The sequence below is a fragment of the Nerophis ophidion genome, linkage group LG09 (assembly GCF_033978795.1).
Source record: "Nerophis ophidion isolate RoL-2023_Sa linkage group LG09, RoL_Noph_v1.0, whole genome shotgun sequence".
NCBI lineage: Eukaryota > Metazoa > Chordata > Actinopteri > Syngnathiformes > Syngnathidae > Nerophis > Nerophis ophidion.
In genome coordinates this window covers 32,405,515-32,530,928 of record NC_084619.1, presented here as the reverse complement: position 1 = coordinate 32,530,928, position 125,414 = coordinate 32,405,515, and the positions used below count along the sequence as shown (strand labels likewise).

The following is a 125,414-nucleotide window of genomic DNA, read 5'->3' as shown; positions in this document are numbered from 1 at the left end:
GGTGTGGGTTCACAGTGTGGTACATATTTGTAACAGTGTTAAAGTTTTTTTTACGGCCACCCTCAGTGTGACCTGTGTAGCTGTTGATCAAATATGTCTTGCAACAACACACGTGCGTCTGATAAAGCCAGATACAACATATAACTGGGTTTCCATTCTGTTTATACAGGATTTAGTTGGCGCTAAAGACAGTACCGTCATGGTACCCCCTGAAAGTTGTTGGTTTGGAGAAAATCGACACGGATTCTAAAGGATGGATGCCCTGAAATTCAGGGGTCTCCCAGGAAAATTGGGAGCGTTAGCAAGTATGACGCTGTCAAGCGCCGTTCATGCGTTCATATTAAACTCGCGGGCAGCACTAGCATTAAATTGTCATATCAAGGTGCGGGCTGCAAAATAACGTCTCACATGTTTGAGACCCATGATTTACAACAACGCTTGTAAACGGGGACTCATTTCTTTAATTACACATGAAGCTAGAAGGGGATACATATTTTTTCAGCATATTTATGTGCGCCCAGAAAATGGGTCCCCAACACCAATATCTTTGGCAATCAAGGCATGAAACACAGAATTTTGTATCATTCCTATCACCAATAAGCAGCATCTATTCGTAATGTCCGAACACGGAAGTGTTGCCTCTTAACACTTAGCTCCGCCCCCTCTGAAGTCATGCGCGCTCTTGCGGCAGGGGATACAAAGAATTGCTATTGCGCCATCCAATGGACACATATAGAACAGCAGTTTCTTCTATTCAAAAATTTCAGCTCATTTGTATCATTTAAAGTACCAAAATTGTCACACACACAATAGGTGTGGTGAAATGATCCTCTGCATTTCACCCATCAATCTTGATCTCCCCCTGGGAGGTGAGGGGAGCAGTGAGCAGCAGCGGTGGCCGCGCCCGGGAATCATTTTGGTTATTTAACCCCCTATATTCCAACCCTTAATCCTGGGTTAGTAAACTCAGTGGGTTAAAAATGTGTTCGCGGGCCTGATCATGTTTGACACCCCTGATCTAAAGCATTTCAGCTCATTTTTGCTCCAATGATAGACTAATTATTTTTTGCCTGTGGGTATCTATTTGAACCGTAGTTAAGTGTGGCACAAAACATTGTGGTTGGACCAGTGCGTTTGTACAAACCCCGTTTCCATATGAGTTGGGAAATTGTGTTAGATGTCAATATAAACAGAATACAATACATTTTCAATCCTTTTCAATCCATACTCTATTGAATGGACTACAAAGACAATATATTTGATGTTCAAACTCGTAAACTTTAGTTTGTTTTGCAAATAATAATTAACTTAGAATTTCATGGCTGACATGTGCCAAAGTAGTTGGGAAAGGGCATGTTCACCACTGTGTTACATCACCTTTTTTTTAACAACACCCAATAAGCGTTTGAAAACTGAGGAAACTAATTGTTGAAGCTTTGAAAGTGGAATTATTTCATTCAATCAATCAATGTTTATTTATATAGCCCTAAATCACAAATGTCTCAAAGGACTGTACAAACCACTACGACTACGACATCCTCGGAAGAACACATTTTGTTTTATGTAGAGCTTCAGTCATTCCACTGTCGTATTTTACGCTTCATAATGCGCCACACATTTTCGATGGGAGACAGATTTGGACTGCAGGCGGGCCAGGAAAGTACCCGCACTCTTTTACTACGAAGCCACGCTGTTGTAACACGTGCTGAATGTAGCTTGGCATTGTCTTGCTGAAACAAGCAGGGGCGTCCATGAAAAAGATGGCGCTAATATGGCAGCAATTGTTGTTCCAAAACCTGTATGTACATTTCAGCGTTAATGGTGCCTTCACGGATGTATAAGTTACCCATGCCTTGGGCACTAAAGTTAAAGTACCAATGATTGTCACACAAATTATTCTCTGTATTTGACCCACCACCCTTGATCACCCTCTGGGAGGTGAGGGGAGCAGTGGGCAGCAGCGGTGAATCATTTATGGTGATTTAACCCCCAATTCCAACCCTGAATGCTGAGTGCCAAGCAGGGAAGTAATGGGTTCCATTTTTATAGTCTTTGGTATGACTCGGTCGGGATTTGAACTCACGACCTACCGATCTCAGGGCGGACACTCTAACCACCAAGCCACTGAGTAGGTCACCCTCATACCATACCATCACAGATGCTGGCTTTTGAACTTTGCATTGATAACAGATGGTTCGCTTCCCCTTTGGTCCGGATGACACGATGTCGAATATTTCCAAAAACAATTTGAAATGTGGACTCGTAAGACCACAAAACACTTTTCCACTTTGCATAAGTCCATCTTAGATGATCTCGGGCCCAGAGAAGCCGGCAGCGTTTCTGGATGTAGTTGATGAATGGCTTTCGCTTTGCATAGTAGAGCTTTAACTTGCACTTACCAACTGTATATAGTGACAGTGGTTTTCTGAAGTGTTCCTGAGCCCCTGTGGTGATATCTTTTATAGATTGATGTCGGTTTTTGATACAGTGCCATCTGAGGGATCGAAGGTCACGGTCATTCAATGTTGGTTTCCGGCCATGCCGCTGACGGAGTGATTTCTCCAGATTCTCTGAACCTTTTGATGATATTATGGACCGTAGATGTTTAAATCCCTAAATTTCTTGCAATTGCACTTTGAGAAACGTTGTTCTTAAACTGTTTGACTATTTGCTCACCCCATCCTTTCTTGTGAAAGACTGAGCATTTTTTGGGAAGTTGTTTTTATACCCAATCATGGCACCCACCTGTTCCCAATAAGCCTGCACACCTGTGGGATGTTCCAAATAAGTGTTTGATGAGCATTCCTCAACTTTATCAGTATTTATTGCCACCTTTCCCAACTTTTTTGTCACGTGTTGCTGGCATGAAATTCTATAGTTAATGATTATTTGCAACAACAAAAAAATGTTTATCAGTTTGAACATCAAATATGTTGTCTTTGTAGCATATTCAACTGAATATGGGTTGAAAATGATTTCCAAATCATTGTATTCCGTTTATATTTACATCTACTGTAACACAATTTCCCAACTCATATGGAAACGGGGTTTGTACAAGGGATGCACAAGACTCTCGATATGCTATCAGTATTAATTAAGAACTTACAACCTCTGATTAAATACCTTTTCTCTGGATATATATGTTAAAACTAACTGCCTTTTTACCTGTGAGCAATGATTCAAAAGAAGGGACAATCAAATGGGAAAATCAGAGTAAGCAAGCTCATTATCTGTATTGTGCTGAGACTGATACTGTCATTGTCTGCAATGGTTGTGGGATCTGTAATTGTGGCTTTAAACCCTTTGAGACACCATTTAGGGCTATATAAGTAAACATTGATTGATTGTGTTTTTCAAGATGCGTAAGTACAGGCCGGAGCAGAAGCAACGTGCAGGTGTAGTCATTTAATCCAATCAGGCGAAACACAAAACAGCATGCTGCTGGGAACCGTGCATGAAGCAAAAGGGCAAAATTGCAGACTTTGTCATAAGCATGAGAAGACAGAGGTAGTAGAGTGCAGCTAACAAAACCATCATCAAAGAGCTAAGCTAAAAGAATCAAAAACAATAAACGTGAAACACACAGTATCACCTCGAGCAAACACTGGACCCACGGCGAGTGGATAGTGAGAAAGGGTATATAAGGGGTGTGGTTATAATGACACCCCTGTCCCCACCTGTTGGCCGCAGGTAGGGACACTAATAAAGAAAAACAAGAGTCTGGTGTGTGTACTCAGTGCCCTTAGTAAAGGAAGGTAAACAAAGGCGAAGAGGAGCACTGAGTGCATAAAAGAAACACAGAAAGACAGGTCATGTCCTCTTTGTGTTGACAAAAGGTGCAGAGACTAAGAAATCAAAAGATTGAAGTTTTTCAAAACATCCGTGCCACTTCGTACCAGTTGGAATTTTTCACAACCAAGTGTTCATGTGTTGTATCAATGCTTCTAAAGCCTTTGATCATGTAAACCATGAAAAGCCCATCCATCCATCCATTTTCTAACGCTTGTCCCTTTCGGGGTTGCAGGGGTTTCTGGAGCCTATCTCAGCTGCATTCGAGCAACTCTGGACAAGTTGCCACCTCATCAAAGTGCCAACACAGATAGACAACATTCACACTCACATTGAAAAGCCATTTTATAAATTGCAGAAAAGAGGAGCTCTAAAACAGTGGTCCCCAACCACCGGACTGCACAAGAAATGAAAAAAATATATATATATATATTTTTTTTATTATTAAATCAACAAAAAACACAATATATGCATTATAAATCAATATAGATCAATACAGTCTGCAGATTGTATTTCTTTATGAAAAAATAATAATAAGCCCCCGGTCTGTGGGACAAAAGTGTTGACCGGTCCGCAGTTACAAAAAGCTCGGGGACCACTGCTCTAAAATACTTAGAATTTTAGTGTTTTTGTATGCTCACCAGTCTTTCTGTTTCGAATGGATAAACTTTGTATGATTTCCTTTTCCTGTTAGCAATGGTGTGCGGCAAGGTATTATCTTGTCTTTTGGTTTTTTTATTGATTATGTGAATGTTTTATCTAAGCTTTTAGATGAATGTACGACTGGATGTATTGTGGGCAAGCTAAACTCCCTGATGTATCCTTACGATTTAGTCCTCTTCTGTCCGAACAGTGCTGGTGTGCAGCAGTTGTTTCAGGTTAACTCTCAATATGAATGCAAAAAAGAGTAATTTCATGAATGCTTTCACACCGCAGAGTGGGATGTCTTGTCTTGTTTTTTTCTGTCTTGTGAATTGCATGTTTTTGTTTGAAAAGTAACTCTCCTCTAGTTTCAGGTCACTTGCCTTTCCTTTTGTGTCATCGGTCTGACGGCATCCCTGATCCCTGATTGTTTCCACCTGTTCCCCATTACCTTCATGTGTCTTATAAGCCCACGCCTCCCTTTGTTCTGTGCCGGATTGTCTCGTTTGTACGTGCCTCTCTAGCATCATGTCCCAGCCTTGCCTCGTCTCTTGTTTGAAAATCTTGATCCTGAACTCCCTTGTTGATATTTTGAGTTTTCTTTTTCTCCTCCTCTGCAGAATGATTTTGGTTATTTAGTTTTGCAGCCAAAGTGGTGAGTTTTCAGTTTTTTCTTACAGTTCTTCCTTTTCCTCATTTTTTTGAGTGACACATTTTGCTAACCTATTTTTAGATAAGATACGGTGCATAAGTTTTATAGCCATTGTTTCTTCCTCCTTTTAGAACGTTTTTTGTTTATGATAAATTTCATAGATTATATCCTGCGCCAAGTTTAGTTCGTTATTGTTTTTGTGTTTCCGCCTTTCGAAATGTGATTTTCGGTTGTTCCTTTTTGTTGTACCTTTTTTCGCCGTCAAGTCAGGTAATAGCCTATGTTGATTTTCCTTGACTCTGGAAGTGAAAAAAAACTTTCAAAATAAAAGCCTGCCAGATTGTTTACTACACTGCATCTGAATCCCATTTTTGACCAAGCCTGACAAATGCAAGGAGTGCCTAGGATACAAAACTATGCTCTGTCAAATGCAGAAACTCCCTAGCACTGCATGCCGCCAAGCCCCCTGTGGGAACGTGGACCTACACTTGCATCATGGTCGTGCCTCCAACACTGGATCTGCCTCGGCATGGACTAATTTGGGCCAACCGGACGCCTGTGCTGCAGCTGTGGAGCCAGGTCCAATTCATGTGGTTTCATTTCCCTACTCTATCAAAGATGGGCTCTGCGGGTGGTCGAAGGACCCTCTCGACCACAGCGATGTAGAGCAAGGATGTTACTATCTTTAGAGCAGGTCTAATATACGACCTGAGAGTGTAACAACTTCAGACTTTCTTCGATCTCCAGTCAACTATGGCTGGAAGCCTCAACCCCGCCCACTATTGGCTCAAGCCCCGTTTGCTTCAAAATCTTCAATATCAGCAAATACCATCGTATTTCACCGCTGGGTGACAGCCCTTCAACATGCAAAATAACCTGACAAAAAAATTGACATATCTGGAAGTAAATTGACCGAGTACACATACCTACTTGTTATACTATTATTAATAAGAAATGTTGAACTTAATCATGGCTGTGACTCATACACTTTTATTTCATTATTTTTGTATTTTTATGGATTGTATTCTCGTTTTAATGGCATTTTAACACCCTTTTCAGTCGAACAGATGCAGCAAAGTACTTTCGTATACCCAACATCTATCTTCCCACACCCAATGCACATTTTACTATAACATTTATTTCTCCTCCTCTCACCACAGCCTATCATTATATAAAAAGGTCAGAGATCACAAATTCTAAAAGAACTAAGAACATTTGGTCAACAAGGAGAAGCAAGGGGGTTTAAAATCTGACATCTTAACACGTGTAGTCCTGTCCCCAAATTGCATGAATTCCAAATGTATGCTTGCACAAACAAAATCACATATAATGACACCTCTCTCTCAATTGCAAACTATTGTCTCTAATGTAATGGTAAAACTAAAGGAGTTAGGTAAAATGTAATGATCTATATCAAGCTTTGAGTAAGAACTCCACACTCTCAGATCACAATATCATGCTCTCGGGAACTTTTCCTTGTCCCGGCTTTTAAAAACAGTTTTGGGAAAAGTATTTTTTTCATACTTTCACTATAGTGTTGAACAGCATTCCTTTCCAAATAAGGACAACACACAAAAAAAGAACATACAAGGTTTCTGTTGGACAGGTTCTCCTGTAAGCACTGACAGACCTGGTCTGAAGTCCCTTGTTGAATTACTGTACGTGTTTCTTGTTTTGATTGTGCTGTTAACCAGTTTTTAACTGAGTCAGGCCTCTTTAACTGTAACACAATAGTTCAAATTAATATGTCCTTTTTAATCAATGAAAAAATGAAATGTGAGCAACATCAGATGTGGACACTATCGCCACACCAGCATCACACCTGTCCCAAAGCTGACGTAAGTTAAATGTTTTATTACAATAATCAAATAACAGCAGTCATTTCCATTATATTATTTTCTAATATAAATGATTTGACCCACTGACAATGAAAATAAAAAATAGTCTTTTTCATTGTAAGTCTGGGTGGGGGTCCTACATTCTTAATACATGACACTAGAATAAGATCAAATCTAATTAGGGAGTGGGAGTGCCATCCACCCATTTCCTACCGCTTGTCCCCTTCAGGGTCGTGGGGGGAAGGCCGGTGTCTATCTCAGCTGCATTCGGGCGTAAGGCGGTGTACACCCTGGACAAGTCGCCACCCCATCGCAGGGCCAACACAGATAGACAACATTCACACACTAGGGACTATTTTAGTGTTGCCAATCAACCTATCCCCAGGTGCATGTCTTTGGAGGTGGGAGGAAGCCGGAGCACCCAGAGGGAACCCACGGAGTCACGGGCAGAACATGCAAACTCCACAAAGAAAGACCCCGAGCCCGGGGATTGAACCCAGGACCTTCGTATTTTGATACACATGTACTAACCTCTCCCACCGTGCTGCCCGAAATATGGGGGTGTACAATGCCTATTTGTTTTGCACAAATAAGAGTTAGCATGCAGCATTTTTTAACTCTTGACTCTACTGCTCCACAGTATAAGCTAACCTGCAAAACAGCAACACACTCACTGTTGATGACATTGATTGGCTGCGTGGTGTCGGAGTTTGTGGCCGTGAAGGCAGCGTGTGCGTCTCTTGGCGCAAACAAAATAGATAGAGTGGCTGCTGGTGTAAAAGATTATTGATACAGACCACCTTTCTCTCCTCCTTAAAACATCTCGGCAGGTGGCGTCATTGTTTTATCTGTTGTGACCACTTGTCATCACCTGTCACTCAGATAATTGCTTTGAAAATGGTACAGAATAAATTGGTGTGAATGACTTTCACTGTCGTCGCTCGAGTTCTACTGACCACCAAGGAAAGACATCTCTTTAGCAGGTTTGACTTCTTCTTCTTCTTCTTCTTCTTCTTCTTCTTCTTCTTCTTCTTCTTCTTCTTCTTCTTCATCATCATCATCATCATCATCATCATCATCATCATCATCATCATCATCATCATCATGTTCTGATTCATCATCATCATCTTCTTCTTCTTCTTTTTCATCATCATCATGTTCTGATTCATCATCATCATCATCATCATCATCATCATCATCATCATCATCATCTTCTTCTTCTTCATCACGCTTCACCAGCTGTGCATCTGTCTCCTCAGCAGGGGGCGCCTCATCTGCACAGCCGTCTGCCTTGTCTTCGGGGGGCCATTCACACCTTTTCTGCTTGTCGGCTCTCTGACCGTGGTCGAGGATCGCAAGGGAGACGTTCCCTCCAGGGCCATTGTTTTGTCGGGGGTAACATCCTTCACTTTAACCGGCAATGGATCTGTAAAGCTCTGCTCTTTGGTGGAATGACAAGGCTGTCAATTAGTTACAATTTGGTCACTTTATTTATAATTTTCAACGGGAACAACTGGACATCCACCATGCTATTAACATTCCTGCACATGCTACTGCTACCTCTCCTGACTTGCCAACTCACTTACACACACACATACGCTACTCTCGCAACAGCTTCTTTAAAACACGTGTGGCGATTAGTATTACCACCTTTGCTTCAAACTTAGGTAAACATTTAAGTAATAAGATGATTCGTGACAATCTGGTCGCTTTTTTATTAGTTTTACAGGACACAACTGGACCTGTTCATCTCTCTACTGCACGCACTATCTCGCTATCTCTTTATTCGCCCACTCACTCACTGACGTCACGCAAACAGCATGTTGCCATTTTCACAAACAGACGCAGACGAATCAGAGACAAGGCGAAATCACAGGGCCCCCAGCAAATTCTGTCTCGTTTTGTGCATACTGGAGCTGCTTTAAATGCTTTTAGAGGTGGCCTCAGTGATGTTGACAGGGGAACTCCTGAATAAATAGAGGAACGCAGGAGCTGTACCTTCAAGCGTAGGGTGAGACTGTGACTGAGTGACTGTGACTGAGATCCATGCATTCTCCTCATGAGCTAAATTGAACTCTGTCTCTGCATGATTCCTTGCTTCTTGTCTGTTTAACAGATTTCATCAGTGTTTGAACCTGACAGACCCCAAATTCCAACCCTTATTGCTGTGTGCCAAGCAGTCACATTTTTAATGTGTTTGGTATGACTCGGCCAGTGCAAACACTCCAACCACAAGGCTACTGAGCATGGTTGATGCTGGTATTGATTCCCAGGTACCAAGAATGTACCCCATATTTTTTCAAATATTAAAAGGTACTTATCTCCGTGATCCTGACTAACACTCTTCAGAAATGAGTGCAACAACTGTAATCATATGTGTTGATGATATTAAATTACAAAAATTCTAGCAAAAAATAAACCATAAATGTCTATAACGTGTAGTCTACTCACAACGACCCAGCACATTTATTGAATTAAGACAATAATTTGATTTTAGAAATATTGAAGCTACAGGACATGACAGCTTTGGTAGTCTGTTATTTCCCTTAGTCCTCAGGAAAAAGTGCCAGCAAACTCTCAGTAATTACTTTTTTATGGCTGGCAGCTTTGCTAAGATAATGAAAGAAATATGGCTCCAAAGGTTTTGTCTATTATAGTAAATGCATTTGACATCATTTCAGAGTTAATTTCATGAGACAGAATTCAATTGATATCATTTAATGCAACAGTAAGCACATGCACACAAGCATCCTTCATTATTTTGTATTTATTAACACCTTTATTGTCATCAGTATGGACAAAATGGGGGGGGGGGTGATGTAATCATATGATTCTTTCAAAAAAATATTAGTTTTATTACCTGAAAACATTTGACCTCAGTTGAAAGAGATATCTTCAGATTATATATTGTGTCCCAATATTGATGTGTGGTGCCCTGCTGCAGACAGGAAGGCCCTGCAGACCTGGGGCCTCATGTACAAAACTTGCAAAAACCCTGCCACGGCAAAGGTATGATGTATCAAAACTGACGTTGACGTGGAAATGTGCACTGCCTCCCGGCAACTCCATAGCTGCCTTACGAACATTTCTACCGCTGTGCATACTTTAGCAACAGAGGTGATTCTGGGTACCAGTTCAAATAAAAAACTCCTCACATGCCCATCAGAGACATATGAACAATTCCACCGCTCCACATTTGGCCTCGACCACATTTGAATTTTGACAATGTAAAAAAGATTGAGGCCAAGACACAAAATATTTTTTCTGCCAATGCATTTAATGCTTCATATTCATATTATATTTATGAGAATATCTATTAATTTATCCATCTAAACTTTTTGACTCAGGGGCCGCATTGGATTAAAATAATTTGGCCGGGGGCTAGGCTGTATATATATACAGTATTAATATATATATATATATATATATATATATATATATATATATATATATGTATTATATACATAATATATGTATTATATATATATAGATACATACACATATACATATACAAATTTACAAATACACATATATATGTATATATATATATATATATATATATATATATATATATATACAAATTTACAAATACACATATATATGTATATATATATATATATATATATATATGTGTATATATGTATATGTGTGTATACACGTGTGTAAGAGATGAAGTAGTCTTGTGATTTTTTTTTCCCACACCTACATATATGTGTGTATATGTATATATATATGTGTGTGTATATATATATATATATATATATATATGTGTATATATATATATGTATATATACATATATATATGTATATATGTATATATGTATATATATATATATATATATATATATATATATGTATATATATATATATATATATATATATAAGCGGAAGATGATGGATGGATGGATGGATATATACTGTATATTCCTTGTGCACTAATTGACTGAAAGAGCGCACACTTTGCCAATGCCATCCATCCATTTTCTTCCGCTTAGCCGAGGTCGGGTCGCGGGGGCAACAGCCTAAGCAGGGAAACCCAGACTTCCCTTTCCCCAGCCACTTCGTCTAGCTCTTCCCGGGGGATCCCGAGGCGTTCCCAGGCCAGCCGGGAGACCTAGTCTTCCCAACGTGTCCTGGGTCTTCCCCGTGGCCTCCTACCGGTTGGACGTGCCCTAAACACCTCCCTAGGGAGGCGTTCGGGTGGCATCCTGACCAGATGCCCGAACCACCTCATCTGGCTCCTCTCGATGTGGAGGAGCAGCGGCTTTACTTTGAGCTTCTCCCGGATGGCAGAGCTTCTCACCCTATCTCTAAGGGGGAGCCCCGCCACACGGCGGAGGAAACTCATTTCGGCCGCTTGTACCCGTGATCTTATCCTTTCGGTCATGACCCAAAGCTCATGACCATAGGTGAGGATGGGAACGTAGATCGACCGGTAAATTGAGAGCTTTGCCTTCCGGCTCAGCTCCTTCTTCACCACAACGGATCGGTACAACGTCCGCATTACTGAAGACGGCGCACCGATCCGCCTGTCGATCTCATGATCCACTCTTCCCCCACTCGTGAACAAGACTCCTAGGTACTTGAACTCCTCCACTTGGGGCAGGGGCTCCTCCCCCAACCCGGAGATGGCACTCCACCCTTTTTGCCAATGATGTTATGTTATTGATGGGATTTGCCCGAGTGGATAGGAGACACCGAGAGTAACAAACAGAAGGAAATGGATTAGAAAGAACAGATTTTAAAAATAATAATAATAATTACAACAAAAAAAAAAAATATATATATATATTCATACAGTATATATATATATATATATATATTCATACAGTATATATATATATATATATATATGTATATATACTGCGATGAGGTGGCGACTTGTCCACGGTGTACACCGCCTACCGCCCGATTGTAGCTGAGATAGGCACCAGCGCCCCCCGCGACCCCAAAAGGAATAAGCGGTAGAAAATGGACGGATGGATATATATATATATATATTTATGTATATATATAATTTTATTTTTATATATATATTTTTTTTATTTTTTTTTTACTTGAAATTTCCCGCGGGCCGGATTTTGGACACTGGCAGGTCGAATGCGGCCCACAGCCCAGTAGTTTGGGGACCCCTGGTCAATACAATTGTTTATTCTTTTCTCATTTACAGGGACAATGCCCATTTTTAGACAATATTATTTGCCTGAGCAGCTAGGAGACACTGAGAGTAACAAACAGTAGAAAATGGATTAGAAAGGACGGATTAAAAAATATTTATATATGAAAAATACATATTAACATTTTTTTTTTTTTTATTTTAAATTTAGGGCCTTCCCGCAGGCTGGATTTTTGACACTGGCGGGCCGGATCCGCCCTGATCTCGACGATCATTTCGCCACCTATTGCTGCCTTTATATGATCCGGTGACGATCTTTGGCCTTGTCAGGCGGACAGCAGCAGCTGGTGGTCTCGGCACCTGAGGTCTAGCAGAATTTCACGTATTCGGCAGCACCCTTTATTTTATTATTATATTGAGTATTCAAACAAGAGTCAATGTCTTCTTTATCCTTTGTGATATGCTGGCATGTTTATATTTAAAAGATTTCAAACAAATCCATCCATCCATTTCATCCCATAATGTCCCACTCGGAATCAGGAGGAGAGATACATTGTGGCGACTATCTTTTCAAACGCGATGCAGCACTAATTTCCCACAGCCAGTTTTGGCCGTGCACATCTATCATCTTCTTCACCTTGTTCCTGGCACAACCATTTTATTTATTTTTCTGCCTGTGTTCAGTTCTCGGAGACACAACGCTCAGAATAAGGAAATGATTGGTCAAAAGGTGTCGCGCTCTAGCACAGGGTTATTTTCATTATGATTTGCATATTTACGAGGGGGCACGGTCCGGGCATAATTTGGTGCCTGACAAGCTACGCACTCTTCTGCAGGGGATTCCAAGTAGAAAGAAATCTGCTTGAATGTGTGCGCGTGAACAATTTTATACATCTACTTTTTACTGGCATACAGCATTTTCTGGATTTGATCCTAGGTCCATATTTTGTAGAAAAGCCACGCAACTTTTTGTACATGAAGGCCCAGGACAGAGGATAAGATTATCAGCTGCCCTCTGCCCTGCCTAAAAGACAGTCTTGCTCTCGCTGCCTCGGCAAAGCAAAAAAAAAAAATCCTGGCAAACAGTGCTCACCCTGGTCAGCACTTGTTTAACCTGCTGCCGTCAGGGAAGAGATTTCCGTTAGACAAGAGCAAGACAAACAGAGTTAAAAACAGTTTTTACCTGTGGGCCATAATGATATTGAACCTGTCCCAATAGGGTCCGTGTACCTTCCGTTCATTCTATTTCCAATTCTGAAACACAAATCAAAAAACAAAGATAAAGCTGTTTTTTGATTTTTATTATAAATGGCAGTTTTGAAAACCAAAAAAAGGGTTGATTTTCATTAAATATTGCCATGAAATTGGATTTTGTGCTGTTTTCCTTTTATGTATTTGTATTTTTCCAGATAAACACAAAAATCCAATTCATGTTAATCCATCCATCCATCCATCCATCCATCTTCTTCCGCTTATCTGAGGTATGGTCGCGGGGCAGCAGCCTAAGCAGGGAAGCCCAGACTTTCCTTTCCCCAGACATTTCGTCTAGCTCTTCCCGGGGAATCCCAAGGCGTTGCCAGGCCAGCCGGGAGATGTAGTCTTTCCAACGTGTCCTGGGTCTTTCCTGTGGCCTCCTACCGGTCAGACGTGCCCTAAACATTTCCCTAGGGAGGCGTTCGGGTGGCATCCTGACCAGATGCCCGAACCACCTCACCTGACTCCTCTCGATGTGGAGGAGCAGCGGCTTTACTTTGAGCTCCCCCCGGATGACAGAGCTTCTCACCCTATCTCTAAGGGAGAGCCCCGCCACCCGGCGGAGGAAACTCATTTTGGCCGCTTGTACACGTGATCTTATCCTTCCGGTCATAACACAAAGCTCATGACCATAGGTGAGGATGGGAACGTAGATCAACCGGTAAATTGAGAGCGTTGCCTTCCGGCTCAGCTCCTTCTTCACCACAACAGATCGATACAGCGTCCGCATTACTGAAGACGCCGCACCGATCCGTCTGTCGACCTCACCATCCACTCTTCCCTCATTCATGAACAAGAATCTGAGGTACATTAACTCCTCCACTTGGATTGGAGTTCATGTTAATCAAAAATGCAAAAATGCATGGTTGTCTGTGTGATGACACATTCAACCAGAAGCCGTATTTTAGCTTTTCCTTCACGTTTAGCATGTTTTTATCATAACGGTAACACCTTTGTTCAGCAGGAGTTCTATTGTCGTTTTCAAAAAGTGTCATTCAATAGTTGTCCAACTTTTGATTCAGAAATGAAAATACAAAAAATGGCCCAAAATGTTGTTTTTTGCTTCGCATTAGAGAATTCGAAATAAAATGAACGGAAGGTACACGGACGGTAATGCTAAAAACCAAAGCTAAAATATCGCTTCCAGTTCAATTTTATCATCACACAGATAACCACGCATTTTTGCATTTTGGATAAACACAAATAGGAAATATACAATATACAAATCCATAAGAGGAAAATAGCACAAAATCCAATTTTGTGCCTTTCTGCCCGTGTGGGGGGTGGTCTCTCGCTGGCTTAAGGTCTGGCTGTCCCCTGCTTTTCATTCTTTTTCCAATTCTGAAACGCAAATCAAAGAACAAAGATAGGGCTGTTTTTTTATTTTTATTATAAATGGCAGTTTTGAAAACCAAAAAAAGGGTTGATTTTCATTAAATATTGCCATAAAATCTGTCTGTCTGTGGCCTGCAGTTGGCTCTTACGGGCGGTACAGTGGGCCAGGCTCTGGGGTTCCTGTCGCTGGCCGGCCTGGCTGCGTTGTGCCGGTGGTCCCTGGTTCCCTGGGCGCCACGCCTGCTGTTTGTGGTTGGGCGCTCTGCACACACTGGGAGTCAAATATATTGTACATACAAATACACATATACTCACTCACATACATACATACATACATACATACATACATAGGTACCTACGCTTCGACATACATACATACATACTGTACATACATACATACATACATACATAGGTACCTACGCTCCCACATACATACAGTACACAAATACAGTACATACCTACATACTCCAAGTTCGTCCATCTACACGCACATTCACTGTACAAACATACATATACACATACTGTACATATACATACATACACTCATGCATATAATTGTGTTTCATCAAACATATGTTAACGATGTTACCCTAGGGTAAACTGGGTAACACATGGCACACTGACAAAGCTTAACCTATTTTCGATATAACAATCTACAAGGTTAATATAGGTTGCTTCTCATTCTTCCCCTCCATTTTTCTGTATTCTTTTGTATCTCCAGTTGTCATTACGTGTATGTATTGTTGCATTTGAGCAACTGTATTGTTGATGATAGAGGTAAATTATTGGCATTATTCATTATCAACGGCGCTATTTCTATTGGTATTTGTATTTCTCCATTTGTAGTGTAAATATGCTCATTGTCATTTCTGTATTATTATTTATTTCGCTAACTGCTTCTTTGCTATCACTTTTACCATCATATTTGTACATATCCTATTTGCTGATGTTGCTCTATTGTTGTTTTTGTTGTTGTTATTGTTCTGTTTGCTGTTGTTGTTTTTGTCTCTCTGTCTAATCCACTTCTTGTCCCCACAATTTCCCCCTCTGTCTTCCTTTTTTTCTCTTTCTACCCCCAGCTGCACCAAATGATAATATAAATACGTTTAATAAAGTCAAATAAAATAAGGCAACAAGAGAAGTATCCTACACTTCTCTTTTGTAAAGTAAATCTGAACAGCCGATATGGGCATCTACATCAACTATATGATTTGCCTGAGAAGCTGGATAGGACCAAAAACTTTTTTTTTTTAATCCAATTTTATGGCAATATTTAATGAAAGTCATTCATTTGTTGTGTTTTAAAATCTAACATCCATCCATCCATCCATTTTCTACCGCTTATTCCCTTTCGGGGTCGCGGGGGGCGCTGGCGCCTATCTCAGCTACAATATGTAATAAAAATTGAAAAATGGCATTAATTTTGTTTTTCAATTTGCATGTCAGAATTGGAAAGAGAATGAACCAAAGGTACACGGACCAAATAGCTTACACGGTTCTTCACTGCTGCTCGTACTCATTTGAACATGTTATTGTTTGTCTTGTATTTTGACTGCACCAAACAGAGACGCAACCTGTTTGATGACAATAAAGCATTTTTGATTATATGCTGTTCTAAAATAAAGTTGCTTGAATCAAATAAAAATTGCTAAAGCTTCCTACACCTCGCTATCAAAAATGCAAAATGCTTAGTTCCACCTAGATAGTGCTAACACTTCACTCAAAACAGATGTCATTAAAACTCAACTTAAAGCATTCAGGAGAAGGTAGTGTATACATTTAACTTTTCCATTTCAATACACATAACTGTGGTGCATTCAAGGACCCTCTATTAAAGTTAGAAACATAGGTGTCACTAGTTTTTAAAGACGAGGAGACCCAACCTGCAGCCCATTTATTAATGATAATATACTCATAAAAATTATAATAATTATGTAATATTATGATTTGTACTACCCACAGATGATAATCTTATGTGTATCAGATAATCTTTACACTTTTGTGTATGTATATGTATACACATTATATATTTATACATATATGATAGATTTGCGGGGAGGTGGGGTTGATCTAGATATGTTAATCCTATCTTTAAAAAGTATAAGATTATAAACTTCTACTTTTTTCCTACGCTTGTACCCTGCTGCTTGTAAAATTGAGTGGCTAATTGATTGATATTTCTTTGCTAATGACCATAAAGTTTTGTATTCAAAAAACAACAAAATGTTCATAAAACACCAATAGTGACACCAAAAAGTTGTGTTTATTATTTGTTTTATGTCGCTATCTTTAGGATGAGTTCACTGTGTTGCGAGTTGAACATCTGAAATACTGTAGCATTAATTTCTGTTTAGTGCCTTAGCCTGGAAGTTTATGTGCCGTTCCGTGTACTATTCATCCTAGTATGGTTTCTCCATTCATCACTCCAAGTAACGTTTGTAAGTTTTCCAATATCCATCCATCCATTTTCCTACCGCTTATTCCCTTCGGAGTCGTGGGGGCGCTGCAGCCTATCTCAACTACAATCGGGTGGAAGGCCTTGTACACCCTGGACAAGTCGCTATCTCATTGCAGGGCCAACACAGATAGACAGACAATATTCACACTCACACTCACACACTAGGGCCAATTTAGTGTTGCCAATCAACTTATCAACAGGTGCATGTCTTTGGAAGTGGGAGGAAGCCGGAGTACCCGGAGGGAACCCATGCAGTCACGGGGAGAACATGCAAACTCCACAGAAAGATCCCGAGCCCGGGATTGAACCCAGGACTACCCGGGACCTTCGTATTGTGAGGAACATGCACTAACCCCTTTTCACACCGTGCTACCCATTTTAAAATATAATTAAAACAATTCATACATGCCGGTATGAAACTGTATAATAGTAGTGTTTTCATGCATATTTTCATGTGCTATCATAATGTGATCAAGCTAGCATCGTTAGCATTACTTAATATTCTAACATATTTACAAACATATTTTAGTATCATTAACATGCAATGGCATTATTTTTGTATTGTTTTAGTTTTACAAATTCCTCAGAAAATTTACCAAAACGTCACAGTGGAGTTATTGAGTATGTTTAGCTAACCGTACGGCTAGCTTCCGCAGTCATGACGATGACTTCTGTTATGTTTGATCTTCCGTTTTACTGCCGTGTTACAGACACCGTTTGGAAACATTTCAGGCATGTAAATGATTATTTACAAAATCTTTCCGTGTAAGAAAAAAAAATTATAATTTTATAACGTCTCTATCTGCAGCTTATTGAATTGATTTATTTATTCCAGCAGAGAGACCTACAGTAGTGAAGTGAATTCAATTATATATATTATATAGCCACACTTCGTCACTCTTTGTAATGTGACAGACATGCAACCTCACCCACCGAAAAAGGATACGGGAAAAAACCAAGAATGCTTCTACATGTCCTGCCCCTAATTTACAATCAACTTATATGTTGGTTACATATGTTGGTTGTATAGTCAAAGTTACAACAGCAGATTTGATGGATACATGACAATTTCCGAACAATTATAACATATGATAAGTTGAGATTTATAATTATATTTATGTAGCAGGGCTTCACGGTGGGAGAGAGGTTAGTGCGTCTGCCTCACAATACGAAGGTCCTGCAGTCCTGGGATCAAATCCAGGCTCGGGATCTTTCTGTGTGGAGTTTGCATGTTCTCCCCGTGAATGCGTGGGTTCCCTCCGGGTACTCCGGTTTCCTCCCACTTTCAAAGACATGCATCTGGGGATAGGTTGATTGGCAACATTAAATTGGCCCTAGTGTGTGAATGTGAGTGTGAATGTTGTCTGTCTATCTGTGTTGGCCCTGCGATGAGGTGGTGGCTTGTCCAGGGTGTACGCCGCCTTCCGCCCGATTGTGGGTGAGATAGGCGCCAGCGCCCCCCGCGACCCAAAAAAGGGAGTAAGCGGTAGAAGATGGATGGATGGATGGATGGATGATAATGGATGATAATGACAAGTCCGTATACATGCACCAATATAGATATATTTTATTTGATTCATTGTTTTTTTTGTTTGTTTTTTTGTTGGTTTCTTAGTCCACATAATGTCCAATTGATGTTTCTTTCTTGTGTTATTCTGTGCAGGTTCATGAACCAATTTTTCCATGTCATCATTTATGTCCACGTGATGGCCCAGTTTATGTGTAATTTTAATCTATTTCGAGTTTTGAGGTTTGAGTGTCCCGCACAGACCGAAAGTGGACCCTGTAGAACGCACTGTAAATTTCCATGAGAGGAAGTGAATCTTCCGTGGAACTTCTAGTCCGGTGCAGCTAATATATGGGGAAAAAAAATATATTTAGAAGTTTAGATCGTGCAACAATAATACTGGTGCACATTATAGTCTGAAAAATATGGTAATTAGGATTTTGACATGTGTTTCAAAAAGCTGCTTTCACATGCGTTTCATTTACTAATAAATAAATAAATAAACATTGCTAAGATAATCTAGCTTTAATTCAATTAAATGCAAATTTAAAGGCCTACTGAAATGAGATTTTCTTTTTAAACGGGGATAGCAGGTCCATTCTATGTGTCATACTTGATCATTTTGCGATATTGCCATATTTTTGCTGAAAGGATTTAGTAGAGAACATCCACGATAAAGTTTGCAACTTTAGGTACTAAGAGAAATGCCCTGCCTCTACCGGAAGTCGCAGACGATGACATCACAAGTGTGGGGGCTCCTCACATATTCCCATTGATTTTAATGGGAGCCTCCAACAAAAAGTCCTATTCCGACCGAGAAAACGACAATTTCCCCATTAATTTGAGTGAGGATGAAAGATTCGTGTTTCAGAATATTGATAGCGACGGACATGAAAAATAAAGTTAAATAAAAAAACACGAGATTGCATTGGGACGGATTCCGATGTTTTCAGACACATTTACTAGGTTAATTCTGGGAAATCCCTTATGTTTCTATTGGTTTGCTAGTGTTTTAGTGAGTAAATAGTACCTGATAGTCGGGAGGGTGTCTCCACGGGTGTGTTGACGCGCAGTGTCTCAGGGGAGTCGACGGCAGTTATGGACGGCACAAGCTCAGCTTTTCTCCGGTAAGAACTGACTTTTTAACCACAATTTTCTCACCGAAACCTGCTGGTTGACATTCGGTAGGGATCCATGTTGGCTTGACCGCGCTCTGATCCATAGGAAAGCTTCACCTCAGGGAATTTTAAACAAGGAATCACCGTGTGTTTGTGTGGCTAAAGGCTAAAGCTTCCCAACTACATCTTTCTACTGTGACTTCTCCAATATTATTTGAACAAATTGCAAAAGATTCAGCAACACAGATCTCCGAAATACGCCGTTAAAGCAGTAAACATTTAGCTGTGTGTGTGCAGCGCTCATATTCCTAACAGCCCGTGACGTCTTGCGTACACATCATCATTACACGACGTTTTCAACAAAAAACTCCCGGGAAATTTAAAATTGCAATTTTGTAAACTAAAAAGGCCGTACTGGCATGTGTTGCAATGTTAATATTTCATCACTGATATATAAACTATCAGACTGCGTGGTGGGTAGTTGTGGGTTTCAGTAGGCCTTTAAGTACCAATGATTGTTACACGCACACTAGGTGTGGTGAAATGTGTCCTCTGCATTTGACCCATCCCCCTGTTAACTCCCTGGGAGGTGATGGAAGCAGTGAGCAGCAGCAGTGAGCAGCAGCAGTGAGCAGCAGCAGTGGCTGCGCTCGGGAATCATTTTGGTGATTTAATCCCCAATTCCATCCCTTGATGCTGAGTGCCAAGCAGGGAGGTAATGGGTCCCATTCTTATAGTCTTTGGTGTGAACTCACAACCTTCCAATCTCAGGGCGGACACTCTAATCCAGGGGTCACCAACACGGTACCCGCGGGCAACAGGTAGCCCGTAAGAACCAGATGAGTAGCCCGCTGGCCTGTTCTAAAAATAGCTCAAATAGCAGCACTTACCAGTGAGCTGCCTCTATTTTTTTTTTTTATTATTTACTAGCAAGCTGGTCTCGCTTTGCTCGACATTTTTAATTCTAAGAGGGAAAAAACTCAAATAGAATTTGAAAATCCAAGAAAATATTTTAAAGACTTGGTCTTCACTTGTTTAAATAAATTCATTTTTTTTTTTTACTTTGCTTCTTATAACTTTCAGAAAGACAATTTTAGAGAAAAAATACAACCTTAAAAATGACTAGGATTTTTAAACACATATACCTTTTTACCTTTTAAATTTCTTCCTCTTCTTTCCTGACAATTGAAATCAATGTTCAAGTAAATTTATTTTTTTATTATAAAGAATAATAAATAAATTTTAATTTAATTCTTGATTTTAGCTTCTGTTTTTTTGACGAAGAATATTTGTGAAATATTTATTCAAACTTATTCAAATTCAAAAAAGTTATGCTGGCAAATTTAGAAAATCTTTGGAATAATTATTTCAAAGTCTTCAGAATTTCTTTTAACATTTTTATTCTGGAAAATCTAGAATAAATAATGATTTGTCTTTTTTAGAAATATAGCTTGGTCCAATCTGTTATATATTCTAAAAACATGCAGATTGGATTTTAACCTATTTAAAATATGACATCAAAATTCTAAAATTAATCTTAATCAGGAAAAATTACTAATGATGTTCCATAAATTGGGGCTTCACGGTGGGAGAGGGGTTAGTGCGTCTGCCTCACAATACGAAGTTCCTGCAGTCCTGGGTTCAAATCCAGGCTCGGGATCTTTCTGTGTGGAGTTTGCATGTTCTCCCCATGAATGCGTGGGTTCCCTCCGGGTACTCCGGCTTCCTCCCACTTCCAAAGACATGCACCTGGGGATAGGTTGATTGGCAACACTAAATTGGCCCTAGTGTGTGAATGTGAGTGTGAATGTTGTCTGTCTATCTGTGTTGGCCCTGCGATGAGGTGGCGACTTGTCCAGGGTGTACCCTGCCTTCCGCCCGATTGTTGCTGAGATAGGCGCCAGCGCCCCCCGCGACCCCGAAAGGGAATAAGCGGTAGAAAATGGATGGATGGATGGGTTCCATAAATTATTTTTTTAATTTTTTCAAAAAGATTTGAATTAGCTAGTTTTTCTCTACTTTTTTTCGGTTGAATTTTGAATTTTAAAGAATCGAAATTGAAGATAAACTATGTTTCAAAATTTAATTTTAATTTTTTTTCCTGTTTTCTCCTCTTTTAAACCGTTCAATTAAGTGTTTATTCTCTAAAAAAACCTTCCGTAAAAGGACAAAAAAATGTACGATGTAATGACAGACAGAAATACCCATTTTCATATATATACATATATATATATATATACATATATATATATATATATATATATATATATATGTATATATATATATATTTATTATAGGCAAATTGAGCAAATTGGCTATTTCTGGCAATTTTTTAAAGTGTGTACCTAACTGGTAGCCCTTCGCATTAATCAATACCCAAGAAGTAGCTCTTGGTTTCAAAAAGGTTGGTGACCCCTGCTCTAACCACTAGGCCACTGAGTAGGATGTAAATAAGTGCTTATACAAATTTAAGAAGTGTAGATGGACCTATTGTACAGCGGAGAGTAAGCAGTTATTAACAAAAAAAACTAACAAATAAATTAAAAAGAGCCAGTGTCACTGTCAGTACATGACATATAAGAGGTGGGCAAATGATTCATAAAATGGTGGCATTGATACCAAGGGTGGTGACAATACTAAGAACTGTAAGATTGATAGTTTATTTTTCTCAAAATCTTTGTTTTTTTTCTTTTTGTTAATGTTTTCAAACTCAGGGAATAATTCCCTGCACACAGGATGACTTTGAGGTGAAAAACCAAAGGATTTATATCAGTAGAAAATACTTTTTGCTGTTCTTTAGTTTTTGTGTACGTTTGACTTTGTATTGATCAAATATTTGTATGTAATCAGTGCGTGGATGCATCAGTGCAAAGTCAGCATGTAGATTTTTGTCAAATAACATTGCTGCGATAGTCACGAATGAATAATAATGAGGTGACCTCCCTCTGTGCACTTCTCTGTGCTGCAGCAGAGGACTGGATCTGCAGGATGTGACAGGTCAGTCTATTACAGTACTTCCACAGTCTCACACTTTAGCTTAGAGCATCCCCGCCGTGACCGAAATGAACTTGCCGTTCAGAGAGCAGAGTGAAGGGTGGGACCAGAGCCAAGCGGCCCTATTTATGTCCAAGGTGAGTGCTATAGCAACGACACTATGAAGCGGGGTGAAGTTTCAGTGCTGATGTAAGACTTAGACTTAGACTTCCTTTTTATTGTCATTCAAATTTGAACTTTACAGTGCATATAACAATAAAATGTTGTTGCATTAGCTCTTGGCAGTGCAGGATAAAAAAAAAAGCAATAAGGTGCAGATATAAATTAATACATTACCGTACAAATACTGTAAATATATTGCACTTTTGCATATGAATCTACGTTTTTGGATGTGTGTTATATTGTCTTTATATTCCAGCGAGTTAATCCATTTTTGTGGGGAATTGAGGGGATCATTATGATGCCTTCAAGAGTCTTACGGCCTGAGGGAAGAAGCTGTTACAGAACCTGGAGGTTCTGCTTCGGAGGCTGTGGAACCCCTTTTCGAGTCTAGCAGTGAAAACAGTCCTTGGTGGAGGTGGGAGGAGTATCTGCAGATTTTCTGAGCCCTGGTCAGGCAGCGGCTTTTTGCGATCTCCTGGATTGGAGGAAGAGGAGTCCTCATGATCTTTTCCGCCGTCCTCACCACTCTCTGCAGAGACTTCCAGTCTGAGGCACTGCAGGCTCCAGTCCAGACAGAGATGTGGCAGAAACATCCAGGCGAGGAGTGGGCTTGAGCCTGACGTGATGAAGCTTTATTGGGGTCAACCTTAGTTACCATTTTACCATTTACCATGATCTACTTGGTCCTGTTCAGGACCAGGTTGTTGGATCTGCATCAGTCAACCAGATGTTTCACCACCTCCCTGTAGTCCATGTCATTGTCACGGATGAGACTCACTACTTTTGTGTCGGCCACATACTTGTGAATTATATTTTATATAGCGCTTTTCTCTAGTGACTCAAAGCACTTTACATAGTGAAACCCAATATCTAAGTTACATTTAAACCAGTGTGGGTGGCACTGGGAGCAGGTGGGTAAAGTGTCTTGCCCAAGGACACAACGGCAGTGACTAGGATGGCGGAAGCGGGAATCGAACCTGCAACCCTCAAGTTGCTGGCACGGCTACTCTACCAATCGAGCTATACCGCCCCCACTTCACAATGTGGTTAGTAGTGGACCTGGCACAGCAGTCATGGGTCATCAATGTGAACAGCAGCGGACTCAGGACGCAGCCCTGGGGGGAGCCGGTGCTCAGGGAGATGGCACTGGAGGTGTTGTCGCCCATTCTCACAGACTGTGGTCTGTCTGTGAGGAGGTCAAGCAGCTAGTTGCATAGGAGAGTACTGAATCCAAGGGGGGCCAGTTTACTCACCAAGTGCTGCGGGATGACGGTGTTGAATGCCAAGCTGAAGTCCAGAAACAACATCCGCATGTGTGTGTCCTTTCCTTCCAGATGTTCTAAGTTCAGGTAGAGTGCAGAAGAGATGGCGTCTTCTGTGGAGCGGTTAGGGCGATAAGCGAACTGGTATGGGTCAAATGTTGGGGGAAGTCGGGAGACAATATATTCCTTTACCAGCCTCTCGAAGCACTTCATTATGATGAGGGTGAGTGCCACGGGGCGATAATCATTGAGGGAGGAGAATGTGGGTTTTTTGGGAACTGGGATGATTGTGGCCGTCTTAAAGCACGATGGTACCACAGCCTGCGTCAGCGAGATGTTGCAGATGTCTGTGAGAACCCCAACCAGCTGGTCTGCACATCCCTTAAAGGCCTACTGAAACCCACTACTACCCACCACGCAGTCTGATAATTTATATATCAATGATGAAATATTAACATCGCAAAACATGCCAATTGGGCTTTTTTAGTTTATTAAATTACAATTTTAAATTTCCCGGGAGTTCCGTCTTGAAAACGTTGTGTAATGATGACGTGTACACAAAACGTCACGCTAAATGTCGTCTGCTTTAACGGCATAATTACACAGTATTTTGGACTTCTGTGTTGCTGAATCTTTTGCAAATGTTTTAAATTAATATTGGTGAAGTCACAGTAGAAAGATGAAGTTGGTAAGCTTTAGCCTATAGCCACACAAACACACGGTGATTCCTTGTTTAAAATTCCCGGAGGAGAAAATTTCCTATGGATCAGAGCACGGTCAAACGAACATGGATCCCTACCAAATGTCAACCAGTAGGTTTCGGTGAGAAAATTGTGGTTAAAAAGTGCTTCTTACCGGAGAAAAGCTTAGCTTGGGCCGTCCATGAAGCTGCCGTCGACTTTCCTGAGACATTGACGTCAACACACTTGTGGAGATACCCTTCCGACTATCAGGTACTATTAAACTCACTAAAACACTAGCAACACAATAGAAAGAAAAGGGATTTCCCAGAATTATCCTAGTAAATGTGTTTAAAAAATTCGGAATCCGTCCCATTTTTTTACCCCTTTTTTTTTTGTTGTTGTTTTTCTAGTCCGTTGCTATCAATATTCTCAAACACAAATCTTTCATCCTTGCTCAAATTAATGGGGAAATTGTCGTTTTCTCGGTCCGAATAGCACTTTTTGTTGGAGGCTCCCATTAAAAACAATGTGAATATGTGAGGAGCCCCCACACTTGCGACGTCATCGTCTGCGACTTCCGGTAGAGGCAGGGCTTTTGTCTTAACACCGACAGTTGCGAACTTTATCGTGGATGTTCTCTACTAAAGCCTTTCAGCAAAAATATGGCAATATCGCGAAATGATCAAGTATGACACAGAATGGACCTGCTATCCCCGTTTAAATAAGAAAATCTCATTTCAGTGGGCCTTTAAGCACCTTGCCCGGAAGGTCATCAGGTCCTGTTGCTTTTCGGGTGTTCACTCTTCTCAGGGTTTTCAGGACATCGTCTGTGTCCAGGTTGAGCGGCTGCTCATCAGGGCGAGGGATGGATTTCCTCGCCGGAGTGGTGTAAAGTGCCACAAACCTTGCAAAGTGATTGTTTAGGTCATTTAGGAAGCTGATGCTGTTGTCACAGGGGCAGGGGACAGCTTTCTAGTCCGTGATGACCTGTATGCACTGCCACATTTGTCTAGTGTTTGTGGGGTTCTCGAAGAAGTCCTGCACTTTCTGACTGTGAAGGCGCTTTGCAAAACTTTTGGCACGGTTCAGGTTTGCTCTAGCTGTTTTTAGTGCTACTATGTCGCCAGACGTAAAAGCCTTGTTCCAAGCCTTCAGCATTGCACGTTCCTCACCGCTCATCCAGAGTTTCTCGTTAGCCTGTGTGTGTATGTTCTTGATCACACTAACATCCTCCATGCACCTCTGAATGTATGCGGACACAGACTCTGCATACTCTTCCACACATGTGTGATGATTGTCTGTGGCAGCTACCTTGAACATGTCATTGTTTCAGTGCATCTGAAAATCTGACTTCAGACAAACTTTAAAATAGCTGAAGCATCCTGACATTGAAATCCATCCATCCATCCATTTTCTACCGCTTATTCCCTTTCGGGGTCGCGGGGGGCGCTGGCGCCTATCTCAGCTACAATCGGGCAGAAGGCATTGAAATAAATAAAAAAATTGTGTTTTATATGCAAGATTGTGCTGATATTGTTTGTGGACAGAGAAAAGCTCATCTGCAGTGTGTTGTTCTATAACATGAATATCATTTATGCATTATTTGTTCATGTTGGCTGATCTTCTAGGGTCATATTTGGGCTGAGGCGATTGCGTTTTGTCATTCTAATTACACCAGAATGGACAAAATCCTGCCAAGCAGTCATAATTATGCTGTTGGAGCAACACAATGATTACATTTACAGAGGAGGTTTGTTGAAAATAATTAGCAGTTTGACACGCTGAACATTCTGTTCTATTCTCTTTTTTTTTTTCGAAATGAAAGCTTTAATTTAAAAAAAAAAAAAAGGTACATGTAGCACCTTACTTGTAAAATTGAAATTGGAAAAAAGCTATTTGGTTTACTTACTTCTCCTTTTCCACTGTCTATCATTGTTCACACGTTTCCATTCAACTGGAACTTCTGCTTCCACATTACTATAAAACCTACAGTATCTCACTCCCACTTCTTTCGTCCTCACTCTAACTGAACTCCAGTCTTATTAGGAGGTTAACTTTATGTAGTTACAAATATTGTAACCAATGATTACTGGCAGTACTTTACTGATAGTGGCATCATACATATCATACATACAATATGGCTGTCTAAGTTAACATGTTAGTGCATGCATTAATCACCAAAAAATACTGCAATAATCATGTATAATCATACAATAATCACGTAATGTATTTTGACTACACATGCTGGTGGATAGTTACCTGAAAGGCGCAGCAGGTTTTTATACGGTCATTGATTAGAGGCCATAATGTATGAAGAATTGTGTGGATTTCCTTCTAAAAAACTAAACGTTTCAGTTGTATTAGAGCAATGGTTCCCAAACTTTTGCAGGCTGGCGCCCCCTTGGCTCCCCAATGAATTCCTAGCGCCCCGTATATATATAAGATATATATATACGGGGCTATTATATATATATATATATATATATATATATATATATATATATATATATATATATATATATATATATATATATATATATATGTATATATATATATATATATATGTATATATATATATATATATATATATATATACATATTAGGGCTGTCAAAGTTAACACGATTTCAATATTTCAATAACGGCACAAATTTTTTTAATGCAAACACTTCCTTTTTGACACCCGGGCTGTGCTTGTTACTGATGACCCACATGTAAGCAGAAATGGACAAAGGAAAGTCTACCTTTAGGAAATATCAGGTTTAAAGCCATGGCAAGTTGTTCTCTCGACAAGAAAGGACTATTTTCCAATGTGAGAAGAAACGACATCCCTGCAGCAAACGCCTGCTGCTGACGTCGTTCAGAGGTGGGTGGTGCTTCAATTCCGTGATCAGATTACGATTAAGGTGCAATTATAACATAACATTTAGATTGTTACTGTGACTGATTTAGTAAGTAAGATGACATAAAAGCTCAACAGAAATAAAAGACAGTCGGCATGATTTCCAAATTAGACTTTTTTCAAATGCAAACAGTCCGTCTCACATCAAAACATGTCAAGACACTTTCTCAAAACAATCACACAATTCTACGGCTTCCAAAAAAAAAGTGCTATGCTATGCATCTGGTTGAACTACATTAAAGGTTTCTCCTTAATGTACGGGCTTCATATTAACCGCCACCCCTAACAAAATTAAGTAATATACTATACAGCATCCAGAAATCAAATAAACAATGTCTTACTTTCTTTTATAGGGACGGCGTGGCGCAGTGGGAGAGTTGCCGTGCGCAACCTGAGGGTCCCTGGTTCAAATCCCACCTAGTACCAACCTCGTCATGTCCGTTGTGTCCTGAGCAAGACACTTCACCCTTGCTCCTGATGGGTGCTGGTTGGCGCCTTACATGGCAGCTCCCTCCATCAGTGTGTGAATGTGTGTGTGAATGGGTAAATGTGGAAGTAGTGTCAAAGCGCTTTGAGTACCTTGAAGGTAGAAAAGCGCTATACAAGTACAACCCATTTATCATTTATTTTAAAGGGGAACATTATCACCAAACCTATGCAAGCGTCAATATATACCTTGATGTTGCAGAAAAAAGACCATGTATTTTTTTAACCGATTTCCGAACTCTAAATGGGTGAATTTTGGCAAATTAAACGCCTTTCTGTTTATCGGTCTTTTAGCGATGACGTCAGAACGTGACGTCAGAACGTGGCGTCACCGAAGTAACACACCCGCCATATTCATTTTCACATTACAAACACCGGGTCTCAGCTCTGTTATTTTCCGTTTTTTCGACTATTTTTTGGAACCTTGGAGACATCATGCCTCGTCGGTGTAACAACACTAACAGGGAGGGATTCAAGTTGCACCACTGGCAAGAAATCTGCCGCCAGACCCCCATTGAATGTACCAGAGTGTCTTCACATTCGACTGGCGATGCTAAGACAGACATGGCACAAAGATGTATGGATAACCTGCAGATGCATTTGCAACGATTAAGTCAACGAAATCACAAAGGTGAGTTTTGTTGCTGACTTGTGTGCTAATCAGACATATTTGGTCACGGCATGACTGCCAGCTAATTGATGCTAACATGCTACGCTAATCGATGCTAACATGCTATTTACGCTAGCTGTATGTACATTTGAAACTAGATACCCACATTTAATGTGAAACAAACACTTACCAATCGACGGATTTAAGTTGCTACAGTGTCACAAGATACGAAAGTCCTGATCGTTTGGTGTGCACATTTTACCGGCGATGGTAATAAGGCAGCCATGCTATGGGCCACTTCATTAGGTACACCCACGCTATGGCCGAATCGCGTCAATAGCTATTCGCTCAATAGCTTCAATTTCTTCTTCAATTTCGTTTTCGCTATCTGCCTCCATACTCCGACCATCTGTTTCAATACATGCGTAATCTGTTGAATCGCTTAAGCCGCTGAAATCCGAGTCTGAATCCGAGCTAATGTCGCTATATCTTGCTGTGGTAACCGCCATGTTGTTTGTATTGGCAGCCCTGTATGACATCACAGGGAAATGGATAGTGGTTTCGAAGACAGCGAAAATAAGGCACTTTAAAGCTTTATTTAGGGATATTCCGGGTCCGGTAAAATTTTGAAAAAAATTTCAAAAAATACAACAAGCCACTGGGAACTGATTTTTATTGTTTTTAACCCTTTTGAAATAGTGATGATGTTCCCCTTTAAGCATTTATTGCCAATATAATGGTAACAAGCCCAATTCCAACAAGTAATAATGTATAAGTATTCCATCACTTTTTAATGATGAAAAAATATACACGATTAATTTTGAGTTAACTATAAACATATAAACAAAAATAATTAGCATATATATATATATATATATATATGTATATATATATATATATATATATATATATATATACACACACACACACAAACACACATATATTAGGGGTACAACAATACACTAATCATCACAGCTCGGTTCGATATTCTAGTGTCTTGGTTCAATATTTTTTCGGTACAAAAAAACAATTTTCCATGCCTTTTTTTTCACAGCTGTCAAACAATTAGTATATTTAATCAAAATTCATCGCACTTTGTTCATAGTTAACTCAAAATTAATCACAGATAATCATCCTGTAATTGAAGACTCAACCAGAACATGTTATAAAAGAATTGACACAATATATCAGCCACGTATTTCCGCATCAGGGTGTTGTCGGCGTAAATGTATTGCTGTTAATTAAAAGCATGTGAAAGTTCATCTCCTACTTGTTTTTTTTTACTTCCGTGACAATCTTTTTAAGGTTTTTAAATCAATCACAAATATTAAGCAGCTAAAATGCACCAAACATGGATAAGTGTGGAGAGAGTGTTTTGCATTGTTTCCATAATCCCTTTAAAAAGGATTTAAATGGGTGTCATATTGATTTTTTTTATGTTGAATGGACATTTTGTTTTATATCGACAACGTTTAGTGAGCAGGTTATGTTATGTGTACCATGTTTGTTTGAATTTTTGTATTGGTTGATTATTTTATCTGCACCATGACTAGGGAAGGTTGTTTGGACTGGTTCATATGAATTAATGCTGTACTTTGTCATCTTTAAAGCACAATTTAAGCCAAAGCTACCATTGCTGGCCAAGAGGTGGCAACTAAATGGCAGCAATCAGACCACAGGATATTTACATATAATATGGATACACCGCTCCCTGACAAATAGATTATTTATCTTGTGCCATCTCACGTTTGGCCCACAGGCCATAGTTTGGACACCCCTGTATTAGAATGTACGCATGCACTAATCCAGGCACATTTCTGTTTTACATCCTCATCAACGTTGATTTGAGTGCACATGTTGGAGAGCACTCCCTGTTCACGTCCCTATTTTAATACGCAAATCATATTTGAATGAGCCATTCACCTGAGATCCCACATTCTGCCCAGGCAGAATTTACCGACAAGGAGTAGGAGGTGCTTCATATTGAAGTTAAGGCGAGCCAAACGAAAGAGGGTTGAGTGGGATAATGGGAAGTGTGTGAAGTTATCCGTGCTGTGGAGTGAGAGAAGCGCGCACAGAAACAACCAATAAATAATTGGTACAACAACAGGAAGAAGGTGAAGAAGGTGTGGCCAAAAAAGATGAGGACAATTGAGATAAAGGTGATCACTACTTGGTGATCAAGTGATCACTTATTGATCTTGATCACTTGAAATGGGGGTTAAATCACTAAAATGATTCCCGAGCATGGCCACAGCTGCTGCTCACTGCTCTTCTCAACTCCCAGGGGGTGAACGTGGGGATGTGTCAAATGCAGAGGATAATTTCACCACACCTAGTGTGTGTGTGACTATTGTTGGGATAACTTTAACTTTGAAAAGTTTGTAGCTGTAAGGATGCATAAAACTTTAGAAAAGGTGGGAGCCCATGTTGTTGACTCTTATTACCCCCAATATGAATACAATTTGTGTAATTTATAACAAAATGTGTTCATAGAGTAGTCCACTGATAGACAGATTCGTATTTAATGTGAAAATTATGTAATATTTGGTCTGAATTTTTTTTTTTTTATCATTTAAACAATGCCAGCATACCAAAAATGACATGAATGACTTTGACTGTTGTTTGATTACTCAATTTGTTATTACAACTTATGAGAACTGCGAGCGGTAACAGACAGAAGTCGTGCCATTCCTCCACCGTCCCCGGTGCCATTAATGTGCCACAACCACCGGCTGCTGCGGCTGTCCAACCTACTGGTCAAGCTGTGCTGGAGTCACAGTAACACATGGTGACAGCAATAGGTGGCAAAATGGTGGCCGGGATACGAATATGAAGCATTGAATGCATTGGCGAAAAAGGAAATTTTGTGTCCTTGTCTCTGTCTTTTACATTGTTGAAATCGTGTGTCGTCAAAGTATTCACAGCCTGTAGAAATGAGCGTACATGAAGCATGACGTCTGCGTGATGCAGCGCACATTTTCACGTTCAGTTCACTCTTGAAACATCTTGTTTTCGTAAAAAATGGCCAGGTTTTTGTGCATATGGACGTTTAAAACATGAGGCCCAAGGTACCGTAAATTCAGAACTATAAGCCGCTACTTTTTTGAAGCCTAGCTTATAACGTCTACAGTGTTTCCTTCTTTTTAGTCCTTTGAACCGGAAGTACAAGTGTCGTTCTGTCTAATATTCTTCCAAAGCGTTTCTACTCGTATTGATTCTTAAATCATCACTCCAAGCAACGTTTGTAAGTTATACACTATAACAGTTCATACTTACGAAACCGTCCCATGTGGGATCTCTGTAGGAGTGTTTTCATGCATATTTGTACACGCTATCGTCGTCAGCATTAGCTAATATGCAAACACTGTTACTAGTGTCTGTCTTAGTAATATTAACTTAAAACGGTGTTCTCTTTGTATTGTTCCAGTTTCGTACGTTCACCAGAATGTCACCGTGGAGTTATTGAGTCCGGTGTTAGATTTCACTGTTATACGGATGACACCCAACTCTACATACCCCTAAAGGTGACCAGCACGCCGGATTGTAGTCAGCTGGAAGCGTGTCTTAATGAAATTAAACAATGGATGTCCGCTAACTTTTTGCAACTCAACGCCAAAAAAAACGGAAATGCTGATTATCGGTCCTGCTAGACACCGACCTCTATTTAATAATACAACTTTAACATTTGACAACCAAACAATTTAACAAGACAACTCCGTAAACAATCTGGGTATTATCTTCTACCCAACTCTCTCCTTTGAGTCACACATCAAAAGCGTTACTAAAATGGCCTTCTTTCATCTCCTTAATATCGCTAAAATTCGCTCCATTTTGTCCACTAACGACGCTGAGATCATTATCCATGCGCTTGTTACGTCTCGTCTCGATTACTGTAACGTATTATTTTCCGGTCTCCCCATGTCTAGCATTAAAAGATTACAGTTGGTACAAAATGCGGCTGCTAGACTTTTGACAAGAACAAGAAAGTTTGATCATATTACGCCTGTACTGGCTCACCTGCACTGGCTTCTTGTGCACCTAAGATGTGACTTTAAGGTTTTACTACTTACGTATAAAATACTACACGGTCTAGCTCCAGCCTATCTTGCCGATTGTATTGTACCATATGTCCCGGCAAGAAATCTGCGTTCAAAGGACTCCGGCTTATTAGTGATTCCCAGAGCCCAAAAAAAGTCTGCGGGCTATAGAGCGTTTTCATTTCGGGCTCCAGTACTCTGGAATGCCCTCCCGGTAACAGTTTGAGATGCTACCTCAGTAGAACCATTTAAGTCTCACCTTAAAACTCATTTTTATAATCTAGCCTTTAAATATACTCCCTTTTTAGACCAGTTGATCTGCCGTTTCTTTTCTTTTTCTCCTCTGTCCCACTGGAGTGGTCGGGTCCGGTGGCCATGGATGAGGTGCTGATTGTCCTGAGTCAGGACCCAGGATGGACCGCTCGTACAGACCCGGGACCCAGGATGGACCGCTCGCCTTTGTATCGACTGGGGACATCTCTGCGCTGCTGATCCGCCTCCGCTTGGGATGATTTCCTGCTGGCTCCTTTGTGGACGGGACTCTCTCTGCTGTGTTGTGTTGGATCCACTATGGATTGAACTTTCACAGTATCATGTTAGACCCGCTCAACATCCATTGCTTTCGGTTCCCGTAGACAGGGTAGGGGGGGGGGTTGCCCACATATGCAGTCCTCTCCAAGGTTTCTCATAGTCATCATTGTCACCGACATCCCACTGGGTGTGAGTTTTCCTTGCCCTTATGTGGGCCTACCGAGAATGTCGGTGTGGTTTGTCTTAGGGTTTGTACAGCCCTTTGAGACACTAGTGATTTAGGGCTATATAAATAATCATTGATTGATTGATTGATTGATTGATTGATTTAGCTGATTGGAGAGTTAGCTTCCACAGCTGGTGGGTCGGTGACGATGACTTCTGTTTTGTTTGATCAGCTATTTTGCTGTCGTGTTACAGGCACTGTTTGGAAACAATTAAGGGATGTAAATAAATATCTAAAAAATCTTTCATTATAATTAACTTTAAAATTGTTATCACATTTATATCTGTGGCTTACAGTCCGGTGCGGCTAATATATGGAAAACTACGTTTTTCTTCTAAAATGTTCTAAAATGTTGTGCTCTTTAGTCCGGAAAATAAGGTAAATTCATCCATCCGTACAAAGATGAGTGAGCAGACGCCGTCTGGTGTGCTCACTGGTAAATATTACTTCTAGATACCCTTTGACTGGACTTTAGCTGAAACTGTTAGCAAGTTTGAAGCAAATGCTGTACTCAATTAACACATTGTTGCCCCGTATGACGTTATGATGATAAAGTTGCATTTGTGTTCAGTATTTTAAAGCTAGTTATACAAACAAGTAATTAACTGACTAATTACAATTAAACCAAATTCTCAAGTGCGATTAACCTGATTTTAAAAAAATCATCGTTTGACACCACTAATCGAAACATGTATTATCTATCCTCCCCAAAAACGTTGTTCCACTAAAAACAAAAATGTGTTTCCAGTGAAAGTGTAATGTAAATGTAAAGAATGAAACTGTCATTTATTGATCAAACAAAAGTTTTACATTTAGAAAATGTGGCAAAATACTGCATTTTCATGGGTTTTGAAAGAATTAAAGTTAAACTATTGTAACATAGATTGTGGATTTTACTTGTATAGCACTTTTCTATCTTTAAGGTATTCAAAGCGCTTTGACACTATGACCACAGTCACCCACCAGCAGGAACAACTGGGGGCTCAGTATCTTACTCATGGATACTTTTACATGTTTACAAGGGCTTTGAGGCTCAAAGCCACAACCATCACGTTCGGGGCTAACCACTCGCTAACTGAGCCATGCTCCTCCATGTACTGTAAAAAGTATTCCCATAACACTTTCTATACCAGGAACGTAAAACGTAATTTTATCGTGGGTCACATTGCAGTTATAGAAGCCCGCTTTATGATATTATTAAACTATTGTCCCTTAATTTAACTATTATAAATGTTTACCAACAAATGATGAAAAACTTTCTTTGTATTCAAAAGTCTGTGTAACAAAGCAACTATTCCAGTTTAGATAGTGTAAAATGTAATTGTAACAGGAAAAGACAAAAAAACAAGTTTGGAATAGATTGTTGCAGCAAATAATATTGTGTTAAAAATTGCGTTGGCATGCATTACAGTTTTGAAGATGATGATGATGAAATACCATAGATATTATTTCTAAGCTTTGAACTGTAAGGAAACTGTGTTAACTTTTACGTCACACTGATTACTTCTCTATTGTCCCAACTTTTCCTTCTGTTTGTCAGTGAAAAAAAAATCACTTCCTCATTTTGTGAGGTTTCTATAATTGCCTCACTACATGTGTGTTTTATATTCACATCCTGTAGTCTAAAGCAAGGGTCCCCAAACTGTTTGACTCAGAGACCGCATTGGGTTAAAAAAAAAATGTGGCACATTAGATACATTAAACATACTGTATGTTTCCTATTGCAAGTTTGTCCTTAAATAAAATAGTGAACATACTTGACAACTTGTCTTTTAGTAGTAAGTAAACAAACAAAGGCTCCTAATTAGTCTGATTTAGGTATTAATCCAATACCAAGTGGTTACAGGATCATGCATTGGTCAAACTGAAAGTGTCCAGGGACATATTTCCTGAGTTTCTAAACATAAGATCAATTTTTTAAAAACGAAAGAAGGTGTAATCAAAGTAGTATCGACTAGATACGCTATTGTACTTGGTATCATTACAGTGGATGTCAGATGTAGATCCACCCATGTCGTTTGTTTTCATTTTGACGCCGGTGAGCTACGGTGTGTAGTGAAGCCTGTTTAGCTATTCCTCGTCCTGCAGGGATGATCCTTGTTAGAATTTTACTTTATTTGTCGCCATGGAGGTGAGGATTAGTGATTTAGAAGTCGCTACAACACTGCCGACGGTGGATGGACGTTAGCCGCTAACTAGCGACCTATGTCTCAAAGCACCTGTTCCTGAGGGCGTTTCATTGTTATACCTTAATTTTTTCTATTTTTTTAATTTATTTTTAACTTTTTACTTTTGGACGCAGTTTGAGAACCCTTGGTGTAAAGTGTTGTATTTTCTGATGCAGATTAAAACTTGGTGTCAGTTGATGCAGTTCACTTCCGCTTACGTATACATCAATGAACTGCTCTCCCTCGCTCATAAACACATTATTAATGGGACCGTCTGTAAATGAAGCTTACAACTCTGTACAGTAGGTGGCAGTATGCATTGCCATCTGTGCATGGTCTGCCAGAGAATAAGAAGTGTTGAGAGTAAACAGAGACCTCTCAGGTGTGTCCAACTTTCATTGCTGTGAGAACTTTCCATCCATCCATTTTCTTCCGCTTGTCCCTTTTGGGGTGGCGGGGGGTGCTGGTGCCTATCTCAGCTGCATTCGGGCGGAAGGCGGTGTACACCCTGGACGAGTCGCCACCTCATCACAGGGCCAACACAGATAGACATGTGACATCTAGCTGGCATCGTGGTGAATAGATGTTCTCTCGTGGGTGCTGCGGAGGATGGAACACAGCGTGAGGGTAAGGATAATTATTTATTAACACCATAAGAAACAGACTAAGAACCAAAGACACTGGCACAAAGACACTAACAAAAACCAACAGAACTAGCTTGCGAACTAAAATGAACAAAAAGCGCTAATATGTAAACTAGGGACAAGCAAACAAACAAAATAGCATGGAAGCTAATCGAATAACAAAAGTCTTTCACCACAATGCGGGAATGCGACGTCATCTGTTGCGTGTAGCAAACTAAAGTCCGAGGACGAAAGGCAACCAAAGACAGGCATATATAGGGGCAGAAATTTTCAGGGGCAGGTGCACGTGGTCAAAAAAAAGAAACAGGTGACACCAAATGCGTAACTAGGCAACCAAAACAAAACAGGAAGTGCCACCAGGAACTAAAGACGTCAAATACAAGACAGGCTGTGATAACGAAACAGAACATGACATGATCCAAGTCTTGGATCATGACAAGACGGACAACAGTCACACTCACAGAGAACTATTTTCACAAAAATAGAGAAGAGGGGAGCTGTTTGTATGTTTTTTACATGACTGGCAACATTTAAATTGTACTTTATTTACAAAGCAAATCTCCACTCAGACAGTGCAGTAGTTGTATTTGTACTATTTTGTGGACATTTGTCATTAAATGGATGCATAAGGTTTGAACTTAACATTTATCAAAATACTAAAACTCTAATATTATTTGACCCTTTGGTCAGCTAATAAAAAAAAGGTAGTGAGCTATTAATCGAAGGCCCTGTCGAGAAACAGAGACAAATCTACTCAAGAGACGTTCGGAGACTGACATGAAAGCATATATTGCTCTTCTTAACGAGCATCGGGGGCTGCTGTGGGTCTCTCCGCCATCCAAAAGCACTCACTAACAGCACCATTTTGATTTGCGATGTTAAAAAAAAAAGTTAAAAAGAAGTGACAAAAGGAAGTATTTTATTTGTTTGGCTTTTTGTCCTCTCTACTACAGTGCCCATTACAATGATGCAAATTAGACTGTGATGTCATCATGTCATCCCTACCAGCCCATCACTGCCACAAATAGATTACAGTCCTGTGGGAAACATTGACGCTTGTAAAGCTACAAAACAGTACATAGTGTATGTCGAAATACGGCTTGCATTGGTGCAGATTTTTCTCATCGACTTCAAGTTGGACCCATGAAGGACTGTGACAGAAAGGACTTGAAAGTGTAACGTGAAAACCCGTTGCATTGTGGGTCTGGCTGTACTCGGAACGGCGTATTCACATGGCAGAATACAAGACTGTACTCATTGTGTCATTACCTGACACAATCGTCGTCATGATCGCTTCAAGGAAAAAAATAATTCGGTGAGACTTTTACTCATTTTCAGCATGAATGCAAAGCTGAAGGAAGTCAGGTTAGTGAGGGGACAAAGATACCATGAATAGCCTGAATACCAACCGTGAGATGATCAAACAAGACTTTTAACGCCATCACCTGCCACATGTAGGTGTGTACGCAGGGTTTTCACACTGGTAATTTTCAATCAAAACATGTTTTATTTTAGTAGGATGTTAGTATTAGCTATGCCAAGCTAAGCTAGCTGCGGGTTACAAACATTGTACAGTATTTAGGAAAAAAAATATTCGTAGAACAATAACTTTGATGACATTAATGTATTTCAGACTTAAAATATATTTAGTTTGAAATAAATTCCTCCAGGAGACACCACACAGTGACAAGTGCTGTTGACTTACCCCTGAAAGGACAGTATTCACTTTCTGATGTAAAATTCTGAAGTTTTGCACACACTCAAAGTTGCCATGTATTGATTAACGTGGACCCCGACTTAAACAAGTTGAAAAACTTATCCGGGTGTTACCATTCAGTGATCAATTGTACGGAATATGTACTGTACTGTGCAATCTACTAATAAAAGTTTCAATCAATCAATCAATCAGTTTGTCTGTTAGTCTTTACCAAATTAGCATTCCGAAATGTTTCGCTCGTATATAAACTGACTCCTTTGACCAACAAGATACAGGACACATTCAGCAGGTTACTCGAATGTTGTTTATTGGTTCAATCCCACCAGATGTACTTATTTTTCAAGATGGCGAGCCTTTGGAACAGGGTGCAGTTTGTTTCGGTACAGTCACAAAAGGGTTTTCTTTCCTACGATCCATTTTAATATAGTTTGTTGCTCTTGCTGACATTAATGCTGGTTCACTGCAGCTACAGTTGTGGTCAAAAGTTTACATACACTTGTACAAACCTTGTTTCCATATGAGTTGTGAAATTGTGTTAGATGTAAATATAAATGGAATACAATGATTTGCAAATCCTTTTCAACCCATATTCAGTTGAATGCACTACGAAGACAAGATATTTGATGTTCAAACTCATAAACTTTATTTTTTTTTGCAAATAATAATTAACTTAGAATTTCATGGCTGCAACATCTGCCAAAGTAGTTGGGAAAGGGCATGCTCACCACTGTGTTACATCACCTTTTCTTTTAACAACACTCAATTAACGTTTGGGAACTGAGGAAACTACGTTTTGAAGCTTTGAAAGTGGAATTCTTTCTCATTCCTGTTTTATGTAGAGCTTTTGTCGTTCAACAGTTCGGGGTCTCCGCTGTCGTATTTTACGCTTCATAATGCGCCACACATTTTCGATGGGAGACATGTCTGGACTGCAGGCGGGCCAGGAAATTAACCGCACTATTTTACTACGAAACCACGCTGTTGTAACACGTGGCTTGGCATTGTCTTGCTGATATAAGCAGGGGCGTCCATGATAACGTTGCTTGGATGACAACATATGTTGCTCCAAAACCTCTATGGACCATTAAGCATTAATGGTGCCTTTGCAGATGTGTAAGTTACCCATGCCTTGTGCACTAATACACCCCCATACCATCACAGATGCTGGCTTTTGAACTTTGCGCCTCTAACAATCCGGATAGTTATTTTCCTCTTTTTTCCGTAGACCACAGAACACTTTTCCACTTAGCATCAGTCCATCTTAGATGAGCTTGGGCCCAGCGAAGCCAGCGCCATTCCTTGGTGTTGTTGATAAATGGGTTTGGCTTTGCATAGCAGATTTTGAACTTGCACTTGCAGATGTAGCAACCAACTGTAGTTACTGACAGTGGTTTTTTGAAGTGTTCCTGAGCCCATGTGGTGATATCCTTGACACACTGATGTCGCTTTTTGATGCAGTACCGCCTGAGGGGTCAAAGGTCCGTAATATCATCGCTTACGTGCAGTGTTTTCTCCAGATTCTCTGAACCTTTTGATGATTTTACAGACCGTAGATGGTAAGATCCCTAAATTCTTTGCAATAGCTCGTTGAGAAATGTTGTTCTAAATCTGTTCGACAATTTGCTTACAATTTGGTGACCCTTGCCCCATCCTTGTTTGTGAATTACTTAGCATTTCATGGAAGCTGCTTTTATACCCAATCATGGCACCCACCTGTTCCCAATTAGCCTGCACACCTGTGGGAAGTTCCAATTAATTGTTTGATGAGCATTTCTCAACTTTATCAGTATTTATTGCAACCTTTCCTGACTTCTTCGTCACGTGTTGCTGGCATCAAATTCTAATGTTAATGATTATTTGCAACAAAAAAAAAGGTTTATCAGTTTGAACATCAAATATGTTTTCTTTGTAGCATATTCAATTGAATATGGGTTGAAAATGATTTGCAAATCATTGTATTCCGTTCTAACACAATTTCCCAACTCATATGGAAACGGGGTTTGTAAAAAACTTAATGTCATGGCTGTCTTGAGTTTCCTATCATTTCGACAAGTCTTATTTTTTGTGATAGAATGACTGGAGCACATACTTGTTGGTCACAAAAAACATTCATGAAGTTTCATATTTATTATGGGTCTACTGAAAATGTCCTTTGGCAAGTTTCACTGCAATGAGGCACTTTTGGTAGCCATCCACAAGCCTTCTGCAAGCTTCTGAGTGAATTTTTGACCACTCCTCTTGACAAAATTGGTGCAGTTCATCTAAATTTGTCTTCTGACATGGACTTGTTTCTTCAGCATTGTCCACACGTTTAAGTCAGGACTTTTGGAAGGCCATTCTAAAACCTTAATTCTAGTCTGATTCAGCCATTCCTTTATCACTTTTGATGTGTGTTTAGGGTCAATGTCCTGTTGGAACACCCAACTGCGCCCAAGACTCAATCTCCGGGCTGCTGATCTTAGGTTGTCCTGAAGAATTTGGAGGTAATCCTCCTTTTTCATTATCCCATTTATTCTTTGTAAAGCACCAGTTTCATTGGCAGCAAAACAGGCCCAGAGCATAATACTAGCACCACCATGCTTGACGGTAGGCTTGGTGTTCCTGGGATTAAAGACCTCACCTTTTCTCCTCCAAACATATTGCTGGGTATTGTGGCCAAACAGCTCAATTTTTGTTTCAGCTGACACCACATGGACAAAGATAAGACCTTCTGGAGGAAAGTTATGTGGTCAGATGAAACAAAAATGTAGCTGTTTGGCCACAATACCCAGCAATATGTTTGGAGGAGAAAAGGTAAGGCCTTTAATCAGTTTAACAGTTTAAGAACAAGGTTTCTCAATGAGCTATTGCTAGGAATTCAGGGAGTTCACCATCTACGGTCCATAATATCATCAAAAGGTTCAGAGAATCTGGAGAAATCACTGCATGTAAGTGGCATGTCCGAAAACCAACATTGAATGCCCGTGACCTTCGATCCCTCAGGAGGTACTGGATCAAAAAGCGACATCAGTGTGTAAAGGATATCAGGAACACTTCAGAAAACATAGTCGTTACATCTGTAAGAGCAGGTTAAAACTCTACCATACAAAGCAAAAGCCATTCATCAACAACACTCAAAATAGCCGCAGACTCTGCTGGGCCCAAGCTCTTCTATCATGGACTGATACAAAGTGGAAAAGTGTTCTGTGGTCTGACGGGTCCACATTTCAGGACACATTTTATGTCATACAGAGAAAGAAATCAGACCATGAAAAAAAAAAATGTGTTGACTTCTATGACTGATCAGCTGAGTAGTCACTAAGATTTGAGCGTATCTTCACACAAAGCTTCATGTGCGTGATACAAAAGAGAAGAAGGCTGCAGCTCGGTGAGAACTTGGGTCTCGTTTGATCAAGCACACACTCGCCTATAAATAATTCAACATAGGAACACTGCACGAGTATCCACTGGAGTGGATTATTTGATATTTGATTTGGTGTCATAGGGCTAAGTCTCATATTATACTGACGCCTTTTTTCCACTGTGATGATCAAGTGTGGGGTCAAAGTGCATTAATTTTGAAAAAAAGGTCCAAGCTTTCTATATTAAGCAATCCATGTAACTCAGGCAAATGACGTGCTATGAAGGGCCTTCATGTTGCTTACTGTCAGACTTCTTTCTCGCTCCTTTTTTCCTGATCTCGGCTTTACATTGAGAGCCAGTAATATCCTGTTCTTTAAAGTGGAACATATTTGCTCTTCTTTATTTAATACAACACATTAAATACTGTTCATATGAAATGCATGAACCATGCTTTGTGTATGACTGTGTGTGTTTGTGTTGATGATTTATTTTACCGTCAAATTATAACACATTAAAAACTAAATGAGAGAGTTGGAGCAAGGGATGGCGTGCACTCATGAATTATGAACGAAGACTGAAATACATAATTTATTTGGTTTTGTTGCATATTTTATGGTAATAATTTTCCTTTCATTTTCGATCGCCAAAAAACTCACGCTTTTTTTGTGTGTTTTTTTTTTCAAATTATTAATTGGTTTCATTGCAGCGTTACAAAGAAATGTGTGCATGTTTCCTCAGCACACCGTAGTTATGCGTCAATATCACGATTATTCTTGTGTGTACTTGATGGTGTTGGGTCAAACAGATATGTAAAATACCCAATCTATATTTACATATTTGACTGCTTTGTTGCGTTGAATTCCCTCAACAATCTGGTTTAAGGCTCAAAACACAAAAAAAGCATTACGGATTTACAAAGTGAAATGCTGCCATCTCCTGCCTGTTAATAGGCTGACAAGTTTGTTCTTATTGGACTTGAAGTAATAATCCACATCATGTTGACAACTGATATCTTTTGTTTGAACAGAAGCTGTCAGATGGCGACATGAGTAAGTGCAGTCCTCTCCATCAGCAGTAAGTAACACACACGTATCTTCCTCTCCCCAGTAAGTGTTTATCTTTTTTTGTTTAACCGACACTAGTACCAAATCGGTACTTTAAAAGCAATGGTATTTAAAAAATGGAAAACATACAAAAAAAAAAAACAACTAGAAACAGAAAGCCTTTTTTTTCCTGGAGTATTGTGACAGTTCAATCACAGTACATCCTGAAAATATTTACAGCGCTTCACTTTATCCACATTTTGCTGAAAATTCAACAGACAATACCCCATAATGATAACGTGAAAAGGTTTTTGTTTTTTTCACGTCCGGTTGTGTATCCTTGGTTTGTGTTTATTTCCTGTCAGCGCTCTTATTTTTGTTCATTTTCCTGTTTGTCTCCCTGAGCATTATTTCCCCTGACCTGACGCTGATTGGTAGCCTGGCCACTCCTGTTGTCAATCAACTGGCTGCTACTTATGCCTGCCTCACCCTCCAGTCAGGGCTTGATGATTGTTATCCTGTTTTCTTATTTCCTTTTTGATATTAAAGTCATGTTTGCCTGCCATCTCTGCATCTTGGCATTCAAAATTGACAGAATCTGACAGAGAGCATGTTTGTTTTTTGTTTATATAACAAAACAATCGCATGTACATAAATATTCACAACCTTTGCTCAATACTTTGTTGATGCACCTCTGGAAGCAATTATAGCCTCATGTCTTTTTGAATACGATGCCACAAGTTGGCACACCTATCTTTGGCCAGTTTCGCCGATTCTTCGTTGCAGCACCTCTCAAGCTCCATCAAGTTGTATGGGAAGTGTTGGTTTTCATCCTGCCAAAGGTGCATCAACAAACTCTTGAGCAAAGGCTGTGAATATTTATGTACATGGGAATTTTTTTTTTTTTTTTTAATATATATTTTTTTTAATTTACTTTTCACATTGTCATTATGGATTATTGTGTGTAGAATGTTGAATACATATTTTGGAATAAGGCTGACACTAGTGTTGTAACGATATCAATATTTTGGTACAGGTACCGGTACTAAAATTATTTTGATAATTTTTGGTACTTTTAGGTACTTTCCTACACAAAGGGGACCACAAAAAAAATTGCATTATTGGCTTTATTTTAACAAAAAAATCTTAGGGTACATCAAACATGTTTCTTAATACAGTGAAGTCCTTAAATAAAATAGTGAACATACTAGACAACTTGTCTTTTAGTAGTAAGTAAACAAACATCCATCCATCCATCCATCTTCTTTCGCTTATTCGAGGTCGGGTCGCGGGGGTAGCAGCCTAAACAAGGAAGCCCAGACTTCCCTCTCCCTAGCCAATTCGTCTAGCTCTTCCCTGGGGATCCCGAGGCGTTCCCAGGCCAGCCGGGAGACATAGTCTTCCCAATGTGTCCTGGGTAAACAAACAAAGGATCCTAATTAGTCTGCTGACATATGCAGGAACATATTGTCCATCCATCCATCCATCCATTTTCTACCGCTTATTCCCTTTTGGGTCGCGGGGAACGCTGGTGCCTATCTCAGCTACAATCGGGTGGAAGGCGGGGTACACCCTGGACAAGTCGCCGCCTCATCGCAGGGCAAACAGGTAGACAGACAACATTCACACTCACATTAGGGCCAATTTAGTGTTGCCAATCAACCTATCCCCAGACACATGTCATTGGAGATGGGAGGTAGCCGGAGTACCCGGAGTGAACCCACGCAGTCACGGGGAGTACATGCAAACTCCACCCAGAAAGATTCCGAGCCCGGGATTAAACCCAGGACTACTCAGGACCTTCGTATTGTGAGGCAGACTCACTAACCCCTCCACCACAGTGCTGCCCGTAACATATTGTGTCATTTTCCATTCTATTATTTTGTCAACATTTTTAAGGACAAGTGGTAGAAAATGGATTATTAATCTACTTGTTCATTCACTGTTAATATCTGCTTACTTTCTCTTTTAAAATGTTCTGTCTACCCGTCCGTTAAAATTTAATAATCACGTATTCTTCTGTTGTTTGATACTTTACATTAGTTTTGGATGATACCACAAATTTGGGTATCAAAGTTACAGGATCATACATTGGTCATATTCAAAGTCCTCATGTGTCCAGGAACATATTTCCTGAGTTTATAAACATAATATCCATTTTTTTTAAACTAATGAAGATGTTGTTATGTCAAAAAATATAGTCGTAATCAAAGTAGTATCGACTAGATACGTGCCTGTACTTGATATCATTATAGTGGATATTACATGTAGATCCACCCGTGGCGTTTGTTTACATTTTGACACCGGTGAGTTACGGTGTGTAGTGAAACATATTTAGCTATTCCTCGTCCTGTAGAGATGATACTTGTAAGAAATGTACTGTATTTGTCGCCATGGAGTCCAGGATTAGTGATTTAAAAGTCGCTAAAACACTGCCTAGGGCGGATGAGCGTAAGCTGCCAGCTAGCTAACCATGTCTTAAAGCACCTCTTCCTGAGAGCATTTCAGTGTTACAACTTCACCTTTATCGTTAGTTTTTAAGCCAATATGCGTCCGTTCTCCTTTTTCTGTCTACAAACTGTCTGCTTGTAAGTACTCCGTGATTGTGTGCCGCCGAACATGCTCCTCTACTTATAAAACCAGCAATGTCACGACCGACTTTGACGCGGGGGGTGCGGGACCGGTACCTTTCAGAGACGGTATAGTACCGAAAATTATTTGTTTTTGATGGAGCTCAAAATTCCTGGCTGCGCTGCTGCCTCAGAATTGGGTTTCCTTAACGCGCTGAGTTGGCTGGCATTTTTAAACAATCAATAACTGCACTAATGTGACCCATTCCTGAAATTGTTGGGGTGGGATGTAACTGAATGTACCTTTTCTGGGGCCCTAACAGGTCCAGGATCGTTCCCAATTTCAAGTCAGGTTTATTTATTAACACATTTTAATCACTACAGAGGTTGACGACAGTGCTTTACATAGAGTAAAATATAAAAAATAAATTGGGTATGGAATAAATGCCTGAAAAAAACAAACAGAAGGACAACTTACAGTGAAGAAAATAAGTATTTGAACACCCTGCTATTTTGCAAGTTCTCCCACTTAGAAATCATGGAGGGGTCCAACATTTTCACAGTGGGTGCATGTGTACTGTATGAGAGATAACCTAAATAGAAAAATTCGGAAATCACAATCTATGATTTTTTTAACAATTTATTCGTGTGATACAGCTGAAAATAAGTATTTGAACACCTGTCTATCAGCTAGAATTCTGACCCTCAAACACCTGTTAGTCCGCCTTTAAAAGTCCTCTTCCAATCCACTGTAATATCCTGAATCAGATGCACCTGTGTGAGGTAATTAGCTGCATAAAGACACCTGTCCACCCCATACAATCAGTAAGACACAAACATTCAGCATGGCTTAGAGCAAAGAGCTGTCCAAAGACACCAGAGACAAAATTGTACAACTCCACAAGGATGTAAAGGGCTATGGAGAAATTGCCAAGCAGCTTGGTGAAAAAAGGTCCACTGTTGGAGCAATCATTAGAAAATGAAAAAAGCTAAACATGATGGTCACTCTCAATTGGAGTGGAGCCTCATGCAAGATATCACCTCGTGGGGTCTAAATGATGCTAAGAAAGGTGAGGAATCAGCCCAGGACTACACGGCAGGACTTTGTCAATGACCTGAAAAGAGCTGGGAGCACTGTTTCCATGTTCACTGTTGGTAATACACTAAGACGTCATGGTTTGAAATCATGCATGGCACGGAAGGTTCCCCTGCTTAAACCGGCACATGTTAAGGCCCGTCTTAAGTTGTCCAATGACCATTTGGAGGATCCAGAGGAGTCATTGGATAAAGTTTTGTGGACAGATGAGACCAAAATTTACCGTTTTGGTCATAATTCCACTATGCGTGTTTGGAGGAAGAACACCATCCCTACTGTGAAGCATGGGAGTGGTAACATCATGGTTTGGGGGGTTTTTCTGCTCATACGACAGGACAACTGTATTGTATTAAAGAGAGGATGACTGCAACCATGTATTGTGAGATTTTGGCCAAAAACCTCCTTCTCTCAGTCAGATCATTGAAGATGAGTCGTGGCTGGATCTCCCAACATGATAATGACGCAAAGCACACAGCCAGGAAAACCAAGAAGTGGCTTCGTAAGACCCATGTCAAGGTTCTGGAGTGGCCTAGGCAGTCTCCACACCTAAATCCAATTGAAAATCTTTGGAGGGAGCTAAAAGTCCGTGTTACTCAGCGACAGCCCAGAAACCTGACTGATCCAGAGAAGATCTGTGTGGAGGAGTGGGCCAAAATCCCTCCTGCAGTCTGTGCAAACCTGGTGAAGAACTACAGGAAACGTTTGACCTCTGTAATTGCAAACAAAGGCTACTCTAACAAATATTAATGTTGTTGTTCAAATACTTATTTTCAGCTGTATCACACAAATAAATTGATTTCTGGATTTTTTTTATTAGGTTATCTATCATACAGTGGACATGCACCTACCGTGAAAATTTCAGACCCCTTCATGATTTCTAAGTGGGAAAGCTTGCAAAATAGCAGATTGTTCAAATACTTATTTTCTTGACTGTAAATGTAGGTTATTTAAAAGCCAAGGAATCGTAATTTGGAGGACGCGCGGCAGTCCTAGCTGGAGACAGCAGAGACAACCACAACCCTTCATGTCCAGACTGGGAATGAAATGCGCATGTGCAAACCTGCTGCTGTTTACAGAATAAAATGGTAATAATTTTTCACTAAGTAGAATCAAAGCTGACCTGGACATTAGAAAGTTCTCTTGCCGTTCCTCTGACACAACACACTCGTGACAAACATCCCACCAGGCTGCCGTTCTTTCAGGTTTTATCCAAAACGGTCGCTCGACATTGCTATGTTGCCGTCTGAGATGTGTTGGATCCAAAATAGCATCATTCGCCAGGTTCCTTCTCTTAAGGTATTGATTTGTGATTTCCAAAAGTGCCTGTACAAGTACAGTACAAGAAGGACAAACACAGGCATGTCTGGATGACTCGCCTTCATCTTTCTTGTGGTTGCCGCCGAGTTCCCGAACAGGTTGTTACTAAGCTGGCTGTGGCGCGTTCTTTCTCATGTCACTTCCTGTGTGGGGCGCCGTCTTTCTGGCATCACTTCCTCTCCGAACTCAGTTTGTAAACAATCAATGAGTCCATACAAAGCTAAGAGCCGGAAATTCACCTGTGTAAAAAAATGTCCGAGGAAGGGAACCTTAAACAGTGATTTAGTGTGGCTAAAATGAGGCTTTGGCTAAATAATTATTAATTTAGGGGTTATCCGGCTTAGTGTAGACATAGATTCAGTCTGCCCAACTTGCTTATAATGTGCTCCATTCAGTCTCCTGTCCCCAGTCCCTAGTTCTTTATGTCAGGTTCATATTGTTGTCTCAGTTGCTCTTTTGTCATCTGGATCATTTTCCTGCAGGTGGCCTATTGTAGTCACAATATGAATTTTGGTGCAAAATTTGTCTTTGCATCAAACGTGTGGTACAGTCAGGTCTGAGGCGGCTGTGAAGATCCTAACAAGATAATATCATTAGGACCACATCACCTGCAAAAAGCAGAGATCTAATCCTGCACCCACCAAACTGGATCCCCTCAATGCCCTGACTGTGCCTAGAAATTCTGTCCATAAAAGTTATGAACAGAGTCGGTGACAAAGGGCAGCCTTGGCGGAGTCCAACCCTCACTGGAAACGCGTTTGACAATGCGGACGAAGCTCTGACTCTGATCATACAGAGAGCGGACCGCCACAATCAGATACTCTCTGAGCACTCCCCACATGACTTCCCGTGGGACACGGTCAAATGCCTTCTCCAAGTCCACAAAGTACATGAAGACTGGTTAGGCAAACTCCCATGCACCCTCAAGGACCCTGCCGAGAGTATAGAGCTGGTCCACAGTTCCACGACCAGGACGAAAACCGCACTGTTCCTCACTGTTCCTTAAAACAAAACTTTAAAGGGGAACATTATCACCAGACCTATGTAAGCGTCAATATATACCTTGATGTTGCAGAAAAAAGACCATATATTTTTTTAACCGATTTCCGAACTCTAAATGGGTGAATTTTGCCGAATTAAACGCCTTTCTGTTTATCGCTCATGTGGTGATGACGTCAGAACTTGACGTCTCCGAGGTAATACAGCCGCCATTTTCATTTTCAACACATTACAAACACCGGGTCTCAGCTCTGTTATTTTCCGTTTTTTCGACTATTTTTGGAACCTTGGAGACATCATGCCTCGTCGGTGTGTTGTCGGAGAGTGTAACAACACTAACAGGGAGGGATTCAAGTTGCACCACCGGCCCGAAGATGCGAAAGTGTCTACCGCCAGACCTCCATTGAATGTACCAAAGTGTCTCCACATTTTACCGGCGATGACAGACATGACACAGAGATGTAATGAAAACCTGTAGATGTATTTGCAACGATAAAGTCAACAAAATCACAAAGGTGAGTTTTGTTGATGTTCACTTATGTGCTAATCAGACATATTTGGTTGCGGCGTGACTGCCAGCTAATCGATGCTAACATGCTATTTACCGGCGGTGCTAAGGCAGACATGGCACAGAGATGTATGAATAACCTGCAGATGCATTTGCATCGATAATGTCAACGAAATCACAAAAGTGAGTTTTGTTGATGTTGACTGCCAGCTAATTGATGCTAACATGCTACGCTAATCGATGCTAAAATGCTATTTACCGGCAGTGCTAAAGCAGACATGACACAGAGATGTATGGATAACCTGCAGATGCATTTGCAACTATATTAAGTTTCCTTCCACCCACATTCAACGAGAAAAAAACACTTACCAATCGACGGATTTAAGTTGCTCCAGTGTCAAGAGATGCGAAAGTCCTGATCGTTTGGTCCGCACATTTTACCGGCGATGCTAACGCAGCTATTCGGCCATGCTATGGCTATGAATAGCGTCAATAGCTATTCGCTCAATAGCTTCAGTTTCTTCTTCAATACTTTCATACTACAACCATCCGTTTCAATACATGCGTAATCTGTTGCATCGCTTAAACCGCTGGAATCCGAGTCTGAATCCGAGCTAATGTCGCTATATCTTGCTGTGGTATCTGCCATTTTTTTTTTACATTGGCACCACTGTATGACGCCACAGGGAAATGGATAGTCGCATCGCAAATAGCGAAAATCAAGCACTTTAAAGCTTTTTTTAGGGATATTCCGGGACCGGTAAAATTTTTGAAAAAAAAATCAAAAAATACAACAAGCCACTGGGAACTGATTTTTATTGTTTTTAACCCTTTTGAAATTGTGATAATGTTCCCCTTTAAACAAAAAAGTACAAAATATTTAAAAGTGTATATGTAAATGTGTTGCATAGGTGTGATCCTTCATTTCTATCTCCAATGCTATGCTGTCTGATCAAAACATTGACATTTTCTTTGATAATTACAAACCCCGTTTCCATATGAGTTGGGAAATTGTGTTAGATGTAAATATAAACGGAACACAATGATTTGCAAATCCTTATCAACCCATATTCAGTTGAATATGCTACAAAGACAACATATTTAATGTTCAAACGGATAAACTTTTTTTTTTTGCAAATAACCTTTAATTTTATGCCAGCGACACGTGACAAAGAAGTTGGGAAAGGTGCCAATAAATACTGATAAAGTTGAGGAATGCTCATCAAACACTTATTTGGAACATCCCACAGGTGTGCAGGCTAATTGGGAACAGGTGGGTGCCATGATTGGGTATAAAAGTAGCTTCCATGAAATGCTAAGTAACAAGTATGGGGCGAGGGTCACCACTTTGTAAGCAAATTGTCGAACAGTTTTAGAACATCATTTCTCAACGAGCTATTGTAAGGAATTTAGGGATTTTACCATCTACGGTCCGTAAAATCATCAAAAGGTTCAGAGAATCTGGAGAAATCACTGCACGTAAGCGATGATATTATGGACTTTTGATCCCTCAGGCAGTGCTGCATCAAAAACTGACATCAGTGTGTAAAGGATATCACCACATGGGCTCAGGAACACTTCATAAAACCACTGTCAGTAACTACAATTGGTCACTACATCTGTAAGTGCAAGTTAAAACGCTACTATGCAAAGCAAAACCCATTTATCAACAGCACCCAGAAACACTGCCCCCTTTGCTGAGCCTGAGCTCATCCAAGATGTACTGATGTAAACTGGAAAAGTGTCCTGTGGTCTGACGAGTCCACGTTTCAAATTATTTTTGGAAACAGAGGACGTGGTGTCCTCCAGAATAAAGAGGAAAATAACCATCCGGACTGTTATAGGCGCAAAGTTCTGTGATGGTATGGGGGCGTAATAGTGCCCAAGGCATGGGTAACTTACACATCTGTGAAGGCACCATTAATGCTGAATGGTCCATACAGGTTTTGGAGCAACATACGTTGTCATCCAACCAACGTTATCATGGACGCCCCTGCTTATTTCTACAAGACAATGCCAAGCCACGTGTTACAACAACGTGGCTTCATGGTAAAAGAGTGCGGGTACTTTCTTGGCCTGCCTGCAGTCCAGACCTGTCTCCCACTGAAAATGTGTGGTGCATTATGAAGCGTAAAATACGACAGCGGAGACCCTGGACTGTTGAACGACTGAAGCTCTACATAAAACAAGAATGGGAAAGAATTCCACTTTCAAAGCTTCAACAATTATTTTCCTCAGTTCTCAAATGTTTATTGAGTGTTGTTAAAAGAAAATGTGATGTAACACAGTGGTGAACATGCCCTTTCCCAACTTCTTTGGCATGTGTTGCAGCCATGAAATTCTAAGTTAATTATCATTTGCAAAATAAAAAAAATAAAGTTTATGAGTTTGAACAGGATTTGCAAATCATTGTATTCCGTTTATATTTGCATCTAACACAATTTCCCAACTCATATGAAAACTGTGTTTGTAATAAAAATGTCAATATGCCATGGTCCAACTGGCCCATATACTGTTTTTGTTTTGTTTCTACTCTTTATTCCTTTTTTCCTCCATAAATGTACATTTATATTTTCGTAATTCCCTAAGCCATTCTGTGCACTGCATGTACGTCAATCTTGGTTGCGCAGAAATTTACGTTAATTAGCAGATTTAAAAAAATGTTTTTTGGCTATGCTGAACTAACCAGAGGTCTGTTTATTGGTTTACATCTACACAAATTGTAGGCTTAAAAAGAGGTCCTTTCCTTTTGTAGTTGTTGATTAACTTTGAAAAAAAATACATCCCGCAAGGAATACAGACAAATGATCTTTTCAGATTCCATAATTTTGGCCAGATTATTGAAAAAATGTTAGACATATCATATATTCAGCAAGATCATTTTATAATTGTGTAGTTGGTTGATGACTTATAGACTGATTATAACAAATTAAATTTATGCATTTTGTTGTCTTTGGGTATTTTTATTTAAACAGTGTTCATTATTTTCATTTGCAAATGAAAAATAATACTTTGTATATATCCGCTTCTGTATATTCCTTCTAGTTTCATGCCCCCTGCCTGCTTAATGTCTATACAAAAATACAATAAAATAAATGTTGTCATGTTTATTTTTCCATGACGTTTGGGACCAATTTTATGAGAAAAAGGCTACAACATTGCAACATTACTACCTTTTTTAACAAACACAAGAGAAGGTAGGATAAATTATTTTCATATAGTTATGGTATATGACATGTTAACGTGCAACATGCAGTGACATAAATTCTGCTTTAAAGCAGCTTTTTTTTTTATGCAGCTCTGAATTGATCCAAGAGTCTGTACCTAATATTTTGACCGGGTGAAAACCTTTTTATGAAGTTTATATTCCACCTTGTCTAGAAAAAAAATAGCGCTAATGGCATCAAGATATATATCTAAACTGTGTACATTTTCAAATGATAAAAAAATACACTTTTGGAAAAGGTGGGAGTGGTTTCATTTGCAATCTGGGAATGCCTCCACAAACTAACATCTTGCAGAGAGAAGCAGAAAGTAGGTAATCAAATTGGCATTACATTTACATATCCAATACATATCATCTAGACCAGAAGGAAGTGTGGAATGTAAAGAGGAAGTGTAAATCTTGAATAATATCACCCGTTAATAGCCCTATTCACCCATGTATATAAAAGGGGAACTGTACTTTTTTCAGGTATTTTGTCGTTCACAATCCTGATGTGAGACAAAAACACACGTTTCTCTTTTCTGTGCATTCTAATTAGTGAAAAAACACTAGCAAGAGGTGGCTAACAATGCAGGTAATTGGGATACAATCTATTCTGCTCATAAAGCTCTCTAAAAAAATATCTAAAAATATCCATCAACATTTCATTTACATGCTGTAAATATATATGTAATTTAGTAACAGGCACATTCATAGTGAAATAATTACTGTATTTTGGTAATTTTACGCATTGCTGTAACTATTATTTTTGAGCACATTGATTCCGCAGAGATTTTGCAATGTTCACTATTTTCTTAAACAACAACTACTACTATTCATGAAAAACTTCATGAGAAACAACGGCGACTACTTTGGGACCAATGACAATCCAGAAACTTTTGTTTTTGAGCCTGAATAATGAGAATGAGCTAAACATTTTGGAAGCTGAGTGATCAGCAGATCTAACTATAGTGAAACATCAAATGTAGCACTTGTGCTGAAAGCTAAACAAGAAACACAATAATAAAACCATCACTTACTGTAAAATGTCCGCTGTCGATGTGATGCTGACTGATGGGATGTTTATATCTTTCATCACAAGATTTGTGCTCCCCGTTTGGATGATGTATTCATCTTAATCCTCACTCCGTAGGTAAAAATTGCTGGGAGCATACAAACATCTTGTCACGTCTTCCTAGCAATATATTTGGGTCTAAGTTGAATTTTATAGTTGACTAACTTCTCTGCTTGTGGCTACAACCTTCTGCTATACAAGTGTGAGGCATGATTTATGGTCTTGTGTTAAGTTTTACTAACACATGCATGTCAATACCTGCAGCACCCTTTGTAAACAAGGCACCGGGTGACTAAAAACAGTTCCTCTGCGTTCGCTCTTATAATTGCAATGTTGCTAATACTTGGTTATTATTCCGGCCAGGACATGAGTATTGTTTGCGGTTTTTGGATGTTTTTTAGAGGGCCTTATGGGTGAAACACAGGCTGAGTAATCTCACTAGCTACATTGTAAGCTCTCTAGTACGAGAGGGTTTTTTTTAAAGAATTTAGATGCATGAAAAAAGGGAAAGATGTGTTTTTTTGAAAAAGGATTGTGAATGACAGGCAAAATCCCTCAAAAAAGTGCAGTTCTTTGAGTGAAAATGGATTTTGGCTCAGCATTCCCAGTTTTCTTAAGTCTGTCATCGCACGCCTTCATCCAAGATGCGGATGGGAGGAGCAACGTTTAAATGTAGGCATTCCCTGTCAAATCTGGCCTTTAAGTATTCTCCAATGGACTTCGATACTTTTGTTCTTATGCGCCTCTGAGGGTGGAAAAGGTCCAGTGCCTCAAAAAGGTTTAACATATTGCACTTAAAATTTGGATGCAGAGTGTTGCAGTAGTGAGCGTGAGAAGAAAACATTTTAGTAGTGTGTATGAGAGTGTTTCTGTAGTGTGTATGAAAGTGTTTCAGTAGTGTGCCTTAGAGTGTTTCAGTAGTGTGTGTGAGGAAAAAACATTTCAGTTGTGTGTATGAGAGTGTTTCAGCATTGTCCATCCATCTTCTTCCGCTTATCCGAGGTCGGGTCACGGGGGCAGCAGCCCAGACTTCCCTCTCCCCAGCCACTTCGCCCAGCTCTTCCCGGGGGTTCCCGAGGTGTTCCCAGGCCAGTCGGGAGACATAGTCTTCCCAACGTGTCCCGGGTCTTCCCCGTGGCCTCCTACCGGTTGGACGTGCCCTAAACACCTCATCTGGCTTCTCTCAATGTGGAGGAGCAGCGGCTTTACTATGAACTCCTCACGGATGGCAGAGCTTCTCACCCTATCTCTAAGGGAGAGCCCCGCCACCCGGCGGAAGGAAACTCATTTTGGCCGCTTGTACCCATGATCTTGTCCTTTCAGTCATGACTTAAAGCTCATGACCATAGGTGAGGATGAGAACATAGATTGACCGGTAAATTGAGAGCTTTGCCTTCCGGCTCAGCTCCTTCTTCACCACAACAGATCGATACAGTGTCCGCATTACTGAAGACACCGCACCGATCCGCCTGTCGATCTCACGATCCACTCTTCCCTCACTCGTGAACAAGACTCCTAGGTACTTGAACTCCTCCACATGGGGCAGGGTCTCCTCCCCAAAGTAGTGCGTTTGAGAGAAAAACATTTCAGTAGTGTGCTTGAGAGAGTTTTAGTAGTGTGCGTGAGAAAAAAACATTTTAGTAGGGTTTATGAGAGTGTTTTTGTATTGTGTATGAGAGTGTTTCAGTAGTGTGTGTCAAAGAAAAACATTTCAGTAGTTTGTATGAGAGTATTTCAATAGTGTGTGAGAGTGTTTCAGTAGTGTACATGAGAGTGTTTCAGTAGTGTGTCTGAGAGAAAAACATTTCAGTTGTTTATGTGAGAGCATTTTCGTAGTGTGTGTGTAAGAGGTAATTCTGAATAATGTCCCTAATAGCCCCTCATAGAATAGGGCCCTAATAGAGCAGGCTTAATCCAACACAAGCTTGGAACGACCTTGTCACACAGTGTTTTCACGGCATTGAATCAAAGCTACACAGAGATGCTCCAACATGCTGTGTACAATACAATATGGTGCAGTAAATGTGCATGAAAAGCTTAAAAGGCAACACAGTTCCAGCACAAAAACGATCAACATCTGCGTGTGCTATGTGTTAGTGTGGGAGTGGGAGTGGGGGTGACAGAACTAGAAAAGAGATGTGATTCTTTTTGTGTGGGGGGAGTCATAAACAATGAAGCCCTCACTTGTTGAGAAGGACTTGGCTAACTGTATATGGATTGAAAGTACTGCATGTTAAGAGTAACACTTGGATCTGACTAAAATGATGGATGCTTTCAGTAAACTCACGACTTGTGCTTCTGCAAAAATTCGGTAAGATCTGTGAATTGTTTTTGTGTCACAGGAATGATGAATAGAAATGTTGTTTTACTCTTATTTAGACCTAAAGATAGCTACTAAACAGTCAGTTGTAATACAGTTTAACAGTGCAGTTACCATTCTAGAACTGAACATTTAACCATTTATTTGATTATATATTCTCACCTGTCTTTGTTTCAGGCAGCTTCAGAACATCGTTCAGGACATTCAGAAAAATGATAGCAGTTTCCTGAAAAATTTTATAAGGTATATTCAAGCTTTGGCAGTCAAAAACACATATGAGTGTGTTGAATGAGTTTTGGTAAATCACTAACACGAATAAATTGAATTTGGTTTGCAGACTGATAGAAACTGTTGGTTCCACATTCACAAGTGTTATAACACAGGTGGTTTGTGTTTCACTTTCCTTTCCTTTCTCCTGGTAACATAGAAGACTTGTTTTACATATTGTGACCGTTAGTTAAACACAATTGAAAAATATCACTTTAAAAAATATAATCAATAATGGTATTGTTTTTGGGTGTCTTGTCACGTATACAGAGTGGCAGGAAGTAAGGTGTGGATGAGATTGTCCTATGACTTTTATGCTGGTCGTGGAACACTGGAGGGTTTTGGAGGTTTGTGATTTGTGGTCTATTTGTGGTCTTAGAAAAGCCATCCAGCCTTGTGTCTCGCAGTGTGGGGTGTTCCAGAAGTACTAACGTTGCGTTCTATTTGTAATAGAAAGTCAGAATTTCGGAGTTCGAAGTCTGAAATTTCGAGTGTTAACGCCCCATGAGGTCGGATTTCCTACTTAGAAAGTCAAAGAGTCCTCACCACCCCCAAGTTGGCTTTAAAGATAGCTGCTCTGAGTGCAAACACAAATAAAAGCTTCGTGTGATACCATTTATGTCTATTTTGTGCCGCAGTAAATCAGCCATACACAATGTATTGTTGGACATTTTTGTTTCGTAATGTTACTGTAGAGTAAATTATGTTTTTTGTCAGGTGTTTTATGACTGGCAATAGCATATGTGTTCTGAAGGTTTCAGAATGACCACATATTTTCCAGAAGTCGTTTATATTCAGATAATGAAAGCGCAAGAATAGCGTTTGCGGATGCGGCCATGTTGTTTTTCTACCCCGTAACTGGAATGCGCGTGCAGTCACTTGGCTGTGACGTCATTCCGAGTGTTGACTTCCAACTTCTCAGGTTAATGGAACGCATCATTAGTTCTTGGACAATCAGTGTCAGAATGTGCTCAAATTGGACTTAAAGGTTGCCCTGACCCCATCACTAGTTCTGTTTATTATCTTCATACACAGTCTCTGAAAATGAAACCAAGTTTTGGTGGCTCTGAGATCTCATCTCTGCTTTTTCCAAATGGCTGCCTCGGTCCAAAAGTACGTGAAGATCGAACCAGAGCTTTTCTTCCAGTTACTCATGCAACTGTAACACAGAAACCTGGTTAAAAAAGTTTTCTAATTGTTGGGCAAGTTACCAAACAACAAGATAATGGTGATAAATGGAACATCACTAAAATGTATGAAGTGCTTTTCTTTAACAGTCTAGCACTTGTTTTTATAACGTTACTGAAAACATTTTAACTCTATTTCCCCAGGGTCTTGAAAAAGAGGTTTCGTCCTATATACACCGTTGTCTTATATTTGGTCAAATAGGGTAAATATAGTTCTGAGGTTTTCATTGAGCTGTTGCCCTTTTTAGTCGGATGTTTGCAGCTTGGTCGTGGAGCAACCTTGGGCAGAATTCGAGGCCACGGTTCCCGGTGGAAGAGTTCATCTCGCTCAGTGTCTACCAAAAATATATATTCCGAATATATTTGTTGAACAATACAACAGGGAGGTGGAACCTCGCTGTTGATCTTCAGCTCTCTGTGAAACGACTGGGATGGGAATCAGTACCCCAAGTATGAGTCCATGGTTCTTGCCCGGAAAAGGGTGGAGTGCCATCTCTGGGTTGGGGAGGTGATCTTGCCCCAAGTGGAGGAGTTCAATTACCTCAGAGTCTTGTTCACGAGTGAGGGAAGAGTGAATCGTAAGATCGACAGGCGGATCGGTGCGGCGTCTTCAGTAATGCGGACGCTGTATCGATCTGTTGTGGTGAAGAAGGAGCTGAGCCGGAAGGCAAAACTCTCATTTTACCGGTCGATCTACGTTCCCATCCTCCCCTATGGTCATGAGCTTTGGGTTATGACCGAAAGGACAAGATCACGGGTACAAGCGGCCGAAATGAGTTTCCTCCGCCGGGTGGCGGGGCTCTCCCTTAGAGATAGGGTGAGAAGCATAGTCATCCGGGAGGACCTCAAAGTAAAGCCACTGCTCCTCCACATCGAGAGGAGCCAGATGAGGTGGTTCGGGCATCTGGTTAGGATGCCACCCGAACGCCTCCCTCGGGAGGTGTTTAGCGCACGTCCGATCAGTAGGATGCCACGGGGAAGACCCAGGACACGTTGGGAAGGCTATGTCTCCCGGCTAGCCTGGGAACGCCTCGGGATATCTCGAGAGGAGCTGGACGAAGTGGCTGGGGAGAAGAAAGTCATGGCTTCCCTACTTAGGCTGCTGCCCCCGCGACCCGACCTCGGATAAGCCTAAGAAGAGGGATGGATGGAACAATACAACACTGACAATGATTACTGGAACAATCTTAACATAATAATATAAATATTTCATTTTTATTTTATCAAATTGTGTGAAATTGTATCAAATTTGGCTCATAGGACTCCGGAGGCAGTGGACGGGTACCGACGGGCCAAGCGGTGTGCAGCTTTAGCGGTCGCGGAGGCAAAAACTCGGACATGGGAAGAGTTCGGGGAAGCCATGGAAAACGACTTCCGGACGGCTTCGAAGCGATTCTGGACCACCATACGCCGCCTCAGGAAGGGGAAGCAGTGCACTATCAACACCGTGTATGGTGCGGATGGTGTTCTGCTGACTTCGACTGTGGATGTTGTGGATCGGTGGAGGGAATACTTCGAAGACCTCCTCAATCCCACCAACACGTCTTCCTTTGAGGAAGCGGTGCCTGGGGAAGCTGCAGTGGACTCTCCTATTTCTGGGGCTGAGGTCGCTGAGGTAGTTAAAAAGCTCCTCGGCGTCAAGGCCCCGGGGGTGGATGAGATCCGCCCGGAGTTCCTTAAGGCTCTGGATGCTGTGGGGCTGTCTTGGTTGACAAGACTCTGCAGCATCGCGTGGACATCGGGGGCGGTACCTCTGGATTGGCAGACCGGGGTGGTGGTCCCTCTCTTTAAGAAGGGGGACCGGAGGGTGTGTTCCAACTATCGTGGGATCACACTCCTCAGCCTTCCCGGTAAGGTTTATTCAGGTGTACTGGAGAGGAGGCTTCGCCGGATAGTCGAACCTCGGATTCAGGAGGAACAGTGTGGTTTTCGTCCTGGTCGTGGAACTGTGGACCAGCTCTATACTCTCGGCAGGGTTCTTGAGGGTGCATGGGAGTTTGCCCAACCAGTCTACATGTGCTTTGTGGACTTGGAGAAGGCATTCGACCGTGTCCCTCGGGGAGTCCTGTGGGGAGTGCTCAGAGAGTATGGGGTACCGGACTGTCTTATTGTGGCAGTCCGCTCCCTGTACGATCAGTGTCAGAGCTTGGTCCGCATTGCTGGCAGTAAGTCGGACACGTTTCCAGTGAGGGTTGGACTCCGCCAAGGCTGTCCTTTGTCACCGATTCTGTTCATAACTTTTATGGACAGAATTTCTAGGCGCAGCCAAGGCGTTGAGGGGATCCGGTTTGCTTTTGCTACATCATCTGCTTTTTGCAGATGATGTAGTCCTGATGGCTTCATCTGACCAGGATCTTCAGCTCTCACTGGATCGGTTCGCAGCCGAGTGTGAAGCGACCGGAATGAGAATCAGCACCTCCAAGTCCGAGTCCATGGTTCTCGCCCGGAAAAGGGTGGAGTGCCATCTCCGGGTTGGGGAGGAGACCCTGCCCCAAGTGGAGGAGTTCAAGTACCTAGGAGTCTTGTTCACGAGTGGGGGAAGAGTGGATCGTGAGATCGACAGGCGGATCGGTGCGGCGTCTTCAGTAATGCGGACGTTGTATCGATCCATTGTGGTGAAGAAGGAGCTGAGCCGGAAGGCAAAGCTCTCAATTTACCGGTCGATCTACGTTCCCATCCTCACCTATGGTCATGAGCTTTGGGTCATGACCGAAAGGATAAGATCACGGGTACAAGCGGCCGAAATGAGTTTCCTCCGCCGGGTGGCGGGGCTCTCCCTTAGAGATAGTGTGAGAAGCTCTGCCATCCGGGAGGAACTCAAAGTAAAGCCGCTGCTCCTTCACATCGAGAGGAGCCAGATGAGGTGGTTCGGGCATCTGGTCAGGATGCCACCCGAACGCCTCCCTAGGGAGGTGTTTAGGGCACGTCCAGCTGGTAGGAGGCCACGGGGAAGACCCAGGACACGTTGGGAAGACTATGTCTCCCGGCTGGCCTGGGAACGCCTCGGGATCCCCCGGGAAGAGCTAGACGAAGTGGCTGGAGATAGGGAAGTCTGGGCTTCCCTGCTTAGGCTGCTGCCCCCGCGACCCGACCTCGGATAAGCGGAAGATGATGGATGGATGGATGGAAATTGTGTGAGCAAAATAAAGTCAATGGTGCAAAATGACTTAACAAAAGTAAAACTACTTCTGAATCTTTGCATTAGTAAACAAAATCACAATATAAAAATAAATACCATACAGTAGTACCTCAATTTACGAGCTTGATTGGTTCTGTGACATAGCTCTTAAATCAACATCACACATTAAAATGTATTTAAATCTATAACGCCCCCCCCCCCCCCCCAAAACATCATAATTTTAAAATGTAACCCCAGCAGGCACAAGACATCAAAACAACGTTTTGATTGATTGATTGATTGAAACTTTTATTAGTAGATTGCACAGTTCAGTACATATTCCGTACAATTGACCACTAAATGGTAACACCCGAATAAGTTTTCCAACTTGTTTAAGTCGGGGTCCACGTTAATCAATTCATGGTACAATTATATACTATCAGCATAATACAGTCATCGCACAAGTTAATCATCATAGTATGTACATTGAATTATTTACATTATTTACAATCCGGGGGGTGGGATGAGGAGCTTTGGTTGATATCAGCACTTCAGTCATCAACAATTGCATCACAGAGAAATGGACATTGAAAGAGTGTAGGTCTTACTTAGTAGGATATGTACAGCGAGCAGAGAACATAGTGAGTTCAGATAGCATAACAACAAGTATATACATTAGAAATACATTTGACTAATGATCTATTGCTAACGATGGATTCTGATGCATCCTCAATATTGCTGCTCCTCGATCTTAGCGCTGCTTTCGATACCCTCGATCATAATATTTTATTAGAGCGTATCAAAACACGAATTGGTATGTCAGACTTAGCCCTGTCTTGGTTTAACTCTTATCTTACTGACAGGGTGCAGTGCGTCTCCCATAACAGTGTGACCTCGGACTATGTTAAGGTAACGTGTGGAGTTCCCCAGGGTTCAGTCCTTGGCCCTGCACTCTTCAGCATCTACATGCTGCCGCTGGGTGACGTCATACGCAAATACGGTGTTAGCTTTCACTGTTATGCTAATGACACCCAACTCTACATGCCCCTAAAGCTGACCAACACACCGGATTGTAGTCAGCTGGAGGCGTGTCTTAATGAAATTAAACAATGGCTGTCCCCTAACTTTATGCAACTCAACGCCAAAAAAACGGAAATGCTGATTATTGGTCCTGCTAGACACCGAACTCTATTTAATAATACAACTCTAACATTTGACAACCAAACAATTAAACAAGGCGACTCGGTAAACAATCTGGGTATTATCTTCGACCCAACTCTCTCCTTTGAGTCACACATTAAAAGCGTTACTAAAACGGCCTTCTTTCATCTCTGTAATATCGCTAAAATTCGCTCCATTTTGTCCACTAAAGACACTAAAATCATTATCCATGCGTTTGTTATGTCTCGCCTCGACTACTGTAACGTATTATTTTCGGGTCTCCCCATGTCTAGCATTAAAAGATTACAGTTGGTACAAAATGCGGCTGCTAGACTTGTGACAAGAACAAGAAAGTTTGATCACATTACGCCTATACTGGCTCACCTGCACTGGCTTCCTGTGCACTTAAGATGTGACTTTAAGGTTTTACTACTTACGGATAAAATACTACACGGTCTAGCTCCAGCCTATCTTGCCGATTGTATTGTACCATATGTCCCGGCAAGAAATCTGTGTTCAAAGGACTCCGGCTTATTAGTGATTCCTAAAGCCCAAAAAAAGTCTGCGGGCTATAGAGCGTTTTCCGTTCGGGCTCCAGTACTCTGGAATGCCTTCCCGGTAACAGTTTGAGATGCTACCTCTGTAGAAGCATTTAAGTCTGACCTTAAAACTCATTTGTATACTCTAGCCTTTAAATAGACCTCCTTTTTAGACCAGTTGATCTGCCGCTTCTTTTCTTTTTCTCCTCTGTCCCCCCCTCCCTTGCGGAGGGGGTCCGGTCCGATGGCCATGGCTGCAGTACTGGCTGTCCAGAGTCGGGACTCAGGATGGACCGTTCACCTGTGTATCGGTTGGGGACATCTCTATGCTGGTGATACGACTCCGCTTGGGATGGTTTCCTGTGGACGGGACTCTCGCTGCTGTCTTGGTTCCGCTTTGAACTGAACTCTCGCGGCTGTGTTGGATCCACTATGGATTGAACTTTCACAGTATCATGTTAGACCCGCTCGACATCCATTGCTTTCGTTCCCCTAGGGAGGGGGGGTTGCCCACATTTGTGGTCCTCTCCAAGGTTCTCAGAGTCATCATTGTCACCGACGTCCCACTGGGTGTGAGTTTTCCTTGCCCTTATGTGGGTTCTTCCGAAGATGTCGTAGTCATAGTGGTTTGTACAGTCCTTTGAGACATTTGTGATTTAGGGCTATATAAATAAACATTGATTGATTGATTGATTATTTACATTAGGTTATTTACAATACGGGGAGATAGGATGTGAATGGAGGAGGGTATTAGTAAAGGGTTGAAGTTGCCTGGAGGTGTTGTTTTAGACCGGTTTTGAAGGAATATAGAGATGCACTTACTTTTACACCTGTTGGGAGTGCATTCCACATTGATGTGGCATAGAAAGAGAAGGAGTTATGACCTTTGTTGAGAACATGTTTAATTAGGTCCTGATTTTGAGCGACTCAAAGCTAAGGTTGGAACAACATACTTTTTGACAATATTTAATCAATGTTGGGTTCTGACGTTGATTTGACCATTAAATGTTGGTCATTTTTACAACCAATATTGTACAACACAAATACTGCGTTGAAACAACATGCTTTTTGACCACACTTAATCCATGTTGGATTCTGACATTGAGTTGACCATAGAATGTTGGTCATTTTCCAACAAATATTTTATATCACAAATTGATATTGGAGCAAAATGCTTTTTGACAACATTTATTCAATGTCAGGTTGTGACATTGATTTGACCATTGAAATTTGGTAATTTCCCAACCATCAACATGGATGTTAGACACCAAAGTTGTCTCAGTTTACAAATACAACTATTTTTCAACGTTGTTTCAAAGTCAGTTAAAGGACATGTATGTATAATCAACATCGTATCAATGTCTTGTGCCTGCATGGACATTCCTTTTCCTTTCACCTTTCAGCTCTTTTGGGCTGGTTCTCCATCAAACATGTCATTAGAAATGTATAAGTGTTTGATTTATACAGGCTAGTCAGGTAAAGTGTTGTACCTGACAAGTTTCGGCTACCTTGCTTCTGCAGCCTTCATCGACACTTCTGATGAAGGCTGCAGAAGCAAGGTAGCCGAAACTTGTCAGGTACAACACTTTACCTGACTAGCCCGTATAAATCAACCATTTATAAATACACGTCAGTAGGCTAAATGAACATCTTCAACATGTCATTAGCAACTTATTTTAACAATGTTGGCTAGCATGAGACTCATTCTGGTACATTCTGGTGCAGAGCAGCAGTGATACTCTCCAATTGCTTCACCAAATTGGTGACACGCTCCTGTCACGTATTTGATCTTTTTTTTAATCAATGAATATCATCCATTTCTTCTTCTCAGCACTGTCCAGCACTATCCTGGTTGAAAAAAAAATGTATGTCCATTTATAGCTATAAGCTAGCAAGAAAGACTGGGTGTTTTGGCAGATCTTCCAGGGTTCACTATAACATTCTTTACGCTAACCAATGGCGGGAAGGCTTCTAACTCAAATTTTGCTTGGAATTTGAAGCATAACAATTGGGGGAACGACAGCTCTTATCTCAAAACACTCTTAAGCTGAGGGGCTCTTCAGTTATATTAAGGTTCTATTTGTATATTTAAACAACACAATGAGAAACACATAGATATTTGTGAACATAAACAGTAGAGATTGAAAAATATTGATCTCATCACACTAGTGTAAAGTCCATACTTATACTACCCTGGTATCAATCAAATCATTATTCCGCTCCACTGTTATGGTCAGTGTATCAAACTGTCTTGGTGAAAAGATGAAGCTCTCTATTTACCATCACAAGAAATGACCAGAAGTAAGAGGTGCTGTTTCTTCAGAAGGAGATAAGGTTTTTAAGAGATAAGGTTGGACGGCCTGCTATTCCACACTTGAGCGCTGGTCGGATGGTTTTGAGATCTACCATAGATGCTTCCTACAGGGAGACTTACCTGGTAAAGTTTTCCGAATATGTCCAACTAGTGTGAAAAGCCTTGGACACGTTTGGGCGACATTGTCCAACATTTACTATTGTACTCTTGATGTGTGTATAGAGGAGTCTGCAGCTCCGTGATTAAACTGTTACACCTAATACAAACCCTGTTTCCATATGAGTTGGAAATGGTGTTAGATGTAAATATAAACGTAATACAATGATTTGCAAATCATTTTCAACCCATATTCAGTTGAATATGCTACAAAGACAAGATATTTGATGTTCAAACTCATAAACTTTTTTTTTTTTTTGCAAATAATAATTAACATAGAATTTCATGGCTGCAACACGTGCGAATGTAGTTGGGAAAGGGCATGTTCACCACTGTGTTACATCACCTTTTCTTTTAAAAACACTCAATAAACGTTTGAGAACTGAGGAAACTAATTGTTGAAGCTTTGAAAGTGGAATTCTTTCCCATTCTTGTTTTATGTAGAGCTTCAGTCGTTCAACAGTCGGGGGTCTCTGCTGTCGTATTTTACGCTTCATAATGCGCCACACATTTTGGATGGGAGACAGGTCTGGACTGCAGGCGGGCCATGAAAGAGCCCGCACTCTTTTTTTACGAAGCCACGCTGTTGTAACACGTGCTGAATGTGGCTTGGCATTGTCTTGTTGAAATAAGCAGGGGCATCCATGAAAAACACGGCGCTTAAATGGCAGCATATGTTGTTCGAAAACCTGTATGTACCTTTCAGCATTAATGGTGCCTTCACAGATGTGTAAGTTACCCATGCCTTGGGCACTAATGCAACCCCATACGATCACAGATGCTGGCTTTTGAACTTTGCTCGATAACAGTCTGGATGGTTTGCTTCCCCTTTGGTCCGGATGACACGATGTCGAATATTTCCAAAAACAATTTGAAATGTGGACTCGTCAGACTACAGAACACTTTTCCACTTTGCATCAGTCCATTTTAGATGATCTCGGGCCCAGAGAAGCCGGCGGCGTTTCTGGATGTTGTTGATAAATGGCTTTCGCTTTGCATGGTAGAGCTTTAACTTGCACTTACAGATGTAGCGACGAACTGTATTTAGTGACAGTGGTTTTCTGAAGTGTTCCTGAGCCCATGTGGCGATATCCTTTAGAGATTGATGTCGGTTTTTGATACAGTGCGGTCTGAGGGATCGAAGGTCACGGTCATTCAATGTTGGTTTCTGGCCATGCCGCTTACGTAGAGTGATTTCTTCAGATTCTCTGAACCTTTTGATGATAATATGGACCGTAGCTGTTGAAATCCCACAATTTCTTGCAATTGCACTTTGAGAAACGTTGTTCTTAAACTGTTTGACAATTTGCTCACGCAGTTGTGGACAAAGGGGTGTACCTCGCCCCATCCTTTCTTGTGAAAGACTGAGCATTTTTTCCATCCATCCATCCATCCATCATCTTCCGCTTATCCGAGGTCGGGTCACGGGGGCAACAGCCTAAGCAGGGAAACCCAGACTTCCCTCTCCCCAGCCACTTCGTCTAGCTCTTCCCGGGGGATCCCGAGGCGTTCCCAGGCCAGCCGGGAGACATAGTCTTCCCAACGTGTCCTAGGTCTTCCCCGTGGCCTCCTACCGGTTGGACGTGCCCTAAACACCTCCCTAGGGAGGCGTTCGGGTGGCATCCTAACCAGATGCCCGAACCACCTCATCTGGCTCCTCTCGATGTGAAGGAGCAGCGGCTTTACTTTGAGTTCCTCCCGGATGGCAGAGCTTCTCACCCTATCTCTAAGGGAGAGACCCGCCACACGGCGGAGGAAACTCATTTCGGCCGCTTGTACCCGTGATCTTATCCTTTCGGTCATGACCCAAAGCTCATGACCATAGGTGAGGATGGGAACGTAGATCGACCGGTAAATTGAGAGCGTTGCCTTCCGGCTCAGCTCCTTCTTCACCACAACGGACCGGTACAACGTCCGCATTACTGAAGACGCCGCACCGATCCGCCTGTCGATCTCACGATCCACTCTTCCCTCACTCGTGAACAAGACTCCTAGGTACTTGAACTCCTCCACTTGGGCATTTTTTATGAAGCTGTTTTTATACCCAATCATGGCACCCACCTGTTCCCAATTTGCCTGCACACCTGTGGGATGTTCCAAATAAGTGTTTGATGAGAATTCCTCAACATTATCAGTATTTATTGCCACCTTTCCCAAATTCTTTGTCACGTGTTGCTGGCATCAAATTCTAAATTTAATGATCATTTGCAAAAAAAACATGTTTATCAGTTTTAACTTCAAATATGTTGTCTTTGTAGCATATTCAACTAAATAAGGATTTAAAATGATTTGCAAATCATTGTATTCTGTTTATATTTACATCTAACACAATTTTTCAACTCATATGGAAACAGGGTTTGAAGTAGACTAATTATAATTAAATGGTGTGTGAAACACTGCACTATTTCTTTATTGTCAACATATATTCTTTGTCTTGCAGACTGAAAAACAAACCAGTTCCAGAAGTGCCTGTGAGGGATTACTTAGGTAGGATCTGTTTCTTGGGAAATGATGGAGTGGAAAGCTGAGACACAGCAGAAACACTGTGACACACTTAATCTTCCAGATGACCAAACTTTCCCTAACAATTTCTCTTTATGTATTTTTTTAATGAAACAAATGAAAAAAAATTAATCTGGCCTTCATTTCCCATTGTATAAGTTAGTTTTTGAGTAATCGGTAGATAACTACCTGTTCTTGGAATGACTCACTCTGCTGCCCCCTCCTGCTGTGACGTCATATACAGAACTAGAGCCCAATTCCCCGTACAGACAGTGTGAATAAAGGAATGTAAGCTTTCATTTCGATTACTAAATTGCACGTTTTGTCACCTTGGCCCATGATTACTTCAAAACTGATATGATTAACGTTTTGACCAAAAAATAAATCTTTCCGGACTTTCCTGCTCTTCCATTTCCTCTTCCGTAGACACCATAGCCTGTGTTTTCTCATGCTCTTTCACCATTCCCTCCAACATCTCGAGGTGTACATCAGTAGAAGAGGACGCAAAAATGATACACCAGTGGCTTACCTTCTTTTTCTCTTGTTTTTGGTCTGCATTTTTGTTCTCAATTTATTCCGCAGAATTTTTTTACATCCAAATTTTGTCCAAAATCTTTCTTCTTTGAAGTCAGAATCTTTAAAATGATCGCTGCAAATTACATTAATCTCGTTTGGTCCGTCCCATTTTATACGAGTCAATTTGACTGGAGAGTTCCATACTTTCTTCATATTCCTGTCATTTTAAAATGTATGCAAGTTGACTATTTCTTTAGGCGTATTGCTACAAACTGCAACAAAACATCTGGCAGACATATTTGATCATTCCTTCAAACTCTGTGTGAAAATGTCATGATTGGGAATGAATATACTACCAAAACACAAACCGGTACACAATATCAAGTTGCTTCCAGTCTTCAGTAGGTGACGTCAGTGGCTGATAAAGGCCTGCCGACATTTTGGAGCTAAAAGTGGGCGTTCCAAAAAGTGCTGAAACTCGTTCGAAAACAAGCCTCAACAAGATTCATTACTGAATCTATTTTGTGGAGAATTTTACTTGTCGACATGATATCAGAACTATCCAAAACTATGCAATATGTGCCAATGTTGACAGCATTTGAAGCACCCTTCAATATCTTAAACACTCTTCCTTGAATTATCTCACACTTACGTGGTCGTTTTTACAGATGAAGAAGCTGAAATTACGTCTGAACCTGATTATGTAGGTTGGGATGGGTGGATACAGCATCTCCATTTATTTCCATTTACTTTTACCAAACAATAAGCATAATGCATGTTGTCCGCAGGATAATGACATGTATGACAATCCACTGCTAGAGTATGATGTCAAATATGAGCCACCTCCAAGCCAAAAATCCATTACCAGAGGTTCTTCATCATCTGTTCTGATGGGAGACTATATTGGTTAGTATTGTCATATCTACTCAAACATAAACTGTTTTTTCCTATCATGCATCGCCAGAAATGACATTCAACACTTTGAGAGCTTTGAGTGCTTGTGTCAATTCATCAAAATGTGCACAATAATCCTTCTATAACTTTGATATTGTTTTCGATCAGAGTAAAATTGAGTGGGTTGTGTTTTTTTAATCGAAACACTGTCAAACCATCACCGCAGAGTCTCTAGAGGGGTGCAGTATGCAAATGCTGACTGTCCATTTCTCCTTTCCAGACAGCTGCCGTAATGGACCAAAACTAAAACTCAGAAATGCCTTCAAACAGAAGCGAGAATTCAGACAACTGACACCTGCACAAACCCTGGCGGACAATAATGAAGTGCCTTATATTTCAAGATAAAAACTCCCTAGCGATACTTGCAACCGAGTGTGTAAAGCAATTAATTGTTGCCTATGTTGTCTGTTTTGCCACACAGGAGAACTACATCAGTCCTGATGGCAAAAACGATGATGACAACTATGTGGATCCTGCAGACAACCCCCCAGCTTGTAAGAAACATGTCAGAAAAGAACATGCAGGATCAAACTCAAACATTTGATCCTTTTTCTATATCTCTGTCCATAGATTGTAAGATGTCTGATGCAAACACGTGCCACTCCATGGTTCATGCAACATTACCAACATGTCAAAACAGTCCAGGTAGGTCAAAGTATTGATTTAATGATTTATTTGTTGTTTTTTAGATATAACTTTATTGATCCCTTGAGCATGACATTTTATTATAACTCAATTATTGATTCTGTCAGCATACTGTAGACATTTTACACCAAAACATAAGCAGCAAGCATTAGTCTAGCAGTTGTATTAGTACAATGTATCAGTGGTGGGTGGACCGTGCTAGCATGGCCTTCCCTGCTGGCCTAAACACTACTATAAGCCCTCCCCCACATTTACCGGTACAACTTAAATTCTATTATTTGTGACATGGAACTGGATCAGTCTTTCCACACTACTTCTAGTATGTAAAAATTATTTTGAATCAGTTCTGCTGCACTGCAAAACATCAGTGTTCAAAAACAAGAAAAAAAAAATACAAAAATGAGGGGTATTTTACTTGAACTAAGCAAAATTATCTGCCAATAGAACAAGAAAATTCGGCTTGTCAAGGCTTTCCAAAACAAGTAAAATTAGCTAACCTAAATAAACGCAAAAATACCTTAAAAGAGGTATATTCTCATTAATAACAAGTGCACTTTTCTTGGTAGAAAAACAAAAAACGAGACCTTTTTGCTCAGAATGTTGAAAAATATTCTTAAATTAAGTAAATGCTAGTGCCATTATCTTGACATAATGATATGCATTTTTTTTTCATGCTTAAAATAAGAAATTATTACTTTAAAAAAGTAGTTATTGCAATTAATGTTGATGACACAGCTTTGCAACAGTTGATATTCTAGTTTCAAGCATGTTTTACTCTATATCGGTCATAAAATCTTAGCAACAAGCTGTAATATCTTACTGAGATCATTTAGGACCAAAACCCTTAAAACAAGTAAAACACTCTAACATAAAATATGCTTAGTCAGAAGAACGTTCTTATCAGACAGAAAATAGGCAAATATCACCCTTATTTGAGACATTTAATCTTACTTAGATTTTAGTTTTTTCAGTGTGGCCCAAAATCACTTAAATTATATTAGCAGAGGGGCTGTTTCTTTAACCAATAAGATTTCAGCTTCTACGAGGAATTTGTAGCAATGTCATTGTAATGTGCCTCCGGTCTCCCAAAATTGTACTACTGGCCCGGTGTCACTTAATCTACTGTATATCAGAAAAGGGGCTGTTTCTTTTTCCCTGTTTCTCTAGCCAAACAGATTTCAGATTCGCCTCACAGGGCCTGCGAGCAGGCGTACGATAACAACATCAGCATTTTTGCATCATCTGATTGGTTGATCAGAGCAAAACTGTTTGACGGCCCAAACTCGATAAACTGAATAGTCTTTAGAGAAGTCTCCACTGTATCACTGCAAAAAGTCAGTGTTCAAAAACAAGAAAAATACAAAAATTGGGGGGATTTTATTTGAACTCAGCAAAATTATCTGCCAATAGAAAAATAAAATTTGGCTTGTCAAGACTTTCCAAAACAAGTAAAATTAGCTAACCTCAATGAACGCAAAAATACCTTGTGGAAGGTCTCTGTCCCAGATCCCCCCGTTGATTGGCTGGAATTACCACACTCTGTCTCAGTGGTTTACACTCTTTTAATGATCATCATTTGTCCCCCTCATGATCTACAACACTGCTGATAAAGGGAACAGGTGATTAGATAACTCGTTCCAGCTGAGGTATCTGCTCACCTGTCTGCTGCTTTGTGGCCGGCCCCTGCACACGCCCCACCCGCAGGGAACGCGTAGGCCACGCCCCTCTCCACATACCTTAAAATATGTATATTCTCACTAATAACTGGTGAACTTTTCTTGGTAGAAAAAAAAGATACCTTTTTGCTCAATATGTTGAAAAACATTCTTAAAAATTAAGTAAATGCTAGTGCCATTATCTTGACATAATGATATGCGCTCAGCATCATGATTTTTTTTCATGCTTGAAGTAAGAAATTATTACTTTAAAAAAGTAGTTTTATACTTGTGAGTGTTGATGACACAGCTTTGCAACAGTTGATATTCTAGTGTCAAGCATGTTTTACTCAATATAGGTCATAAAATCTCAGCTACTTTAATATCGTACTGTGGTAATATAGGAACAAAACCCCTTAAAACAAGTAAAACATTTTAACATAAAATCTGCTTAATGAGAAGAATTATCTTATCAGACCGAAAATAAGCAAATATCACACTTATTTGAGATATTCAATCTTGCTTAGATTTCAGTTTTTGCAGTGGAGGACCAGGTTTCAGATGCACAGCCTTTTACTGCTAGTAGTAGTAGTAGTAGTAGTAGTAGTAGTAGTACAAGTGGTATTTTAAACATAAAAACATGTATTCTCGTAACCACTACACTCAAATCCATCACCAAACTGACTTACAACTATTTTATATTTTACAGATTTTTATGAAGTTCCAGATCAAGAGGTAAATGTTTTAATGTCACAGTGACAGCAATCAGCTGATGGTCTTAAAATGACTTATTTTGTTTTTCAGTCCTCTTTCCAGGATAGAATGTTGGTTCTTCCAGTAGACAGGTAAACCTGATATTTCTTACAATATCATTATTTGGAGCTCATTCTGACTACTGTATGGGAATAGTTCAATAATTCTGCAACTGGGGAGAAATACTGGCAATGACACGCTTAGAAAGACAATTAAATTGACATTCCATCGAATCTGTGCCATTGTTCTTTTAAATAAACTTAAATTTCTGTCTTTCTTCAAATTTAAATAGGATAATACACATATTGAAATAGATTCAAATGTGTACTGGCCCAGCTCAGGCAACTTTATGCCCTAACCCTAACTTTTGACAAGGTATCCAAGTTGAAAATGATTTATTTGAGTAACAGATACGGGTGGGTGGTACTTAGAATTTTGGTATAAATCCCATAGTTAGTAAACATACGGCTAGTATGGCCAGTACTGATACTAACACCAATACTTTGACTCAATCGTAATCATTGAATAATATTGTGAATTTGCCTTTCGTTGATCATGACTATGATAACACAGAAGAAATGTTTCATTCAAATAAAAAATGTTTGATAACTAAATTAAACTATTCAAACCAATGTACTCATATACAAATAATCAAAATAATTCAGTTCAGTTACAGATAATTATTTAAACAAAAAAGTACAAGAGCAAATTGTATGTATACCATACGCATCGATACCATCACACTAATATCAATTTGATACCAATACCCACCTTGGTATCGTTAGTACGGATATTTACATTGGCACGGCCGCCTGTAATAACGTGACAGAAAGTAACAGGAGTGAATTTTACCATAAAATTAAAACTTCATGAAATATAGCCAACATAGCATATATGCTAATAGCATGTTGACACTAAGCATATTATAGTAATTCAACTGAAAATGTATTTTAAATATAAAAAAAAACATTCCAAATAATTTAAGCAATAGGACTTTGCTGGTTATTTTACCCCTCCTTGTTATAGTTGAAATATATAAACCAGGGGTCACCAACATTTTTGAAACCAAGAGCTACTTCTTGGGTACTGATTGATGCGAAGGGCTACCAGTTTGATACACACTTAAATAAATTGCCAGAAATATCCAATTTGCTAAATTAACCTTTAATAAACAAATCAATATATGTATAAAAAATATATATATATATATATATATATATCTGTGTTGGCCCTGCGATGAGGTGGCGACTTGTACAGGGTGTACCCTGCCTTCCGCCCGATTGTAGCTGAGATAGGCGCCAGCGCCCCCCGCGACCCCGAAAGGGAATAAGCGGTAGAAAATGGATGGATGGATGGATATATATATATATATATATATATATATATATATATATATATATATATATATATATATATATATATATATATATATATATATATATAATGGGTGTTTCTGTCTGTCTCTCTGTCGTACATTTTTTTTTCCTTTTACGGAAGGTTTTTTGTAGAGAATAAAGGATGAAAAAAACACTTAATTGAACGGTTTAGAAGAGGAGAAAACACGAAAAAAATGAAAATTAAATTTTGAAACAGAGTTTATGTTCAATTTTGACTCTTTAAAATTCAAAATTCAACAGGAAAAAAATTAAGAGAAAAACTACCTAATTCGAATCTTTTTGAAAAAAATAAAAAAAAAAATTTATGGAATATCATTAGTAATTTTTCTTGATTAGGATTAATTTTAGAATTTTGATGACATGTTTTAAATAGGTTAAAATCCACTTTTGAAATAAGATTTAAATAAATATTTTTTTTTTATTTTAATCATAAGTTTGAAGAAATATTTCACAAATGTTCTTCATCAAAAAAACTAAAATGAAGAATTAAATTAAAATGTATTTATTATTGTTTACAATAAAAAAAAGAATACTTGAACATTGATTTAAATTGTCAGGAAAGAAGAGGAAGGAATTTAAAAGGTAAAAAGGTATATGTGTTTAAAAATCCTATAATCATTTTCAAGGTTGTATTTTTTCTCTAAAATTGTCTTTTTTCTCTAAAATTGTCTTTCTGAAAGTTATAAGAAGCAAAATAAAAAAATAAATGAATTTATTTAAACAAGTGAAGACCAAGTCTTTAAAATATTTTCTTGGATTTTCAAATTCTATTTGAGTTTTGTCTCTCTTAGAATTAAAAATGTAGAGCAAAGCGAGACCAGCTTGCTAGTAAATAAATAAAATATTTAAAAAATAGAGGCAGCTCACTGGTAAGTGCTGCTATTTGAGCTATTTTTAGAACAGGCCAGCGGGCTACTCATCTGGTCCTTACGGGCTATCTGGTGCCCGCGGGCACCGCGTAGGTGACCCCTGATATAAACAGAAAAATAAATCACTGTACTTACTTTTGGCCTTCCCATGGTCGGCAGACGATGGTAATGATGCAACTTCCTGTGGACCATGGTGACCTGTAGAATAGTCCACATTTTTCAGAGGAGGTCATGTGTTAGGGTTACAGGACTGAATGAAAACCTAGGTACCCAAATACTGTGTGAATTTAAACTAATTTATTATTCTTTTTAAGGAAATAAACATGAAATGTAGTTGAAATGAGAAGTAACACAAATTTGTAAAAAATCTAACATGTGTGAAGTATTTGAATTATTATACAGAATTTCATGGGAATAGGGATGGAAATTGACAAGATTTTTCCAGCGCCGATTTCCACTTGCAATTCTGCTTGACGATTGGCGTCTTTTTCGGTTCCCTTATCGATTCTTATTTGGAAAAAAAAGATAACAATATGATGGATTAGTATCAAGTTTGTTTAGTTTGGAGCTAACATGACCTTACAAAGCCTACAGTGGGAGAAAATATTCTGTAGAATTTAACAAAATAAAATTACACAAGAACGTAACATTTTGTAACATTTCTAAACTTTTAAGAATCTTTGTCATCTGCGTAGAAAACACACCGTGCAATATACCGTGCAAAATATTTGTTTAGATTTACAAGGTGGAACTAATATATTGACATGCAACATGAGATTTTTCAAACCTTCGATTTGATTTAATGTTGATGTTTAATGCTTACAGCTTATTAAAACACTGAATTGAAATTCTCAGAAAATGTGGGTTGTTTTTTTGTGTTTTTTTAAACTGTAATCAAATCAAATCAAATCAACTTTATTTATAAAGCACATTTAAAATTTACCACAGGGTAGCAAAAGTGCTGTACAATGGGCAGGTTAAAAGATAATATGAAGACCGAGCAAACGACACAACACAAACAGAACGTGATAAAAAATAAATAAATAAAACATAAAAACAGGTTCACAGCAGGTGTATAATGGGGCGCCATTGCAGGATGGATATCACTCATTGTTAAAAGCCAAGGAATAAAAGTATGTTTTTAAGAGAGATTTAAAAACAGGAAGAGAGGAGGCTTGTCTAACACTCAGGGGTAGGTCGTTCCAGAGCTTTGGAGCAGCAGCGGCGAAAGCTCTGTCACCTCTAAGCTTCAGCCTTGTGTCAGGGACCCTCAGTAGCAGCTGATCGTTTGATCCTAGGGATCGGGTGGGGCAGTAAGGCTGAAGGAGGTCGGAGAGATATGTTGGCGCGAGGTTGTTTAGACATTTAAAAGCAAATAGAAGAAGTTTAAAATTAATTCGATAACGCACAGGGAGCCAGTGAAGGGACGCTAATATAGGGGTGATGTGCTCACGTCTGCGGGTCTGTGTTAGCAGACGAGCAGCAGAGTTCTGCACGAGCTGCAGGCGGGTGAGGGAGGCTTTTGCTAATGCCTACATACAGGGCATTGCAGTAGTCTAAACGATTCGAGATAAAGGCGTGAATTAATTTCTCGAGATCATGTCCTGACAGTAGCGGTTTCACTTTCGCTATTTGGCGTAATTGATATAAGCTTTTTTGAACGACGCTGCTGATTTGTTTTTAGAATTTAAAATCTGAGTCGAACTTTATCCCCAGGTTTGTGACACAGTCGATGAGATAAAGGGTCAGAGTGCCGAGGTCAACGTTGGGGGAGGGTGAGCGACTTAGACCGAAAAACATAACTTCTGTTTTGTCTTCATTTAGACTCAGGAAGTTAGCTGAAAGCCAGGCTTTGATGTCGTGCAGGCAGTCAATGAGAAGTTGAACTGTGTTATTGTAAGCCATGATCATCAAAGTTGTATTAAATAGAGGCTTGACATTTCTCACTTGGCATAAAATGTGTTAGTATCACATGTATTAGTTACACATTTGAAGTTAATTGCTTGACATGGATGGACTTTTACACAATATTCTCAATTTCTGAGTCCCATGCACCTGAATAATATAATGACGAAAATGTGGTCAGAGGAAAACATGCAACTTTTCTCTGACTACAATTAAACATTCACCTACCGAAGGAGCATCTATGTGTCAAATTGTTATAAGCTTTTAAACACAAACTTAGTCACTGCTGGGTGACATTCGTCATTCCTTTTCCCTGCCGGGGTGAAAGCTAGCGGCAGACATGAACTGGAACCATCACTGCCTCTGAACCGGTCAGAATATGTTTCCTCATTCTCATCTGAATGAGAAGGCATTCATTACAATTTAACAAGTAATAGCGCTAACATTATCGGCGGTATTAGTACCTGTTGTATTTTGTCAGGTTCAAACACTGATTACATCTATTAAACAGACAAGAAGCAAGGAATCATGCAGAGACGGAGTTCAATTTAATGCACGGATCTGCACACTTAGTCAAAGTCTCGCCCTACGCTTTAAGATACATCTCCTTGTCCCTCTATTTATTCAGGAGTTCCCCAGTCAACATCACTGAGGCCGCCTCTAAAAGGAGTGGTCACATATATCAGGCAAAGCAGCTCCAGTATGCACAATACGTGACGGAATGTGCTGGGGCCTTGTGATTTCGCTTTGTCTCTGCTTCGTCTGCATGCTGTCGTCTTATCTTCGTTGAGATCTTTGAAGTCCTTGGCTGTAAGCGGGCCAAAACAAAGATAACATCTGCGGCTGAGGCCATCCCTCAAACAAGAAGTTTTGTCCTTTCACAGATGAAAAAAGTATAGCTTGAGTACAATAGCTAACAACTATAGCAACAGACTTTAAGCATACTAAAGTTGTGTGATAACTTACAAATAATTATTCTAACATTTTTACGTCTGACTGCTGATGCCTGGAATGAGATTGGCGCGGTACCAAAACGCGACAATCATTGTATGTTGTGTGTTGAAATGTTTCAGTACATTGCTCGTATGTCCTCCTCTTGATGAAATAGCAATGTTCGAAATATCAAAAGTAGCACTGTGTGGTACTTTTTAGTAAAATATCAGCAAAATTCGGTGCTCCTTTTCCGCCCGGTAACACGCTGTGTTGCTGACGTCATTCCCCCCTGGGAGAACCGTCAAGAGAACCGCTAAACCAAGTGGCAAAGAATTCTAAAAAACTGATACACTGCAAACCGGTTCTGAATAAGAGCTGCTTTTCATGTTACGATCCGCTACATTGGGGCGGTATAGCTCGGTTGGTAGAGCGGCCGTGCCAGCAACTTCAGGGTTGCAAGTTCGATCCCCGCTTCCGCCATCTTAGTCTCTGCCGTTGTGTCCTTAGGGAAGACACTTTACCCACCTGCTCCCAGTGCCACCCACACTGGTTTAAATGTAAAAATTAGATATTGGGTTTCACTTTGTAAAGCGCTTTGAGTCACTCGAGAAAAAGCGCTATATAAATATAATTCACTACACTACATGGATCATTTGCTGTTTAGCTTCTGTGTATTTTCTTATTATGTTTGGACTCTTCCGTTTCCTGAGTTGGGAGCATTTCCTTGTTTTGTATTCGTCACCATGGCAACCTCATTTGTTTCACCTGTACTGGCGCCGGACGCACACCTGTTTTGAATTATTAAGTTAGTATTTAAGACTGCCTGCCACCTTAGTTCTGTCTGGACGTTTTGTTTGCTCTTTGCAACAGTTGCGTGAATAATTCTCTTTCGTATGTACTCTACTAAGTTTTAGCTTCGCTTCCGCGCGCTCGGCTCGCGCTTCCATAGACTTGTGAACTCTACTCTTGCTAACTATTAGCATTTCGTTACCCGTGCTACGGCACACCTTTGTTTTGCTTCTTTGACAAGTGTTCTTTTGTTGTATTTTTATATTGAAACAAGCTCCTACCTTCAATCCTGCTTGCTCCGGTCCTGTAGCATCTAGAGGTGACAACACACGCGGGTCCAAAATGCGTCGAGCACGCAACATTTCAATTCCGATCCCTACATGGGAAAGAATAACGTTAGGTATGTAGGGAACAGTCAACAAGTATTTTTTTCCCCGCTTTTAAGATACTTAAATATATCTTATAAATTGAATGTATTAAATATCTAATTTCAATAATGTGCAGGATACATATGATTATTAGAAAAAGTATTTTTGGGTATTTTTATTGTGCATACATTTTAATTCAAACAGCATCAATGTTGTAATGACCCACATACACATTCACTCTTCTAATATTTTTCAGAGTAACAATGAAGACATCACCCTCTACAGTAAGTGTTAAGAAATAAGCAAGCCTTATTCAAATAAATGTGCTAAACACTGATTTTTTTCAATGATTTTGCAGGAGCAGCAGGCCACACTTGACACGGAGTATGAAGTGTGTGATCAGAACGACAGTGGGTATCACGTCTTTGGTGCTCTTTTCTTTTTCATATGTAATGTTAGTGAGACATTTATACAAGAGTCCTGGCCCGGCGTTTGATCTGATCCTTGCAGTTCCTGCTTCTTTTTACATAGCACAGATGGACCCAGCAGGAACCCCCGTTCGGAACCATGGGTGGCCTTGCACCTAGTGTTTCCCCTGCCAGCAGGGGGCAAAACACCAATAAATTCTCATTTGGGGAAGAACTGAAGAGTCTAAACCTCAACCAGAGATGGTGAAGCAGGCCTCTCAAATGCAGGTGTTTGGACAAAAGCAACGTCTAAAAGCTGTTTAGCTGCAAACTGAACAAAGATATACGACTTTATGGGAGGCAGCACGGTGGTGAAAGGGGTTAGTGTATCTGCCTCACAATACGAAGGTCCCTGGTTCGATCCTGCGCTTGGGATCTTTCTGTGTGGAGTTTGCATGTTCTCCCCGGGTAAAGACATGCACCTGGGGATAGGTTGATTGGCAACACTAAATGGTCCCTAGTGTGTGAATGTTGTCTGTCTATCTGTGTTGGCCCTGCGATGAGGTGGCGACTTGTCCAGGGTGTACCCCGCCTTCCGCCCGATTGTAGCTGAGATAGGCGCCAGCGCCCCCCGCGACCCCGAAAGGGAATAAGCGGTAGAAAATGGATGGATGGATGGATGGACATTTATACAGTACACATGTAATCGTAGTGAAACATACAGTATACTGAACATATGCAATTGTAATGAGATATAAACTATACAGTACACATGTAATTATCGTGAGACATACAGTATAGTGCAGGGGTTCTTAACCCTTTGGAATCCGAGGCCCAACTTTTCCACCACGGAGGAGCCCGGGACCCACTTAAATATTAACACTGAATTAGTAATCTAACCCTTGATTTTAACCGTATTCAATGTTCATATCTAACCTACTTACTGTTTACAACCTTGTCAAATGATATGAAGGCATGTGTTAATCACAAAGATGATTATTTATTGATGACATTAAGCTTAGGCTTAGGTCAGGTTGATTAGAAAATAAGTACTAACCAAATATAATGCATGACAAGGAACTCATAAGTAACCAATGAAAAAAAAATGTACCTAGCATTTTGTAGTTCCAAAATAATTAAGCTAAATCAATAAATGATAATGATACATATTTTCTTACATAAACTGTCATTAAAATTTAAGTACAAATAATAATACAGCTTTACGACTTTTGTCATAATTTTTGCGCTGAACAAACTTCCCTATAACTTTGGCGCTGTCAGAGTTTGTTGTTGACGAACCCCAAGATGCAGAGAAGGAGGGAGGCATTTTGCAGGAAAACATGATTTAATTTAAATAATAGAACAAGAACAAACAAAAGTGTACTAACACAAAGCGGGCACGAGGCGGATAACAAACTAAGGGAGCTAGCATGGGAGCTAGAAAACAAAAATGAACTTAGCATGGAAGATAGTAAGAATCGAGCAGGAAAGAGAAGTCGTACATGTAATATAAAAACTAACTTGGAAGCAGGGAACAAAAGGCAGTAAGCTAAAAACCGCAATCAAACATAGCTTACCGCAACGCTGCATAGACAAGACAATATAAATGACACTCATCCGTGGCTCAATAACGCAACATCAACGCCGGAAATGTGTCCCGTGAAAAACCATCCGACCGGAACGCTCTAATAACTAAAGTTCCGTGGGTAAATTCTGTAAACCCACTACAGTTTCTAGCGCTTTGATAGCTAGTCTACTGACAGATACAATAAAGAACTTTACGCTAATTTAAATTAGAAATGGCAACAGCGGAAGATGAATGCCACATAAAAAGGTAGAATAAAAGAAGAAGCTTATCGACTACGGCGTCGCCAAGAACGACAATTGCCGACGCGCACATTTTCAGGACTTTTGCAGATCCCAAATACACATCAGCAGGGTCCAGAAGGTAAGAAAAGTTTGTTTTGCATAATATTGCGAAACAAAACGCCAAGTAATATGTCTGCTAATAGGTGCTATTTTGCGGTCCTTATACACGCACCATAATAATACTCGTATGTTTAATGCGCCGACAATCCATCAAGCGGTGCGGCTTCATAGCTTACTGAAATTGTATTAAAAACAACTTGACAGATTTTTGAGCGCCGTGTGTAATGTTCTGTATTCTCAATGGAACATTTAATGTTTTGGTGTTGTTTACTGGCATCCTATTGCAGTTTACACATACCGCTTATGTATGACTGCCATCTACTGGTCACACTTATCATTACACCGTGTACCACAGTGATAGGGAACCTATGGCTCTAGAGCCAGATGTGGCTCTTTTAATGACTGCATCTGGCTCTCAGATAAATCTTAGTTGGCATTGCTTAACACAATACGTAATGAATAATTCTGCTGGTAATCACATTGTTAAAAATAACATTCAAAATATAAAACATTCTCATGCATTTTAATCCATCCATCCATTTTTTACCGTACCTGTTCAAGAAGTCGCATTATTGGTAAAAAGTATTTTATTGATTATTGGTTAGCTTCAGAAAAAAAATTATATTAAAAAATAATAGGGGACTCAATGTATTCTAAAAATGTTGTTATTAATTAAAAATGCATGCATTTATTTGTATTCAGTGTTAAAAAATATGATATGGCTCTCACGGAAATACATTTTAAAATTTTTGGCTTTCATGGCTCATGGCTCTTTCAGCCAAGAAGGTTCCCGACCCCTGGTGTACCAAATTACATTTCTTCGAGGTCAATAAGCACACCCAGAGTTATGCAATACGTCAGGCGCACTGTCAATTTTGGAGAAAATTGAAGGGTTTTAAGTGTGCCTTATAGTCCAAAAAATACGGTACCCATGTAATTGTAGTGAGACATACAGTATTGTGTACACACATAATTGCAGTGAGACACACAGTATAGTGTACACTAAGGTGGTTTGAAGTGCTGAATTAATGTTTCAGTATGAAGCTGTGTTTAAAAAAAAAGTTAGCCACCCCTGCTTACACAAATGTAACATTTTGCGCCATCTAAGGGCTGAACAGTGTAACAGCATAAATGTTGAGGAATGACACGGTGGTTTATTTCCTTATTTTTATGGATTCCTTCAGTTGAGCCTGCAAAGCCTTCTTCTTCGTTCCCACCCAAACCTTTGCAAATAAAGTAAGTAATAACAAATATTCTACTGTTTAATTACAGTTGCTGTTTTGAGTCCTGTTCATCTTATTTTCCGTTCAGCAGGTCAGCAAAAGCTCACATCTGGCTGGTAAGCTCTATCAATGCATGCATCAATTTATACTTCTTTGATTGTAACATTTTTTTGCCTATTTCTGATGTCAAGCATGTTTACTGATTGCAGGGCCTAGATGTGGAGCGGAGAGACTTGGAGCGTAAGTATTGTTGCAACTCTCTCAAAAGAAACTGAAAGTAAACTTTTTTTTCCCACTCTAAATCAATTTAATTACTCCAAATATGTAGTGGCCCATCCAAAGCTGAAGATAGATAGATAGATAGATAGATAGATAGATAGATAGATAGATAGATAGATAGATAGATAGATAGATAGATAGATAGATAGATAGATAGATAGATAGATAGATAGATAGATAGATAGATAGATAGATAGATAGATAGATAGATAGATAGATAGATAGATAGTACTTTATTGATTCCTTCAGGTGAGTTCCTTCAGGAAAATTAAAAGATGATTCATTTGAATGACTGGACTGAAAGTAACAGGAGTGCGTTTTTAGCATAGAATTGAAATATACCCACATGGCATTTATGCTAATAGCATGTTGACACAAAGCTCATGAATAAACAAAATTAATCACAAATATATTTTTTGGTAACAGGATTGTGCTGAGTGTTTAATCCTGCGCCACAGTCATAATTAAAATATTAACAAATATACAAAATAACGATGCAATTTTTTGTGTAACATGTGACTTGACCGTGTGAAAACTTGGGGACACGACTTAAGTATCCAATTTATGTAAATGACGCGGGGGAAGAAAAACAGTCAAGCAGATCACCGGGCTATCAAACAATTCGGATTCATCCATCCATCCATTTTCTACCGCTTATTCCCTTTCGGGATCGCGGGGGGCGCTGGCGCCTATCTCAGCTACAATCGGGCGGAAGGCGGGGTACACCCTGGACAAGTCGCCACCTCATCGCAGGGCCCAATTCGGATTCATTCCGCTAAAATTAAACTAAGGCAAAAAATAAGCAAATAACATTAAAACATCAAAATCTGGAGGCACTCGAAGACTACTCAGTGGCCTAGCGGTTAGAGTGTCCGAGTCATACCAAAGACTATACAAATGGGACCCATTACCTACCTGCTTGGCACTTAGCATCAAGGGTTGGAATTGGGGATTACATTTCCAAAAAATTATTCCCGGGCACGGCCACCGGTGCTGCTCACTGCTCCCCTCACCTCCCAGGGGATGAAAAGGGGGATGGGTCGAATGCAGAGGACACATTTCACCTCACCTAGTGTGTGTGTGTGTGTGTGTGTGTGTGTGTGTGTGTGTGTGTGTGTGTGTGTGTGTGTGTGTGTGTGTGTGTGTGTGTGTGTGTGTGTGTGTGTGTGTGTGACAATCTTTGGTACTTTGACTTTAACTTAATATTGAAGAGTGCTTCGATTATCTAGTCATGGGGAAGCCCTCCAAGGCGCAAACGTCAAAAAGGAGTCGCCCGAAGACTCACTATGTGTCACTGATATCCTGGATTCCATTGACAAAGGCTGACTTGTTTGGATGGCTGCCGCGCACTTGTCGAGGTGCTTCACAAGGAATTCCGAGCCATCCGAGAGCGTTTGGATTCAGGCAACGACAGGTCGTCTCTCTTGCCCAAGAGAACGCTGTTCTTCATGAGTCCGTAAAATCCCTCACCGACGGAGCGGCTCAACTCACCCGGGAAAATAAAACCGTGAAGGAGACGATGCTGGACCTCCAGGCGAGCAGCACGAGGGACAGTCTGGTCTTTGGGGGATTATCGGGAAAAGACAGAAGAAGATCCAGAGGAAACCGTGAAACAGCTCAAACTCCCAGCGGACAACATCAGGAACATCGCTTTCGAACGCGTCCACCAGCTTGGAGCCAAAAAGCCAGAGAATCGGAGGCCGAGACCCATCGTGGCAAAATTAGACAACTCTTCAAGCTGAAGGAGCCTGCTGCTTTTGGAAATCCTCGACAGACGACGCCATCTGTTCCCGCTTCGTAAGAAGTTTATCGCCGAAGGATGCCATGCTATCATTGCGGTAAATAAACTTTTCATCAATGGTCAACGTTACTGTGATCCGGAGGCCACGCCATGGCTGTATTATTAACATCTGAAATGCGGTAAATGTTGTATTTTTTTTCCTTTCATTATACTTCATTCCCTCTCTCTTTTTTTCTCTCTCTCACAACACGCCTGTGCGTCATGTAACGCTCATGTAAACATCATTCGCTGCCTCTCTCTTTTTCGGTGAATCAGTAGCTATGTTTATTGTTTTTCTTTCTCGTTTTTATCTCACTTATATCACTACTTGTCTAATCCACTACTCTCTTCTTTCTTTCTTTTTTTTTCATTTTAATTTTTAGTTTTTTCCCTTACTAATTCCCCACCTGTTGTGTGTCCCCTTGTCGTCATCAGCATTTATTACAATTAATATACACACACTCACAATTCTCTGCTAATACATGCACAACAACTATACACATTTACTCACCTTACACACATAAGTACATGTATATGCATGATAGGCCTACATTTACATACAGATATGCATTACTTACACATAAAGTATGTACATACAACCACACACTTGGTTACAATCTAGTTTAGTATGTCCACTATACAGTTTGTCACTTGGAATGTGCTTGGGGTCGGGTCCAAGGAAAAAAATATTAAAATTCTTAATTATATGAAGAGCATGAAAGCAGACTTTGCTTTACTCACCTCTCCAAGTCCGATACCTCAAAACTGCATTCATCGCAATACCCACACGAATACTTAGCTGGTTACAACTCCAAATAGAGAGGCATAGCTTTTCTCATTAGTAGAAAGGTTACTTTTACACTCCATTACTCCATTATAGACATAGAGGGCAGATACATCATTCTTAATATTTCTGTTGACAGGACAAACTTTTGTATCACCAACATTCTCTTCACTCTCCACTCACTCAAACTCTTCCTTGATTCTAGAAGGGGACCTCAACTTAGTATTTAATCTAAATATAGACCGGTCCAGAGTGACTGGGAGTCACTGTGAGCCTCAGTCAGTGGGAATACTTAAATCAGGGGTGCCCATTATGTCGATCGCAAGCTACCGGTCGACCGCGGAGGGTGTGTCAGTTGATTGCCAGCCAGGCTTTTAAAAAAATCGACTTAAAAATTAGCGATCATCAATCTTCACCAAGACGTCACTTGATTGACATTCACGGCACCCGAGGGTTTTGTGAGATGACGCTGGCTGCAGCGAGATCATTATTATGAAAAAATGACCGAGAGGAAGGCGAGAAACACTTTATTTCAACAGACTCTCGCGCCCTACCTTCCGTCAAAAGCCTAAAGGCCGACTGCATATTTCTTATCTTCACAATAAAAGCCCTGCTTCATGCTGCCTGCGCTGACAAAATAAAGAGTCTCGGAAAGCTGGCGTGCACAAGCGCTCAGAAAGCTGGCGTGCACAAGCGATCACTTGTGCACGCCAGCTTTCCGAGACTCTTTACTTTGTTAGAGCAGGCAGCATGAAGCGGGGCTTTTATTGTGAAGATAGGAAATGTGCAGTCGGCCTTTAGAGTTTTGACGGAAGATACGGCGCGAGAGTGTGTTGAAATAAAAAGTGTTTCTCGCCTTCCTCATGGTCATTTTTTCATAATAATGATCTCGCAGCAGCCAGCGTCATCTCTTTCGGGTGCCGTGAATGTCAATCAAGCAAGCTACGGAATTTGCCGCCATAATTTTTCTTGTAAAGTGTATGGCAGCTGGATAAATAAGATGCAAAAAAACCAAACACTTTCATGTGGTATTGTACAGAAAGGACAACTTTTTTTCTCCTCCATTCAAAAGTGTGGGCGTAATCATAACTACTGTCTGATTCCAATCAATGCAAGTCATCAGAATCAGGTAATAGATGGGTTTCCGCTAGTGGCGATTACCCGTAATCCTTCGAGGCAGCCGCCAACTTGTGTGTCAAAACTTTGTTTACTCGTCTGCGGCAGTTTTCTAAATACATTTCCACACTTTTGCAGCAACAATGACGTCCACTTCGGCAAATTTGAAAGAGGTTGTAAAAGTTCCCTAAAGACAGACGCTAGATGGGGTTTGCAAAGCCAGGTATTTACAGAAATGGATGGATATTGGCGATAAAGATCCGTATGAGATGGGAAAGCACGAATGGACTACGGACTTGAAATGTTATCCTGATATAACTTACCCTGACATCGTCAACTATTTGGTGAACAATGTTAGTGCCTACACTCTGGATGAGCTCAAGGGCTACAAGTCGCTTGAAGCGTACAATTACTTTGTGTGTAGATGGGTACAGGAAATTAAACTGGCTACATTGGGAGATAAATGTGTGCTCATCGCTCGTGTTCGTCACTCTCAGAGACCAACTGATCCATGTTTGGTGCCATGGGTCATATCAGAGAAGACGTTCGTGTTTTATCAGGACACTGTACGTGAATGGCAGGCATTGGCGAAATATGTTCACATGTTTCTGCATTGTTTGCCATTGAAGCGAGCGTCAAGATGCAGGACAACACGACAGTCACACAGAAAAAATCTTACTGGCTACTTCCATCTGCAGTCAAGAAAGTTGGGTACAAGACCATACAGGACATTAACTTCACATCCGCCAAGACAATGAAGAGAAAGCTAAACAAGGCAATCGTATCCGGAGTTACACCGGCACCATTAAAACAGAGGAAACTACCGGAAATACAGAAGGGGACACAAGATGAACTGTCAGACTTGTACAGAGAATTGAAAACCAAACGAAAAATTAAGCCTGTCTTACTTTCTCTGATTCCAGGATATGCTAAAGACTATCGTCCAGAAGCACTTGATAAAAAGTACCCAAAAGTTTTTTCAGAACTATATGATTCTAACTATGCAACTGCATAGTTTAGGGTTACTTGATTCAATTCATTCAAATTTTAATATAATCGTCCAAAAATAAGCGGCGATTGCCTATATTATATACAGAAGGTTATATTTGTGCAACAACGACGTCAGACATCGAGCGTTATTAAGTACAAGCACAGGCACAGTAGTTCCTCCTGTGTTTTAATATCTATTCTAGTCATAACACATTTTATCATCGATACAGAGAGCAACATAATTCAAAGTACCTGTTACAAAATGATCAGAGCAAACTAGCCATAACACATTTTATCATCGATACAGAGAGCAACATAATTCAAAGTACCTGTTACAAAATGATCAGAGCAAACTTTATAAAGTCGTTTTGCTGGATCAGGGGTAAATCCCACTCGATTGATTCTAGCTAGCCACAGGTTGCTCCTTTCTGTCGACAGTCGCTCGGTTTCTTTTCCCTGTTTTACTATAACCTTAGGGATATCGTAGTACTTTGTTGTTCTTTGTCCTGAATTGGCGCGGTTTACACAGCCCCAAACGACACGTGTGACCCATTCTCACAAAAATAACAACGGAGGCGTCCTTGGTTACGAGTGTTTGTTTTGACACACAAGATGGCGGACAAGGGAATAGTGGGACGGGTGTGGTGTCGTCGGAAACCCATACATACACCAACTTATATTCTTGTCTTTGTGAAAGAAATACATCTATATGTGTTACACATGCTTGTATTATCATTAAACACATTTAACTTGTTAACAAAAACGCCTCTTTCATAAATAAATAAATATAAATGATATATATGAGTGAGGTATATCCCCTCGAGTTGGTCAATTGAAAAGTAGCTCGCCTGCAGAAAAAGTATGGGCACCACTGACTAAAATGATATACGAACGATTATGGGCTTTGCAATGCCTGCCGTTCTTATCACACCACTCTTAGGGAATACACGTATTTTTCCCCAGTTCACCACTCGTTCTCTCACATTGACTACTTTTTAACAAATAGCTCAATTTTATCTGACATCTCAAACATTCACATCCACCATGTCATCATCACTGACTATGCACCTGTCCTGTCTCACTCTCCCTCACTAACAAAACTATCACAGCGCTTATAAAACAAGACTTAATACATAATTACTAAAGGACCCAGACTTCCTAAACTATTTTGAGAAAGAAAGGACAGATTTTTTAGATTTTAATGACCTACCATAAACCACAGCGTACGTTCTCTGGGGGACGGCGAAAGTAGTTATGCGAGGAAAAATGATTTTTTATTCGTCATACAAGAAAAAAAAAATCTTTATTTGAGCAGGAACTTGAAAATTAAATCAAAATATTAGAAATAACTTATGCTAACTCACAGAATGAACACATTCTGAACAAATTGAGAAAACTCAAATTAAACTTAAGAGAAATAGTTGATAAGAAAACTACATTCCTACTGCAGAGGTTACACTTAAAGAAGTTTGAACATGACCATAAACCCCCCACAAATACAGTACATACCTACATACTCAAAGTTCATACATTCACACACACATTCACTGTGCAAACATACATATACACATACTGTACATATACATTCACTGTACAAACATACATATACACATACTGTACATATACATTCACTGTAAAAACATACATATCATACTTGCCAACCTTGAGACTTCCGATATCGGGAGGTGGGGGGGGGGGCGTGGTTGGGGCTATCTAGGTCACGCCCCCTCCAAATCTAGGTCTAATTGAGACCTACATGCATACTTGCCAACCTTGAGACCTCCGATTTGGGGTCAGGGGTGGGGCGGAGGCACGGTTGGGGTGGGGGGCGTGGTTAAGAGGGGAGGAGTATAACTCACAAACTCAAGTATTTCATATATATATATATATATATATATATATATATATATATATATATATATATATATATATATATATATATATATATATATATGAAATACTTGACTTTCAGTGAATTTTAGCTATATATATTAATTTTATTATATATATATATAAATAAAAGAAATAGTTGAATTTCCGACGGCACCTATCAAATACACAGTGATAAAAACACAATTGTTCTACTAACTGTACTGTGCTTGCTGGTTACTAAAAAAAAAAACAACACTTAACTTTCACGATTTGAGTAACCTTTGTTCTGCCATTTGCGTATTGGCGAGCGATCTCCAAATCCGGGAACATATCCTTAACGGATTTGTTGTAGACATCCGCAAATTAGAACGAGATGTTGCTTCCAGCTATCAGCATAGCCATCTTTGTCTCAGCATAAGTCATACCATCGGGTCTCCATTTTGCGAGGTGACCCATAATACTGGGTTGTGAACGATGCTGCGCTGCGGACGCTTTGTGCTTCGCTAACCGTTCATGGCTGAGTATATCAGTTCGGCCGCCGTGTTCAATGGAGAAGAGTGTTCTACAAAATTTACAGGCAACATACCCCTTCCCCTTCGAATTCTCCTGGATAAACTGAAATTCTTGTTTCCAATCGTTCTGGAACTTGCAAGCGTATTTCTTCATTTTGCTCATCGACGGTGTAATATATTGGGTTTGAGTCAATAACCAGGCGACGTGATGAAGTTACGTCTCTTTACTGTGGGCTTCAGAACAGACTCCCTAATGCATGTTCCTTGACTGCACTTAAATGTAGAATATATTTAGAATATATTTACATTCTATTCTATTCTATGTACAGTAGATGGCAGTATTGTCCTGTTTAAGAGGGTCAAAACATTGCTGGGTAATAATAATAATAATGGATTAGATTTATATCGCGCTTTTCTATTATTACTGTAGATACTCAAAGGGCTCACAGAGAAGTGGGAACCCATCATTTATTTACACCTGGTGGCGGTAAGCTACATCTGTAGCCACAGCTGCCCTGGGGTAGACTGACGGAAGCGTGGCTGCCAGTTTTTGCCTACGGCCCCTCCGACCACCACCTATCATTCATTCATCATTCATTCACCAGTGTGAGCGTCACCAGTTGCAAGGGTGAAGTGTCCTGCCCAAGGACACAACGGCAGCGACTTGGATGTCAATAGGTGGGGAGCGAACCTGCAACCCTTAGGTTTCTGGCACGGCCGCTTTACCCACTACGCCTTGCCGCCAAGTCAGGTTCTCATGGAGCTGGAGGGGGCGTGGCCTCCAGCGCCGCCTGAATTTAGGGAGATTTTCGGGAGAATATTTGTCACGGGAGATTTTCGGGAGAGGCGCTGAATTTCGGGAGTCTCCTGGAAAATCCGGGAGTATGCTACATATACACATACTAAATTTTCATTCACTTTACAAACATACATATACACATACTGTACATATGCAAGAACATATACATACATACACTCATGCATATAATCAAGTTTCATCAAACATATATTAATGTTGTTCCCCTATGGGAATCTGGGTAACTCATGGCACACTGACAAAGCTTAACCCATTGTATCTATAACAATCTACAAGGTTAATACAGTTCGCTTCTCTTTCTTCCCCTCCATTTATCTTCTTTCCTTTGTATTTAAAGTTATCATTACATACATGTATTGTTGCATTTGAAACAATTGTATTGTAGATAATAGAGGTAATGATTGGTATTATTCATTATCAATAGTGTTATTTCTCTTGGTATTTGTATTGCTCCATTTGTAGTGTAATAATGCTCTTTGTCATTGCTGTGTTATTAATATTTATTTCACTAACTGCTTCTCTGCTATCACTTTTACGATCATATTTTTACATATCCTATTCGCTGATGCTGTTCTGTTGTTGTTAATAATAATGTTATAGATCTGTTTAATAAAGTCAAATACAAATAAGGAAACAAGAGAAGTATCCCACACTTCTCCTTTGTAAAGTAAATTTGTACAGCCGAGATGGGCATCTACATCAACTATATGATTTGCCTGAGTAGCTGGACAGGACAAAATAAAAGAAAAATGACTCCATCCATTTTAGTGTTGCCAATCAACTTATCCCCAGGTGCATGTCCTTAAAGGTGGGAGGAAGCCCGAGTACCTGGAAGGAACCCACGCAGTCATGGGGAGAACATGCAAACTATGCACGGAGAGACCCCAAGGCCGGAAATAGAACCCATTTTGCCTGTAATTTTACTATATAAATACAATTTTAAAAATAATGATAATTAAAGCCAGATGAGGTGGTTCGGGCATCTGGTCAGGATGCCACCCGAACGCCTCCCTAGGGAGGTGTTTAGGGCAAGTCCATCCGGTAGGAGGCCACGTGGAAGACCCAGGACACATTGGGAAGACTATGTCTCCTGGCTGGCCTGGGAACGCCTCGGGATCCCCCGGGAAGAGCTAGACGAAGTGGCTGGGGAGAGGGAAGTCTGGGCTTCCCTGCTTAGGTTGCTGCCCCCGTGACCCGACCTCGAATAAGCGGAAGAAGATGGATGGATGGATGGATGATAATTAAAATAAATTATATTAAAAAAGTAACAATAGAATGATAACAATACAAATGATAATGATAACTAAGAATATATATATATATATACATATATATATATATATATATATATATATATATATATATATATATGTGCACATACATATATATATATATGTGCACATACATATATATATATATATATATATAAATCAATTCTGAAGTATTTAATTTATATTATGGTAAAAATTAAAATGTATAATAAATAAATAAATAATAACAATTAAATATGAACATATATATTTATGTAGAGGTCCATAGTGTAATATGTTACCTGTGATGTGGATATTAGATCGAAGATGTGGGTGATATTAGATTCAATTAGATATTAGATATTAGACCGCAGATGTGGGTCTCTCCAAGGTTTCTCATAGACATTCTCATTGACATCCCACTGGGTTGTAAGTTTTTCCTTGCCCTGATGTGGGATCTGAACCAAGGATGTCGTTGTGGCTGGTGCAGCCCTTTGAGACACTTGTGATTTAGGGCTATTTAAATAAACACTGAATGATATTTTTAAGTATTTAGAAGACTATTATTCATGGTGAGTGAGTTTTAGAATTTTAAAAAGCAGAGGAGTCAACAAATGCTATTTTTCCAATGTTCAAGGTTGTTCAAATTAATCTTTTATATGGTATTCATCCAATATACAATTAGGTTGCTGTGCAGCACACTTTGCTTAATAAAATAAGTATTTCACAGTTAATCGTATCGTGCATTATTAATTGCATTTCCTGAGGACGCAAATGACTAATTTATTGTGACCTAAAATGATGTATGTTTGTGGATGTGAAGTCATCTGATCCTGATTTCTGTGCTTCAGATCCATACAAAACATTTGATAGTGTTGTGTACTAAAAAACAAGTATTTATAGTGCAATGTATCAACATTTTCTTTATAATAACAGCTATGCTGATTGTTTCAGGTCGAACGCTGCCAAGGATTAACACAGGCCGCAAACCTCCTCCTACAAAGTCTCTAACTATGGATCGCAAACAATCAAAGTAAGACGAATCCTGCATTAGGAGCACTAAACCATTGATTCCTCTCCGTTCAATCACTCTTTCTTCCAGGAGTCCTCTTCCACACGTTACTCTTCACGGTAAGTAGTGGGTGTATTTGTAAACTCAGCAGTATAAAAAGAGGAGACATTAGCTTTTCATGTTTTTTCTTTCTACCTGCAGGACAAACAGATTATGTTGAAAGTGAGGTAACAGAACAAGAAATGGTTATTAAAATGCTGATCTTAAATTGATGTTACTGATTGATTGTTGGGTTTAAGCTTTTCTTTGCTTCACTCCAGGACACGGACATTCATGCCAAGCCGTGGTTTGCTGGGGAATGTGACCGCAAGACTGCTGACCAACTGTTGCTACACGCAAATAAAGTGAGACTCTTGCCAACTCCTATTACATAGTCATCCACATTTTCTTTGACCATGTGCTGGGTTGTGTTCCAGGATGGGGCCTTCATGGTGAGGATGAGTTCTGGACAAAATGCACACCAGCCATACACGTTGGTGGTGTTTTATAAGAGCCGAGTGTACAACATTCCAATTCGCTTCATACGCACGAGTCAGAAGTATGCACTGGGCAATGAGAAAAAAGGAGAAAAGGTACAATTTTTATGTACTTATTGCGATAAAGCAGTGTTAGTCACATGTGAGCATGGACTCTGAAACTCACTAGACACTAAGGACCTGATCCACTAAAAGTTTGCATGTACTAGAACACCTGCAAGCTTGATAGCAGACGCAAAGCTAATTTACTAAACTGGTGCACAGAGGATTAGATAGCGTGTCTGTTTTTATGAATATGCAGAATGTATGCTGATTAACATGAAGCCCACAATAAAGGGAGGATAATATGCAAATACGGTATATAGTGGGGCAAAAAAGTATTTAGTCAGCCATGGATTGTGCAAGTTCTCCCACTTAAAATGATGACAGAGGTTTGTAATTTTCATTATAGGTACACTTCAACTGTGAGAGACAGAATGTGAAAAAACATTATTCTTCCTCCAAACACGACGAGTTGAGTTTATACCAAATAGTGAGAGCTTTGAATGGTTGACCAAATACTTATTTTCCAACATGATTTACAAATAAATTATTTAAAATTCCTACAATGTGAATTCCTGGATTTTTTTTCCAGACTCAGTAAGAACAGCACAGACTCACCAAAGTGTGGGATGTTTTGTTTGAGAATAGAAATCCGATACAGACAAGTTTTTTGTGTGGTCTTGTGCCCATACTGTAACCGAAACAACGCTGTATACAAAAAATTGGGTAAACGTCCAGTGAAAATATTCGCCAAGTCATACAAAAAGTGGGGGGGGGGCTCTGAAATCTAAGGTACCACTGCAAAATAAATATATATACATCTTTCTAATGAGCACAATTACTGTGACCTCATTAAAACATTTTGTAAAAACTTAATGGGGAACTGCACTTTTTTAGGAATTTTACCCTTCAATCACAATCATTATGTGAGACAACAACACGTCTTTTCTTTTTCTGTGTTTTATGTTTTATGCTGTAAGTATTGCAATTCCCCGCAGTGGAGGAGGAGACACACAGTCGGAGGTGTACTTTCAGAACATTTATTAACAAGCGGTAACAAATAACATCCATCCATCCATCCATCCATTTCTTACCGCTTCTCCATTTTTGTCGCGGGGGGTCGCTGGAGCCTATCTCTGCTGCATTCGGGCGGAAGGCCACACCCTGGACAAGTCGCCACCTCATCGCAGGGCCAACACAGATAGACAGACAACATTTACACTCACATTCACACACTAGGGCCAATTTAGTGTTGCCAATCAATTTATCCCCAGGTGCATGTCTTTGGAGGTGGGAGGAAGCCGGAGTACCCGGAGGGAACCCACGCAGTCATGGGGAGAACATGTAAACTCCACACAGAAACATCCCGAGCCCAAACACCAAGTGAGCATAAACACACATACTGTATACAAGAGCTGCTGTTAGCTACAACTCACGCTCAGACACTCAAGGCACTAGAGATGCGCGGTTTGCGGTCTCATCTGCGGAGTCCGCGGATAAACCGCGGGTCGGGCGGTTGACATGACGAAAAAATAGATTTTAATTAGATTCGGGCGGGAGGCGGTTTAACCATCTGGAAATATTTGATATGCATGGTTCTGTGATTGGTATCCTTTGCCATTCAAAGTGCCATTTAAGACCCGTCTCTTATAGCGAAGAAGACAATAAGAGACGCTATTATTCTCCTGAATGACAGCCGGCAGTCACCCAGTTAAAAAGTATTAGGGCGTGCTATGAAGCCATTGGCTTTGTCACCTACTACAACATGTACGATCTGCTTGTCAGTCCAGCATCATGTTGTGTGTGGCTTCCGCGGCAATACACACACAACTGCAAGGCATACTGGGTGACACAGAGTACACTAATGGTTGTGATATAAACAATTTTAACACTCTTAGTAATATGCGCCACGCTGTGAAGCCACACCAATTAAGAACGACAAACACATTTCGGGAGAACATCCTCACAGTAACACAACACAACAAATACCCATAATTCTTTGTATTCATGACACATCCTTACTATTTTATACACCCCGCTAGCAGCAAACCCCGCCACCCCCTTGTGTCGGTAAGTTGGGCGGGGTTGGGGGCGTGGGGGTGTAAAATATATTCAGGACTTTTCATGGATACAAAGGATTATGGGTATTTGTTGTGTTGTGTTTATGTTGTGTTACTGTGAGGATGTTCTCCCGAAATGTGTTTGTCACTCTTGTTGGGTGTGGCTTCACAGCAGGGCGCATATTAGTAAGTGTTAAAGTTCATCAGTGTACTCTGTATCACCCACTATGCCTTTCAATCTTGAACGTGTACTTGCGGAAGCTGGACACAACATGTTGCCGGACCAACAATCGGTTCGTACATGTTGTTGAAGGTGTCTAAGGCAATGGTTACACAGCACGCCCATATTCTTGTCATCAGGATGAACGCTATTGGATAGTCGCGGGAACGTTAGCGGCTCCAATTGTCATCATTACTCTGTGAAACCGGTTCAAATAGCTCTGCGAGTGGTAAAGGCGGACAACCTCTGATGTATTTCAGCGGGCGGTTGGCGGGCTGGTACGGTCCTGATAAAATGTTGGTTCGGGTAGATGACGACTTTGGTGATGCGGATGCGGATGATATAATTGCCTATCCGCCCATCTCTACAAGGCACTCAAACTCTGACGCAACACTGTTCAACTCAGCAGCTCTCGCACATGTCACACACAACAGCACCGCCTCTTAAAGTGGCACACACACGAATGCACACACACACATAACAAATAACATTACACTATGGACCTGATTGACTAAGATCTTAATACCACACACTAGACAGCGTTCCCAACCTATAAAAAGCGTGTACTAAAAGTGAACATGTTACCAGTGATCTACTAAGACAGTGCAAATGCAAAAGTGGTGCAGACCGCCTTATTTAAAAGAGGATTTTGTGTATACTATAAAGTTAAAAGTTAAAGTACCAATGATTGTCACACACATACTAGATGTGGCGAAATTATTCTCTGCATTTGACCCATTACCCTTGATCACCCCCTGGGTGGTGAGGGGAGCAGTGGGCAGCAGCGGTGCCGCGCCCGGGAATCATTCATGGTGATTTAACCCCCAATTCCAATACAGGGCATCATCATGGAGACACTCATTTACTGCACATTCATGTTATCATCCTCCTACCATTGCTGTGTTTTCATTGACACCACTTTTGAAGGTGCATGTGAGGGAGGCTGCACTAGGAGGCGTAGAAAATGCACAGACAAATGTTTTTTAACGCCGCATTGATAACAGAGAGCTAACTCCTAGTACCTTATGCTGCTGTACAGTGAGCCTGCCAGTGTCCTGTTGCTGCTGCAGCATCGCGTCTCGGCTCATCAAAGTTATTCTACATTAAAAATCATGCCTCTTATCTAGATAATAGGAAGATTTAGCCTTGAGTCTAGAAGTTGTTCATCTGTGACATTCAATTTATTTCCGGAGATGGAAACAAACAGCAGGCAGCAACTTTTCCGCGTGTATCATGATTAATTATTCATCTAAACAGAAAGATATGAACATCCTACCAGTCGTCATCGCAGTGAGAGCAGACATTGTACAGTAAGCGATTGTTTTATCATGTTCGTATTTTGTATTTCTTGTTTAGCACTTTGCAATAATGCTACATGATGCTTAGTGTTTTACTAAAGCTGGATCTGTTTAGCGGAGCACTTAATAGTTGTAGCTCCCCCTTCTTATATTCAGGATCAACAAAATAAGGTTCTGGACCACAATTTTTCCCAAAGTAATCTTTGTTTTCTTTCGCAAAGCCTGCATGATTTGCTTTGTTGTTGTTGATGAAGGGATCTGTAGTTCTCACTTCTACTTCACGGATCACGTGACTGGCTTGCTCATTATCGCTCAAAATGGCTCGGATATCACTGTGAAATTGATACTATTTAAATCATATCTATTTACTCGCAAAATTTGTAAGTCTTTTTGTTTTATAAATCAGATATATATGATACTAGCTTCTATATAAAGGGAACTTATTTTTTCATTCTACTGGTACTTTGAATCATATAGCAGCTATGAAATTGTAAAAGAATGTTGCTGAATAGATGATACGTCTAATATTTAATTTTTGACCCTCCAAATATGTTAAAAAGTACACGTAGGACGGCGGTTTCTGTCCATCGTGTGTCTTTATCCTCTCTCACAACCGGGTGTGGAACTGTGTCAGTTTGCACATCCTTTTCAACAAGCTGAATAAAACGCAAAATGGTGCTCCCAAAACGGTGATGAATGCTGATCGCCAGAGAATTGTTCAGACACGAGCACAAATACAAAATACATCACAAAGTCCACAATCTCAGTACAAAACAAACTATCTTTGCACAATATTTTACCGACAAAGATCTGACCAAGTTCCATATCACATGTGGATTTTTACCATTGTTGCTGCTTGTCTGGAACAGTGTGTCTGTCGCTGATGAAGGCCAACAGAAAAAAATGACTCGGCTCTGGCTTGGGGCAAACCATTACCTCCCTGCTTGGCACTCAGCATCAAGGGTTGGAATTGGGGGTTAAATCACCAAAATGATTCCCGAGCGCGGCCACCGCTGCTGCCTACTGCTCTCCTCACCTGATGGGTCAAATGCAGAGCATAATTTCGCCACATCTAGTGTGTGTGTGACAATCATTTGTATTTAACTTTAACATTCCATCCATCCATTTTCTACCGCTTATTCCCTTTTGGGGTGGCGGGGGGCGCTGGCGCCTATCTCAGCTACAATCGGGCGGAAGGCGGGGTACACCCTGGACAAGTCGCCACCTCATCGCAGGGCCAACACAGATAGACAGACAACATTCACACTCACATTCACACACTAGGGCCAATTTAGTGTTGCCAATCAACCTATCCCCAGGTGCATGTCTTTGGAAGTGGGAGGAAGCCGGAGTACCCGGAGGGAACCCACGCATTCACGGGGAGAACATGCAAACTCCACACAGAAAGATCCCGAGCCTGGATTTGAACCCAGGACTGCAGGAACTTCGTATTGTGAGGCAGACGCACTAACCCCTCTGCCACCGTGAAGCCAACTTTAACATTCATACTTTGTTATCCAGTTCATCTTAAAAGTCCAATTTTCGCAATTTATTTTTTCCCCAGACTCGATAGTGTAATTTTATCAGTAGTCTTTTTCTACTCACCCCACTACTGCTTCATTGTGGCTCATATGACTCACTGTTGCCCCTTGCGGTGTGGCGGGAGTACTTTATACACGAGAAACCCTAGTTTGAATGGTTCATCGATACTATTTGGGTGATGGGTGATGTTTGGCAGGCACAATCAAAAGTTTTAGCGGGCCGGATATGCCGTCGGAGCCAAGTTGAATAGCCCTTACAAAATCAAAGTTGCTGTAACTCGGTTGCCTGCCCAGTGGCCATGTGGTTAGAGTGTCCGCCCTGATATTGGTAGATTGTGAGTTCGAACCCAAGCCGAGTCATACCAAAGACTGTAAAAGTGGGACTCACTACCTCCCTGATTGACACTCAGCATCAAAGGTTGGTATTAGGGGTTAAATCAACAAAATGATTCCCGAGCACTGCCACAACTGCTGCTCAATGCTCCCCTCACCTCCCAGGAAGTGGAAAAAGGGGATGGGTCAAATGCAGAGGGTAATTTCACCACGCCTAGTGGTACTTTAGCTTTTTACTATGCAGAAAAAGGCATATAAATGGAGCACTGTTGGCAGTTTTTGGAAGTTTACCTGCATTCTTAGCCGCCGCACACTAACAGTTGTTTTTTTTTTTTTGTTTGTTTGTTTACTATTTAGAACACATTACAAATGGAAATTTGTGTTTTCTTGTCTCACATAAGGAGAGTGGATGATGTGCATGAGTCCAGAAAGTTACCTTTAAGGGTTTATAATGCATTTGCCCAACATTGACACAACACAGCACAATAGGTACACAGGATTGCACACACTTTAGGGCAGCAGTCTCTTGACTTTTCATACTTTTTGGAGAGATGCAGTCGAGGTGATATGGGGTTGACACAAAACCCTGCAGGCGGAGCTCAGCGTCACAACAGCATTTGTGAACCCCTTATATCTGACAACTTGTATGTCTTTGCCTGTGCGGTCTTGTTCTGTGTGACATAACTGATTATTCCCTTTTTAGTATTTCCGCAGTGTTTCTCACATCATCCAGACCCACAGGACCAACCTTCTGATATTGATTGACAGCAAAAGTAACAGCAAGGATGCTACCAGGCTTTGTTTTCCTATGAGGCCTTAGCGAACACTTCTGGCTCCACTTGAATGTTCAATCAGCAGCCACATGGACATAGTACTACTTTACATCAACTTTTAAAAAATGTGTTGTACCTAAAATAAAACAAATATCCTCTGTAAATCCACATCTTTAATCTTGTTATCAGGATTACACAATTTCATTAATCCTGTCATCTACAAATAATGCTCAAACAGATTGGTTGCATAACAATAACAAATAGGAAGGCACTTTGAGTACAGTACAGTACCACTAGTAGGACTATGTTCAATTAGAAATATGCTGTCTAAATTAGAGGAGCAAGAATATTTACAGCGAGTTACAGACAGGGATGGTCCCTGAATGACACACACAAACACACACAACACACACACACACATTCCTGCAGTCAATACAGACAGCCTATGGCTGATTTCGGAAATGTTTTGTCACAGGAGGCCACCAATCGAGATTGTCGTCCACATGGGATTAATGCGTGGAGGTACAGGAAATAGAAAGTCCTTCTTTCATAGTGCAAGTAAAATAAACAAAACTAGATGATCATTTTCAAGTTAAATTATAGTAAACTCTTTGAAAACCGCCACCTCCAGTCTATGCCAGATTTCATAAAAAATTATCTTATCATTCACGGTTATGACAAACCATCACTATGTAAAAAAAATGTAGGAATATCCACTGTTAAATAAATGCATGAAAGTATATCAGTCACAGATGATATGAGACTCACATATTATTTGGAGTTTACACAATTTTACAAGAAATATTCCATTGGCCCAAAAAGAAATTCAAATAAATGCATAGAAAGTATCTGCAAGAAGCATAAATAAATGTTGAATAAAACAGCTTATTGTCATTTTTGTTTAGTTTTTTTTTTACAACACAAGGTTTTGCTATATGTGGTATATCTTATTTCAAAAACATAAATATCTTAGATACCACAATGTATCACCTACCCGTACATTAACTCAAATTTTTGTGTAGTTATTTATAAACATGGACAGTGTTTTCTAAAAAGGTGACAGTGTATTAAAATAAGCATTTGCATAGACAAGAACAAAGGGTACAAAGAACCAACTGAAATATCACATTCTTGTGACTTCACCAACTCATCAACAAAGACTTTAAATGGAGCTACTCCAAAAAGGTAAATGTTACCCTGAGAAAGTCCAGGATCTGAGACTTAAGACTTGAGAAGCTGATTGTCATTGTTTTTGTGATTGCAAAGTCATCTTTTGTTTTCCAGTGTGCGCCACATTCAAACGTTTTCACAGTTTGGCCTTTTCCAGTCCATCAAGTGTCGCTGGCGGTGAACCATCCACACCTCTTGCTTGTCAAACACTCTGCCGCAAAACCAGCAACTGAATTTTTTCACGACATCCCTGCTGGGAGAAACTGGATCTAACACCTCGTACTTCTTTCTACTGAGTCGCCGCAGTCTCAGTTTTAGAATGAACCTTTCCCGGATTAGGTTCTCCCCATGCCAGGGTGGTTGGGTATGAGTGTTCGTACAATTATTTGTGTCAGAGAGAGCGTTCAGAGTGGCACGAGACAGGATGACTTTTTGCACGTCACCTTTGTACCGGTTGACCACCTGCATGATCCTGGCCACCTCCGGGATGTCTGCGTCTGGGTGATTGAGCACCACCACAGGCTGGTCTCTCACTGGACACCGTATCAGCTGTGAGGGGCTTATGGCGACCAATTTCAGATTCCTTTCCAGGCTTTTTGGTACAGGCTGCCGGTAGGGTACAAAGGCTGGCCATGGTTCCAATTGGATGGCTTTCTCCGCTCCATTGCTGAGAAGATTTGTGCAAGAGTCTGGAGGCACTTCTCTACTATGGCCACTCTGTTCTATAGACTCTGATCCAGAGTTCAGCATACCTAAAATTTGAGAACAGCCATTGAGAAACAGAAAATAAATGTTACATCAAGAAAATAACTTCTTAATCATGTAATGCTAGTTAAAAAAATAAAATAAACTTTTTTAAGATCTGCATCTGCTCAATTTGCCTTCTCTATTCAAGAGTGAAAAAAAACCTCACCACGCACCTGAAAAACATGACAAATGTAACAGTGGTGCTCTTGCAAAAGATTGGTTACTAAGCAACTAGATATGGGCAATATGGTCCAAAATCTATAAATCACAACATATATGGCAGCCTCTTACAGTAATGATAAATATAACATTTGGCAAGTAAATTATAAAACTGGTTACAAAGGCTCCTAATTTAGCAGCTGAAGTATGTGGTAACATATTGCAACAGTTCCAGTAGTATTCTTTAATTTTAAGTATAATTGATCCACTTTTTAATTTACTGTTAATATCTGGTAACTTTCTGTTGTAAATTGTTACATCTACACTTCTGTTTGAATGTATTAAGCACTTTTTCTTCTGTTGTTTGGATACTTATTAGTTTTGGGTGATACTAGAGGGGCAATATTGGTCATATAGATGTTTGCACTTAAATCAATATTGATTACGGATTACAGTTTTGATCAAAACTGTAATCATTTAATGATCCTGAACAGTTTAATATCTAAATGATTTCCGGATTCCCTTTTATTACATACAAATAGTATAGTAAAGCCAAAAGTGTAAAGTAACGAAAAAAAGCTAACACAACTTTAGGCTCTTATTTAATGAGTTTGAAAATAAAAACCCATAATATTAATCAAATGACTCTAGTATCGATAATATACTGACACTATAATTGGTATTTTTAATGTTTTTCTATCGATCAACATACCCATGTTTACATTCAAGAGGTCTAGTTTAGCCGCTAGCTTTGCTTTTTTGTATTATATACAGTGTGAAGTGAAGTGAATTATATTTATATAGCGCTTTTTCTCTAGTGACTCAAAGCGCTTTACATAGTGAAACCCAATATCTAAGTTACATTTAAACCAGTGTGGGTGGCATTGGGAGCAGGTGGGTAAAGTGTCTTGCCCAAGGACACAACGGCAGCGAGTAGGATGGAGGAAGCGGGGATCGAACAAGTTGCTCTACCAACCGAGCTATACCGCCCTGTGTGTAGTGTAGCATTTTTCCCTATTCCTTGTTATTTAGTACTACAGTGATAACGGTAGATGTAAGAAACAGTTTATTTTCTGCCACGTAGGCAAGGATCAGTCATTTAGAAGCTGCACTGTGGAAAAACATTAGCTGCTAGTTAGGACACAATATTGCTTTGAGGACACAGTCGTTTGATCATCGCTGTCAAATTTGTTGGGGACACAATGCGTCCTCAACATGCATTATGTCGATATGACGATAGGATTAAAAGCTCTATCGTCTATATTGTGCAACCCTATAGGAAATCAGTGTTACAACAAATCATTCACTTTGATTCCGATTGTTGGAGTGACAATTTAATTCAGAATTGACCGGCAATTGTCGCAATATATTATTTGGTATAAAACATGTATAATATCTATTCATCCATTTTTTTGCGCTTTTCACTTTGCGGGGGCGCTGGAGCCTACCCAGCTGCACTTGAGCGGAAGACAGGGTCCACTCCTGGACAAGTCGCCACCTCATTGCAGGGCCAACACAGACTGACAGACAAAATTTACACTCGCATTCACACACTAGTGCCAATTTACTGTTGACAATCAGCCTACGGAAGAAAGCCGGAGTCCCCACGCAACCCTTTTTAATCAGGGAAAGAAATACAAAAATTCCTCTTAGCTGCTGACGTGCATGCGCACTTTCTGCTTGTGTGTCACTATGCGATTTTTAAGTTCGCAAACACAGAATCCCACACGTTGGTGCTTTTTTTTTTTAGCACAACCTCAAAATCATCCACCGTGGGGTGGGGCCAAAAAAGTTGCGAGTTGTAGCATATTGCTGTGAGATTGCTGCGTCACAGTGTGACATGTGTTGCAAAATGTGGTCTGCGACATGCGTGTGATTGCATCACTTAATGTAAATAAAAATGTGCACACACAGTGGGTGTGTATTCTAGGATAAAATGCTAGCGTCAACGATAAAGGTGAGAAACACTATTGCAGGGCTATTCAACAACATAAGGAAGAGGGCCACAGTTTCAAGAGCCCAAGGGCTCAGGGGCCGAACATTGAAATGTGGATGTTTCGTCAGAAAGGGCCTCCGTGGGTTAAATTTTTTTTTGAGACTGTGTTTACTGAATTGCATAGTAAACTTATCAGCTTTCAAACTACACTGTCAATAAATTAATAATTCTGCCCTCACTACTTGTTTCCAGCATGTGTAGCTAGTTAATAGCGGGAAGAATAAAAAGCTCCAGGTTTTTTTGAAGATTGATGTTTCTTCTTTTGAATCATTTTCTTTCCTTAGTTGAATTTCTTTACACTTCTTCCTTCATTTAGGTTTGTAAGACTCAAAATATAAACATTAAAAAACACAACAAAAGTATAATGTCTATTGTGCATTTCACATAAATAAGATTTACTGTTTATTCACACAACTATAAATGTTAACACATTACATTACACAACACTCACGCACTAAACATTGTATGCAACTTGTCATTGTTGCCCTCCACTGGTCAAATGTAGGACTAGATGTATTAAACGAGGATTGATCGTTACTCTCAGACCAAAAAACACTACCACAAATACAAAAGACATAACAAAGTCAGTAATTTTAAAACAAAACTAAATATATTTATGCACAAATTATATCTACTTATAAATGTTTGGCCAAGTACTGTGATGAAGCTTACACACAGAGATTTCTACCATTGTTGCTGCTTGTCGCTTAAAACTTCCGCCAGAAAAAAATGACTCAAGCACTTGCTTGGAGCAGAACAATCATACTTTGTTTTCCAGTCATTGTTAAAAGTCAGATTTTTGGTATTTATTTTTTCCACAGTTGAATTAGTAGTCTTCTACTCAACCCACTGCTGTTTCACTGTGGCACATATAGTATGCCTCGAGGTTGGCCCCCTCAGGTTCGCGTGACAACTGCATACATAATCAACCCTTGTTTCAATGGTTTCATCGAGCCTTTTTGGTGATGTTTGGTGGGCCAAACGAAAAGCTTTGGCGGGCTGCACTATTGAATTGTTGAAAATTTCAAGAAAATCCTCTCCTTCCTAGCCACTCAACGAACATATTTGCCAACAATTAGTCTTCAATAAGTATCCCGCCTTCCGCCCAAATGCAGCTGAGATAGGCTCCAGCGGTAGAAAATGGATGGATGGATAGTATCCAATAAAAAAGTTACAGTTATGTAATTTATGTTATTTTTTATTTTATTTTTTTATAGAATATGTATATTACATTGTCTTATGCAAGTAAAACTATAATTATTGTCTAAAAAATTTGTTTTGCTTTAAAATTGTTGAGTGTTTGGACTGGATTTTCATTATTTATTTTTGGAAAAATTGCTTTGGTTGTCTTTCAGTCCAGTTTTCTGACCCTTTGCAACGGAGCACTAACAAAAATGGGTACCATTCTGGCGGTGGTTGGCATGCATATGCTTAGCATTTTTACATCTCATACACTATATAGTAAGGCTGAACGATTTATTGTTTCCAGATTAAATTGCAATCTCAGAGGCTTCCGCCGGTAAATCTCAGGCCCAAATTGAATTGGTAATAGTGAAAAATGAAGATATTTAAAAATATATACAGTATGTTCTGTTGAACCAATAGTAACATAATCTGGCGAGTGGTGTTCCTTTTATATTTTTTCTTTGAAAAAATGTTACTGTGAGAAGCCCTGTAACTTTCTGAAAATCAACTTTCTCTTAACCGATACGAATATACTGTATTCACTGCAGGGGACACGGCTTCTCAGGACGTTAGAAATTGGAAGAGAGTAAACTGAACACAATCGTTTTAATCTAATCATACACAACCTTATGTTATCAATTCAAAGACATTAAACTGGAATTTTTTTTAAATAAATTTGGTGTTACTTGAAAATCTGGACATTTGTGTAATTCCACAACCTGAGTTGTGTCGGTGTAGGCGATACGACCGAGGTAGGGCTTGCACCTTGGCTTTGGCAGCTTTGGGCAGTAGCTCCTCTGCACCCGGTACACGCAGACTTCCATTTTGCATACCAGCCCAACCGACCCAGCACTTAGAGTCAATCTTTGTTCTGAAGTTATGGATCTATCTTGTGGATTTCGCTTAATCCACTTAGCATTTTATTTACCAACAATCTAGTCAAATAAATATGAACTAAAAGTTTGTTTATTTCTATGGTAATAGACATTCATGCTGTCCAAATTCACCAATCAAAAGCGGCATATTACTCGTGGACAGGACACGATAAGCAATCAGTAATAAACTGCTCCACATTTTGGGAAAGTGAAGCCTTACATCATGTTCAACCTTTTTCTAGCAGGCATACTTACTTTGTTGGCATTCAAAATTGAAACATTACCTGGAGGCAGTTTGGCTTAGTCTGAGTGCTGCTTGAGCCAGTGTTTAGTGTCCAGTGTTCTGAAAATTACTTTTAAAAAGTAATAAATTATGGTTACTTTACCAAAAAAGTAATTGAATTACTAATGGAATTACAGTGTTTCCCCCAGAAAATGTGTTAGTTAATGTGGTGACTCTCCAGCGCAAGGGGTCCAGGTGTAAGGATCGGTGTAACTCGGCCTGTCGCCGTCACATCTCCACCTCGTCGCTGCCACTACAGCCTGGGGGGCAATAGACTACAGACTGCGGTGAAGGAGGCCGGCTTCGTCACGTAAGGAACCCTACAATGTTTGGTTGTGTTTTCCGCTCCATTTGCTGAATGGCAATATATGATATATATGTCAATATTTTTCCGTTAAGTAATAACAAAACAGTCCTAGTTACCTGATATACTAAAATAATGACTTAAAAAGTCAAATTAATGACTTAATGTAAGTAAGCATTTGCAATAGGCGTTTGAAAAAGAGTTAAAAGTGGGGGCCACATGCTGACATATGCTCAACTCATCATGCTTAATTTATTACAGCATTTGGGAAGCCTGTAGTTGATTTGTATTATGTAAATGTTATATTTTTTATCAACATGTGATAGCAGGGACACTGCCATTCAAAACTAGGCTGCTACATTACTAATGATTAATGTAACTAGCTGGAAAATTTTTTTAAAAAAAATAGCAACAGGAGAGACTATTCATCCGTGAACACCATGAAGTTCATGTAGGTTTTATGATGCAGTAACGTTATTATATAAACTATTACAGATACAGAAACTCTCCATTACACGCACACACACGCACAGTGAGCTAACATAACGCTAAAAGCTAAATAGCCTTTACCTCAAGGACTACGAGCGAGCTGAGCTGCCGTTTATGTTTCTAGAACGACAACGGGCTCATAGTGATGTTACTGGTAATTGACTGGGAGGTGTTTATTATAATTTAGGGAGAGGTGAGCCTTATGCTCACCTGCTTAACACCTATCTGCTCACCAGATGTCTCTCCTCTGCCTGTGCCCTGAGCACTGACTGCATGCACTCTGAATACGCACTGCTGATTGGCTGTTACATAAGCTCTGAATAAGCACTACTGATTGGCTGTTACCGCTCTGCGTGTAACCAATCAGACGGTTCTGTGGGTGGCACAATGCTGGGTGCTGCAGAGACATACTTTGATTGATTGAGCCTTTATTAGTAGACTGACAGTAGTATTCTGACAGAGGCAGAGGCAGAACTAAGCGGAGCAGCTTGTTATGACTTTGGTTTAGGAGGTGGCTCTTTGTTTTTAAGGCAGTTGCCTTAACAACAAAGCACTGCAGGAAACCCTGAATTACTCTTTAAAAAAATTATAAATTACTACTTAATTATTCCTTTTTTTATTTAAATAACCTACATATGCATTTAAGATATGTTTAATATGACGGCTTCCTCCCACCTCCAAAGACATGCACCTGGGGATAAGTTGATTGGCAACACTAAATTGGCCGTAGTGTGTGAATGTGAGTGTGAATGTTGTCTGTTTATCTGTGTTCGCCCTGTGATGAGTTGGCGATTTGTCCAAGGTGTACTCCGCCTTCCACCCGATTGTAGCTGAGTTAGGTTCCAGCGCCCCCCGCGACCCCAAAGGGAATAAGCGGTAGGAAATTAATGGATGGATGACAGCACAGTGTGCGGAATCTGTGCTTTTATAAAGGCCGGGACTGTGACCTAGTGAGGTCATCGAGGGTTTCAACTGAGCTTTTTTTTTTTAGCTTTAGTCTTTAGCAGAGCACTTTGTCGGCTTTGATGCCAGCTATTTTAAATCTTTTCTCCGGTTTGTGATACCTCTGCTCAATAAAATATGGAATGTGTTTCAATTGCTGTCATATCTTCTTGTCAAACAGTATATTTTGTATGGCAGGTTTTTTTTCACTTCAATCATTGATTTGTTGTTCAATATACCCTTTGTGTACATGTGCGTATGTTGTTGTCTGATGTGTCAGTGTGATGTTACCTCTTCCTATTCGATATCAAGTTAATTTTAGTGTGATGCTGCTCGTTGCTTTCATTAGTGACAAGTTATTTCCTGCATTGAACTTGCTGGCTTTATGATGCCGTTTTGTTGTTGATATAAAACCACATCAAAAGTAGCGTGCCACGTTACGTCATGCTATCGGCGTTGTGACGGACCTACACATACCTAGATTACTCGTTTCTAGTAAAAGTAACAGCGTTATTACGAACACTTTTAGCCTCCAACTGGAGATGAAATCACAAGCAACAAAGGTATCGATTATACAGCCAGAATTTGGTCGATGCCCATAAAAGAACCAAATTTGGTACGCATTCTTAGTTACCTACAGTTACCTCAAGAGACGAGTTCAAGGGCCTGTCCCCACAGTATGTTTTTTTTGTTTTGCTGCTGGGTTTAAAAAAATAAATATATCTGCACGGTGTGCCCCACGACCCCAAAAGGGAATAAGCGGTAGAAAATGGATAGATGGATGGATGGATGGGTGTGATTATTTTGTTTTTATTAGTGTGCCAATTGTTTTAAGAAAGCTTTTCACATTGTCATTATGACGGTATTGTCTGTAGAATTTTGAGGACAAAAATGTATATATTCTATTTTGGAATAAGGCTCTAGCATGACAAAATGTGGAAAAAGTGAAGCACTGAGAACAAATTTTAGGAATCGAATAAAAATTGCAATGTCTGCCAGACATATTGAAATTCAATCTTTCTTTAAAATCGTTCAGCCTGACACTAACGCTTGGACACTTGTTTTAGTCCTTTAACCAGGCAATTTTTAATACTATAGATTGTAAATAATATAGTTTATGAACAAACCAGTGTCACATTAGCACATTGTATTCAATATGCAGATAAAGTTTTTAATTGTGTTAGGGCTCACGTATAATTTGTATAACTGACTGAGTGTATTTTGTCATTTAGTTAATAGATGTTAGCTGTTCTATCACTTGCTCTCGTTTATGTGTACTGAGCGTGAGTATGAGTGTTTCAGGTTGTAACTATGAAGTGTCTAAGTATACATTAGTTAAATGCAAAATCTGGTTTACCCATTAATTCTGTATGAATGATGAGACGCGCCTTTTTATATATCTATAGGAACTGTAATTTGCAAGCTTACCATGCGGTGTAATGGCAGGTTGGGAAGGAGGGGAAGACTGGCTGCAGCTGCTGTGAGTGGCTCCATTATCAGCTGACACACAACAGTCTGGAGCACCACTGGAGGAAGGGAGCTGCAAGCTTTCAGGACAGACCTCAACTGAAGTCTCTGGTAAATCTGGCTGCTCACTCTTGTCAAGATCTGTTTGCAACAAGTGTCGCAATTTCTTTGCATTGTCCGGCAAGAACGAAATGTCATGCTTAACAGTCTTAGCAGCACAACTTGAAGGCAGTCCATGTGCTAATATAAGGGCTTCAGTGGGGTCATGCTGATGTGTCGCATCCTTTACTGATGCATCAGGATTTAGTTTGGCGTACTGGTCATTCATCGAAAAATTAATGTCTGATGGGCTTTGTGACACCCACTGCCTATCTTTTACAGGATTCTTCTTCAACACAATCTTTAAGGCTACTCCCGAAGTTCCTTTAACTACCTTTTTAGATCTGCACTTTATTTTCCGTCTTTGCTTCCTTCTTGTATTTTTTGGATTGTCTTTACACATGGATTTCTTCTCTTTGCTCTCATTAATGACGATTGGCTCATCAGATCCACAGATCCCTTCTAAATGGGGTTGTTTATCCGGATTGCCCCCGTTATCAAAGTCAGTCTTTTCTTGATTCTCTCGGTTTTCCAGAATCTGGATGAACTCAGATGAGTCACTGTGGGTCGAAATGAATGTGTCTTTAGTTAGTTTAGTTTCAGTCTGTAAGGAACGTGGCTCCTCATTCAGAATTACTTGACCTCCAATCTGACAAACATCAGTAGCAGCACTTTCGGGGAAATTACATTCTTTTTCCGTTTCTTCCATCATTTTCAGCCTTTTAGCATAGGTAGCGCCATTCTGAGCCACAGTTATCTTGTTCTGGACCGTGAGGACAGTGAGATCGGATGAATCTGACATGATGCCATTCTCTGATTTGGAACTGATGCTAATGTCTTGAGGGACATTAGACAGAACCGATTTGAGAGCGTCGGTCCATTTCTGGTCACCCTTTTCTACAGCAACAGATTTCATTAAAAATTGCTGGGTCTCCTCGAGTGTAGTTTGAGGGTCAGACAAATGGCAATATTTATCCAGGAAGTCTCTCCCAGGCAGAGAAAGGCAGTCCTGTGTTAACCAGCACATTTCCCTTACTGTGCTTCTTGTTAACCTAGGCTTCATTTGTGGTTCATTTGATTTTTTTGCTATGGAATGGACCTTCTTTCTTTGGGTACCATTATGGCGGTGGTTGGCATTAATGTGCTTAGCAAGCATCCACTTCTGAGATGATTCATAGCTGCAGTGTGGACAACATAAAGTTTTATTAGCGGTTATGGACCCCAACTGATTATTATCCTTCTTGTGCATATCAACCTCATTTAGTCTTTGATGGCCAAAATGTCTTATGCACATATGTTCTAAAAATCCAGTCACATCACTAGTCGAGAATCTCGGACACTTTTCACATGAATATTTGCCATTTTGGCAATGACATGTAGTGAAGTGTGCACTCATTTCAGACCACGTACGCTTCACGGTGTCATTACAAATGCAGCAGCTAGAAAAAGTGTCCTTGTGGCTTAACAGATGAACCTGAAGGTAGGAGAACTTTTGTGTATTAAAAGGGCACATGTGACAAGAAAAAACAGGTGAGCTCCCTCTGTGGTTTTCCTCATAGTGCCTCACTAAGTCTTTGGGAATATATTCCAGGTTGTTCTTGCATTGTGTGCACGTAAACCTGAGTGCATTGATATTATTGTTTGTCCAGCATTCACTTTGTGGTGCACCTTGGGTGGGCTTTTTTGACAAAGGCTCTGTGCTATGCACACATTTTTCTGGTGTCTTCTTTGGTCCATTTTGAACTTCACGTTGCATAGTTGGGAGCTGAACTGCACGCTTCCTACGGTGGCACCGTTTACGCCAAACCTTATTCCTTTTGCGTGCACACTTCTTTTTATTAGAAGCAGGGCTTGGTGGGCAAATATCCACCAAATCCATTGGTTTTGAGGTTTCTGCAAATGAAACACAAAATTAACATTTTAAAAGAAATACAGAATGAAATTGCAATTATATAGATAAAAAACATAAATTACTTTTAGTTATTTGAGATTTCTAATTTTTAAAAAATGTGTGTCCGTCAAAATCATATGTGGATAATAACCGGTAACGTAAACTCGACAAAGACAGGAATAACTTTCTCAATCTGCAAAGCAGACCTTGCTGTTCATGTAAGGACATAAGTTATGCGGGAGCATTCAAAACAGAGGCATATTTTTTCTCTAAGGGAAAAATATCATCACGTTATAATCTCGCCAGATCTTGTGACACGAGACCTTGTCACAACAGCCTAATGAGCGTGTGGATAAATATTTTTGACTTAAAAGGGAACTGCACTTATTTTGGAATGTTGCCTATCTTTTACAATCATTATGAGGGATAAGAACATACATATTTAAGATTCTATGAATAAAAAAATGCTTGTAAGATGCAGTAAATTTGAGTCCACAAAGTTGCCTTCAGAGCCCTTTGAAACAACCTCAAAACCCTCCATCGTTTCATATACATAATGCAAGTATACATACAAAATAGTAACAGACATGTCATAATAATATGCATTTTTTACAATATCTACCACATTTTGGTCATTTTAAGCATTATTGTAACCTATTTCAGTGCACATAGCAACACACTTTCTACTTCTACATCAACAAATGTGTGTTTCCACTTCCGTCAACAAACGTGTGTTCTAATCATGGCAGACTTTGAAATAGACGACGAAGATGACAATTTTTTAACAAATGACTTGACGGTGTAAACGTGGAGCTTGGAGCTTACCCAAAATCAACTGGAAACATCCCCGGCCATCTTGACCAAACGGACAACAGTCCATCATTGATTATGAAACATGCAGCACATCATTCTTGTTAATACTACATACACTGTCGAGCTACCTGTTTACAAACAAAACATGAAATGTGGGCTAATACTTTACGTATACTGTAGCAACATTTTTCATTTTTTTCAATCAGTACATATTTGTGTCCTATCATTTTGTGTTGTGAAGTGAAGTATATTTATATAGCGCTTTTTCTCTAGTGACTCAAAGCGCTTTACAAAGTGAAACCCACTGTCTAATTTTTACATTTAAACCAGTGTGCGTGGCACTGGGAGCAGGTGGGTAAAGTGTCTTGCCCTAGGACACAATGGCAGTGACTAGGGTGGCGGAAGCTGGGATCGAACCTGCAACCCTCAAGTTGCTGGCACGGCCGCTCTACCAACCGAGCTAAACCGCCCCGTAGTGCATTACAAACTCCAAAGTCCGGCCGCTCTACCAACCGAACTAAACCGCCCCGTTGTGCATTACAAATTCCAAAACCATTCAGTTGCTGAAACAGAAGCTAGCTTAAGGCTAGAAAAACAGTCCCCCTGTGTTCACTTTTACAATAACAATGTCGCTACAGCCTGATTATCATACAGGTCACGGAAGATAAATAAAGTATTGTTGGCGGTTTATGGATGCATTTTGCAGTGCTTTAGCGGCAGAATGGATTGTTTCCATTAGCAGCATAGCTATCCACTTAAAACGAGCCGATTATTATTTAGAATGCCCATCCATCCATTTTCTACTGCTTAGCCCTTTCGGAGTCGCGGGCGGTGCTGGGGCCTATCTCAGCTGCATTTGGGCAGAAGGCGGAGAACACCCTGGACAAGTCGCCACCTCAACGCAGGGCCAACACAGACAGACAGACAACATTCACAGACTAGGGCCAATTTAGCGTTGCCAATGCAAAAAAAATATAAAGTGTGTTCTTGTCCGTCATAAAGATTGTGCACAAATTAAAACAAAAAGTGCAGTTCCACTTCAGTAGTCATCTTCTTGGTCATGTTAGTAAGCACATGCTAACATATCGGTCCAAATATATTTCTGGGGTTCCAAACTTATCCATGTCAGGCCACCACCATCACTGCATGAGCCGTGTGGCTCAGATGGTAAAGCGACCTTTCAGAAACTTGAGGGGTATCAGGCATGAGGGTTACAGGTACCAGCTTCCGCCATCCCAGTCTATTGTGTCCTTGGGCACCCACCTCGCTCACAATGCCGCTCACACTGGTGTATTAATGTTTGGTGATGGTCAGAAAGGCTGTAGGCGCAAATTGGCAGCCACGTGTCCGTCACGTCTACCCCCGGGGCCACTGTTGCTACAAAGTAGCTTACGACCCCCATTTGTGAAAGTTGAGTGGATAAATAATGGGTTCTTAGTGCTCACTGTAAAGAGCTTTAAGTGTCTAAAAAAAATAACTACATATATCTAATCCAATATCATCATTACCACAAGTAAATTCATTTATGGGAAAACTTTTGTGTTCGCCTTGAGATTGGTAGGTCGTGAGTTCAAACCCCGGCCGAGTCCTACCAAAGACTATAAAAATGGGACCCATTACCTCCTTGCTAACCACTCAGCATCAAGTGTTGGAATTTGTGGTTAAAATCACCAAAATGTATATAATTTGTTTAATTTTTTTTGTTTGTTTTGCTGTTTCTTTTTTGGGTGGGAGGTGGGTGATATGATCTGATTATAAACAAAAAAAATACTTTGACATTTAGGGCAGAAAATAGCTATATGTGAATATGATGTAATGGATAGAAATGTCTGACGCTGGATGTCAATAAAAATAAAATGAAAAAATAAATAAAAATCAACAAAATGATTCCTGGCTGCAGAGGATAATTTCACCACACCAAGTGTTTGTGTGACAATCAGTGGTACTTGAACTTTTCATACGGTGCACACCTGTACAACATGGACAAATAACCAAATGTATGGGAATCTTCGACTCCTAGCATTCACACAACAGTTGAGCAAAGTAAAACAATAACGTGTTTTGGGCTGACAACTGGATGCTTAGACATCCTAGCTTTCATATTTCCATCCATCCATTTTCTACCGCTCATTTCCTTCGGGGTCCCGGGGGGTGCTGGAGCCTATCTCAGCTGCAATCAGGCGGAAGGCGGTGTACACCCTGGACAAGTTGCCACCTCATCGCAGGGCCAACACAGATAGACAGACAACATTCACACTCACATTCACACACTAGGGCTAATTTAATGTTGCCAATCAACTTATCCCCAGGTGCATGTGTTTTGGATAATTTATTCCCAGGTGCATGTGTTTTGGAAGTGGGAGGAAGCCGGAGTACCCGGAGGGAACCCACCCAGTCACGGGGAGAACATACAAACTCCACACATAAAGATCTCGAGCCCGGGATTGAACCCAGGACTACTCAGGGCCTTCGTATTGTGAGTCAGGCACTATTAATTCTCAGTATTCCCACAACAAGAGAGGGGGTGGCTACACTTTCAGAACCCCCCTATTCCTCCGCCATGCCCACCTGTTGCTGGCTCCAGTTCCACTTGCTCTGCGTGGATTTCAAACTATTTCCCAGATGTAAAACTGCAGCACTCCTCTCAACGACTAAGTGTTATGACACTGCAGTTACACTTTTGAATTTGAATATTGCTTGCCCGCTACGGTGGCTGCAGGCGACAGCCGGAACACTACGGAGCACTAAATAGAAGTCAGAGATTACAAATGCAAGCAAAAGAAGTTGCTAAAGTAGACATATCGGAGCAGCCTGACGGGAGAGTGGGGCGGCCATTGTAGTTGAACTTAACCACAACAAAGTGTAAACGGCAGACGCTAAGGGAATTGGCAAGTGACGACAAAACCCCCTCCAGTAACGACTTACGGTTTACATTTCGTTCAAATGCAAAACAAATGCGCCTTTGCTATCGAGCTAACGGCGAAAACGGCAGGAGAAGAAGCGCTTTGATGATTTAAAATAACGTGACGCACCAATCGCTAACAAACTTGAGGAATATGAAGCGTAACGACAAAGTTACGATGAATCCACATTTTAACTCGGCGTCGCGGTAATGCTTTGCACAAAGCTACCACAATATGCAAATAATAATCAGAGCGTTCGTTTTTGATGTAGTTGTCTCGGTTTTTACCTTTTCTTTTGTGGAGAGCTTGACAGCTCAGCGAGTGGCCGCCATGATGCTTCCATCCGGGGATTACAGTCTCAGTCTGAGCCCCTTTAGCCTTTAGCCTCATGCCACCAAGTGGATAAAGAAGATAATTAAAACGGAAATGGACACATTTAATTATTAAATACAATAACCAGAAGCCGATCCCAAATCCATCTTTAATCAACATACACATTTATATATTGTTGACAATTTATCTTTTCAACTTGGACAATTTCCTTCACAATTGAAACTCTCAAAAGTCTTCAAATCTGGAGACCACTCCACAAATTACCGGCCAGTCTCCCCACAGTTATCAAAAATATTGGAAACATTATTTGATAATAGACTTCGTGGCTTCATTAAAAAGCACAAATTATTATCTGATTGTCAATATAGGTTCCGACAAAATAGGTCAATTTCATTAGCTTTAATTCAATGTCAATCAATGTTTATTCATATAGCCCTAAATCACAAATGTCTCAAAGGACTGTACAAACCATTACGACTACGACATCCTCGGAAGAACCTACATAAGGGCAAAAAAAACTCACACCCAGTGGGCAGGGAGAATTCACACCCAGTGGGACTCCAGTGACAATGATGACTATGAGAAACCTTGGAGAGGACCTCAAATGTGGGCACCCCCCCAGGGGACCGAAAGCGGGTCCAACATGATGCTGTGAAAGTTCAATCCATAGTGGCTCCAACACTGCCGTGAGAGTTCAGTTCAAAGCGGATCCAAGACAGCAGCGAGAGTCCCGTCCACAGGAAACCATCCCAAGCGGAGGCTGATCAGCAGCGTAGAGATGTTTCCAACCGATACACAGGCGAGCGGTCCATCCTGGGTCTCGACGAGCGGTCCATCCTGGGTCTCGACTCTGGACAGCTAATACTTCATCCATGGTCATCGGACCGGACCCCCTCCACAAGGGAGGGGCGGACAGAGGAGAAAAAGAAAAGAAGCGGCAGATCAACTGGTCTAAAAAGAAGGTCTATTTAAAGGCTAGAGTATACAAATGAGTTTTAAGGTGAGACTTAAATAATTCTACTGAGGTAGCATCTCAAACTGTTACCGAGAGGGCATTCCAGAGTACTGGAGCCCGAACGGAAAACGCTCTATAGCCCGCAGACTTTTTTTGGGCTTTAGGTATCACTAATAATTCATTTAATAGAGAACATTACTAATGGTATTGAGAAGAACAAATTCGCTATAGGAATTTTTATTGACCTGCAAAAGGCTTTCGACGCCATTGACCACCAGATTTTGGTAAATAAACTGGAAAACTATAGCATAAAGGGATTGGCAGGGAAATGGCTGAAGAGCTACTTAAAGGCCTACTGAAACCCACTACTACCGACCACGCAGTCTGATAGTTTATATATCAATGATGAAATCTTAACATTGCAACACATGCCAATACAGCCAGTTTAGTTAACTAAATTGCAATTTTAAATTTCCCGCTAAGTGTCCTGTTGAAAACGTTGCGGAATGATGACAGTTATGTTGACGCGTGCTTGTGACGTTATTGGTTGTAGCGGACATTTTATCCCAGCACCACTCACAGCTAAAAGTCGTCCGATTTAATTGCATAATTACACGGTATTCTGGACATCTTTTTTGCTGAATCTTTTGCAATTTGTTCAATTAATAATGGGTACTACAAAGAAGAGGCTTCACGGTGGCAGAGGGGTTAGTGCGTCTGCCTCACAATACGAAGGTCCTGCAGTCCTGGGTTCAAATCCAGGCTCGGGATCTTTCTGTGTGGAGTTTGCATGTTCTCCCCGTGAATGCGTGGGTTCCCTCCGAGTACTCCGGCTTCCTCCCACTTCCAAAGACATGCACCTGGGGATAGGTTGATTGGCAACACTAAATTGGCCCTAGTGTGTGAATGTGAGTGTGAATGTTGTCTGTCTATCTGTGTTGGCCCTGCGATGAGGTGGCGACTTGTCCAGGGTGTACCCCGCCTTCCGCCCGATTGTAGCTGAGATAGGCGCCAGCGCCCCCGGCCACCCCAAAAAGGGAATAAGCGGTAGAAAAAAAAATGGATGGATGGACTACAAAGAAGAATGCATTTGGTAGAAAGCGGTGTATTTCGGCCGGCTGTAGCAACACAAACACAGCCGGTGTTTCTTTGTTTGTTGTGAAGCTTTAATATGGAACAGAGCGGTCAAGCGAACATGTTTCTCTACCACATGTCGACCGGCAGTTTTCGGTGAGAAAAGTGTGGTAATAATTTGGCTCTTACCGTAAACATGAGCGGAGCTTGGGTCGTTCTTCCTGCAGCTGTCAAAGAGGCAGCTGCAACTTTCTTAGCTACTCCATGGCTTCACTCAGAGACACTGGCGGTCACCACACTCATCCAACTTTCAGGTATGACTTTATGATCTCACTAAAACATCAGTATCACAATAATCAGATAAGGGATTTTCCAGAATTATCCTAGTAAATGTGTATAATAACATCTGAATCGCTCCCACTGCCCTCATCTTTTTTTCTTTTTCTAGTCCTTCCCTCTCACTGTCCTCATCCACGAATCTTTCATCCTCGCTCCAATAAATGGGGAAATTGTCGCTTTCTCGGTCAGAATCACTTGCGCTGCTGGTGGCCATGATTATAATCAATGTGCAGATGTGAGGAGCCCTCACACCGGTAACGTCACGCGCACATCGGCTTCTACATCCGGTACAGGCAAGGTTTTTTATTAGCAACCAAAAGTTGCAAACTTTATCGTCGATGTTCTCTACTAAATCCTTTCAGCAAAAATATGGCAATATCGCGAAATTATCAAGTATGACACATAGAATGGACCTACTATCCCCGTTTAAATAAGAAAATCTCATTTCAGTAGGCCTTTAAATGAGAGAAAGCCGATTGTTCAGATCGACCAACACCAATCTACACTCATGAACATAACCTGTGGAGTCCCCCAGGGGTCGATACTGGGACCCACACTATTTATCATATATATCAACAAAATATGTCAAGTATCAACACTGCTGAAGTTCATCCTCTTTGCTGATGATACAACCATTACGTGTGCAGGTGACCACGTGAAGCAACTTCTGGCTTCTGTAACTGAGGAGATGATAAAGTAAAAAACTTGGTTTAATACGAACAAATTGTCTCTGAATTTAATGAAGACCAAAATAATGCTCTTTAGCAATCGCAAAAGTAATATACCGAACAGGGTTGTTATTGATGATACAACAAAAGAATATGTTCAACAAAATTCATTCTTAGGAGTGGTAATAGATGAAAATATCTCATGGAAGCCCCATATAAGTTAACTGAGGACAAAAGTTGCTAAATGTGTTGGAATGATGAGATCATGTCATTTATTGAACACCAATGCTCTGCTGTTATTGTATCATTCATTTATTATGTCATACTTAAACTATTGTGTTGAAGTTTGGGGAAATTGTTATGAATCACATCTACAACCTTTAGTCACACTGCAGAAAAAGGCCATCAGGATTGTGTCCAATGTTCACTACAGACATCATTCAAATCCACTATTTATGGACTTAAAGCAACTTAAACTGAACGATGTGATCAACTTTAAAACCGCTCAAATTATGTTTAGAGCATCCCAAAACTCTCTACCATCCAATATACAGAACCTATTCCAGTATAGAGATGATCACCATAGTTACAGTTACAGTTTAATAGGAAACAACAAATTATATTTGCCTAAATTTAGAACAACTTTAAAATCAATATGCATTTCAGTGCGTGGAGTCAGTCTGTGGAACAATTCTTAGGGGACGAGTTAAAAACGTGTTCTAACATGATTCAATTTAAAACACTGTTTAAAAAAGAAGTACGAGAAGGAAAGTGAGTGATGCCCTCAGCACAGAGCGATGGGAGAGAGGTGTATGGTCAGAGAGTGTTGGGCCTGTGTGTGCGTGTGTGTGTGTGTGTGTGTGTGTGTGTGTGTGTGTGTGTGTGTGTGTGTGTGTGTGTGTGTGTGTGTGTGTGTGTGTGTGTCTTGTCTCGTCTTGTCATGTCTCATAGTAACAGGGGTACTATTGTATTGTTAGTGTACAGGAGTTTTTCTTGTTTTTGTTTATATAGTGTTTTTGTTGTATTAAATTGTTTATGTTAAATGTGGAATGAGTGACAGGGGTTGTAATATTATAAGCATCTGCTTCATCCAACCCCTTTTCAAGCATGGCATAAATATCTCTGCCAAAATTAAAAAATTAAATGTGTTGTGTTGTACTGTGCAGGTTTGAAATAAATATTTCAATTCAATTCAAATATTGATGATCTTTTTATAATGGCTTACACTTTATTAAAAGTGTATAAATGTTCCTAACATTATTGTATGAATTATAATAAAAGGGTCAGTGATACACATTGTGTGATTCACCAAGCTTTAATGTGCAGCTCAATAGATAGTTTCTAACATGATAAATTAATTACCTTTTTGTTATGTGGAGGGCCCCTATGACAAGGTTTGTCTTTTGGTGCCCAAATAACTAATTATGCCAATGCACTCAGAAAGGCAAAACATTTGGAAAACATGTGTCTTGTAGGTGCCAATAATGCCACCCTCTTTTTTGGAGTAAAAATAGTAAGAAATATTAAATAAAATGTGGGGATCATTTTATGGAGTTATGCCAAAAAAGATTTTCACTTTCACAAGATTCCTGCAAATGAGACAAGGAGTTACTAAATTAGTTATGATGGTACCTTCTAAACAAAATTTGGTGTCATGATCCTTTGCCCGGATAATGTTTTGTTTTAGTTTGACTCCCTTAATTCTGTTTTCAGCAGCCCTGGGTTTGTGTTTAGTTGCCATGGTGGCTGATTATTTTCACCTGCCCTATGATTAGTGTTCGGGACGCTCACCTGCTCCCGGGCACTAATCAGAGAGGTATTTATTCCTGCTTTTCGCCACACTCAGTCTGGCTGTCTTGTTTGCTCATGCAACAAGTTATGTTAATACTCTTTTGATTCTTGTTTTCTATGTTAGCTTTCCAGTGCTAGTTCTTTGCCTTAGCTCCCCGTGCAATTGGTAGCTTTCCAGTGCTAGTTCTTTGCCTTAGCTCCCCGTGCAATTGGTACGCTTCTCTTGTGTTTGTATCCTGACTGATTTATGCCAAATAAATCAATTTTTTTAACCTGTACGCTTCATCCAGAGTTTCGTCTGTATCCGGGGAAAACGATCCACGCATTAACATGTGACCCTGACATGACACTTGGCAAAAGTAGAGCATACAGTAGAATTGTCTAAAAAGATTTTGTGTGCCACATTTGTGTTTATTCGTGTTTATTTGTGCAATTGGCAGCTTGTGCTCTGACAACAATGTGTCAATACAAACTCTACACTATCGTAAAAAACGGAGGGTCCATTCTACCAAATTAATTGCCATCTGCTTGTTTTAACTCTCTCAGAATAAGTTTTTCCAACTTTAGATATACTAATACACATATTGAACTATTCGAAATGTGCATTGGCTCAACCCAGGCAACAATTTTTGGTACAAGGTCCCGATTGCAAAGATAGCTCATTTGAGTAATATAGCTGAAAGTAACAAGAGTTAGTTTTTAGCATAAAATTAGCAAATATAGTGGTACATTCTCAGATTTCTTATGGCAGGTTTTAATATGATTTAGTTTTAAACTAACATTTTCACCAAATACATGGTTTTAGTACAGTTAAACACACACTGACCCAGTCAGTCTCCTTGCATTTTATTATTGAACATGATTGTGTAATAAACCACGATAAAACCAAATAATGTGTACTAGCGTACTAGTCTAATCAAAGTCAACAAGTGCCTTTTCCCGAGTGTCACTTAATGCATCACACGGCTACCAAACAATCAAAGTTAATACAGCGCTTGCCAGCTGTCCTTTGTTGTCCCGTCAAGAACCTGGTCTTGCACTGTCACCTTTATGAGAAAAATGGAATTTGCTTGTTCTAAGAGAGCTTCACAAGATTTAAATACACCCGGCACGCTCAGATCATCTCAAATATGAGCTCCACCCTTTAATCCCTGTTTATGTAAAGGAAAAAGTGGCAGCTAGAATACATAGGACTGCAGGTAAGCACATAAAGCTACAGAGTTGTGACAGTGCTACGCGTTTTGCCATAGCATCAGGGTTCTTTGATATAACATGACAAGCGACACGTTTATAAATAGGGTGAGAAACACTATTGAATTCAAGAGAGAAGTGGTGGCAATGTACAGAGGTAGGAGTGAAATAATTAAATTAGATGGGAGCCATGTTCAACCAAATGGGTGCTAAACTTGATAGACAACACAAGGATACAATACATTGAGGAAGGGAGGAAAATTCACTCCAACGCCTCATTAATAAGTGGTTGAGGAAAAGTGGATTGGCTTGAAGGGAAAGTGAATGTTTTTATCTCAAACGATGTGTCAGATCCAAGAAGTGCAAGTCTGTCTGAAAAATATGATAACTGGGTTCCAGATTACATCAATGCCTAATGTCACAAAGTCAATAACGGTAGATGACAAGATGCTGATGCTTCAACAAAGCAACAAGTGGTCAATATTAAATCAGAAGAGAGGTTGTGGATGTCAAAAACATCAACATATGCATTCCAATGTCTCGCAGGAATAACATCTGTCATTGTCAATAAGTTCAAAGTGGGAGATAGGTGGTGTCGCAGACCGACTCCTCTGTTCAGGGATGGTTTTTCAATCTTGACATAGATGGCATGCTAACGTTGGTGATTCCGACTATTTGGGGCGGTTAGTGGTCGATCCACAGCGATCATTCTGCCACAAAATACCTCAATGCTAACGTGGGGAAATTACGCTTCAATGACTGTATTTGGCATTGACAGCAGGATTGCTTTTTTGCATCTCAACAGTTGTTTTTGTCACTACAATAGGGCGAAACCATCCTTGCCCGGGCATACCCTCCTAGTATTGGTGTATAGATATTTGGGGTTTTGGCACCAGCCGTTAGACTAGATCTGACCAATCTAAGTCTATGAGCATGAACTGATGAAGCCCACTTGGATGAGAGGCGGTTGCGTCTTCCAAGACAAACCAAACAGTCCAGTTGCAATTGATTGAATGCCCTGAGAAGTTCAAATTACGTTAGCAGGCTTGTATATCCATGATGCCGAGATCCAAGCTACTTAACGGTCTCATCAAATGAGCCTCTGAAAACTAGACACAATGGAAAGCAATACACCACAGCTCAGATTGTGATGAATCTCTTAAAGGAGCAAACAGAAATGTGACCAAAAAGAAAGATCTTTAGAGAGGAAAACATAGTAATGCATCAAGAAATAAAAGTTCTTCAACAAGGTAACTTCAAACTGAGGAATATCACAGATGATATAATGAGGTGGCAAATTTTCCAGCTGAGATAGGCTCCAGCACCACCCGCGACCCTAAAAGGGACAAGCGGAAGAAAATTGATGAATGGATATGGATCAAGATATCCATCCATTTTCTACCGCTTATTCCCTTTTGGAGTCGCGGGGGGCGCTGGTGCCTATCTCAGCTACAATCGGGCGGGAGGCAGGGTACACCCTGGACAAGTCGCCACCTCATCGCAGGGCCAACACAGGTAGACGGACAACATTCACACTCACATTAAAACACTAGGGCCAATTTAGTGTTGCCAATCAACCTATCCCCAGGTGCATGTCTTTGGAAGTGGGAGGAAGCCGGAGTACCCGGAGGGAACCCACGCATTCACGATGAGAACATGCAAACTCCACACAGAAAGATCCCAAGCCTGGATTTGAACCCAGGACTGCAGGAACTCTGTATTGTGAGGCAGACGCACTAACCCCTCTGCCACCGTGAGGCCTTAAGGATCAAGATAAACAAATTAATTATATCATCGTGAGGGGGGTTGCGAATTAAAACAACATCCTACGCGAGAGCCATGGATGATATAGGAAAACCAGATTAAATGGATTTCGCCTCAAAAGAGCAACAGTAAACTTTCTGCAATCAAAGCGAATTGATGTCGATATTAACACCAAAGATCGGGGGCCTCAAACATGCGGCCTGCGGGCCAATTGCGGCCCACGAAACATTGTTTTGCGGCCCGCGCTCATATGTGACAATTCAATGTATGTGTGGCCTGCGAGTTTAATATGAACAGAACTTGACAGCGTCATACTACCCAACGTTCTTGATTTTCACAAGAGTCCCCATAGAATCAAGGTCGATTCGTACACAATCAAAATATTCATAGGGTGCTGTAACGACGGTGTTCTTAATATCCACTGAATTCTGTAAAGACAGTCTGCAAGCCAAATTGTTTGTTAGCTTTGGCTGAACAGTACACATGTGTGATGTTGCAAGACATATTTGGTCAACAGCTACACAAGTTACACTGAGGGTGGCCGTAAAAAAACGTTAAAACTGTTACAAATATGTGCCAGACCGTTAACCCACACCAAACACGAATGACAAACACATTTTGGAAGAACATCAGCACTGTAATACAACATAAACTCCATCCATCTATCCATCCATCATCTTCTGCTTATCCGAGGTCGGGTCGCGGGGGCAGCAGCCTAAGCAGGGGAGCCTAGACCTCCCTCTCCCCAGCCACTTCGTCTAGCTCTTCCCGGGGGATCCCGAGGCGTTCCCAGGCCAGCCGGGAGACATAGTCTTCCCAACGTGTCCTGGGTCTTTCGCGTGACCTCCTACCGGTTGGACGTGCCCTAAACACCTCCCTAGGGAGGCGTTGGGGTGGCATCCTGACCAGGTGCCCGAGCCACCTCATCTGGCTCCTCTCGATGTGGAGGAGCAGCGGCTTTAATTTGAGTTCCTCCCGGATGGTAGAGCTTTTCACCCTATCTCTAAGGGAGAGCCCAGCCACCCGGCGGGGGAAACTAATTTCAGCCGCTTGTACCCGTGATCTTATCCTTTCGGTCATGACCCAAAGCTCATGACCATAGGTGAGGATGGGAACGTAGATCGACCGGTAAATTGAGAGCTTTGCCTTCCGGCTCAGCTCCTTCTTCACCACAACGGATCGATACAACGTCCGCATTAGTGAAGACGACGCACCGATCCACCTGTCAATCTCACGATCCACTCTTCCCCCACTCGTGAACAAGACTCCTAGGTACTTGAACTCCTCCACTTGGGGCAGAGTCTCCCCTCCAACCCGGAGATGGCACTCCACCCTTTTCCGGACGAGAACCATGGACTCGGACTTGGACGTGCTGATTCTCATTCCGGTCGCTTCACACTCGGCTGCGAACCGATCCAGTGAGAGCTGAAGATCCCGGCCAGATGAAGTTATCAGGACCACATCTTCTTCAAAAAGCAGAGGCCTAATCCCGCGGCCACCAAACAGGAACCCCTCAACGCCTTGACTGCGCCTAGAAATTCTGTCCATAAAAGTTATGAACAGAATCGGTGACAAAGGACAGCCTTGGCGGAGTCCAACCCTCACTGGAAACGTGTCCGACTTACTGCCAGCAATGCGGACCAAGCTCTGACACGTATCATACAGGGAGCGGACCGCCACAATAAGACAGTCCGGTACCCTATACTCTCTGAGCACTCCCCACAGGACTTCCCGAGGGACACGGTCGAATGCCTTCTCCAAGTCCACAAAGCACATGTAGACTGGTTGGGCAAACTCCCATGCACCCTCAAGAACCCAGCCGAGAGTATAGAGCTGGTCCACAGTTCCACGACCAGGACGAAAACCACACTGTTCCTCCTGAATCCGAGGTTCGACTATCCGGCGTAGCCTCCTCTCCAGTACACCTGAATAAACCTTACCGGGAAGGCTGAGGAGTGTGATCCCACGATAGTTGGAACACACCCTCCGGTCCCTCTTCTTAAAGAGAGGGACCACCACCCCGGTCTGCCAATCCAAAAGTACCGCCCCCGATGTCCACGCGATGCTGCAGAGTCTTGTCAACCAAGACAGCCCCACAGCATCCAGAGCCTTAAGGAACTCCGAAGGAACTCATCTACCCCCGGGGCCTTGCCGCCGAGGAGCTTTTTAACTACCTCAGCAACCTCAGCCCCAGAAATAGGAGAGCCCACCACATATTCCCCAGGCACCGCTTCCTCAAAGGAAGACATGTTCGTGGGATTGAGGAGGTCTTCGAAGTATTCCCTCCACCGATCCACAACATCCGCAGTCGAAGTCAGCAGAACACCATCCGCACCATACACGGTGTTGATAGTGCATTGCTTCCCCTTCCTGAGGCGGCGTATGGTGGTCTAGAATCGCTTCGAAGCCGTCCGGAAGTCGTTTTCCATGGCTTCCCCGAACTCTTCCCATGTCCGAGTCTTTGCCTCTGCGACCGCTAAAGCTGCACACCGCTTTGCCCGTCGCTACCCGTCCACTGCCTCCGGAGTCCTATGAGCCAAAAGAACCTGATATGACTCCTTCTTCATCTTGACGGCATCCCTCACTGCTGGTGTCCACCAACGGGTTCTGGGATTACCGCCACGACAGGCACCAACAACCTTGCGGCCATTGCTCCAATAAGCCGCCTCGACAATAGAGGTACGGAACATGGTCCACTCAGACTCAATTTCCCGGACCTCCCCTCGTGACAGGTTCAAAGTTCTTCTGGAGGTGGGAATTTAAACTCTTTCTGACAGGAGACTCTGCCAGACGTTCCCAGCAGACCCTCACAATTCGCTTGGGCCTGCTAGGTCAGTCCGGCATTCTCCCCCACCATCGCAGCCAACTCACAACCAGGTGGTGATCGGTAGAAAGCTCCGCCCCTCTCTTCACCCGAGTGTCCAAAACATGAGATCGCAAATCCGATGACACAACTACAAAGTCGATCATGGAACGGCGGCCTAGGGTGTCCTGGTGCCAAGTGCACATATGGACACCCTTATGTTTGAACATGGTGTTTGTTATGGACAATCCGTGACGAGCACAAAAGTCCAATAACAAAACACCACTCGGGTTTAGATCCGGGCGGCCATTCTTCCCAATCACACCTCTCCAGGTTTCACTGTCATTGCCAACATGAGCATTGAAATCCCCCAGTAGCACAAGGGAATAACCCGGGGGAGCACTTTCCAGTACTCCCTCGAGTGTACCCAAAAAGGTGGGTACTCTGAACTGCTGTTTGGTGCGTAAGCACAAACAACAGTCAGGACCCCGCCCCCAACCCGAAGGCGGAGGGAAGCTACCCTCTCGTCCACTGGGTTGAACTCCAACGTGCAGGCTTTGAGCCGGGGGTCAACGAGAATTGCCACCCCAGCCCGTCGCCTCTCACTGCCGGCAACGCCAGAGTAGAAGAGAGTCCAGTCCCTCTCGAGAGAACTGGTTCCAGAGCCCTTGCTGTGCGTCGAGGTGAGTCCGACTATTTCCAGCCGAAACTTTTCTACCTCGCGCACTAGCTCAGGCTCCTTTCCCCCAATGAGGTGACGTTTC

The 125,414-nt window shown here is 40.6% G+C and overlaps 2 protein-coding genes and 1 long non-coding RNA gene across 13 annotated transcripts; 1 reads left to right on the top strand and 2 right to left on the bottom strand.

Moving 5' to 3' along the window:
- The first annotated feature begins 22,679 nt into the window (after nt 1–22,679).
- blnk (B cell linker) lies at nt 22,680–99,577 on the top strand. 11 transcript variants are annotated; one of them, XM_061910868.1, is made up of 23 exons: nt 22,702–22,840; nt 40,531–40,615; nt 42,502–42,548; nt 55,785–55,850; nt 66,790–66,836; nt 68,036–68,070; nt 68,156–68,273; nt 68,542–68,645; nt 68,743–68,815; nt 68,892–68,966; nt 71,331–71,356; nt 71,426–71,466; nt 77,892–77,919; nt 77,994–78,045; nt 81,156–81,207; nt 81,283–81,310; nt 81,404–81,434; nt 91,549–91,627; nt 91,697–91,725; nt 91,808–91,833; nt 91,906–92,010; nt 92,083–92,238; nt 98,340–99,577. In XM_061910868.1, exons 3-23 carry the CDS (start codon nt 42,520–42,522, stop codon nt 98,454–98,456), a joined length of 1,317 nt encoding a protein of 438 aa, XP_061766852.1. In that variant the 5' UTR covers nt 22,702–22,840; nt 40,531–40,615; nt 42,502–42,519; the 3' UTR covers nt 98,457–99,577. The 11 variants fall into 11 exon arrangements, with proteins under 11 accessions (XP_061766848.1, XP_061766856.1, XP_061766849.1 ...); XM_061910864.1 differs by lacking the exon at nt 40,531–40,615 and having other exon boundaries at nt 22,680–22,840; nt 81,286–81,310; XM_061910872.1 differs by lacking the exon at nt 40,531–40,615 and having other exon boundaries at nt 22,680–22,840; nt 91,927–92,010; nt 92,083–92,097.
- LOC133559266 (uncharacterized) lies at nt 43,631–47,596 on the bottom strand. Its single transcript, XR_009808130.1, has 2 exons — nt 47,304–47,596; nt 43,631–43,930 (listed from the first exon to the last, which is right to left on the bottom strand). It is a non-coding gene; the product is annotated as an uncharacterized LOC133559266 (long non-coding RNA).
- On the bottom strand, nt 98,565–114,122 carry LOC133559770 (zinc finger protein 518A). The gene is made up of 3 exons (XM_061911837.1): nt 114,020–114,122; nt 107,988–110,018; nt 98,565–100,331 (listed from the first exon to the last, which is right to left on the bottom strand). The coding sequence occupies exons 1-3, from the start codon at nt 114,120–114,122 to the stop codon at nt 99,706–99,708; spliced, it is 2,760 nt and encodes a 919-aa protein (XP_061767821.1). The 3' UTR covers nt 98,565–99,705.
- Between the last annotated feature and the right edge of the window lie 11,292 nt (nt 114,123–125,414).

Coding starts and splice junctions, on each gene's coding strand:
- LOC133559770 (XM_061911837.1), bottom strand. CDS start 114,122: ATGAGGCTAAAGGCTAAAGGGGCTCAGACTGAGACTGTAATCCCCGGA. Junction 110,019..114,019: donor AGCTCTCCACAAAAGAAAAG/GTAAAAACCGAG, acceptor TTTCATTTGCAG/AAACCTCAAAACCAATGGAT. Junction 100,332..107,987: donor ACCTGCCATTACACCGCATG/GTAAGCTTGCAA, acceptor CTCAAATTTTAG/GTATGCTGAACTCTGGATCA.
- blnk (XM_061910862.1), top strand. CDS start 22,772: ATGAACTTGCCGTTCAGAGAGCAGAGTGAAGGGTGGGACCAGAGCCAA. Junction 71,357..71,425: donor ATGAAGTTCCAGATCAAGAG/GTAAATGTTTTA, acceptor TTTGTTTTTCAG/TCCTCTTTCCAGGATAGAAT. Junction 81,435..91,548: donor GGAGCGGAGAGACTTGGAGC/GTAAGTATTGTT, acceptor TGATTGTTTCAG/GTCGAACGCTGCCAAGGATT.